The sequence below is a fragment of the Acomys russatus genome, chromosome 14 (assembly GCF_903995435.1).
Source record: "Acomys russatus chromosome 14, mAcoRus1.1, whole genome shotgun sequence".
Taxonomy (NCBI): Eukaryota; Metazoa; Chordata; class Mammalia; order Rodentia; family Muridae; genus Acomys; species Acomys russatus.
Window position 1 is genome coordinate 9,337,350 of NC_067150.1, and position 144,179 is coordinate 9,481,528.

The 144,179-nt window shown below is 41.8% G+C and overlaps 3 protein-coding genes and 1 pseudogene across 6 annotated transcripts; 3 read left to right on the forward strand and 1 right to left on the reverse strand.

Moving 5' to 3' along the window:
* Positions 1-3,625: 3,625 nt before the first annotated feature.
* LOC127198715 (ATP-dependent RNA helicase DDX39A-like) lies at positions 3,626-4,976 on the forward strand (annotated as a pseudogene).
* Positions 4,977-13,189: 8,213 nt separating this feature from the next.
* Mtmr2 (myotubularin related protein 2) lies at positions 13,190-76,048 on the forward strand. 3 transcript variants are annotated; one of them, XM_051155909.1, is made up of 16 exons: positions 13,198-13,424; positions 20,745-20,815; positions 49,640-49,745; positions 53,207-53,282; positions 57,407-57,501; positions 57,898-58,008; positions 60,406-60,507; positions 61,361-61,444; positions 62,914-63,063; positions 63,843-64,031; positions 67,697-67,882; positions 68,327-68,533; positions 72,207-72,299; positions 73,251-73,364; positions 74,400-74,576; positions 74,956-76,048. In XM_051155909.1, the coding sequence occupies exons 4-16, from the start codon at positions 53,237-53,239 to the stop codon at positions 75,115-75,117; spliced, it is 1,716 nt and encodes a 571-aa protein (XP_051011866.1). In that variant the 5' UTR covers positions 13,198-13,424; positions 20,745-20,815; positions 49,640-49,745; positions 53,207-53,236; the 3' UTR covers positions 75,118-76,048. The 3 variants fall into 3 exon arrangements, with proteins under 3 accessions (XP_051011865.1, XP_051011866.1, XP_051011867.1); XM_051155908.1 differs by lacking the exon at positions 20,745-20,815 and having other exon boundaries at positions 13,190-13,424; XM_051155910.1 differs by lacking the exons at positions 13,198-13,424; positions 20,745-20,815 and adding an exon at positions 40,113-40,131.
* Positions 76,049-77,352: 1,304 nt separating this feature from the next.
* Positions 77,353-101,503, reverse strand: Cep57 (centrosomal protein 57). Its single transcript, XM_051155911.1, has 11 exons — positions 101,271-101,503; positions 94,044-94,200; positions 90,242-90,421; positions 89,738-89,859; positions 87,828-87,944; positions 87,174-87,251; positions 84,845-84,955; positions 83,392-83,469; positions 80,342-80,577; positions 79,561-79,705; positions 77,353-78,551 (listed from the first exon to the last, which is right to left on the reverse strand). The coding sequence occupies exons 1-11, from the start codon at positions 101,313-101,315 to the stop codon at positions 78,318-78,320; spliced, it is 1,503 nt and encodes a 500-aa protein (XP_051011868.1). The 5' UTR covers positions 101,316-101,503; the 3' UTR covers positions 77,353-78,317.
* A 716-nt stretch (positions 101,504-102,219) lies between these two features.
* Fam76b (family with sequence similarity 76 member B) lies at positions 102,220-119,451 on the forward strand. Of its 2 annotated transcripts, none has more exons than XM_051155916.1 (10): positions 102,220-102,463; positions 103,185-103,249; positions 104,125-104,179; positions 105,105-105,260; positions 106,957-107,156; positions 110,093-110,140; positions 110,313-110,393; positions 111,069-111,201; positions 113,782-113,883; positions 117,929-119,451. In XM_051155916.1, the coding sequence occupies exons 1-10, from the start codon at positions 102,377-102,379 to the stop codon at positions 118,016-118,018; spliced, it is 1,017 nt and encodes a 338-aa protein (XP_051011873.1). In that variant the 5' UTR covers positions 102,220-102,376; the 3' UTR covers positions 118,019-119,451. The 2 variants fall into 2 exon arrangements, with proteins under 2 accessions (XP_051011873.1, XP_051011872.1); XM_051155915.1 differs by having other exon boundaries at positions 102,221-102,463; positions 111,066-111,201.
* Positions 119,452-144,179: the final 24,728 nt, after the last annotated feature.

Genomic DNA, 144,179 nt, shown 5'->3' on the forward strand with positions numbered 1-144,179 from the left:
CAGGTGTCATTCTGTCTAAAAATCTGCCTTTTTCTCCAAAAACTGTCTTTTCTCTTTATTTCTGAGTCCTAATGAAAATCATACAGGGAAAACTTTTTCCCACAGAGAATGTTGAAAGAGGGCATCTGGCCAAAGGCTTGAGACAGTGGTAGAGTTCTTTGCTCTAACTGTAAGCACCCAAGCAGAAACTGCATGTAAGAAAGTCAAGACCTGGACACAACAGTACCTGGATAGATACTGTTACCTGTAGAAATGTTTCCTTAGAATCTGCTTTGAGAACAATAAAAAGTGGGTTTGGAACGTCATGTTTCGCAGATATGTTACAATAAAGGACACCTTGGTGGTTAGCCTAGGCTTAGATAGCATACCTGTTGGTTTGGGACTGGGAGTAAGTCAAGATTTTTCTTTATTAGAAAATATTTAGCTCAAGCTATGTTTCTATGACAATCTTGTAAATGCAATGACTTTAACCTGGGGACATTTATGATTAAACTTTCCTGAGTACTGTTTAAGAAATAATAACCAGGTTCTGATGACCATTGCTTGGAAATTGATTGCTTTTTGCTGTGTGCTATATTGTAGGTTATACAGAGCTTTTTGTATTTCCTTGTTAGGCTGTTTTCTTGCTTTGTTGATTTTTGAATGCCCTATTGATTGTAAAAGATGAGAAAATCATGATCATGATGGAATCTGTAATGAAAAAATGAACCTCATTTTAATAAAATACTAGGGTTGGCCCAAGGAGAATGGCAAGCAAATAACAGACATGAGAGAGTAAGCTAGAGTGAAACAGACAACAAGAGAAATAGAAAGATGGGTAACAGCAAGCAAAAAGAGAGATAAAAAATGGGTGACAACAAGCAAGAAGAGAGACAAAAAAGTTAGGGTATGTGGTGTTTTCTTAAGAAAGTTCAATTCTTAAAAAGTTCACTATTTCTAGAATTTTTTCCAAAGACGACATTTCTTTTCCCTGTGAAGCTGGAGGCCCCTTGATGAATTCCTCCCATTAGTGGCTGCCGGGCACCTGGCCTGGGCCTTAGGTAAGCTTCACTTCCAGAGCCGGTGTAGTGGCACACACCTTTTGTTTTGTTTTGCTTTGTTTGTTTGTTTGTTTTTTCATTTTTCAAGACAAGGTTTCTCTGTGTGGCCTTGGCTGTCCTGGAGTAGCTTTGTAGACCAGGCTGGTCTTGAACTCACAGCAATCCACCTGCCTCTGCCTCCCGAGTGCTGGGATTAAAGGTGTGCATCACCATACCTGGCTCAGCACACACCTTTTATCCCAGCACTTAGGAGGTGGAGGCAGGTGGATAGCTGTGAATCGGAGACCAGCTTAGTCTTCAAAGTGAGTCCAGGACAGCTAACTCTATACAAAGAAACCCTGTCTCAGGGGAAAAAGGAATTCACTTTCTACCACTTGAAGAATATCTCAGTGGTGCTCGGGACCTTGTGTGGGAAATTTTTCTAACAGAGAAAACCTATCTTAAAACTTAAATGTCCCAGATTAATTGACTAGTGGATGTCTGTGGTACAGTCAGACAAAGCCTGTCTTGTGCCATTCAGTGTAGGAGTGTATCCTCAGTGGCCTTGTAGAAACTATGCCTTTTTAAAATAAAATGCAAAACATTGATGTATTTGCAATGGAGCAACATTCTGTACATAAAGTTAAAAACTAAAAATTTGCTGATTTGCCCTCAGTGCCAACTCCAGTCTTCCCAGAGCTCGCTTTCATTTCCCTGCTGTGCCCCAGAGCAGGATGAAGCATCCCCGCACAACTCTGTGACATTTTCCAGGAAATAAAAGGCACCAAGAAACTATAAAGTTCCCAATGAGAGGGCTAGGCTGGAGAAAGTGAGTCCCTTTCTGTTTTGGGAGGGAGGGCTCAGAGCAGCATGCCTTGAAACTTGGGGTTTAAGAGTTGCATTTGAGACTTGAGGCATAAGAGACAGTGAGGTAGGCTGTCATCTGTTCTAAGCCAAATCTTTGAGGGACACCGAGGAGAACAAAAGTAAAAGCTATTTTCTAGACATTTACATTAGTTAGAGATCTCTCACTAGCTTTTTAACTGTCAGTGTAGATTTATTCCCTCCGTAAAAAGCAGCATATGTTCTCATCTCCTCAGTCACCATGCAGTGCTTTCATGTTTCTACCATTTTTACTCTAGCATATGTTTTTTTTTAAATGATGTGTATGGTGTTTTATCTACACATGTGTGTCTGTGCACCACACGTGTGCTGGTGCTTGTAGGAGGTCACAAGTGGGAACTGGGTCCTCTGTGACTTGACAAAGGTTGAAGGAAGTTTCAAAGGCATCTACTTGCATTTCCGTCTGCAGCAGCCCTACACTGTCCACTGACAACGACATGGAGGTTATTTTATCTAGCACATGTGGTTTTATTTTTCAATTTTCAAAAGCTACATTTGCATGTATGCGTGCGTGCATGTGCGTGCACACATGTATGTGTGTGTGTTACTTGCATATGTATCTGTGCACCACACAGTGCCCATAGAGGCTAGAGAGGGCATAATGTTTCCTGGATCTGGAGCTACAGTGAGGATTCACCATTTGATTACTGGAAATCAAACCTACGTCCCCTGGAAGAGCAGCCAATGTTCTTAACAGCTGAGCCATTTCTCCAGCCCCTTATTCTATAATTTTTAACTTGCGTCTTTTATTTGCCTAGTTGTAATCATGTTTTGATAGCAATATTTCTTTCTTTCTTTTTTCTTTCTTCTTTCTTTTTGGTTTTTCAAGACAGGGTTTCTCTGTGCAGCCTTGGCTATCCTGGACTCACTTTGTAGACCAGGCTGGCCTCGAACTCACAGCGATCCGCCTGCCTCTGCCTCCCGAGTGCTGCGATTAAAGGCATGCGCCACCACCACCCAGCTTCAATGTTTCGTTTCTTTTTCTTTTTCTATTTTTAAAGATTTATTTATGTATTATGTATATAGTGCTCTGCCTGCATGTGTGATTGCACATCAGAAAAGGGCACCAGATCTCATTATAGATGGTTATGAGCCACCATGTGGTTGCTGGGAATTGAACTCGGGACCTTTGGAAGAGTAGACATGGCTCTTAACCACTGAGCCACCTCTCCAGCCTCTTTAATATTTCTTAATATTTGTTTTTTTTCCATTTTTTTCTAGACCCCATTTTATCATGTAATTTTCAGTCTCTTGTATTTTTCTTTTGTATGGCTTAACAAGAATCTGAAAAATCATTGACCTTGCATGAACTTTTTATTCATAAAAATATCACTTATCACTTCTGTCTGCTCTTGAAATGTGTTAGGTTCCCTACAGCAGTATGAGCAGAAGCTGAGGACAGCGCTCAGCCTAAGTAGCTGAAGCTGCATGGATTTTTCTCTCTCATTTCTCTAGTTCACCTTTCCATATTCTCTTAGAAGACTTTAGTCTTCATCTCTAGTGTTGAAATTTTTTGATCTTATCGATACCTATAGAAAATATGTTTAAGCAGTATAAAAAGTTAGGCAGACAAATAACTAAGCATCACTCATGAAATATTCTTGCAACAGTGACATGAGAGGGTCTATATTTAGAGGGCCTGTCCACATAGCAACCATCACAACAAATGCTATGTTCTATGTGGCAGACACTATTGGAGGTACATGACGTATCCAGAGACTTTATGAGACAAACATTACTCCTTTTGCACAGAAGCAGAAATTGAGGCAAAGATAAATTGAGATATTTTCTTGGCATTGTACACACAGTGAACTCAGTTTAACTTCAGCAGCCCTACTATATGATCTTAAACATTCAGTTTAAACTACCAAGGTACACCATATGATGAACTAGACTTTTATTCTGCTTCTCCTTTACATGGTCAACTATTTGCTTTACTGTGTGACTGTGGCTCTGAGCATCCTTCAGAGGTCCAGCATGAGCGTATTCCCCAGACCGTTCTTGGTATGGATGTGCTATGCCAGGCCAAGTCTGGGATGGGCAAGACAGCTGTGTTTGTGCTGGCCACCCTGCAGCAGATCATACCCATTGATGGCCAGGTATCAGAGCTGGTCATGTGCCACACAAGGTTGCTGGCCTTCCAGATCAGCAAGGAGTGTGAGCGCTTCTCTAAGTACATGCCCAGTGTCAAGGTATCTGTGTTCTTTGGAGGTCTCTCCATTAAGAAGGATGAAGATGTGTTGAAGAAGACTGTCCCCATCTTGTGGTAGGGACACCAGGCCATGGAGCAGGAGCCTCACCCTGAGGAATGTGAAGCACTTTGTGCTAGGTGAATGTGACAAGATGCTGGAACAGCGGGACATGCACCGGGACATGCACCGGGACATGCACCGGGACATGCACCGGGACATGCAGGAGATTTTTCACCTAACACCACATGAGAAGCAGTGCATGATGTTTAGCATCACTCTGAGCAAGGAGATCCAGCCAGTCTGCAGGAAGTTCATGCAGGATCCCATGGAGGCATTTGTGGACAATGAGACCAAGCTCACACGGCATGGGCTGCAGTAGTATTACGTCATTTTCAAGGACAGTGAAAAGAACCATAAGCTCTTCAATCTCCTTGATGTACTAGAGTTTTACCAGATGGTGATCTTCATCGACTTTGTGCAACACTGCATGGCCCTGGCCCAGCTCCTGGTGGAGCAGAAGCTCCCAGCCATAGCTATTCATGGAGGCATGGCCCAGGAGGAACAACTGTCCCGCTACCAGCAGTTCAAGGGTTTTTAGCATTCCATCCTGTTTGGCAGAGGTATGGATATTGAGCAAGTCAACATTGTCTTCAAGTATGACATGCCAGAGGACTCAGATACCTACCTTCAATTCAGAGTGGCTCATGCTGGTTGCTTTGGTACCAAGGCCTGGCAGTCACTTTTTTTCCCCGATGAGAATGATGCCAAAATCCTTAATGATGTTCAGGACCAGTTTAAAGTGAAAGTGGTGGAGCTTCCAGAAGAAATAGATATGTCTACATACAATGAGCAAAGCTGGTAACCATATGTGTAGCCAAGGCACCACAGCCACCCTCTTTCCAACCTGCTGCCTCAGTTTCTCTTCCTAGGTGACAAACAGGAGCCTCTTTTTATTGTTGCAAAAGCTGTGTAAGAATAAACTTTTATTGTGGAAAAAAAAATAGTACAGTGCTGTGACTCTTGAACCTAAACCTTGAAATTTAAACAAGGCTCAAGAGTCTCTATAATATAATACAGAGTTATGCTAGGTTTTGTCCTCACCTCAGCACACAGGTATTACATTTTGAACTGATTAAAATCACCATAGACGGCATGAAAGCAGTATAAAGAGATGAGTATGAGTTTTAGGACTAGACCTGGTCATGGGCAGACTCCCTGGAAGAGGAAGGATATATTGAACACATTCTACAAGCAACACACTCTTCAGGAACTCAAACTGTACGTTCTCCCTTTGTGCCTAGACGATACTTTCATGAACATTGTCAAGTCATGTCAGTATTTAAACTGTGATCTACAGCCATCCATCCATTCATCCCAATATCTTATTCACTCCTATCTCATGCCACAGTCTCTTGTATAAGCTTGGGAAACGCAGGCAGGCAAAGTTGATAGACTTCATTATGTGCAACTGAGGATCATATGAACACATAATGAACAATAGACAATAATACATTGGCCATATTATAAATAGGTGATATGGAGTATAAAAAAAGACAAAGTTGAATAAAGGAAATGTGAGTGCAGAGTGCATGAAAAGATTTTTAAATAGGATATTCAAGGTAGGCAGAAGGAAGGAGAGATCTGTCTGGTTAGACTTGAGCATTAATTCTAGGATGGAATCATTGTTAGCAAAGGCATATTGAAGTCCTTGACTATGACAAGAGACACTGAAGTAAAAATGAGCTTTAGATTATTTTGACTGAATTTTATCTTCAATTCTGAATGTTTTAAACTGACGTTAGCCTTTTGTGAAGATATATGTGTTTTGAGTAGCTTCCAGCTCAAAACACAAATTTCATTTAAGGTTAGGGAGAGGTGCCTGCTGGTGTGTTCTTATTCATTATTGTTGGTTGGAGCAGACATGCAAGGTGTCTCACACCACATACATGTGATGCACATTACGCAGTGAATGTTAGACACTTAAGACAGGTACCAAAGCTTAGCAGTTCATTCAACACTCTCTAAGAGATTCAATGACAATATATCAAGATGTAATCTCTTCGAAGGACGAATGCATCTTTCCCAATATGCCAGCAATCCTTTATCTACTTCTCAGTGCTTGGAGCAATATATCAAGAAGTCATGAAAGGCGGTGAATGTGAAAGTCATTTTAATGAATCAAAGGAAGATGGCAGCTTGTGCGCAGCAGTAGAGTTTAGTACCTGGCATCAAACTGAGACAATTTTCTCAATGTAAAAATGGCCATTGCTCAATTAAATTACAGTCATGTAGGTCACATTACCTAGGAGGATGAAATGAATAGATTCAAACCCAGAAACAGTTTTTTTTTCTCTAAAATATGTACATCATAACAGAGAAAAAGAGTTCAGGGGTAGGTTGTAAGGTTGAAATAGGGCGAGCAAAGGATGGGAGGGAGCAGGGGAAGGAGAAGTACAAAAGCGCACTTTGCTGAAATATGTCATAATGGTATTTAATTTTTTAAAATTCAAAAACAGTATGTATAAAAATGTGTGTCAAGTGATTTTGTCTTTGAATATTAACACGTCCCTGGATTCTCTTTTAAAAAAAAAATAGCCATGGGGATCTTTAGTTAGCTCCAAAACTGTAGCAAGGCTCAATCTGCTGTGCCTTTTCAATCTAATTCACACTCTATACCTCTGTTAATGTAACAGTAGTGTTAGCAAACACTCAATGCCTTTATATGTCATCTTTTTTTGTGCTCACATTTGAACATGTACATGCTTGTGTGTATGTGCCTGTGATTTGAGTAGATGGAAAGAAACGAAAAAGTCGCCAGAAAGCCCATTTCTTTCTATTATTAACGTGTGCTAGTGTGGTGACTCACGAATGTATGCAATCCCAGAACTTGGGAAACTGAGGCAAGAAAGACTGCCATGAATTTGAAATCAGCCTGGGTTACACAGCAAGCTCCTGGCTAGCATGTGCTATATATCTTAAAACATAAAAAAAGAGAAACAATGGAGAAGGGGAGAAAAAGATAAAATTAGTATTTTAAAAAGAAGGAACTGTAAGTTTATTATGGCTTGGAACATATATCTTGTATGGCTGAAGCTGTTATTTGGAATTTAAAGTATCAATAGGATGGTTCTTACTAAAGCAGAGAAGCCAAAGGAATGCGTGTAGTGGACGCAGTGCACGGTGCCATGTATTTTCTTTCTGCACCTGCAGAGGATGAATGCTGAAATACATTTTCCAGACTTCTGGGTATGACTTTAGTTGCACCAGTTAGACTCACACACGACCAAGAAAACGGAAGTGAAGAAGGGCACCTCTTTGCCACTTGGCTTTAACATTGAAGGTCTGCTTGTCAAGCCTCGCATTGCGGTTTGTTTATAGAACTGTATCAGTTCTCATGGCAGCATCCCAAGTCCCCACTTTGCTCATTTAGTCATGGTGTTTGTGTATCTTCCTTTTCTTTGATTTCTTTCCTTGGGCGGGTCATGCTGTCCTCTGCTGATTCAAATGTTTACATTTTGTCTCTGGTTCTTCTGGTGGTAAAAACCTACCTTATGGAAAATACTGTGGTAGAGGGGACTACTTATTCACAATGTTTGTGCTCCACTCGATACAGCATGGTTATGTTAGGTCTTCCTCTTCCAGGGCGGCGTGTACTTCTTACGCCAAAGAACAAATGAAATGATGAATGGCTTGCTCAAGAAGAAGCTTTAAGAGCCTCTCATTCTGCCATGAGAAATGTGAACTAGTTAAGCCTCAGGTAGGGCTCCTCCTTTCTTTAGTATCTCAGAAAGAAGATGTATAAAACAGAAACACAGCACATGTGCAGCTGCCAAACAACTACTGAGAAGTACTTACTGTACTAGAGACATTGAAAAAGAAATTTGACCTCATAGTTTTGCACACCTTTGGTATTTTAAATTTTGTTTAGCAAATATTTTTTTCTATTTTCAAAAGGATTGATTGATGATTGAAATTAAAACCCTAACAATCATCTTCTCCACAGGCAGTTTGAGAAATACTAATCTAAGCTGAACACTAGAAATTAACTTTGGAGAAGAACTTTAAAATTAACCATTTTGCACATGTCCCTAGACTATAAATTGATTATTGTAATGACTCGTGCATGATGTGGGATAGGATGAGATTTTGGTTTTTTGCACATAGGCATGTGTGCAGTTTATGTATACATGTTTGCGTGTGTGGATGGGATACACACGTGTACATTTGGAAGCCAGAATTTGACACTGGATATTTTCCTCAGTCTATCTTATGCATTGAGGATCTCTCTCTCTCGAACTTAGATCCAGGTGATTTTGCTAGTCTAGCCACCTGGCTGTGTCAAGGAATCTGTCTCCACATCCTGTGTGCTGCAATTATAGGCAGGATGGCCATGCCCATTAGCATTTACCTGGGTGCTGGGGATCTGAACTCTGGGACTCATGCTTATACGGCATGCACTTCATCCATTAAGACATCTCTCCAACTTCCCCTTTTAAATGTGCATATGTATGTCTGTAGTGAGTGTACATGGAAATTTGTGTACTTGGACAGGAGGCCTCCTGTGCCTTGGGTGTCTGTCCTAGTTTGGTTCTCTCTGCTGCAGTACACACCATGATCAAAAGCATCTTAGAGGAAAGGGATTATTGGTTTCTCTACCCCAATAACAGTCCATCACTGAGGGAAGTCAGGAACCATGGAAGAGAGATGTTTACCGCCTTGGTTTACATGACTCCCACCTGTTGTTTTTTTTTTTTTAATTTTTTTTTGTTGACTCTTTGTGAATTTTGCATCACACACCCCAGTCCCACTCATCTCCCCATGCCCTCCTTATCTGTCCTCTGCCCTTGCTACCCACTCCCCCAAAAGAAAGTAAAAACAAAACCAAACAACAACAACAAGAAAACCAACCACACAAACAAAACTAAAACAGCATAGAAAACATCTTGTCATGGAAACTGTTGTGTCACAGTGTGTTGTATCATAGTATACCCCCTCTATCAACATGTCACTTGTAAATGCTCATTGCAATGAGTCATTGGTCTGATTCAAGGTCTCTGGCTTCTATCACACCATTAACATTGGATTTTCACCAGACTCCTCCCTGTTATCCTGTTGTTGCCCTGGGTCATGGAGATCCTGCAGCTTTCATCAGCAGAACCAGCAGTTTTATGTACTCTTAATAGTTCACAGATGATGTTGATTTGGGGGTGGGCCAACTCAAGGCCCTGGATCTAGGCCTGGGTGATTCAGCTTGCTTTCTTATATTGTCTAGAACCACTTGCCTAGGGATGGTGCTGCCCATAGCGGGCTGGGTCTTCTCACATCAACCATTAACCGAAAAGATGGCCCAAAGACATGGCCACAGGCCAATCTGGTGTGTGTGTGTGTGTGTGTGTGAGAGAGAGAGAGAGAGAGAGACAGACAGACAGACAGACAGACAGACAGAGACAGAGAGAGACAGAGAGAGAGACAGACACAGTGACAGAGACAGAGACAGACAGAGACAGAGACAGAGACTGAGATTGATTCCCTAATTGAAGTGCCTTCTTCCCAGCTGACTCTAGTTTGTGTCAAGTTGACAGAAACCAACTATCATACCCTCCCTCTTGTTTTGTAAAACAAACCCACTCACTTTTACCTGAACTCAACTTAGCTAGGTTGGCTGGCCGGAGAGAACCAGAAATACACCCATCTCTGTTCTCTAGCCAGGCCTCTAAGCTCAGCTTTCTTTTTTCCTGTAGGTTCTTAGGGGATGGAGTTCAGGTCCTCATGGTTGCATAGCAAACACTTTACTGAGCTATCTCCCCAAGTCCTGATGCTGAAATATTCTTATAAAAAGTGAAGCAACTGAGCAGGGATGGTGTGCACACCTTTAATCCCGGCACTTGGGAGGAAGAGGCAGGTGGATCTCTTCTGAGTTTGAGGCCAGCCTGGTCTACAAAGTGAGACCAGGACAGTCAGGGCTACACAGAGAAACTCTGTCTTGAAAAAAAAACCAAAAGCCAAAACCAAACAAACATAAAAAGAGGTAACCGAGGTGCAGAAAGTCTTAGGTTCATTTCTCTTGGGTATGTGACATATTAGCCACTGTGTAAGATAAGGAATGCAGCAATTTAACTTTCATCTGAAATGAAAGAAGTCTTTGCTTTTTATTCTTCATCATTCAGGTTAGAAGTAAAGCTGGAGTTTGGTTGGAAAAGAAACAATAATAGCAACAAATCTATTAACTAAGAACTTTCTGTGAAACTGTTAAGAAAAACATCCTGTTCTATGTTTTCAGAGGCAATAAACTAACGTTTGGAGTAAGTTTAGTGACAGAATCAGGATTTCATTGCAAGCTTTCTGGTTGCAATCTCTCTCTATTTAAAAGAGTGCCATAATAGTCACTAGAGAGGGCCACGCACAAGTTATAGTCCCCAGGAAGACAGGTTATAGTAATCAACACAAGGCTAGAAATGGTTCTGCCTTTCCTCATCCTTCAACATTAGAAGTTTGGAAGGCACATGCACCAGCATTACAAAGGCTGATAAGGACAGAGAAGCGATATATGTATTCTCTCATGAATCGAAAGATATTTATGCTTGTCAAAGCGCCCTCCTGGCCTATCAGAGACGTACAGCTAAATCTCTGAGGAATTGCAGAGATAAAAATGATTGCTTACCATCTGTCCTGACATGGAAAATGGAAGAGAAAGGCTAATTCTTTTGAGGTTAATTGATAAATCAGCCTGCCTCCCTCTAGTAAAGACAAAATAGGTTCGTGCCTGCTCATCAATAGATCTCTGTTTCCCAAGGACTGGGCTATGCTTCACCTGTCACCTTGATTACAAATGGTTCTATACTGTCTGTTCCAGGAAAATGTCATCATGCTTTTGTTTCAAAAAGGTTGTTATGACTATCTGTTGTTATGACCACCTTGCAGCCGTGTCTCTGTTTCAGGAGGTTGTTATGACCAACTTCTATGCTCTGCTTCTGTAATCTCACCTATTTGCTGGCCAAATACCCCCATTTGGAAACCCCCTACCCCTGACATATAAAAGCCTTCCCCATATCCAAGGCCTCTTGAACTCTGCCTTTAGGGAAAGGCAGTCTTGAGTACACAAATGAAAAAAAAAATTGGTTTAATTTGGCCATGATGGTTTGGGTCAGTGGTCTTTCTCCTCAAATCTGTGGGATTAACAAAATTAATCAAATATTCGCTCATTCATTAATAACTTTTGTAGTTTACGCAGAACATAACTGGAATAGGTTGATCTTGTAGGGAATGCACTTAAAATTTGTTAAGGTTTTGGATCTGAAATATCTCTTAGAAACTGTGTGCTCTAAAGGCTAGGTTGTCAACTGATAGTGCCACTGGGAGGTAGTGGGAATTTTAGGAGGAGGGGACTAGTTAAGAACCAATCTCCTTTAAATATAGACTGGAACCCCTCCTTTTTTCTTTCTCTCCTTTCCTCTTTTCTGGACCCCTGGAGATGAGCAGACTTTTCTATCACATGTTCCCAGTGAGGATGTTGTCTTTTATCACAGGCTCAAAAACAATGGAGCCAAGTGACCACGGACTTAAATCTCTGAAACCATCAGCCAAAATAAATCTTTCATTAGGCGTAGCGTCACAGTAATGGGAAGCTAGCACACAAATCATTTGCTTGGTTCTATAAATTAAGATTTTCTTTTAAAAATCAGGTAATTGGTTTAAATTAAATCTAGTTTGTATCAGCACAATTTTACTCATCCTAGCAAGAAATTTTTGAAATATTCTTTGCATTAATTTTGCTTTCCAAATGTGTGAGACAGAGTCACAGAAAGATTTCTCTAGTCCTATGCTTCCTGTGTCCTGAAACAGTCACTGGTAGTAACAATCCCCTTTACTCGGTTCCTGTTCCCTTATCAAATTCCATCTCCACACTCTCTTCCTGCTTTGCCAGGGAGTGCACAGGAGGTAAATCTGCCGGCTATTTTTTTTTTTTTTTTTTTATTTTCGAGACAGGGTTTCTCTGTGTAGCCTTGACCGTCCTGGACTCACTTTGTAGACCAGGCTGGCCTCGAACTCACAGCGATCCTCCAGGCCAGCTTGGTCTACAAAGTGAGTCCAGGACGGTCAAGGCTACAGAGAAACCCTGTCTCAAAAAACCAAAAAACAAACAAACAAACAAACAAACAAAAAACTGGTGCCGGCTATTTTAAACCACCGCATTTAGCAGTATTTGTGTCTAATTCTTTCTGTGAACTTAGCAGTTTCTCTCACGTTCTCTCTTCAATACTTCTTCCTGTGCTTCATGGGTTGGTGCCCAAGTACGTATTCACACTTCCAAGTCACACTAACCCTCTTTTCACAGGAGGCCTGAACACTTCAGCTATATTCTCACTTTGCACTGTATAAAGCTGTTCAGGGGTAGAATGGAAATGTGATTTTCAGCCTTTTCTCCTCCCCTCCCCCAATCTGAGGTTGCTGTTACGACCTTTCTCCTACCAACCACTAGTTGCTGGCCCGCCATCCTTTAGATTTCTCTCACAACAATGAACATTTACTATGTTTGTTAGATTGCTTATATACACGCACCCGTTGGCTACCGTGGGAGTGCTTCCCAAGCAAACATTGTTTTAGGCATTTTACACTTATCAACTCACTAATTCTGAGGTTAATAACTTACATAGAAGGAAGCTAATGTAAACACAAGGTTTACATTCGGGGCTGTGGGATCTGAGTCCGCCCGGCTTCACTGCTACCTTTACTTAATGGATTCTTACCACACACTCGATGTTTCTCAAAGACTAACCTCCTCCTTAAACACTGCCCCTGATCTCCCACCTCACCCCTCCTCATTCTACAGGCTGCCCACATTCCTCTCATTTTCCTCGAATTCACCGCTCCCACGCCTTCACATCGTTGTGTCTTCTGACATATTGATGCTCCCTTCCTTTTGCAAATTTTCTTCTGGAAATTTCCCTCATAGCTGAAAGTCTCCACCCTGCTCTTAAGCAAGCTCTCCTCAACCTGGCCTCTCGCTGGGCAGCCCTGGCGCAGGCGCACGAGCCAGCATTTTTTGCATCGCCACGGGGCCCGGCTCCCAACAACCCCCGCGCGCGGTGCAGGCTGGGGGGAACATGGCCGCTTCCGGTCTCGCATTCCGGCGGACGCGGGGCTGACAGCGGCTGCGGCCCCGTGCGCTCCTCGCTCTGTATCTCGCGCCGGTGGCGGCGGAGGGCGTAGCGGCCTGCTGTCCTCGCGCCATGGAGAAGAGCTCGAGCTGCGAGAGCCTCGGCGCGCAGCCCCCGGCGGCAAGGCCGCCCAGCGAGGACTCCCTGTCCAGGTGCGGCCGGGGCGTCGGGGCAGGGGTCGTGCGGTGCTGGGACAGAGGCCGGCATCGTGCGTGGATGGAGATGCCAGGGCGTGCGGGAGGGAGGCCGGGGCATGCCGAAGAAGAGGAGGCAGGGGCTGCGGGAGAGAGAGATGGAAAGGGAAGGGCAGAGTCGTGCGGGAATGAGAGACCCGGGCCTGGAGAGGCTGCGCTTTGAGAGGGGGGAAGCCACGGGCAATGTGTGAGGGTATGGGGAGCCCGGCACAGCCGTGCTTCCTCCTCTGGGCTTTGGGTGTGAGAGGTGAAAATAGAGTTTGTTTATGGCCACTGCCCCTCTTATTCCGGCTCAATTTCCGCTCGTGGAGGTTGCTCCAGTTCTGTTTAAGGACATAGCGTTTTTACTTTATCTTGAGTTCTGTTGTCAGTGGCGTGGCATTCTCACTCATTTGCCCTAGCCAGAGTTTGGGGGCCAGCCCATAAGCAGACAAGTGGCCTTGGAGGACACTATGAGACAAGCTGCCTCCCAGAGCCAGCTTCTCAGCCAGCTTCAACATCAGTGACATTACCAACATAATGTACGTTAAATGTAGCGTCCGTTTGTGGGGCATTTTAGATAATAGCTTCATTATAGAAACTTGCTAGCTTGATTTTTAACTTTACTGTAGGTAAACAGTCACAGGTGACTAGTGTACAGGCAAGTAGACTGTGTTATTTCCACTCACCCTGTTAAGTGTATATCTAAATTATTTCAAGTTTTGTTTTGTTAGTCCACGAAGTACTGCGAGCAAAGTATTGATGTTTGACTATGGTAGCTCAGCTCGTCCTGTCACTCTAAAGTTGTACTCTTATCTTTTGTTTTTATACAGAAGCTCAAACAAGAAATTGTCTTATGAATTTTCTTTCATAGATTCTACACAATCATCTTTAATATTGCTTAGTACATCCCAGAGTTTCTTTCACCCAGTAAATCGAAACATTTATTGCTATTTTAAATGTTTTTAATGTGTGTATAATTGGATGAATTTGGGTGTACCACATGCATGCAGGAGCCCAAGAAGTGAGATTCCCATAAACTGGGGGACAGGCAGGTGTGACCCTCATGTGAGTGCTGGCAACTGACCCCTGGTCCTCTGCAAGAGCAGTGCTTTCAACTGCTGAGCCGTCGTCTCTCTAGCTCTGACTTCAATTTCTGTTGAGGAGATTTAAGAGGAGAATTATGCAAAAAAAAAAAATGTGTAACTTTTGATTGTTGGAGAATTGAAGCTGTTCAGCTAAGCAAAAACACCTTGACGTTTGTAACTGAAGTTGATAAAGCACTCATTTCTAAGGGTCTCAGATGCTTCTACTAGATGAATTTAGTTGAAATATTATGTCTGAATAGTTAGTTGATAGTATATTTTTGGCCTTTCTGGGAAGAATATAAATGTGAAAATGAACACTATAACTCATTTCAGGGTGCATTGGTTTTTGAAAAGGTTGAAGTTGGGTGAAAGGCTTTTTGGGAGGTCTGTAGTTCCTACTAAAAGTGTTGTCTTGATGGAATGCCTGAGTCATGTTAGATTTGTTGCTGGTTTTACTGTCTTCTGGGTCAATCTAGCTCTGATATTTTTGGCTTTAAAAAACCTAAATTTTTAAATGCAACATCCAGATAGTTTCTAGTGAGGTGTAGGAAGCAAGTGTGGTGAACCTTGCCTGGTACTGCCCTCTTGGGGCAGCTCGTGCATAGGCTGCAACATCAAAAGGCACTCTACTATGCTGGACGTCCAGCTGTTTCTGTAAGCTTATTTTTGTTGGTCTTGCTCTATGGAATAGAAACATAAACAAATCCCTATGTAGGCCGGTTGTGAAAGCTCTGATAGACTTGACCTTCAGTGATGCACTGTATTTTATCACTTACATCTAGTTTCCATCTTTCGGGCTTCCATTAAGCTTACGGCAATCTCAGGTTCTTACTTGTTTGTATGTGAAGCCATGTGACACCCTTGTGTGGTCTTTATTGGCAGATTTTCTTTTCTTTCTGTGCACAGCCCTGTCTTTATTGAGCCTGTTATTTGTTCCTTGCCTCCTCCTCCTCCTCCTCCTTACTACTACTGCTATTTTGACTCCCTCGTCTCTTGATTTTGCCTGTCAGTCATTGTAATGTGCCTTTTCTTCTTCAACATACATCCTTATGCTATAGCCATTCTGGATAATACTTACTTTACTTTGATGTTATCAGTTGCTTTCTAGTTGACAAAACTATTTGCTTGTATGTTTCATGCCCCGTATTTATGCTTACATTCATTAACAGGAGGATGTATGCGTTCTTCAGGTCATTCACGACAGAGTGCTTTTTTCTTTTTTCTTTTCTTTCTTTTTCTTTTTCTTTGTTTGAGAAAGGCTCACTGTGTAGCCCATTTTGGCCTTGACCTAAAAATCTTCTGCCTCAGTCTCCTGAGTGCTGTGATTACAGGTGGGCACCATTTCTCTTACTTCTCAAGTTAATTACATTTTAAAATTGCACGTCTTTCTTAAAATTATCATTATTTGACAATAGTGAATTCTGGGGTTACTGTTTCTGTGAACTTTAATTATAGTCTTAAGAGGCAAAGAGTTTCCAGGATGCTAAAGCATATTTTGTTGCAAAATCTTATCTGTAGTTTTAACTTCAGGATTACTTGAAAGTGATATATTGAAAAGAAGTATATCACTTCAGTAGTGATAAATATATATACAGTCACATTCTTACCATTCACATGGCCACTAGTGGTGTTTTCTGAGGCAGCTGGCCATGGCTAGTGCTAGACTTTACAGCTTCGGGACAAAGGTGACTGACTGTCTGTCTGTCTGTCTGAATGTCTCCCTTGGCTTTGTTATTACTGGGACTGAATCAGGCACTGGTTGTATTGGTAATCTGAATGTTATTTTACATTTCTTTATTTCTAGACTCCCAAAGAACTTTAATATTCTCTTATTTAAGACGCCTTTAATACTAGCACTTGGGAGGCAGAGGAAGGCGGATCACTGTGAGTTCAAGGCCAGCCTAGTCTACAAAGGGAGTCCAGGACAGCCAAGGCTACACAGAGAAAGAAACCCTGTCTTGACCCAATATTATTATGAATTTACCAGTATTATTGAGATTTTTTTTCCCCCTCTATTTTGAAACAGGGTTTCTCTGTGTACCGGTGGCTGTTGTGGAACTTGCTCTGTAGACCAGGTTTGCCTCGAGCTCAGGAGATCCACCTGCCTCTGCTTCTCATGTGCTGGAATTAGACCACCACCACCCAGCTTACTGTCAAGACTTTAAAAAGCCTGATTACTGTTTAAAAGTATGAAAGTTAATACCAAGATTAAAGCTGAGATTGGGCCCTGTTTACTTTTTTTTCTTAAATCTCATCTTTAAAGGAAAATTTCTGAGTATTTATTTATTATTTGTAGCTGTGAAAAAACACACTCAAAATTGTAGACTCTTAAGACTTTTCCTAAAAATACAGATCCTAATAAGATGCATTATTACAGTAAGATACATTTTTTAAAAGTATTGTAATGGAGAAGTGATATGAGAGCATAAATAAACCAAACCAATGCAACCTGAATTGTACCCAAGGGAAGGAAATAACTTGGCAGGGCACAGTTGGCCAGAAGGTAGGAAGCTTGTTTTGGAAAGCTGCCAAATTAATGCTATTGTTTAAAAAAAAAAAAAAAAAAAAAAAACCACCAGGGCCTAAGATTACACATGACTTAGGATTTTGAATAGTGGAAATTCTCCAGATTCTAGTGTGGAATGTTTTTCTCTTTTTTGGGGGGTGGGGTGGGGTGGGGCAAGAGTTAAATAGGTAAAGTACTGGCCATCTCTGTGCCTTGTAATTAGGCCAAAATGGCTGAATCTCCTAAAGAAATGCTACCCAAGGCCCTGGAATGAGTTTATAGGCCTGATTCCTACAGGACGTTGGTTAAAAATGGGGCTCTAAAAAGTGATGATGTCAGAAGGTTCCTGAGACTCACAGTGCAAGGGATGGTCAAAGATGCCCTCCCAGTAGAGGCCGTGATCATTTCAGTGCCTTTTCCTGTAGTTCTGCTACACACAGCTAACTGTGCTTATCAGACACCAGACCCTGTGAGCAAGCTGCGCAGCTCTTCTTGCTGCGTACGGAGGACCCATGGTCGGAACTGCTTTCTTTTCACAGACTATGGCTACTGTGACAGATACTGGGCTTTAAATGTAAAAACTGAACTTTAAAAATATGCTTTAATGTATACCACCCCCACTCCCCATCTCAAAACTGGTTTGTGAGAAATTCCAGGTTTTTAAAATTTAGGTATTGTGTATGTACAGCTAGGCACCCCTCCCCCTCCCTCTCCCTCTCCTTCTCCCCCTCCCCGTTTCTCCTTCTCTCCCCATCTCTGCATGTAGGTGCACAGTTGTGTTTGTGCCTATGGATAATAGAGTTAGATGTCTTCCTCTTGTTCTCTTTTTCTTTTTTTTAGGCATGTCCCTACTGTACCAGGAGCAGGCTATTTTGCCTAGACTGGTCAGCCAGTGAGCCTCTCTCCCCTCACCATCCACCTTCCTCCACCTCAGCACCAGAGATACAGAAGCACACTTACCCCTGGCCTTTCTGTGGGGCCTGAGGATCTGAACTTGGGTCTTCATGCCTGCACAGCATATACTTTACCTACTGAATTGTTGCCTACGTCCTAGATTTTATGTTCTTATTGCAGTGCTCATGATGGACCCAGGTTTTATGTGTGCTGGGCAAGTACTGCACACCTAAACTTGGGATTAGACTTAGCAGAGTACAACAGAAAACCTGAACTAATGGTGATTTGAAACAACATTTGTTTCTTTTCCCACACAAAAGCCTGCAGAGTTAGTGCAGTTGTGATGTAGTGGACCTGAGTGCCAAGGATACAGATTCTTCATGTGTTTTACATTCCAATGTTACCTTATGAGCCAAGATTGTAGTTAGAGCCTGGCATTGCAATTTCAGGCAGGGGAGCAGTTTCTCTCTTTAAAAGAGATGCTTTTGGAGATCAGGAGTTGTTTTTAAGCTTCTGTCTAGTTGGCTCTTGCATGGTCCCGTGGCCATGGCTAGCTTTAAGGTAGTCTAGGAGATTAAGTTCTGTAGGCTCTTCTCTAAGGCCTCATGCTAAGGCAAAACGTGGAGGTTTTGACTTAAGGAATAGAAGGGAGCGAGGTGGGGAAGAGGGAGGAAGCGTGGGGGGGAATGAATATGAATGGGACTAAGACTAGGAGGCAGGCAGTGGATTCTCCCACACAAGTGAGCCATTTAAAAGCAAGAAGGACATTCTGTGATGCTCATGTACGCTGAAGATCCCTCTGGTTGCAAGGCAGGGGCCACAATAGAAATAGGAGCTGCTTGTAGCAAACCAAGAAACTTGTCAGTACCTCCACTTGAAGTTGAGCTGTGCTTTGTGTGTGTGGGGTGTGTGTGTGTGTGTGTGTGTGTGTATTGTCTTGGCTTTTTTTTTTTTTTTAAATAGTCATAATATCAGAGTCTAAATTGAAAGTGGTACTGAGTAATTGCTGGGCCAGAAAGAGTTGGACAAGTAGGGATCAAAGAACAGGCAACTCTGCTGCACTTTACTTTCTTCAAAGAGCTCAAGGGATCACAGGGCAAGGTTGTGGGAGTGATGGGTTTGCTAGCTACCTGCTTCCTCTTCTCTAGTTCCAAACCATATGCCCATATGTTTTTATCTCTATCTGGGAAATCAACCTGGCCATCTTAAGCCACATTAGTTTATGAATACTTTGCCAACATTCTGTTTGTCTTTAATCCTGCCCTAAAACACTAAAAATCCAGAGAAATCAATGTTGTATGAATCTTGTATTACCTAACTTAAATGTTTCTTAAACTTGGGGGAAACCTTCTCCCTGTATGGTATGTGTGCATGTGAGCGGACACATGTATGGTGTGTGTGTGTGTGTGTGTGTGCAGCCTGTGTGTTGGTTCTTGGTCTTCTACTGTGTCTGCAGCATGTGCCTAGTTGGCTAAATCCTGAGCTTTCCTAGACTCTTCACTGTCACTGCCCATTTAGTCCTAGAAACACAGGAATTACAGATGTGTGCTGTTGTCCTTGGCTTTATGTGATTGTGTGATTGAACTCACACTTGAACCCCATTCTTGAAGCATATGCTTAACCCACTGAGCCATCTCCTTAGCCCTAACTCAAGCATTTTAATAGTGTGACTTGACACCTAAGGAGGTGGATATTTGAGAATGAGTAGACAAGGGTTCCGTGGGTAGAGACGGCCATTGTTCATCAGGCTGTAGGTTCCACAGGGACAAACACAGATCTGTCCATCTCTCTCCAGGATTCCTTTTTCTGAGGACAGCAAATGAGTGCTTGTTCAAGCAGTTATAGGTCTCACTTCGACTTGGTTATTCCGTAAGAAGGGTAGTAATTAACTTGTGATGGGCCAGTAGCTATCAGCCATACATTTCTTGACCTAATCAATGATGTGTGTCTCTAAAGGTTGGAAATAAAATTAATAAATCCCCCTTTTATAATATTACAAAAGCATTCTTTCATTATATTAAAGGCAGTAATAACAATAGCAACACCCAGGGTAAGTTTTGCTTCGTGTGACAGTTGTTACAGCAGCAGATTAATAGCGTTAACAAACATGGTGTAGTGTAATAATAGCCCTGAGTGTGTGCTATGTCTGAGTGTGTGCTGTGTCTGAGTGTGTGCTGAGTGTGTGCTGTGTCTGAGTGTGTGCTGAGTGTGTGCTGTGTCTGAGTGTGTGCTGAGTGTGTGCTGTGTCTGAGTGTGTGCTGAGTGTGTGCTGTGTCTGAGTGTGTGCTGAGTGTGTGCTTTTCTCACATCAGCCTAAGCTAGGCATTATTACAGTTTCCATTTCATAGATAACACACTTAAAGATTAGAGTGGACTGACTTTGAAGTCCAAGGCTATTTGACTTCAGGGACTGTGTGATGACATAGAAATGATTGTGCCTGAAGACTAGGGGCCTGAGATAGGCCCTGGCAGCTTTGCAGCTAGAGGGCAGTTCCTGCACAGATTGGTGCTGGCTACAGAGGTGTGCTCTTCATATATTGCCACGTGAAGAAATATAAAAGCATGTTGGTGAATTGAGAATTTTCTTTACCTTTGAATATTTTTTTTTTTCATACAGAAAGAAAGATGTGTGGTGGTTGTATAGTTTTTATTTACAAGGACAATTTTACGTTTGATGATGGCATAACTTATAAAGTGAAGCCCTTCTCCCTTTTCCCTGCCCCTCAGACCTTGCACAGTCATTTAGGATACTTAATTCTAGGGCTCATTCATGTTCTGAACCCCCCTAAGTTCCTTTGTGTTTGTTTACAGTTAATGTGTTAAGAACCATTGACATTTGAAGATCATCAGAAGTGAAGATAAAACATCTCAAAAATTATAATGTAAGTGAATGGGGAACTGCAAAAAACGGCCAGAAATTAATGTTGCCAGTAACGTCTTTGGAACCCAATATTAACCCAAATGCGATTTGTGTGTCAAACTTTAATCTCAATTCCATGTTCTAGTCAAGAAAATCCTGTGATTTCCTCTACCAGTGGAAAGCAGTCATTAAGTTTTAGTCACCCAGTACTTTTCCATTAGGCTTTGTGGCGTGGGGTGCTTCTGTATACTTCCTCCCTTTTCTGCCTTAAGACTTTGGAATTTGATGTGAGGACAGGATGAATAGGGTACACGTTATATTTGTGTGGAGACTTTTCTGGTAGCAGATCTATATGTGGTGTATGTTGCTACCATTTTGTATCTGTTAGTTATAAAGAGGATTGTTAGATACACACTTTCTCCCCTTTCTACCTGCTCCTGTCTTACACCTCTGTTTCTTTCTGATTTGCTGAGGGTTCACTGTGTCTTGTACTCTACGTCCTAGAACCTGCGTTTCTATTTATTTTTCCTGAGACAGGTTCTAATATAACCCAGCCTGGCCTTATACTCACTGTGTAGAGGGATCATGAACTTCTGATCCTGCTGCTTCTCGCTCTGAGGACCAGGGTTACAGGAGCACATCACCATCACCGCACCTGCCTTTGTGACTGCGCATCAAACTCAGGACTTTTTTAATGCTATGCAAGCTTTCTGCCACTTAGTTCCCGAATTCTTGATAGCTTGGTGCTATGACAGCTATATTACTGCTAGGCACATCGGGATCACTTGGTACTTCTCAGACACTCTGGAGACCTGCATGCTCTAGTTCAGGTGCTGCTAGGTGAGCGTTTAGGTTGTAGTTTCTAGCGCATTCTGAGTCATCAAGAACAGGTCCAAGATCCTATGCTGAGTAGTCTGAGAACCATCAGTTCAGATGCTTTTTGGAGTCTTAGTCCAATTCCAATAGTCTGCAGATGAGAGAAGAGACTGTTTACCAAGACACAGTCAGTTTTGGGAAGCTGGGAAAGGTTAGTGTTTTTCTTCAAAGTCATAGGTATTTTGTACTAAGTTCCAAATCTGCGTTGGAGATTTCACAGGTCTTGTTGTAATTTTTGTTTAGCTAGACAACCTTACTGTTTCATGTTTATAAGTCCCTCCATCCCATATTTTAACATCATAACCAGTCCAACATACCTGGAAAAACCTAGAAGCCACAGAGGTCTCATTTGTTTGAAGATGGCATACTGTTTCTAAATCTTTAGCCAGATATGTGGCTGATTCTGATTGTGGAATAATTGGGTAATAGTTTTGGTGCAGAGAAAGCACCTTTTTTTTGTTTGTTTTTGTTTTTTTAATCTAGGACGTTCATATTCCTGTCTGGATTGAGTTTTCTACACTTCTGAGGATCCAGGTTCTTTTTTTATTGTCTGCAAATGGGAGGTGCCAGCTAGCTGTGCTGTGAGCAGCTCTGTTGTCGTTGCTCTCCCATTGGGTTCTCTGAGACTTAGTTAGGAATGGTTGCATTTATTTGTATGGAACCTGATGCCTCAGACTCCAAACCATAGGTGTTGCCATTGAAAATAACTGGTATTTGTAATACGTTACTATTTACTGACAAGATTAAGTAATGTTTCGAACCATACATTTTGAATTAATTTTATTATTGTACGTATTTTATATTGTGTGTCACAGTTCCTGAATTTTACCTTGTATTAGTAAATGAAATTAGCCTAATTAAAAGTAAATTATCCAATGGTTTTAGAAAGTTGGATTATAAAGTGTTACTACTCCATTTCTGAATGTTTTGAAGTATGTCTTAATTAAAAGATGCTTTTTAGGTGTTGTTTGCTTTGTGGTGTGGGGGACTGGGCCAGGGCTTGCACGTGTAACTGGCCATTCATCTGTGCACAGTTATTATCCTTCGCTTTACAGATACCAATTCCATTGTCCTTGGTTTTGTAACCACAGGCTCAAAATTGCAAATAGGTCATCTCCAAAAAGAAGTATAGCTCAGTGGTAGAGCCTGTGTTTGGCATTCAGAGTCAACCCCCAGCATTATAATGGGAAGGAGAAAGAAGAAGAAGACTTTATTATACAGTGTTAATTCCCTACCAAAGGAATTTCCTTAAGAAATATCATACATGCTGAAATATACTTCAGAATGGCACTGTATTCCTATGATGATCTGTGAAATGTTTTGAAAACTAGAATGTCACCACTGTATTGTAACTGTTATGTACAGAGTTGCCTTATTATTTAACTATAAATATTTGTCATTAATTTAGCTTACAATCAGAATGAAAAGTGTGTATACTAATCACTTGGCCTATTGTCTTATTTCTTGTGCTTGGATTTTATTGAGCTATTAAGCACGTGTTATTAAAGTAATCTTTACACAGTAGCCTAAATTTCTTTCATCGTGTCACAGTCTGATGGTTAGTGCCATCTACTTGAGGGTCTAGCATCACCCAGGACATGGGCTGCTCACTTGCCTGTGGGGGATTATCTTGATGATGATATTCCATGTGGGAAGAAGACCTGTTTTAAGGAGGTTGGGACCACTCTGGGCAAGGCAGCCTTGACGGCAAAAGCAGAGAAAGTGAGCCGACTGCTGAGTCACTCATCACTGCTTCTTGACTATGGATCTCAGGCTCCTGTTGCCATGACTTTCCTGTCATGATGGACTCCACCCTTGATTGTGGGTGGAAGTAAACTTTTTCTTCCTTAAGTTACTTTTATCAGGTATTTTATCACAGCAATAAGAAGAGAAAGTAGAGCAGAGTCTTAGTGGTCAATCCAGATTTTCACCTTCAATATGTAAAATACTCAAGGATACTATATTAGAAGACCTCTTTGAGCAAATATTCATCGAAGAAAATGATTAGCAAATCAGTATACTCACAGAGGCTACAAAACATGCAGTTAGGTGTCAGCTTTATAGTTGCAAAGCTGTCTTGCTTTGCAATCCATGGGTTTTTAAGAGCACCCCAATTTGATAGATTGACTCAAAGTTTTCCAGTATCCCTGCAATAAAAGTTGGAACTGAAATTTGGATTTTCACTTAAGTGTTCTGTTGTCTTTACTCCCAACATAAATTAAAGTTCAGAAGTGGTAAAACTTCGCAGGGTGTACATTTTGCTGATTAGAGGAAATTTCTTTTGTTGGACAGTTGATGACAAGCTATCATTTTGTCCAATCTATTCAATTAAGACTAATAACTAACCCTACAAAGATTCTCACTTCATCTATGTCTTCTCTTTCTCTTTATTCATTTAAAACTATTTTGTATGTGTGTTGCGGGGTGGGGGGGTGCACATTCCTCAGTCTGTCATAAAAATGGAGAAAAAACTGACAAAAGCAAGCAAGAAGTAATGACCTTATGGCCTGTTATTTCTGGTACCCAACCAATCTGGTACCCAACCAATCTGGTATGTAGTGAACAGCTCAAAAGGATGGATGCACATTGGTGGGTAGAAACCCATGAGTGATAACTTAGTATTTAACTCTGTCAGGCTAGGAAGAAGATGAGATATGGCTGTGCTTTCTTAGTGCTTTGGCTTCATGATGGGGAAACAAGCAAACACAGCTCAGCAACTCCACTTCCTCTCTTCACCCAAGTCTGGGTGGAAAGTTAGTTAAGGGGTAGGACAGTAACATGTACAGTAATAATACCTGCATAGCCTAAGGAGTGACACTAATTTTACTTAATCATTCACATTTACAAGTAGCACGAGAAGATTACAAAAAGTCATTTATTAAGAGGTGTATGGAAAAAAAAAAAAAAAGGTGTATGGGGCCTGGAGAGATGGCTCAGAGGTCCAGAGCCTTGTTGCTCTTGCAGAGGACTCAGGCCCAGATCTCAGCAGCTACATAGCCGTCCACAACCATCCATAACTCCAGTTCCAGGACATCCAACACCCTCTTCTGACTCTGCAGGCACTAGGCTTGCATGTGGTACACACATACACATGCAAGCAAAACACTTCCACGAAATAAGTCTCAGTGCTCATGTTTTTTGTGCTTGCTGAGATCAGAGCTTTACTGACTAAGCTGACTATCCTGCCAGGTCAGGCATCACAGTAACCTGAATTAGAATCTGACAGATATTTCTCTCAATTAAACAGAGGTATAAGGAAGTTTTCCTTGTAGGCTATACCATGAGTCCACTTAAGTATTGATTTAAGCTGCTTGCTGAGTACAAGGTTAACACGTGATTTTGAGGAGTTATTTTGGGGCTGCTGTAGCTGCTGGGATGATCCTGGAGCTCGGGAGCCCCTGTTGCTGGCCTCACCCCACCTCATGTGGACACTTATTTTGGTTACAGTGCTTTGGTGTTTACTCGTTTTGTTAAACTTTTAAATATGATCTTTGAAAAACCATACTGTGGGAAAAACAAGTCTCACAAGCTGTTGTCAGTATAAATTGGCTGTTCAGACATGTGTCGGCATTAACAGATCACATGTGCTGAATTATCTGGATACAATGATACCAATTTAACCATGTGTCCTGAATGACTTGTTCTTACCTCTTGGCATTTTCCAAAGCACCAATAAGCACCAGGCTGGGCTACCAGAGCTCAGATTCATTTTTTAAAAAGATTTATTTATTTATAATTATGCATGCAATGCTGTGCCTTCATGTACATCTGCAGGCCAAAAGAGGGCACCAGATCTCATGGTTGTGAACCACCATGTGGTTGCTGATAATTGAACTCAGAACCTCTGTAAGAGTTGTCAGTCCCTTTAACCTCTGAGCCATCTCTCCAACCCTCAGATCCATTTTGTTCTGAATGCAGACTCTCATTTCTGTCAGATATCTTGATAAAACATCATTTCTGACACCTCTCTTGTCCTGTAGATGGGTTAGGTTTAAATATGTAGAGCTGCCATAGCATTTGAAAAGAGTGGTTAAATGTGCACATTACTGCACTCTGGTGGTTGCTTTCTGTTTTGGAGACAGATACTCTGACAGTAAGTTTTTGTGCTACAAAACACACTGCAAGCCTTTTATTATTTTTTAAGTAAAATTTCAACAGAATGACTAATAAGCACAAGCACATAGAGTGCTTAGGAAAAACACTACAGTCCATTGTGTGAGTGTTGAGAGTGAAATTTGCATTCTTAGAAAAGCTTTCTCCCAATAGGATTTCAGAAAGAGTTCTTTAGTATTCATGGGTTGACAACATTAATAACAAGAAAACACGCTGAAAGCACCTCATCTTTTCCTGGGATACTCAACAAAATTTGAATTGGCAGTGAGAACAGTTGTTTAAACAAGGCAAGTGGTTTAGATCTTGCTATGGTCAGTGGAGCCTGGGAGTAGAAGGAACATGGCTGATCCTGAACCCTCTTGAGACTTGTTTACTAGGAGTGTGAAAAGTAGGTGCCAGGATGTGATTTTTCTAGGCTGTTTGGAGAAAGCGTGTGTGATGCTTGTCATGTTTCTTGCATCTCTAATATTCACTTTTACATGAAGCATTTAGTGCTTTAGGAGTGCTGGCTGAGGTGGCATCGGGAGCGTGAGTATCGGAATCTGTTAATGCGTGGATGTTCTTTTCTGTTTTTATTGTTGAGTGTTGCCAAGTGACAATTTAAAAGAAACTAGTGATGATTTTATTAACAATCCAGCGAGCCAGTGGTTCCAGTGTATTGTTTTCTTTTAAAATACTGGTTGTAGACTTGGCTCTGTGATTGAAGCTTGAATTAACTTCTTGAATGGATTGAAATTTTTGCATGACGTCTGTGCATGTGTGTGTGTGTGTGTGTATTTTAAATTTTCTCATAATATTTGTATTCAATTATAAAGTTTAACAGTTGACCAGAGTATTTTGGGTCAGCTTTCTAATGTACATAAAGATATTTATATACAGTGCGGAGCTAAGTGAGGATGAGCTTTTAGGCACAGCTGGTTAGTTTGATTTTCTTTCTTTAAAGTTATTCCTTATTTCTGATTTTGTCTTGTTTGTTTCTGATAAGGCACCCTTGTACTTCCACACTGCTGCTGTCGAACAATTTCTACTAGTTCAGTATTGAGCCAGCATTTTATTGTATGGTTAAAGAAAGGTTAAGTTGATTGAATTTATTTGTCAGTGGTGAAAGCACTGTGACTAAAAGCTCATGTTTCAACCACGGTAACCTGTGATGGTATTCTGGGTTTTTCTTGTTTCCTTTTACATCCCGTGTGAACCTTCATTCTCACATCGGGCTGTGGTACGACGGCATCGTTTCTAGCACCTTCATTAGCCACCCAGTGTAAGACGGTGAACCTAGCTTGTACAGTATGTAACACACAACAGCATGTGTTGGTTATGTAGCAAAAACCAGAAGGAACAGAGATTAGAGGTTCCTGCTCCTCAAACGGAGAGGAAGAGGGAGAGACTAGGAGGGCAGTTAACTGACCCTGCCAGCTGGGGGTGGGGTTCCTCAGACTCCGTCTTTCCGGGAAGCTGAAATGGTGCCTTGAGGTATGAGGATGTTTGAGGTGGTGTGTGAACCTTGCTGTTTGCAGACATTGTTTTCTTTAGCGGCATTAATCAGGGTGCTTGTAAATGAGGCACTATTGTGCCAGTCACTGCCATAGGCACTCAGCTACCAACACTGACTTGTCTAGGAGAGATTTTCCTAATTTGCAAGTTTGCACCCTAATCACTTCTCTGGAATATGTGTGGCTTGGGGACAGGGGTTCCCAAGTAAAACAAACCCCAGAAAAGTAGAAGATTCTCTATCTTTTGACACTATTTGGAAAAGGACAGAGTAATTCCTGTCTTCCTGCCAATATCTGGTTTGTCTTATGGTTCAAGTCAGTACTGCACTTCGTGGTAATAGAAGTTTTGAATTGGGCAACAAAGAAAAAAGGGGCATTGTGGTACAGCAGCGGCCATGAGCAGATGTGTGAGAGTGACTAAGAGTCAGATGATGTGGCTCTGTTTGGTTCTTGTGGTGGATAAAGCTATGCCACTAGCAGAAAGTGGGGATGGAGAGGGAGCAGTTTTGTGCCCACCTTCACTGTAGGTTTAAGTTCTGCTCTTTAAAGAGGTGTGTGTGGATGCGTGGATGCATTCTTTTCTGAGATCAGAAATTAGCATTTAAATAATACCAGGTTTATTCTTTTTATGTAGGAGTTAAGAATGCAATTTGGGATGGAAAGAGAATATTAGATTGGCTTCCATTTTTAAGAGTGATGCTGAAATTTTGGATAAATGCATTTGTGATGGGCACTGAACCCAGGCGTCTTGGCTTCTACGAGGCCAGCGCACAACCATTAAGTTACATCCCAGCTGCTTGCGAGTTGTTAATGGCCTTTTTAAGGGTCATAGTCAGAGTTTAATACGTTAGAATATAATTGTAGTGCTGTTGTGAGGGGGCATTTCTCATGGGAGAAATTGCTTACATGAATAATGTAAAGTGTAATTGATGTCCTGGACAGTTTTCCAGAGTGCTGGCTATCAGCTTTGCTGTAATGCTTCATTAATTTCTAAGATTGGTACTGTTTATGCCTTCTGTCTTGACATAACATGCTTGACTCTCTGAGAGAGACATTAATGCTGAGGCGTGGAGTGTTGTGATTGCTTCTGTTCCAGAGCACATTTGATATTATGTTGTTTTGAATTTAATATTTGCATGTTATCCAGTGTGCCTTGGAAATTGTTAGCTATGGCTTTGTGCTTTGTCAATATGTGTGCATTGTGCATTTATGAATGTGTGTATTTTTGTGTTGTGTTTATGTGTGTGTATTTGTGTTTATATGTATGTTGTATTTATGTGTGTTGTATTTATGTGTATATATTTGTGTGCCTGTGTGTTGTGTCTATGTGTGTGCATTTGTGTGTCTCTATGTATGTATTTGTGTGTCTATGTGTGTTGTGTCTATGTGTATGTTTGTGTATGTGTGTATTTATATGTTGTGTACTTATGTGTTTATGTGCTTGTATGTTTGTGTATTTATATGTAACCATGTGCTTATATATACTTATGTGAGTATGTGTTTTTATATGTGTGTATGTTTTCCCACTGAAAAATGCACCGTAATAGAGGATTGTGATTTTAATTTAATTTTTGTTCTTAACTCTGCTTACTGGCTTGGACAGAAAGGCCCATAACAATTAAGAATGAAAACAAATGGTGCTGCAGTTCAAGGAGAGCCTTTACATGGGGAAATGTACAGTATAATTTTTAAAAAATGGTGCCGAGGGACAGGGCTGTCACCTTTCAAATGTTTAAATTTGTGTGTATGTGCATTACTGGGAAAGGGGGGTTTGGGGACAATTTTCACTGTCAAGAGCTGAAGAGTAATGAAAACCATGAAACGTAGTGTAGCAAAATGGTTTCAGTCTTTTTTTTTTTTTTTAATTTAAATTTATTTTGTACAATTTATTCATTTTACATCCTCAATATAGGCCCCCCCCTTCGCTTCCTCCCAGTCTCCCCCTCCTGTCCTCTCCCCATCAATGGCCCTAGTCTTCAGAGAGGGGAGCCCTTCTCCCCTACCAGCTGACCTCAGCCTACCAAGTCTCATCAGGACTGCCTGCATCCTCTTCCTCTGCAGCCTGGCAAGGCATCTGCCAGGGGGAAGTGATCAAAGAGCAGGCGACAGAGTCCATGGCGGGGACAGTCCCTGTTCCCTGACTAGGGGACCCTATGGAGCCTGAGTTGCCTATTGGCTACAGCAGAGCATGGGGCCTAGGTCTTCTTCATGCACGGTCCTTGTTTGGTGCATCAGCCTCAGATGTGCCCCCCACCTCCGGGCCCAGATTTGTTGGCTCTGTTGGTCTCCTTGTGGGGCTTCTGTCCCCTCCCAGTCCTTCTGTCCCTCCACTCTTCCATAAAACTCCCTGCCCTGTGTCCAAAGTTTGGCTGTGAGACTCAGCTTCTGCTTCAGTCCCCTGCAAGGTGGAGTCTGAGAGGACATCTGTAGTAAGCTCCCTTCCTGTTCCCTCCTCAACAGCTTCCGGTGTCTATTCTATTTGTCCTTCTGAATGAGAATTAAGCATCCTCCTCAGGGTTGTCCTTGTTACTTAGCTTCTTTAGGTCTGAGGATTGTAGTGTGGTTATCCTGTATTATATGGCTAATATCTGCTGATAAGTGAGCATATACCATGTGTGTCCTTCTGGGTCTGAGTTACTTCACTCAGGATGATTTTTATTTCCATCTCCATCCATTTGCCTGTGGACCTTAACATAAAACCAGAAATATTAAATCTATTAGAAGAGAAAATGGAGAAGAGCCTTGAACTCATTGGCTCAGGAGACAACTTCCTGAACAGAACACCAACAGCTCAGGTTCTAAGATCAACAATTAATGAGTGGGACATCGTGTAACTGAAAAGATTCTATAAGGCAAAGGACACTGTCATTAAAACAAAATGACAGACTGTAGACTGGGAAAAGATCTTCACCAATCTACATCTGACAGAGGCGTTCAGTCTCTCTAACTCTAGCCCAGCTCCTGTCAGTGTTGTAAGCCTATGCCCCATCACAGCCTTAGTCTCTGTCTGGTGGCACTGACTTATAGTAACTCCTCTGTTCTTTCTTAAGTTCTCACGTTCATCTTGTGGCAGGACTCCATTGTTTACCTCAAGCTGCTCTAGAACTTGCCATCCTCTTGCCGGTGCTTCTCAGGCCTAGGGTGACAGGTTTGCCCTCCCACGCCCTGCTAATTCTGCTTCTTGATGCTTTAGCTGTAAGCCTTTAACAGCTGGGCCAAGTGTCTAGCCGTAACTGTTTATAGATCAAATTGTTAGAATTTCACCCCGTTTAAATTTTCCCCTTGTGTATTTGACTCCACTGTAGTAAACTAGGTTTCCGATGGTTAGGAGGTCTGCTTTTCTGGCTTCCATTAGGTAAAATAATAAATGGCATGGTGTTATTTGTAAGAGAATGTGTTAAGTGGTTACATGTATTATTTTATTTCACCTTTGTAAGTATACAGATAGGTTCTAGCATGTGGTTAGTACTCAGTGGCTATTAAGTAATTTATCTAATAAATATAAATAAAAATAAACCTGTGAGTATTGACTGTATGCCAGCTGTTATCATAGAGCTAAACCAGTGTTTATCATCAAGAAAATTTTTACCCTTCTAAGGAACATTTTTAGATACATTTCTCTGTTCTATCTCCCATGTTCACATAGTTAGTGGACATGACTTTATCTCCTATGTTTTTTGTTTAAAATAATAAAAATGTCACTGCATGTATTGGTGGCAGCACTTGAGCAGTGGAGATAGGATGAGGGACTCAAGGCCAGCCTGGGCTACATGAGACTTTATGTCCGAAGACAAAATAACATTTTTGTTGTTCTGTTTAGCCCTACTTCAAAGGGCTACTTTACTTTGCTCACACCTGTAGGGCCCATATTCTCCCATTGGGAGTGCAGGTTCTGGACTCTGGGGATCCCGTTTTACTTCTAATCTGTGCACCAGAAGGTATGTAGTCCTGCCCACTAGGTGCTAAATCCTTTCTGTACTCCTTGGACCAGTTCACTTTTATGGACTTGATATAGCCACTGCCCAGCTTTAATCGCTTCACAGAATCCTAACTTTTTGCTCATTTAGTGAACATGTCAACTTGAATAGTTTTGCAAGAATGTTACCTTCAGCGGCATCAACATTTTATATTTTTTCTATATTCCTCATCTGTTTAATCAGCTGTTTCTTTTGTGTATCTCATGTGTGTCATACTCTGCACCTCTCTAGTGTCTATTAAGAGTTGTAACTGCCTAAGAAGCCAGATTCTTCCAGAATTTTGGCAGCCTGAACCTTTTTCAGCCCAGTTAGTCTATCCTGCTCTGTGTACCTGTAGCATTTCTTTGTAAAGTTAGTCTTAGAACATTGATTCCAGCAAGGCCCATAGTTTAATAGGAATCTACGTCTCTGATGCCTGTTCCATGGCAGCACATACTGTACTGTATGTATCTTTACAGTGTACTCACCCAGCATAAAGTCATGAGTAAACCAGCACCACATAAACGGATAAGTAACACATGCACAAATGCATGGCTTGTGAGCTCTGAAACCCTTAGCCTCCTAGTAGTACATGTGGCACACACATGCCAGCTTTGTCAGAAAAATCCCAAGACCAATACCATCGGTTCCACCCATGACTCAGTTTTCTTCTTTCTTGTGTGGTTGGCAGAGTGCCTTCCTGGTCAGAAGACTTGCGATCCTACTTTGACTCTTCTCTTGCCCTTGCTGTCATGCCACATCAGTGGTTGGTTTTGGTCCCCGTGTGTCTTATGGCCACTCCTGTTTAGATTTTATTGCTAGTTTGGACTCTACCTCTAGTCTTCAGAGGTTCTTATCTTAGGGTTTTTACTACTGTGATGAAATATAATGACCAAAGTAATTGGGTAGGTTTGCTGTTAATTTAAAAATATGGCCTGATAATGTTTATTATTACTGCCTCCTCAGCTATCTTTACCTCCCAAGCCTCCATACCATGGCATCTGTTCTAATAATTTCTATCTGGGCTACCTCCCATCAATAATTCCATAAATACTTGCTTATTCTGGTCTGCTTGCCTCCATCTATGTGGATCCTGCCATGTGCTCCTCCTCTCTATGTTAACCCATCTCAGCTTTTTTCTTCCGTTTCTAATGCCTTTCTGCTCCTCTCCCATGATCCTTCTGTTCCCAAAGCCCAAGAACCTTTGACAGATCCACCTTCCCTGTTCAGGTATTGGCGTTTTATTGGCCAAACAGGAATAATTTCTTAGGCAAGGCTTACACAACAAGGACAGGTATACGTGAAAATATGCTTGTCTAGGCAGCAACTGCATCTTGGGAGCCAGTAATTACTATCAGAATACATATTACCAGACCAACCCCCAACAAGTAGGAAAGGGTTTATTTTATTTGGCTTACACTTCCACATCATTGTTCATCACTAAAGGAAGTCAAGACAGGAACTCAAATTGGACAGGAAACTGGAGACAGGAGCTGATGGTGGAGGCTATGGAGGAGTGCTGTTTACTGGCTTGCTCCCCATGGCTTGCTCGGCATGTTTCTTAGAGAACCCAGGACCACCCACAATGGGCTCAGCCTTCCCACATCAATCACTAATTTAAAAATACCCAACAGGCTTGCCTATAGTCTGAGAGGCATTTTCTTTTTTGCTTTTTGTTTTTATTGGGTTTTTGAGACAGGGTTTCTCTGTGTAGCCTTGCCTGTCCTGGACTCACACTGTAGACCAGGCTGGCCTCGAACTCACAGGGATCCACCTGCCTCTGCCTCCCAAGTGCTGGGACTAAAGGCGTGCGCCACCACCACCCGGCGAGATGCATTTTCTTAATAGGTTTTCTCCTCTCGGGTGGCTATAGTCTGTTTCAAGTTGACATAAAACTATTCGGCACAGTTCTGTTGGCAGACTTTTCCGTTCTTATAGACCACTCCTCAATGAACCATTTAGTTTTTATAAGCCACAAAAACTTTTAGTGGGTTCTCCTTACAGAACTGAATATATCAGCGTAGATTGCAAGGGGTTAAGTATATGGGGAAATGTGGAGACCTTGAATTGCAGACACTGAACTGAAGTGCTGGCCGGACTCTGACACATGAAGTATGGTCTGCAGGTATGCAGAGGGGCTGCTGAGGAAAAGTCACGTGTGGATGTGTAAGAGAAACAAACTGTAGGCTCAGTTTCCTTAACAACTAAACTTTATTATGAACTTATTAAATGAATGTACCTCCCTTACAACCCGACTACACTAAACAGGAGGGAAAGGAGATTAAGGAAAACAAGAATGAAACCCCCTGAGTATCAGTTCCTGGGAACGATTCCACCAAAGTTGCTGCTGGAACCTGGAGCAACCGGAACCCAGAGCCTTAGCCAAAGCCCAAAGCCTTGAAGCCTTCCCTGGAGCAGTTCTCTCTAAGAGCGTCTTGAAGTGGACACTACCAAACAATACCAAGACCCAAAAAGGCCCAGCCTCTTGTGGTTCATCTTCTAGTGGATAAACATCACCTGCTATCTCACAAGTCTGCTCCCCATCCCACACTTGGGATCAAAACAAAAACATGTTTACATCCACTACCTATCCCACACTTGGGATCAAAATAAAAACATGTTTATCTCCACTGCAACAAATGCTGTCAGGAGTCGAATCCCCGCAGATCACTCATTTCTACTTTCCACCTCTGAAGAGAAGACCTCCAGATGAGTGATGTCGCCTACTTTAATTGCATCCCCAGACTGCTGAGGTTACTAGGGTAAGAAATGTGTGACTCAAAATGAGGAGCTGTGGGGCAGAGCCCTGCCAGGCACTGGCAAGGCTGGTGTCTGAGACTCAGTTGTTCATGATCCTATTCTAGTTCTGTTGTTTATTTAGAAGAAAAATGGTGGGGTTGGTCACAGCCATTTTTAAGACACTTTTCTTCTCTGAATTGTTTGTATCATTTGGAATGAAGTATATTTTGAAATTGCCTGCATTTGAAATGGAACTATTACTTCGCTGGATTATACTTCTCAGACATATTTTAGAAATATGTACAGCTCCTGATAATATATAAAATATATAGTATATATAAAATATAAAAATGAAAAAAAAATTTGGTTTTTCGAGACAGGGTTTCTCTGTGTAGCCCTGGCTTTCTTGGACTCGCTTTGTAGACCAGCTGGACTGGAACTCACAGAGATCTGCCCACCTCTGCCTCCCAGAGTACTGGGATTACAGGTGCATGTCATCACACTCAGCAAGAATGAAAATCTGTAAAGTTATTGTGGCTTGTATTTCTTAGTGAATTAGAGAGAGAGAGAGAGAGAGAGAGAGAGAGAGAGAGAGAGAGAGAGAGAGAGAGAGAGAAGGACATGACTCTTCCTAGGTGGAGGAAGGCAGAGCAATCGTTAGAGGAAGGGACATCTGGGAAGTCCAGAGTGAGTATGGCCAGTCTGAGCTGGGCCATGTGAGGAGAGGCGGGGAGAGCAAGAAAGGAACTGCGTGGGCCATGAGGCTGGCCAAAGAGTAAAGGGCACACCAAGATGCCTGAGCTATATAGGGATGGGATATGCCAGCCATACAGTGTAACAGGTAGGGACTGAGGAATGCTGGGAGAACTTGGCAGCCTTTTGTTTGGGTTTAAGACCTAACATACCAGCCTTTTGTTAATAATAAATGGTAAGGGGCAATGTTCTCTTTTCTATGACTACTTCCTGCTAATATTGGGCATCGGTTTGGGGCACTCAAAAAATCTGGAATATTGGCCAAGGCCAGTAGAAGCAAGCTATTTGACTTAATGTCTAAGCTCTGTGGGATTTTCTGGGGTGGGGAAGTATGGACCACCAGGGGATAGCGGCCTTGGAAACATCTAAGATGCAGTTTCTGAGGGAACACCTGGAGCAGCTGGTGAGTTGCTGGAGCAGTCTGCAGTAGATTTGAAATCTGCTATGACAGATGACTAGGGAGAGAAGGTGAAGTTAAGATGTTTAGGGGAAACTTTTTCTTAGGTGTACATTTGAAACTTTTAGGTTTATGGTTCTGGTAGTTGGGGGAGGAGAGTCCCAAGTCCAGGGCAAAGGGGAGAAATCCCACTCTTAAGAATAGGCAATAGCTGCTGGGCATGGTGGTGTAAGCCTTTAATCCCAGCACTTGGGAGGCAGAGGCAGGTGGACTCTGAGTTTGAGGCCAGCCTGGTCTACAAAGCAAGTCTAGAACAGCCAAGGCCCTTACACAGGGAAACCCTGTCTCAACCCCCCACCTCCCTCAAAAAAAAAAAAAAAAAAAAAAGAAAGAAAAAAGAAAAAGAAAAGAATAGCCAATAGGTGGAAGAAAATTAGGCTGTTGGTTCACAAGAGTATTTATCTGGAGTTCATTTGACCTTGAAAGGTGGATTCAAGTTCATTCCACCACCACCCCTCTTTTTTTAAGTTTACAAAGCCGACTTTTCAGGCCCCATATGTAAAAAGGAGCTGCCATCTGTGTACAAGTTACAGCTGACCTGAGGCAGTGTGGCCTCCTGTACCTGTGAGGGGTGGGGCAGTGCTTCTTCTAGGGTTTCAGTGCAAGAATGAGATGGTGAGCGGTCTGTGTTTGGTCTCTGAAGAAGATTTGAGAGGTTGAGGGATGAGCATGATTGGAAAGTAAGTGTTGCATCTTCTACTTCTTCCATCTGGAGAAAGCACTCGTGAGGGAGATAGAGTTTGTAAGCCTTTCCACCTTATTTAAGAGATGGGACAGGTTATGGGAGGAGAAGATAATGGTAGGTGACCTCAAAGTTGCTTTCATAGATTCAATAATGAGGAGCTCAGCAGCCGTGTAAGCTCATATGACTCATATAAGGCTGGGCAAAGAGGGGATTCAGGAATATAAGAAGCCAGCTATTCATAGGAAGGATAAAATCTACTTTTTGGTACAGGGGACTTTGAGGGATTGGATTAGATGTTTTTTAGTCTAGGTGATGGCTTTGTGAGTTGGAGTAATGGTTAGTTCCAAGTAGACGACAAATGGACCTTAGTTTGTGAGACTCTATTAGCCCTGGCTAGACAAGAAATTTACAAGAGCAGTGTAGGTCAAGTTTTTAAACTCTATTTGTGGTTCTTTAATGCTTCTACCTCCCTTCCAGCCCCTACCCAGGTAGGATGGAAGGGTTAGAGGGGATACAGGGTGTAGATCTCTTTATACTTCGTTCCACCTGGTCAGGATCATCAGGTTCTTTGGGAAAACACCAGTCTCAGTCCAGCAGAACCAGCAGCCTTCTTCTTCCTCCATCCCTTCTTAGAGTGTCCCTAAAGTGTCCTTCCTCTCTCTCCCCTCTGCTATTTGTACCCTTTCAGAGTCCTCAGAATTAAACAAACTACAGCTGGCAAAGACCATGCTGGTCTCTAACCCCCATGAGGCTGTTATCAGCTGTGGGTAAACTAAGGCAGTCCCCTTTTCCACACTTGGGACTAAAACAAAAACATTTACATAGCATAAATGAGTTTTTAAAGAAACCAAAACTTCCACTACAAGGCAGGGACAGGCTGTTAAAATATTTGATAAATAGGGCATGCTGCAACTTATCTACTATGAGGAACTTTATTTGCGGGGGGGGGGGGGGGAGGAACTATGGCCTGGAGAAGGGGTAGAAGATGATTGAACATATGGACAGGTAGGCAGTCAGATGGGGACAGAGCCGTGAGGGCAGAGAAGGACAAAGAGAGAAACTGAGGAGGAGAGAGCGAGCCAGCAAGACAAGCGCAGGACTGCAGGCGGGGCCCTTGTATTGGGCAGGTGATATGTCAAAGGCTTCTAAGCCCCCAGGGGTGGGCTAGCAGGGCTGCCTATGTGCTAACCTCCCTTCCTTTTTGTTTAATTAAAAAATGAGGAGCTAGGAAGGGGTAGTGAGATGGGAGTGAGGATGTTGTGTGTGTGTTTTTTTTTAAGCTGTTTGCTGCTTACTTGGGTTCAACGATATCTTTGAGGACCCTAAGAGAATGGGGTGGGGGTGGACTGGGGAAGTCCTGAGAGAGCCAGCTGCTTTGCTGCCGTCCAGGATCTGTGAGAACACCCGAGGATAGGAAGGAAAGTGCAAGCCCGGCTGACACAGTGTGTAAGCTTAGACTGGTGCACCTGTGGGCAGCTGCTTCGGTGCTGTCCTGGATGTAGGAAATAATACTGGACCTGAACAGAATACTGGAACATATATATGGGCAGAAGACAAAATTAAGATTACAGAGAAAATTCTTTTTTAGGTGCACATTTGAAACTTTTGGACCCATGGTTTTGGTATTTGGGGGAGAAAAGGGAGGAATCCCACCCTCTGAAATAGGCAATAGGTAGGGACACTTAGGATGTTTATTGGCAGTACTTAGCAGTGGTTCATTTGACCTGAGGGGTGGATTTCCAGTAGCTTCAGAGAATAATGATGATGATGATGATGATAATTAATTAATTTTGGTTTTTCAAGACAGTTTTTCTTTGTTGCCTTGGCTGTCCTGGACTCACTTTGTAGAACAGGCTAGCCTTGAACTCACAGAGATCTGCGTGCTTCTGCCTCCCTGAGTGCTGGGATTACAGACTGCGCTACCATGCCCAGCTCAAGAATTCTTCCTAAGTTTACAAAGAAAGTAAATTTTAAACATTATCTGGGCCAAGGAATGCAGGGAAGAGGGCAGGGTATGCCAGCCACACCCTGCAGTAGGTAGGGATCTACCATCCCAGCCTTTTGTTGACAATAAATGGATAAGGGTCTAAGAAATCATCTTTAGCTACTTCCTGCTGATATTGGGGGGAGGGCGAAAAGGCTAGAATGTTTGCCAAGTCTGGGAAGAGCGGGCTGGATGGCTAGGAAACTGCATGCTCAGCTGGAACAGTCTGAGGTTTAGGCTGGAGCATCTGAGTTCTGGATGCAGCTCTTGACACCTGGCAGGATGCTGAATCATATATACATATTAGGGGCAGAACATACATTTGAGACTTTTAGGCCCATAGTCTCGGTAGTTGGAGGTGGTATGTCGCAGGACCAAGGAAAAAGGAATAGATCCCACCCTCAGCCAAGCAGGCTGTTGTACTTATCTGAAGCCCATTTGTCCTGGGAGAATAGTTTGCAAAGGAGCTAAGTTTTAAACATGTTAGCATTACCATTGCAATTTGCAGTGAAATACACCGTAGAAAAATGCAGTAGACACACATCTTTGTGTCATTGTACAGGAGAGGACTGGGAAGTGACTTGGGTAACAGCATGAACACTCTTGGAGGCGAGCTCAGGGAAGACGGAGCCTTCTGTGAAGTGGAAGGAGCAGAAACGCACTTGATGGTGATTTTCAGTCTGACCACACATCATGGAAGGGACTTCTTCCCTCCACCCAGGAGACGGGTGTGTAAGTCTAGCACAATGAGAAACACAGTTTTAGAATCTTAGCTTGGAACCATGATAGCGGATTGCATAGTGGATTTTTTTGTTTTTTGTTTTTTAACCAGAGTTAGATTAACAAATCAGAACTCCAGTGAATGATTAATGTCAAAGCTCTGAACAATAGCATAGAAACAGGAAGAAAGCTGAAGCATTTTCCATTTCTTTTATATGAATCACTTCCTTATAGTTATCTAGGTCTCTGAGCAAGGCAAACCCGCTTGCCTTTTAAGTAAGAGATCTCGTGCCTAGTAGTTTTAACTTGCTAATGAATTGACTAATGAGCTAACATGGCAGATTACCTTGGGGTAAGAAGCTAATTTCCTGTTCTCTAGCTGTCAAGCTACCATTAGCTTAGCTGTCAATGTGGTCAGAGACCTGAGGAGGATGGATTGTAACCTAAATGACAGATGACTGGTCAGTCCATAGTCCACTACCTAGACGGTTGTCTTAAAGAGTTTCTGGGGTCCCCATGTCAGTGTGGGCACAGGCCGTCTGACCATCAGACACAGAAGAGGAGAGGCTTTTTCTGTGGAGGAAGAACATGAGAGAGACTGACTCACTTTCAGCAGTGTAGGACAATAGCTCTCAGGGTGTGCGGTTTGTCCACAGTTCAGGCCAGGCCCTAGCAACAGACAAAGCATTAAAGCAATTTTCCCAGTGGTTAGCATAACGCAATCCAGGGTTGATGTCATCTGTTGTGCCCAGATCTTCTTGGAGACCTTGGGAATTACTGTTAGGATTTGGAAGTCTCTGTATGTCAAAATAAGCTTAAACATGTTAAATGCCATATTCAGCAGGTCTCTGGCAGGTTTGAAGGCTAGCATTTTTTTTTAATTTTTAAAAACTTTATTAATTATTCCCTTTATATCCTAGTCATATCCCTTCCCTCCTCTCTTCCCAGTCCCATTCTCCCTCCTTGTTTCTCCAATCCCCCCTCCCCTATTCCTCAAAGAAGGGGAGCCCCCTCCTCCCACCCACCCCAGCATATTAAGTTGCACCAGGACTGAGTATGTCCTCTTAACCTGTGGTCTGGTAAGGTAGCCCTGCCAGGGGAGTGATTGAAAAGCAGGCAGCAGAGTTCACTTTAGAGTCATCCTCCATATGAGGACTGAGCTGCCCATCAGTTACATCTGTGTAGGGGGCCTAGGTCCAGTCCATGCATGGTCCTTAGTTGGAGCTTCAGACTCCATGCCCCACCCCCATTCCCAAGACCTGGTTAGTTGTCTCTTTGGCCTTCTTGTGGAGCGCCTGTCATCTCTGAGTCTTTCTATTCCCCGACTCCCAACTCTTCCATAAGACTCTCTGTGCTCCACCCTGTGTTTGTTTAGCTGTGGGTCTCTGCTTCTGTTTCCATCAGCTGCTGGGTGGAGCCACTCAGAGGACAGCTATGCTAGGCTCCCGTCTGCAAGCACAGCAGAGTGTCGTTAATAGTGTCAGGAGTTGGCTTACTCCAATGGGATAGGTCTCAGGTTGGGACAAGCATTGATTGGATGTTTCCTCAATCTTGTGGTCAGGGTAAGTTTTGTGTTGAAGCTTTTGTGGGTGGGTTGGTGTTCCCCTCTTTCCACTAGGAGTTGTGTCTAGTTAAGAAGGTGTCCTCTTCAATGTCTATGACTCCTTCTACTAGGAGTCTCAGCTAGAGTCACCTGCATATCCTCCCAGGGGCCTACCCTGTCATAGGACTCCAGCTTGTCATAATGAAACGCCAGCCCAAGGTTTCTCTCTGCTAGCCATCTGTCCTCCCGCCCTGCTTTCCCTAGGTCTGATATCAACCCTCATTTCTCTCTGTGTTTCCGTCTCTTGCCCTTTTCCCTCTCACCACTTCCGATGTTTTTTTGTTTCCACTTTTGAATGAGATTAAACGTCCTCCCTTGGGTCCTCCTTGTTACTTACCTTCTTTGGGTCTGTGAGTTGTAGTGTGATTATCCTGTACTATATGGCTATAAGTGAGTATATATGATGTGTGTCTTTCTGGATCTGAGTTACCTGACTCAGGATGATCTTTTCTAGTTCCACCCATTTGCCTGCAAATTTCAAGATTACTTGTTTTTAATAGCTGAGTAGTATTCCATTGTGTAAATGTACGGCAGTTTCTTTATCCATTCTTCAGTTGAGGGACATCTGGGTTGTTTCCAGTTTCTGGCTATTACGAATAAAGCTGCTATGAACATAGTTGAGTAAATGTCCTTGTTATATGGTGGGGCATCTTTAGGGTATATGCCCAGGAGTGGGATAGCTGTGTCTTGAGCTAGAGCTATTCTCAATTTCCTGAGAAAGTGCCAGGTTGATTTCCAGAGTAGTTGTACAAGTTTGCCCTGAATTAATTTATTGGCCCTGGACCTTAAAAATATGCCTGGCTCTGAGAAAGGGTGAACAGTAACCCATTTCTATACAGTAGCACAGAATAAAACAAATTTTAAGTTGTATTTTAATCTATTACATCAAGTCCATAAGCCAGAAAGCTTGGAGGTGAACCCTGAGCAGGCAGCTGGCAGCAAAAAACAGAAACAACATTGATTTATTCATGTATCTAAGAACTAGCAAAGACAGTTAGACATACATTTTAAATTAGCTTGTTTATCTGAAAAGACCTTTATAACCTTGAAAGTTCACCACCATATAAAGAACATTTTGAACGAAGTTTGAATTACATACACAATATGTTGTAAAAGTATAAATTTGAATCTCTATAAAAAATCTCTACGAATTTAAAATGAGATTGTTACTTTCTTGTTCTAAAAGGAGGTAAAATAAACAGAGAGCTCATTACGACTGAGAGGCTTTATGATTGGTGCTTTACACCATGAGGTCATTTTAAGATGGTGGAGTCACATGGCAGGTTGTAAGCCATGTGGTTGATATGGCAGTTTACATACATATGCATGCACATAGGTATGTCCTAAACAAGAGTTGAGCTTAGATTTTAAATGTCATACCCAATAAGCATATTACAAATCCTTAGATAAGAGTTTATAGTATAATCTTAATATATATATATATATATATATATATATATATATATATATTTTTTTTTTTTTTTTTTCCCCCTTTTGAAAACAGACTGCAAAGAACTCTAAAAGACTGTTAGGAGTTGGGGAGGAGAATCTTAGAGGTGTGTGGCCCTGGGAGCCGGGAGCAGCATTTGGATGTCTGGGGCTCATTTGTGTGTGGTTTGCAGAGTTTGGAAGTTTGGTGTATCAATTTTTGGGCTTCTAATGAGGCCAGATGTTTGCAGTTGAGTCCACTGAGCGCAAGGGAGGGGAAGAGCTTGCCCTTTTGAAACTCATGCAGGCTGTGTGGCAGAGGGGTGAGTGAGGGCACGAGTGGCTGCGAACAGCTTTAAGTGGAGAGCGAACCACATGAAGGAGTTGGACTGTAAGTACAATTTAGAACCAAATTCACAGAGGATTGGAGCCAAATTTGCAGACAAATGGTCCGCACATGCTTTATAGGGAAACTAGGAGAGGTGGGTCCCAAAACTCCATCAGGATCAAGCAAGTGGCCCAGGTGTCCCAGAGGAAGAAAATGGGTCACCCTAATACTGTAATGAGTACCTGGGGCTCCCTGTTGGAGACAGTGGTTAGGCCAAGGGAGCCTGGACCCTTTCAGAAGTCCATGGCCAGGCCTAAAAGGTGGGCTGGAAGGTGCTCTGGGTCTGATGTACCCAGGCCACAAGGGACGATGGGGCAGTCAGTCAACAGTCCAGTGCCCCTCTCTATGGCACTTTGAACATGGGTGGGGTGACCTGCAGGGGTTAGGGTAAGTCTGGGCCCAGTGAGCCTTCTGACCACATTTGAAACAGGGGTCTGGTGGTCTTCAAGCCATAGGCAGTGAGGGAGCCCGAGATGTCTCCAATGCTGGCTGACCAGCCTTGACCAGTATTTAGTACTTTTGGTTTAACAGGCCTTTTCATCTCTCCCACCTTAAAGACTTCTGCCTGTGGGGTTATGGGTCCCCTCTCCAATCACTTAAGTGTGGCCCTAATATTGAAGATCCTCTGGGAAAAGAAATGGATCATGAGGAGTTGTTTACCCTCTGGTTTGGGGGTTTAGATTGGTGTACTGTTAAGAGGGCCTTTGTGACGTGTTCTTGAAATTGAGATGGATTTTCATGTTTGTCCTGGATGACCTCCTAGACACAGCTCAGGAGGCAAGTTGTAAAATGATCTCTAGCTAGAATGCCCACTGAGGCATTGCAGTCTCACTAGGGATTCCGGTTGGGACCACCTCAGCCCTGGCCAAGTGTGCGTGTTAGTTGGTAGGTTTTGTCTGCATGCGCTTTAGCCTGCTCTCAAACTCTCCTGCGCTGTTGTGAAGTTGGTTGTTGGTTAGAATCATATATATGTTGTGGAAGGTGAGACTATAGGATTGGAATTTTTTAATGGAAGTAGAAGAATTAAGAGGTATAAGACTCCAGGTTTTTGTTTGTTTGTTTGTGTTTTGTTTCTATATGAGAGAGTTCACTCACTGAAAAGGGGGCATGGACCTTGACCGGCCATTCACCCCAGCAACCTCCCACAAGGGAGAACTGAGCCTGAATTAGGCTGGATGGGGAGAGATAGAGGGTGCCCCACTGTGGAGCAGGAGTGATGGAGTGGGGGTGGGGGCTAACGACTAAACGCTGCTGGTGGGCTGAAAGTGGATGCCAGAATGGAATGGTTAGAGCAGCCTGTTGCAGAAGAGGGAGAGGGGAAGACCAAGGGAGCCAGAGGAGAAAGAGCTGTGGTTGTGGCCAGTAAAGGGGGGTGGGGGCTCTCAGCAGGATCAAGAGGAGTGAAGGCTTCTTCTTATTCAGACTTCATAGCTAGAAGGAGGTGAGTTGGGGGAACAGGAAGAACAGAGGGAAGGCTTGGAGCAAAGATGAAAAGCTTGGACGTAGGGAGCCTCCCTCCATTTCCTCAATTACTGGCAATAGCTTAGCTGTCTCTAATAGTGTCCAGCTCTAGGGTGCCACGGGGCAGGCATTTGGATTGGTTATCTAAAGGGTATTGAGGGCATATTCGACTGCAAAGGTGGGTAGGTTTAGAGGCCCTTCAGTCAGGTGCGAGGTAGACTGGTCAGAAGTTCTCCAAAGGCATCTGAGGTATGGTTGAGGCTGCAGTTCTCCAGGGTTAGGTAAAGAGGAAGGTCCAGGGCCTGAAAGTCCAAGGTGTCCCAAGGACTCAGGGAGGACTGAATGAAGAAGGCACAAGTCAAACAATGGGTTGTCACCACACAGTTTGAGGGCCACGGCTAAAAGCTTGAGGAGACATGGGTGCCTGGTACCAGGACTTTCAAATGAAGCCAAAAGGCCAAAACTATGCTCAAAATCAAAGCCTCAGTCAAGGTGGGTGTCCTCAAAGGGTGTCAATAGTAGCCTTTAAGACTGTGCTTGGAATTACCTCTGCTTCCAAGAATACCTGTGGGGTGCCAGATGCTCATCAGGTCCTCCCTTGGATTGTGGGGAGTGGTTACAGTAACTCAGAGGGAAAACTTGCCAGTTGCCAGTGTTGGATGGGATGCCTAGCAATAGGTGAACTGGAAAGTGAGTCTGTTGCAGGTGGACTGGGGACAAGGGATAGGTCCTGATGTGGCTTAGACCCACAGAGGGAAGTGCACATGCACCAAGTCAGGGCATCAGTGTTATGACTTACTGGCTGAGTGCCCTGGTGGGTGTAGGCCAAGGTACGTTACAAAGACCATACTATGCAGCAGACCTCACACAAGAGGTTTATTGAGGGAGGTGGCTGTGTGCAGAAGCTGCCTCTGAGCAAGGGCAGAAGGGGAAAGAGCAGGAAGAGAAGGCATGGGTTTTTATAAGGGGTATAGCGCACACACATGGGGGGAATATGCAGCCCATGACAGCTGTGGAAATGTGTTGCATCTCGGCGGCTGACCATGATGTAGTCTGAAGGTAGGATTAGGATGGGGTTTTCCAGCAGCCTCTAAGGGGTTTGATTCCAACCACCCAGTCTTTTGATCCTTATTCTTTCACTCATGGGATTATCCAACAAAGACTTTGGGAGTGCCTGTCAGATGCATGTAAGATTCTAGGGACAGGTTAGATAGGAAGGGGAAGTGAGGCAGGCAGAGGAGAGCAGTGGATAAGGCGTGGTGGCGCACGCCTTTAATCCCAGCACTCGGGAGGCAGAGGCAGGTGGATCTCTGTGAGTTCGAGGCCAGCCTGGTCTACAAAATGAGTCCAGGATAGCCAAGGCTACACAGAGAAACCCTGTCTCGAAAAACAAACAAACAAACAAAAAAGAAAGAAAGAAAAATGGAAGGGTCGAAGGGCTGATGTCTGTGTGGGGCTGAAGACAAGTAAGAAAGCAAGAGTGTTGCAGGTGAAGATCATCTGTGTTGAGAAACTGAGTCCCTCTGCTTAGCAAGTCAGGAGGCAGAGTTGTTCTAGAGCTGATGAAGTGGGAATGTGGGTGAGGAATGTACCCTGATGTGCAGTAAAATTGCCACAAAGATAGCATCTTTGGAAAGGGCCAGGGGACCAGCCCTTTGTGAGTGAGATGCGGTTAATTAACAAAAGGATTATAACAAGTTGTATGAAAAACCATTTATCTCAGAAGTCTTTTTATATGTGAAGACAGAAAGGCACACTACTATAGAAACATGAGCACTGAGTTAGAAAAACGCTGATTTTATTTATTACATGTCGGGGGGAAAGCTGCCCTAATTCAAGTTGTTCAGGAAAGTAGACTCCTGGAATATGTCAGCTGAGGCAGAGTAGGGGTTTTGAGAAATCTGCCGTAGATGCCAGGATCATATTCTCTTAGGAATACAAATTCCAGCATGAGTGTGCAGGAGAGTTGTTGATGGATGCCCTGGACAAGAAAGTGGGTGGAAGAAACTGAGTAATATGGTAACAAACACATGTAACTAAGAGCTGATACTGTAAGAGAAGGCCAGGGTAGCGGGAGGTAGCAGGGATGTGGGGTTGACTAATGAAGTGCATGCATCTAGGAAACCTGAGGACCAAAGCGGTACTGTGTGATGAGTGACGTTAGCGACTGCATAATTTGCCCTGAGACCTAGTGCCTCGCCAGTTAGACGTTCTTATTGTCTGGCAGCCTATAATTAAAGGAGAGGTGGCCCTGCAACTCAGGCTCTCCAGTATTATGGCTAAAGTGATTAAGTGCAGTTAACGGCTGGAAACATAAGATGGAGAGTTCAGTTCCAGCTGGAAGGCCTTGGAACTTCTTGGGAAACCTAGGTTTTCAGAGTCTGATAGGAAAGGTAGCATGCTAATAAATGTGCTGAGCTAAAGAAATAGCTTGTGTAGGACGACATGAGGTTTGGGCTTGTGGAATGATTAGTAAAACAGATCTTGACATGAAGATGAGTCATGAAGAAATGCGGGGATGGGGGCCAGTGGAGATTAGATGTGTTGCATCAGTAGCCATGGTAACGAGAGCACGCATACACTATTGCCGGAGAAGGAAAAGAAGGGTCCTGAAACAGAGCTGTGCTACTGTGTTCTGGCCCCTTAGTCTGCGAAGCCCACCAAGAGCAACACCTGATATGGGACAGCAGCTTTCGGCGATCTGCGTGTGTGTGTGTGTGTGTGTGTGTGTGTGTGTGTGTGTGTGTGTGTGTGTGTGTGTGTGTGTGTGTGTGTGTGTCTGTGTTTCTGACATAATCACAGGGAGAATGCTGTTACACACCCACACTCTGGTGCCCTCTAGTTTGATCCTTAGTCTGAAATGAGAACTGAAAGGCTGCCCGGCACATTCTTGCTTTAAAGCCTAGAATTTTAAATCTGAGGCTTTGAACTTTTTGCTTATTTCTCTTATATATTTTTCACTTTGCTTTAACAATCATTTCGTTCCTCAGTGCTACCTGCTCCATTGTTCTGACAGTGATTTTCTAGTAATGTAGTACCTATAATTTCTGCTTCTGGTTTATTGCTTTTAAAAGTTATTATCCCCATTCTCTCAGAAGGTTGTGAGGTAGCACTATATGTATTTTAATTTTCCTAAAAAGACCTTGAAGTTGCTGTATTCGTTGGGGTTTTATTTAGTTGTACAGAGCAGAAAACTCTAATGCACTGATTTTGGGAATTGAGGTTCATTTTATGTGACATGAATTTCAGGGCTATGAGCACGGCTGTGGCTGCTAGGCTGTTCTGTAAGGCCCTAAAAACCCACCCCCTGTCCTGGTGCACATTTTGTAGGCCCCCTTTTTACAGAATGGCTGCTGATATTTTCACTTCAGGCAAGAAAAAGTGAAGACAGTCGGCCTATCTTGCTTATACTCCACGCTCCCTTCTAGTCAGAAAAGATTTCCATGGCCATTAGCAGACTTCCCATCTACTGTCAGGGACCAGACTTGCCTCTTCTGGGTCTCCCAGCCACAAGGGAACTAAAGCAAGTGTGTCTTCTCAGGCTCAGCACAGGATGCCATGGGAGAGGATCAGGACTCTGAGATTGAGTAGCAAATGAATGTCAGCTAAGCTGTGGCCTTAAGCTTTCTTTCACCTGCTAAGACCAACAATGTTAAATTCATCAGAGGTTAGCTACAAACAAGAGGAACATTTGCAGTCCATCAGTTTTCATTTTTTGTATGTCATTTTGTGTATAATTTATGACCCACCATATATACTGTTACAGATTACTAACTATAAACAAATATAACTACACTCCTTTCATCCTTTTAAATGAAATGACAGGTGTTTTATTTCTTTAGCAGTGGTTTTATTTATTAGTTATGTAGTTGCTATAGACAGGACTCATTTATTTTAAAGTTAAAATACTTAATATTGTTACAGACCTAAGGAAGGATTTCAAGAAAATATAATGAAACAAATTTAGACTTTTTGTGTAAAGAAAACTTTTATTATATTTGGGAATGAAGTCTAAAACTATCACATGGTTTTTAAAGCTGGGCATGGTGGTTCATACCTGTACTCCCAGCATTTGGGAGGCTGAAGGCAGGAAGATTAGAAGTTGAATGCCAGCTACATAGTGAGGCTACTTTTTAAAAAAAAAGGTTTGTGTGTGTGTGTGTGTGTGTGTGTGTGTGTGTGTGTGTGTGTGAAGACACATGTCTGTATATATATTTTAAATCTGCATTTTAAGCTTTAATGCAGTGCCTTTTTATTGTTGACTTTTCTTTTTTTCTTTCTTTTTTAAGACAGGGTTTCTCTGTGTAGCCTTGGCTGTCCTGGATTCACTTTGTAGACCAGGCTGGCCTCAAACTCAGAGAGATCTGTCAGTTTCTGCCTCCTGAGTGCTGGGATTAAAGGCGTTCACTACCTCGCCCAACTTCTTGGAATATTTCAATTTGAATATTTTACAATGATTTAGATTTTGTAGAAGTAAAAATGATATGAGAACATATTTTTTATCCTTTAGGAACTTAAAATGTGGGGGACTGGATGTACATATTTGACGTCAGGAAATAAAAAGTGTAATGTGATCAAGTATGAGGGTTGTATAAGAATTTTAAGAAGTAAAGTAGACTGTTGAGTGTGATTTCTTACGTAGAGGAATAGTTCATTCACGACAAGCTTGGTAAGCATAGGGTCTGATGTGATCGGCAGCCCCAGGACACGAAGGCTGGCTTTTCTGCACCCCAGCCTTGCTGAACCATGCCTACTTCCTTGGTGTACTTTCATGTTGCCATTCCTCTGGAACTATTTTTTTTTTAATTCATAAAAATTTATTGCATAACTTCTTGTTTTTAATGTTTAGTTTCTTAAAATTTAGAATCTTTGTCATTCGTGTAAAATAGTATTATATGATACATTGTGTGCTCCAGGTTCCCCTACCCTCAAAAATTCTAAGGCCATCTGACACTTCTTTGCTGAAATAAAGACTCCTCAAACAGCATGTGAATATGTTTTTAAAAAGAAAATTAACTGAACAAAATTTTAATAGCACTGCATTAATCAGCCTTAAAATCAGACTCTTGGATCTTCTACCTTTATCAGGAGGTTATCATTCAATCATTGTGGCTTTAAAGCTCACAAATCAGCCACCGTTGTAGTTTGTTTACTAAACCAACAGGCAACATAACTTTTCAATAAACACTATGTGGCTGTATTTTTGGCCAAAAGCAGTATTCTTAGCCAAAACCTACTCATTAATGTAGGATATTAACCAACCCACTAAATGAGACACTAAAAAGAAGAAAAAAAAAATACAAGAATAATTCTTAAGTTCTAGTTGGTTTGGTACATTAACATAAATTCTGTTTGGAATGCCTGTTAAACATCATGTGCACTATGGTCAGGCATTGTTCTTTGCAGTACTTTCTGTTTGGCTTCTTTACTGACCTGGCAATTTGCTCTTTAAGGACTCAGTTCCTAGGCAGTCCTGTGTTCCCAGGCACTGAGGCGGGAAGACTAGGTTCCCTGTCAGCCCAGTAAAGGCACTGAAAACTTGCACCAAAACAAAACACTTTTACAAAGGGTTGGAGTACAGCTCAGGAGACAATGCCTGGCAAACAAGAGATCAGATTCAGTCCTTGGTTTTTCTGGGGTGGGGGTGCTGGGAGGAGCTGTTCTCAAGTGGCCCATTTATTCACTTGCACAAGCTTGTCACAAGCTTGTCAACCACATGTACATGGGACTTGTGCCAAATTTACCTTTGAATGGTTGTGTCTGACATATGGTTTTGCATATTGCTGTGCAATGTTGTTTTAAGTGTTTTTACGCTTATTTATTTTGTGTGTATATGTTCTCATGCGGGTGCTCATGTGCAATGGCATGTGTGTGGTTGTTAAAGGACAACTTATGAGGACAGGGATTGAACTCACATCATCAGGCTCTGAGGGAAGCCATCTCACCAGTCCCCGCTTCTACCAGTCTGTACCCACCCCCCCAATACCTCCTCCCACCCCCTGGTGGTTTTCCAGTGGCAAGCATACTTAACTCTTTAAACAGAGTCTGCAATTCTCTTGTCTTCCTAGAAGCCACTAAGAGGCAACCAGGAATCTGCTATGATGCAAATTGCAATAAATATTGGAGTTATAAATCAAACATTTAAGATTGGTCTACAAAGCCCAACACACTGCGTGTTTCTGTTTTGTAGTGCTTCCACTTCTCACTCAGAGAACTCGGTGCACACCAAGTCAGCTTCTGCTGTGTCCTCAGATTCCATCTCTACTTCCGCAGACAACTTTTCTCCTGATTTGCGGGTATGTATGCTCCTTGAACATACTGATGATAGCCATATTGTTTAGTGTCTGCCCAGCACCATTAGTAAAACTCGTAATAGTTAAGTAGGTGATGGCAGAAAGTTCTTAAAGCCCTCCCTCTTTATAAATTACCCTAGACCAGGCCAGCTAATCTGAGTGCTTATTTACTATTTAAAAAATGAATCATTTATTCCTTAAGGTAGCACTTTTAAGTATTTTGTCTAAAGATTTTTTGTGATATGATTTTCCTGGTTCCTTCCATAATAACAGGGAGCAATACGAGCATGCGTTGAGAACTGTAAGCCGACTGTTTCTCTAAGTGATGAACTTAAATGATCTTTTGTAATACTTGCAGTTTTGTCTCAGATTAAGTAATATGTCCAGAGCCACATAGATGATACTGCAGCTAGCCAGTTGTGTTGGCAGTTCATTAGCCAGGGTTCTTTAAATGGATAGAGCTGATTGGATGGAAAACATATGCATAAGGGGGATTTATTAGAGTATCTTAGAGGCTTTCATCCTAGCAATCCTATGATGGAAAGGCCAGGAATCTGATAGTTGTGGAGACTGGCTGTCTTCAGCAGTCCCTATCTGGTGAATTTATAGAGAGCTGAGCTGCTGTCTTTAGTCTATGCTAGAATCTGGAAGAAGTATATTCTAACAACGGTGAAAGAATGCCTCAGCAACAGAATAGATGAGCGTGCCAGCAAGAGTGAGGGCAATCAGGCAAAAAGCCAAAGCTTCCTCCTTCCATGTCCTTTTAGTGGGCTGCCACCAGAAGGAGTGGTTCAGATATATGGTGGGTCTTCCCACTTCCCCTGGTCTAATTATGGAATCCCTCATGCTGTGCCCAGCTGCTTGAGTTTAGTTAATTCCAGACGTAGTCAAGTTGACAGCCAAGATGAGCCACCACACCAGTGTTCTATACTGTTGAGTCCAATTCTGTGATTAAGTCACATAAGCGGTAAGTGATGGTCATTGTTACACATCTCAGTACCTTTTCAAAGTACCCCAGTGTTTATAAGTCTTATTTCTACAAAATTAACTGTATCAGTGGTGCACTGAGGCATTGGGTATATCTGTGGATTCATTCACTTCTCTTCAGCCACTTACCCGTGAGGGATGGAGAAATGCATTTTATGTATGATTAATCCTACCCTTTCTCCAGAGCTTCTTTTTAAACAGTAGACATTGATTTTTATGGTTCTGAAAGATATGTCTGCAAGCATAGTCCTGCCTTGCATTCACACATGCTGGAGAAGATAAACGTCTTCAGTAATGAAGTTCTTTGCTGTTGAGCATTCACTGAGCATATTATCTTTTTCATTTTAATAAATACTTGAAGACTGGATAGGGATCTATAAAGTTCCTAAAATATTTGTCATTATCTTTTGTGAAACACTAGATTCAAGGCATTTCTCCAGTTCTAGGACTTATCTTCATATCTGTGTGTGCTGTGCTAATTACAGTGGCTTCCTGGTGTGCTCGTTAGCATCAGGAAGAACACATGTGTTTAGGGCAGGCTTGACACTAGTACAGTGGTGTAACTCTATTCCTGCCCTCTTTATTAACACTGATAAATGTGTGGCTTATATCTATTTTTGTCTATTGTTGGATTAATTAAAATAAAGTAGGGCATAAGTGTAATTTTGAACTGTTTTGGTCTACTTGTGGTCAGCTCTTACTCCTTAGAAAACAGAATAGAAAAACCAAAAATAAATAAAAACAGAATGGTTAAAAATGTAATTTTTTTTAGTTAAAAACAAAATTTAGCTCTATTGTCACCATCACTGAATAAAGCAGCAGTTCTCAACCTGTGGGTTGTGACCCCTTTGGCAAACCTCTGTATCCAAAAACATTTACATTACAATTCATAATAGTAGCAAAATGACAGTTATAAAGTAGCAATGAAAACAATTTTATGGTTGAGGTCACCACGACATGAGGAATTTTATTAAAGGGTCATAGCATTAGGAAGGTTGAGAACCACGGTCATAAAAGCTTCTCTCATTTTCTTAGGATACCGTATATGCCATAAATAATGTGACTGGCTCACACTTGTTTATAATGAGGGCCGGAGTGTTGATTAGTACATAAAATGTTGTTATTTATTATTTTTATTAGGTGAATTTAATTTTAGATCAGTTTAAAGAAAAACTGCAAATTGTTAGTAAAGAGTTCACACATAGTTGTGTGCACTTTCTTGTGCTATTATTAATGTCTTATGTTAGTAGTATATTGTGTGTCACAGGTAGTGAGCCAGTACTTATGCCCATTGCTAAAGGCTGGCTGCCTTTGATCCAGATTTCCATAGTTTAACTCAGTGTCTTCTCTGCCCCTGGAGTTCTTACCCAGAATGTTTGCGTGTCTCTCAGGCATCCTAACACTGTGACAGTTCTTGTTCCGACTCTCAGATTGGAGAAGCACTGACCAGATGTTCTGTAGACTATGTGCCATTTTACTCGTTACACTGGGTTACTGGTTGTGGAGAGACCTCGGAGATGAAGTGCTATGTCCCCAGCCAGGTTTTGTCCTGTCACCATCTCATTACCACAGAGTTCACCCTGACCACTTACTGCTTGAGGGGTTGGCTTTATTCAGTGTAGGATATTCTCTCTCCTTATAATCTTTGGAAAGAAGTTGTTATATACAGCCCATCTTTGAGAGCTGTGCCCAGCAACCTGATCCAGGACAGAACTCCTACGTACATTTGTTCGTGTTGTTAATGGGAGCTGTATTTCTTCGTCCTCCCTTGTTGAGTTACTTCCCTAGCCATTTTCTTCCTTGTGTACCTGTGGATATTAGTGCACACCTCACAGTGACCGGTGCTCTCACGGTGGGAGCTCCCACTGGGAAAACTGTCGTAAAACCGCACACCCGTGGTGATGGTCGAAAGTTCCTTACTTTCTGCGTTGTGAGATGCTCATCTAATACCTTGTGCTCGTTGTATCATTGTAACCTATTTTTTCAAAGGATCCTGTTTCCTTTTTATCTTTTCTGCGCTCTCTCTCTCTCTCTCTCTCTCTCTCTCTCTCTCTCTCTCTCTCTCTCTCTCTCCAGCATTCTCCCCCTTTCTGTTCTGAGTACCCCCTTTCTCTTCTCTGCACCTCCTTTTCTCTGCTCTCATGATTCTGCACCCATCCGCCTGCCTGCCTACATGTCCGCTTGTCTGCCTCTATCCCTTCTCCAGGTCTTCAGTCCTATCCCTTCCCCAGTAAGCCTCCTTAGACCATGTCTGTTGCATGGCGTATTTTCAGGGGCATACCTTGGCATGGGCCTGCCATGGTGCTCCCTTGGCCTCATTATATTTCATAACAGCAATACCACAGTTTATATAATTTGATTTAAAGTAATATAATAACATTTTAATTTCAAATAAAAACAAACAGTGTAAAGTGAAATTTGAATAAAAAAAATAGCCCTTGAATAAAAAAAATGTTTTCTCGTATACCCCCATCCAGGTCCTGAGGGAGTCAAACAAATTAGCAGAAATGGAGGAACCAGCCCTGCTTCCAGGAGAAAACATTAAAGACATGGGTCTGTAATGATATTTTAAGTTTTGTTTCTGACTGTGCACAGCTGTTGATTCTCCTATAGGTTCTAGGCTGTGAGCTGCAAGCCCAGACCTAGCGCTGTTTGGAGTGTTCCAGTCTGGCTCTTGGGAAATGCACAAATTTAATGTTATTCTTTTTAAATTGTTGCTGAAGTCTGTGAAGGAAAGTTTTATTATTTTGAATTATTTCATTCAGATACTGGGTTGCTTAGCTAAAGGCATCAAACAGATCATTTTTATTGAAGTACAGATTCTCATTTGCTACTTTTTATAATTACCTTCCTTGGATAAGCTCGGGTTAATTTTTACATGAAGTCTTGCATGTCTGCTGCAGAACAAGCATTTGTATGTCAACAAGATTTGCTTCCTAGTGCGGTACTTGTAAACAGAAAAGCTGTACTTGGTGTTCTTGCTTTGCTATGCTTGCTCACAAAACAAAATTAATAGGTTTTGAGGAGTAATATGTTGGGAGGGTGAAGAAAGTGGTTTCTTAGCTAAAGCAAGCACCATATTTCATGTTACAGTTAGTTATATTCTTTTAAAGGAAATTCTTCTTTTTCCTGCGTGTTCTCAGGCAGGGACTCAGGCTTGATAGTAACTCCTAAGCCTAGCTTCACAGCACTGCTCGTCTTTCTGATATGGACACTGAGTAACTTCCCCTATCTCTGTCCCTCAGCTGCGTGTGTGACTAAGCTGATCCGGTTAGCTGCTATTGAGTTAGATATATATTATCAGTATGGGATGCTAAGTGGCAGGCATAGTTATCATAATGATCCTTAGAATACTAATATTGTGGGAAAGACGGTAGCCTGCCTCGGCAGATGAGGAAACTACAGCACAGAGGGTTTCCTCTCTAGCCAGACCACAGCGCAGCCTCTAATGGGTTCTGTTCTGCTGTTCTAATCCTGCTGTGAGCGCTGCTTCCACTATAGTGTATAGTCTTACAAAAGAATCTCTTAGTGGCCACTTTCCTTCACTGTCAGCATGCCCTCGGACTTCAGCCACAGCCGACTTCCTTATTGCTTGTTCTTTTTAGTTGATTATAATTAATTAGTAGGTTTGCCCACATATGGGTTCTACCCTCCTGTATGTAAATAAGTGCCTCTGTCTGTGAACCAGGCCTAACTGTCCCATGCATCCTGTTTCAAAGGTTCTTAGCCTCCGACTCACTCTTTATCTTGCATTCTCACCTGCAGGGCTTGCTACCTGTGCTTCTGCTCTTTCGCAATTTAGCTATCCTCCTGGTTACCGCATGTGGAGGCATTTGAGTATATTAATGCCGATACCTATGAGTGACTTGATGTGGACATAGTTAATAATGATAAAGAAACCTCCATATGCGTAGTACAATTAAATACATGTAATAAAAAGCAAAAATGGTAGTAGAAGTATTAAATGAATGCTGTAGGAATTAATAGTCTCAGAATATCATGGCCTGGTAGTCCCACAGTTGAGTTACTCAAACTTTAATGGACGGGTCAGGTACTAAGCAGACAGACAGTGCTGTGAGTGGGTTAGCTTTGCTAAGAGATAGCCTAATGTTCATGGCAAGAAATGTTTTTAGTCAGGAGAGCTGGCTCCACTCTTACAATAATCATTAGTTCTGTAATGCTGATTGGCTCATTTTACTTTTCTGCACATTGATGTTCTCATTTAAAAGTTGTTAGCAAGTATATTCTTATATTTAAGGCTGACTGAGGCTAAATTATACATGCACAGGTGAAACGTGCTTCATACGCTTTAAGTGCTGAGTGGCCGGTGCTGGCTGACTTTGCCCTTCACTCCCCGCTCAGGTTGCTAGTCTCTTTTCTCCCTGGTGTGAACCAGTTAAAAGCATCTGGTTGTAGAGTATTTATTAATTCTAGAAGATGCCTATAACCCTTCTAGCTCCCAAATAATTGAGCAGAGACCTCTTGATTTACTTAACAAGCTTTAGCATAATAACTAGACAGGTACGATTTAAACTAATTTTGTTAGTCTGTCTACTTTGCAGCCACATTCCCCAAGTCTTGGCTAGATCTGCTCCATCAGGCCACATTCTTTCTCTCCATCTTCCTCCTTCCTTCTCCTCCGTTCTTGGCCTCGTGGTCCCTACCTGAGACTCTAAGCCCAGGAACCAAAGCCCCACTTACCTCTCTTCTGCTCAGTTATAGGCTGTCTAGCTTTTTTTTTTTTTTTTTAATTAACCAATCCAAGATAATTGGGGGCAAAATTTACACAACATTATTCGGTGTATGTGAGAATGCACTCATCTGGACTGTAACCAAACCCTGGGGACCAGAATTTAGCATCTGAATACACAGAGCACCAGACCAACTTGCGACAGCATCTCTGAGTGCCTGCAGTGAGAACGGCTGTAGAGCGAGGCACAGGCAGCTGTGGCAGTGGGGACAGTGGTGTAGGCCTCTGTATTTGCACAGTCCTTGCAACTTTAGAAGCCTGTGTGTGCTTCCTTTCTCCTTGTCTAATAATGAGGAAGTGCAGGAAGGACACCCTATGATGATTATAGGATATGAGTGAGGATTGCTTGTCCTGCAGGAAAAAACTGGCTCTGATATTGTCCAGAACCATTTCAGTGATACTAATAAAACTTTCTTAGCTAAGCTACAGAATCATAAGGGAAACAAAATCCTCTTTATATACTGATGGGCTTATTTAATTTCAAAAGTTTCCCTCTAAATGAAACTTGCATTGGAGATTGGTTAAGAAAATGTAGCTCACACTTCCTGGGGGAACTCATTTGAAGTTTAGGACAATTGTTAAAAGATTGGTTCCAGTTCATATCCCATACAAAGTAGTTAGCCCTTCAAATAGATTAATATGAAGGCAAAGTCAGTAAGCTTCAGTGTCTCATAGAGTGTGGAGGTCATTGTATCCACCAGAGCTCCCTGGGAAGGCTGTAGAGTGTTGTGGCTCTTCAAACTGACCTTATTTCCTTGAGGGGAATCATGCTTTGCTCTGATAATGGCATGAAGGGAACTTATAATATTTTGAGATTTAAAAACAACAACAACAACAAAACCTGTATTATAGTGGTGGTGCACACCTTCAATCCCAACGTTTGGGAGGGAGGCAGAGGCAGGCAGATCTCAGTTTGAGGCCAGCCCAGTCTATAGAGCAGAGTGAATTCCAGGACAGCCAGGGGGCTACCCAGAGAAACCCTGTCTCAAAAAACCCAAAAGTAAGTGAACAAGTAAATAAAGTAAGAAATTAAAAAAAAAAAAATTAAGTCCTGTATTCTGCATTATGAAGTCTGCCATGTTAAATATATTTTTATTAGTAGTTGTACTAGCCTGTTTAATCAGTGTGTGCTTTTAGAAGCATAATACCATGTGGGGCCATCATTTAGCTTTTAATAAAACATCGATTATGTTTATTTCCTTCTAAAATTTGATATTAGTTACTTGGCCAGGAATATACTATTCTCTTGCTAAAATATATTTTTTTCAAAGAGGCCTGGAGAGCTGACCCAGTGGTTTAGAGCACTTTCTACTCTAGCAGAAGACTGGAGTTTGATTCTCAGCACTGTCTGGGCGTAAGGCACGCACACAAAGTTCACATACATATATCCAGGCAAAATGCTGAGACACAGAAAAAAAAAAAAACATTCAAAGAAATGTTACTCTACCTGCAGTCTGTTAATGCCTCAGAAGTGTAATCAGCTCAAAGCGTTCTGGTATTGTGCGTATTGTGGTCATTTTGTTTTTAGAGAAATAATGTAATGTGAACTGTGGCTGAGAATGCCAAGCAGTCTAGAGAGTGGTGGAAGAGGCCTAGGAACTGGGAAACGAGTGTTGGCTCTGTACTGATAGGTTGATCAGCACCTTCCTCCTGTCACTCCGACCTCTGACCTGCTCTGTTCTGTGGGGCAGGGCTGGATCCTCACTGTCTCAGGAGAGGCCCCCTCTGCCTTTCTGTTTATTCTACTTCTGCTGTTCTTAGATTAAGGCAAAGTTGGAATCTTGGATTAGGCTTCTGAAGGTTTTTAAAATAATTTATTGTGATTTTTGTCATAATTAGCCAGGCAGTCAGATTAATTTTATAAAATGTGGAAGCTGCTTTTACTAGCACATAGTGTCAAGTAAATTATGGTGATTTGTCTTTTCAGCCAAAGACGTGACTTACATATGTCCGTTTACTGGTGCTGTGCGAGGAACGCTGACTGTTACAAATTACAGATTATACTTCAAGAGCATGGAACGGGTGAGGCTTCTTTGGTTTTGATTTTTGCCTCTATATTTGTATGTGTTTGGGATATTCTCTTCTGAGTAAGTAGCTGATTTTTTTTTATTATTAAGACAAAGTCTTAACTATATATTCATGGCTGTCCTGGAACTCACTATGTAGACCAGGCTGGATTCAAACTCAGAGATCTGCCTGCCTCAGCCTCCAAGTGACGGAACTAAAGGTGTGCATCATCATGCCCAGTTCACTTCTGGGTAACATTTGACTAAAGCATTTCTGGTTTGGATTTTTTTAACATTTTGGGGGAACAGGTGTTAGAGATTGAACCCAGGGTCTTGTTCATGCTATTCAACACTTTACAGTTTTGCTTTTGTTTTTTTTTTAAAGAAACTCTGTTTTCCTGTCATCCTGCAGGATCCCCCATTTGTTCTAGATGCTTCTCTTGGAGTGATAAGTAGAGTAGAGAAAATTGGTGGTGCGTCTAGTCGAGGAGAGAACTCTTACGGCCTGGAGACTGTCTGCAAGGTAAATTTTACACTACTGTGCTTGTATTGGTTTGGAAAACTATTAAATAGAACCTATACTTGGAAACTTGTACAAGTAAATTGAATACTTGAAATGTATTCTTGTAGTAGCAAATGTTCTTTGCCATTAAGACATGGAATTTAATACCGGGACCTAATCAACACCTTTGCACCTCTTTCTCCTTCTCCCTCCCTGCCTCCCTCTCCTTCCCTCCGTTGCCCCTGTGCCCCTGCCCCCCACCCTCCCAGCCCCACTCTGTCTCTCTCATTTGTGCTCTCCCTCGCTCTCTAGACTAGACTGGCGTCAAACTCAGAGATCTGCCTGCCTCTGTCTCCTAAGAGCTGGGATTGAAGGTACAGCCAGGAATATCTGGCTTGTGCACATCTCTGTTCCAGACCACGTTACTTCTGTCTCATCCTCTCAGTGCAGAGTATGCATCATCCAGAATGTTTGAATATATTTATGTTAGGTGTTTGTTGAATTTAGTGTATTTTTAGTATAATGGCTATCATTTCTGTGCATAGATAGTACAGTCTCTTGGTCATTTCTCTTTAGCAGTAAATAGCGCATAAGGTATAAGACAGTGTGAAAGACTTGAAATTTTAACATTTTAGATATGTTTTTCTGTGGACCTGTACCATTCTGAATTATAGTTGGGTCTTTGCTGGGGAGAGGTTTAACCAGAGAGCTGATCTGAGTGTCTTTATAGGAAGATACAGTATACAAATATGTGTTCCTACAGAATACGTTTGGTACTGTAGTTTGGCTCAGATTTGCCGTCAGCTATTTTATTTGTATTGAACATGTACTGTGTAGCGCATCTCTCTGCATGGTTGTTCAAAATTACCAGGAGTATCCTATGCCAAAAAACAGATGGACAATTTATATAGCTCTGATATCAGAATTATTGAGTAGCAATAAATTTACAACATTTACTGGTTTCATTGACCCTTGTAGCCTGGCTGAAGGTTCTTTTATTCTAGTCTTAATTGGTAGTATTTTCTCTGCGGTCACACAGTAGCTGTGTCTGCATCTCGGCTGGCAGAATGAACAAGTTAAAGAAGCTGCAGTGGAGGTCCAGGTTTCAGAAGTAGGCTGGGTCTGTGTCTGCAGGTCGTAGTGAGTCACACTAGTGCCTGAGGGAGCCAGAGCAGGAGGTGGGTCTGAGTGACCAGTCAGATTAGATGGGAGAACACACAGGCAGTCAGGAATTTAGCAGGCTAGCCCAGCCAGAGCCCAAGTTCAGGGAATTCTCAGTTCCTGACATACCAGATTTCAGGAGCTTTGGGGTCCAGATGAGGGAGCTATATTTTTCATAGTCTAGTGTGTCTGGAAAGTTCTTGGCCTTGATTTCCTTGAAAGGATTTTAACATACCATGTATTCTTGCAGCCTCAGTTCACTACACTGAACTTTAGGGTAGCTCCCTTTCTGCTCTCAGGAATCACTTATCATTCTGTGTTGGATGGGTGATGGGGCCATTTCTGGGTCCTCCTGAGGGTGCAGTCACCTTCCCCAGAATGGCATCTGAAATTGCTTGTAAAATGGAGTCTTGTGAGGCAAGGATCAGGATTAAAAACAAACTTTAAAAAATATTAATATATTTTTATTGTACAATATGGAATAACATAGAGTATGGCAACAATAATGAGACTGTAACAAGTAAACTCAACCCTTGGATAGGTTAAAATAAATAAAAATGGATGCTTCCGTATCATTTTTAACCTCAGATTCTTTTACTAAATGCTTTGCGACAGCATAAATTTGACTACTAATGCTATTCTGCCTGAGCACGAGAAATGGCTTGAGGGCACATGCAGAGAGAGCCGCCAAGATCCCAGTGTAGAGCTGAGTCTAGGCCAAATCTGGATGATTACTTCCAGAATTAGTAGGAATTCTATTGGGAATGTCCCTGAAGTGGAGGAAGACCTAGAGGCAGTTTGGTCCTGTCTTTCAAGCAGGAGAGATGGAAAGTGAGCCCTAGGAAGCAATAATAAATAAGAAGCAGCTCTCCATACATGATGGAGATGCAGTAACAGCTGGTTGTGTTTTTTATTTTTAACACTCAAGTTCTGGGAATTGAACTAAGGTTATGAGGAAGCACACTAACCTGCTGAGCCCTCTCTCCTGGCCAGTACAGAACACATGGTGACAGTGTGTCCGTCAGTGCTTGCCATGGACCCCCTTGGGCCTGCTGAGCCCAGGAGCACAGGGAGACCCTGCGTGCGGTAGTGCTTCATGTTCCTGCTGCTCCCAGTGAGCCCTTGTTATCTTCTTGCCTCTAGGAGCCTCTTGTCTCTGTATCCTCTATGTAGATCTTAACGTTTACCTAACATTTCTAAGTAACCTCATTTGTTCATTAAAAAGGATGATTTAATTGGATGCTCTATCTTTTCTAGGATATCAGGAATTTACGATTTGCTCATAAACCAGAGGGGCGAACAAGAAGATCCATATTTGAGAATCTAATGAAATATGCATTTCCTGTATCTAATGGCTTGGTAAATGTTTCTGATGTGTCTTGTAATTACTAGTGTGAGCAAACTCAGCTAGATTGTCCAGATGCTCCCTCAGCCAGAGGCTAGCTTGTGCCCAAGTTGGTTTTTTCGGAGGAGCAGCAAACTGGAGTTGGAACCCAGTGCTTCCACCACAGCTCCAGGAGGCCTGGATTACAGCCTGTGCCACCATCTTGGCTTAGATATTTTTCTTCAGGGTGTTTCTGTGATAAAGCTTTATGTAGTCTTCGTTAGGGTCTGAAGTCTCCTAGTCTAGACAGTTAGCAGTCTAGCAGTATTTTAACAGGCCTAGGCTCGCTCAACTGCATGAAGAACTTCACCTCCACGGCAGCCATCTTCATTCAGCGTTCACGACGCAGGGAATTAGTTGACCCAGTGCATTTCTCATTTCAGTTGCAGCTTTTTTCCTTAAACGCCATAGTCTTTCTTTCTTCCTTCCTTCCTTTCTCTCTTTTCTTTTTCTTTTTTCTTTTCTTTTCTCTAGTTACGTGTTAAACAAGCTTTACATGCTAAGTATCTAAGAGCTGATCAGTGTGTTAGGACATAGTGGATTTCAGAGCCACCCAGTTGCTGCCGTCTGGTGTTAAACTAATTATTCCTGCTAGAAAGTGACTTTTTGGAGATGTCATTTATTACTTAAGACTTAAACCTAAAAAGCTAATAAAATATTTAAAGGAAATAGGTTAGCATTTGGTAAATTTTATAAGTGAGTCTTTGTGCTTTACTTTTTAAAGCATATAAAAATATTTAGTGTTGTAGATTAAATAGTAATGACAATCATAAAATAAAAACCAAAACTATTTAAATGTCTCTTTAAGCTGTTAACTTTATTTTGTAGCCTCTTTTTGCTTTTGAATATAAAGAAGTATTCCCTGAAAATGGGTGGAAACTGTATGACCCCCTTCTAGAGTATAGAAGGCAGGTAAGTGCTTTTTTATTCTGGTGTCAGTGTTCTATATTATTTTCATGATAAACAGTTGATCAAAGTAAGGCATTCTCTCAGTGTCTTCCTGTTTGTTGTAAGTGGAGGCTAACCCTGGTTTGCTACGCTAGGGAAGGTACTGAGCAGTTTTCTCACTGCTGTGTCATGAGGATGTAGCACTGCCTGCCATGTCATAGACAAGTGTCTGTATAGTGAGTGAGTACATAGAGAGTAAGGGAAGAATTTGCTGACAGTGTGTGCTATTTGTTAGCTAACATTTTTTGCATACTGATTTTATTTGCTAAACCATGTGGTACTTAAACATAGGGTGTAAAGGTGCTAAATGTATGCAGAGCATAAGTAAACTGAGGCCCAGGATCCTTAAGCAGTCTGTCCATGATAACTTAGTTATTAATGTGAAAGTTAGGATTTGAACTCACAAAATGCAGGCCAAACTATATTTCAGTAGGTAAGTTATTAGTGTTAGTCAGTCTGACTAATGAAAGATACCAGCCTATACAGTGAATACATGAGTTAACCTCAGATTATGGAGACAGAGAAACTATAGAATATCAAAGTCTTAAAAGTAGCTAGAAGGAACGGATTGTCTTGGGCTAGAGAGATGGCGTTTATCACACAATCCTGGAGACCTGGGTTTAATCGCCCCAAAGCAAGAAGGTGGGAGCAGAGCACCAGCTGCACATAGCTGTCCCCTGACCGCTGAGCTGTGCTACCTGCCTTTACCCTTCCTCCTGCCCACTCCCCACACTAATAATAATTGATTTGGGGGTGGGGGGCTGGGGAGATGTCTCAAAGGTTAAGAGCACTGGCTGTTCTTCCAAAGGTCCTGAGTTCAATTCCCAGCAACCACATGGTGGCTCATAACCATCTATAATGAGTTCTGGTGCCCTTTTCTGGTATGTAGGCACATGCAGGCAGAATACCATATAAATAAATAATAATAAATCTTTTAAAAATTGATATATTTTTTTATTTTTTTAAAGCAAAAGTTCAGCCAGCAGGTTGTTTTTCAGAAGTGAAAGTGGAAGCCAGAGGATATGCTAGTTGGTGACTATTTACCAGTAGCTATAGCCTGTAGAGATGGAAGTGAAATAACATTTCCCTAAAGAGTACTAGCCACCAGAGAAAGTTGTACAGGATGTGTTCCTATGTATATAGAGCAGCAACTCAGGTGTCGTATTACGACCTGAGACGGTTCTTGTGAGAGCAGAACACTGCTGTCTTTCTGTGCCTGCCCACCCCCCCCCCAATATACTACGACAGCCTTACACACTGTTAGTATCTAATGAAGTAATAGGCCAAATAAGTGCAGATCCCTTCCTAAAAGCCTGGCCATCGCTATTTGACAGTTTTAAGATGTAGTAGATAGGTGAGATTGGCTTAAGTGGCTGCTGTCCTGGTGTCTTATATTTTAGCTGGGTTTGTCTTATGTTTTATGCCCTATGTAGGGGATTCCAAATGAAAGCTGGAGAATAACAAAGATAAATGAACGCTATGAACTTTGTGACACATACCCCGCCCTCTTGGTTGTGCCAGCAAACATTCCTGATGAGGAACTAAAGAGAGTGGCATCCTTCAGGTCACGGGGCCGGATCCCAGTAAGTAGGCCAAGTAGGTCTATCCATGGGTGCAGGGTGATAAGCCATAGTGTTTCTATGAGGCTATCAGACACTGACTTAAACTGCAAAGCTGAAACAGTATTGCCTGGCTCCGAACTTAGAACATTCGCCTTGTGCATTAGCTACCATTCTATATCATGTATTCTTTTTTTTGTTTGTTTGTTTGGTTGGTTTTTCGAGACAAGGTCTCTCTGTGTAGCCTTGGCTGTCCTGGAGTCACTTTGTAGACCAGGCTGGCCTCGAACTCACAGCAGTCCGCCTGCCTCTGCCTCCCAAGTGCTAGGATTACAGGCGTGCGCCACCACGCCCGGTTTATCTTACATTCTTTAATCATGGGGATATATGCTTTTTTTCCGCCATTGAGTCTAAGAAAGTAGACAACTTTACAAATCATGACGTATGACAATCTCAGAAGAGCAGATGAAGTAAATGTAGTTGTAAATGCAGATTCTGAGGACTTGACAGTTTTACTGATTTAGTGGTAAAATAATAATAATAAGCAGTAAACCAAGCAGAGCTTAGTGTTCTTTTCTACAGACAAGACTTCTCAGTACTCAGCGAGTTCTACCTCAGCCTCTGACTAGGAATCAGGCAATTCTTACAAAGCAGAGTTGGCTAAAAAGAAGGTGGCGTGCTTTCCTGGCACCTTGAAGGGCCCTCAGCCTGTCCTGCCAGGCATCTGTATACAGGACTCCTCTCTAGGAGGTTCACAAGCAGGGACACACTATGGGGTATGTCACCATGTCCCTTTCATTAAGGTTTTATCATGGATTCATCCTGAAAGTCAGGCCACAGTCACCCGCTGCAGCCAGCCCATGGTCGGAGTGAGTGGGAAACGCAGCAAAGAGGATGAGAAATACCTTCAGGCCATCATGGACTCCAATGCTCAGTCTCACAAAATATTTATATTTGATGCTCGGCCAAGTGTCAACGCTGTTGCCAATAAGGTAAGGCTTTCTTTAGTAATCAGTTGTAAAGTTAGCTGAATTTGTCTGTACAGTAGCCTGGTAAAATGGTCAGACCTTACAGAGTTAAAGACAGAGGTTACACTGTGCTGAGTTGATGATAAAACTTGAGTTTGTTTTTTAACCTTTCTGAGACTATATTCATTTGCATTATGCAGTTAGCTAAGCAAATGAAGTAAGTGCTTTAAAGCATACCAAAACCTGTAGCATCATTAATCTTTACTTATATTTCTAGACCTGTGTAGTTGTGCATAAATATTTGAAGTGAAATGGGATAATTTTTTTAATTAACACATTTTATGTCAATGAAAATTGATAATGCCATCTTAGTGTCTGATGACGCTAAACTGTAGCTAGACTTGTCCTCCCAGTAGGCATGGTGCCTGAGGGTCGTCCTTAGCGAGGGAGCACAGTCCTCAGTCTGCACTGTGGAAGGCAGTGTAAGTCCCAGGTGTTCTTGGCAAGGGGTCTGCAGAGGATCATGACACCCTAAAGTCACTGCAAGTTGTAAAACATGACTTTATCATTTCCTTTTTGTCAGTTAAAGTGATCAACTTTATTGGGATTAAAAATGAGACCAAGTTCATCCTAAAAGATCTTGTAATGCAAAATTCTTTCATTTAGTACTTAATAATTTGAAGGCAAAAAATTAAATTTTCAAACTACTCACAGCCATAAAACTTTGTGCATCTTTTGAACTGCATTTATACTATAAACATCAAATAAGCAGACATGCTTTATCATGATTTTTACATCACACTGCTTAACACACTGCTTATCGCCAACAGTCTTCCTTGTTGTCCTTCTTGATGTTTTATAGAATGCGATGCATAAATGAGCCCTGTAGCCAGAAGTAGTGAAATGTATTCTCTAGCAGTGTCTATTTCCTCTCTAACTTCTGCGAGCAGGACTCGGATTGGCCCTTCCGGGGTGGGAGGACTAGAAGGCAGCAACTGTGGTAGGGCAAAGTGCTGATGTTCCTGTTGTCACCCCACCACTCCCACTCAGGAAAAAAATCTTAACAACTACATATGTACCTGTTGCACAAGTACAGGAGGAGCAGCTTTCACGGCCTGATCACTGTTGCAGCTGTGCTTGTGCTCAGACCCCTACCTCTTCTGCCCTGAGCGAGCACTCTTCTCGCCCTGCTTTCCTCGCACATCTTCATGCTGTTATGCCCGTGTGCACCTCTGCACTCTGCAGTTTTGACTCATCGTCCAGAATTCTCTGTTCAGTGTCTTAGGAGTCTTATCTGTGGACTCTTCTTGCCTGCCCAGCCTTTTCTTCAATGTTAGCCGACCACGCCATAGTATGGATCGTTCTTATTTTATCCCCAAATCTCTGAGATGAACCGAAGGTTTTTGCAGATTTAGGTTCAATTTATTCTGTGGCCACTGTAGACTCTTCAATCCAAGTTACTTCGATCAACTTGGGTTGAAATAGTACTTTTTAAAGATACTGGTTGGAATCATATATATATATAGAGAGAGAGAGAGAGAGAGAGAGGGGGTGGGGAGGGAGAGGGTGGGGAACTTTGTCTTATCTTTTGAATAAGCAGGATAAGTGCTTCTTAGTTTCCAGAAATAAGAAAGGTCCCTAGCTGCTCCGGAAGAAGTTACAGGGATCAGATGGTGTTGGCCTTTTACACCTACTATGGGTCTGAGCACTTGGCTGTCAGGATGGAAGGATCACTCACCATTTCAGCTGCACAGTGTCTCACTGTAGAGCCAAAGCTAGCCTGGAACTCGCAGAAATCCACCCGGCCTGTGAGTGGGTCAGTGCCTAGGGTTCAAGTGTGGGCCACTATGGCGAGGTTAGCTACATTGACAACGACTAAAGAAGAAAGGCAAAACTAAACTAACAACTCTGACTTTCTTCAGGCTCATTTGACTGAGCTCTTTTGTGCCCACTGCACTGTGAGCCTCCCGCTCACTGAGGCAGTCAGCCCTGGGGCAATTGGTGGTCTGTCCTACATCTCCCTCTACTGGTGCTCTGAGACTCAGTAGCGTAGCTAATCACCATGTTCAGTTTTAAGTGATTTTCATGTTTTATATTTTATCATCTAGTTGCCTTTTCAACTACTTACTGGATATTTAATTACTCACCATAAGAAAGTATCTACTCCTTTAGTATTCACAGCCCATCATCGCTGCTATCTCTACCCTGTTTCTATAGTGGGTTTATAAAGTAGCTGTGGGTTCTGTAGTATTTCTTGTTTCTGTGATGGGCTTGTAAAGTAGTTACATCTTCTGAAAATCATTACAACAAAATTGCTTTGAAAGCTGCTCTATCCTCAGTTTTAGAGTTACTTTGTTAATCACTTGTTATATCCTGGGCAGAATAGTTGACAGAACTGTTGTGAGCATGTGCCATTTACTCCATGAGGTATGCTGGGAGAGACCTACTTCCTCTAGGTAGGTCTCACATTGTAAGCATCCTCCAACAATAGTACAAGCAGCTAGAAACCAAGTTACAACACACGAGCCCATGGGTGGCATATCATGTTAAACCATAACATCCATTTTCACTCTTCAGAAGTCATCTTTGTTAACAAGTATTACTGACATTTAATTTTTGTGACAACTTTGAATATAAATTACTCTGTAGATCAGAAATCTGACCAATTTTTAAAATTAGTTTGGACTTGAATTTATCGGTATCATAGTCATGATTTTTATCTATAAGTTAGGTAAGACAGGATTTTTTTTTTTAACATAAAATACTAAACTTGGGAGAGTCAGGTTCTCTTTCCTAGTTGGCTTGTTTTGAAAAGCATGTATCCTTATTGTATAGAGTTGAGGGTAGTGACGTCAATGGGATCGTTTTCTACTTTTTAAATTTAGAATGAGCAGATAATATGAGCAAACTATGACAGTATGAGCCAGTCTCGTCAGTGTGATTGGAAAGAGGGCTAGCTTATCTGTAAGGACATTTTAAGAAATAAAAGCTCTGATGTGACCAGTGGGTTAATGCATTTTTTGATTCAAACTTTAGATTTTGGAAAGTTGTGGGGTATAGAAGGTGGAGCTTGGCTGGGAGAACAGGCTGCTTGCGATGCACCTTTGAGGGGTGGCCTCTGCCCTTCCTGCCACTCTTCCCTGGTCCCTGGCTATATGGGGGAACGGTTTTCCTTTGCCATGCTCTTTCCCCGTGATGAATACCATACTCCAGAAATATGGGGCCTGGCAGTGAACTGAAACCTGTGGGAGTGAAGTAAATCCTTCCTCAAGTACTTTGTCACAGCAGCAGAACACTAACTTGGAAGTCATTATGGCTACAATGAGTTTTTCAGTTATTATATGTGAAACGATGTGAAAAGGAGAAAAGGCTTGGGAGAGCCAGTATGGGATTCTTGCATATGGAATTGATAATTATTTCAGCAAGTTTGAAGGGAAGTTTTTGTTAAGTTGTAGAAAGTTTTCTTTAAAATGAAGTCCTTTGGGATGACTCATAACACACTGGTTGCATAGTATGAGGCTGCACGTGTTTATTCCAAGTGGCTCTGAGCTGCCTGTGCCTCCCACAGGGTTTACTTAGTTCATCTTCTTTTGTACATTTTAGGTATTTTATGGAACTTTGTAATACATATCTACAAAAGATAGCTGTTTGTTCATTTATGATTTTCGGTGATGTGTGCCCTTTTGCAGGCAAAGGGGGGAGGTTATGAAAGTGAAGATGCCTATCAAAATGCAGAACTCGTTTTTCTGGATATTCATAATATCCATGTTATGAGAGAATCATTGCGGAAACTTAAGGAGATTGTGTACCCCAACATTGAAGAAACTCACTGGCTGTCGAACTTGGAATCTACTCACTGGCTGGAACACATTAAGGTATTTGCTGTTTCTTAAAGCCTCCACCCCTTTGTCTGCTGAGCTGTCTGAAGGAGCTGCATCCTGTGCTGGGCATCCGTTTCTGCTGCTTGTTTTCCTTTTCCCCATCTATCTGAATTGTATCCATGCTCCAGATGATAGTGTCTCTCACTTCTGACAGTCTTACATTGTATCCATTTCCAGTCTGGCATGTTCTCAACTCCCACTCCGTGATACACTGTTGTTTATTTATTCTGTTTTGGGGACAAGTTCCAGGCAGTTCTCCACCTCAGAATTTTAGGATTACAGGCTTGAACTTTGGCACCTGCCTCCTTTTTATTGACTGTTGATTGATGCTTCTTGCCATGTGACTGAGGCAGTTATAGGTAACAAAACTTACTAGTTTCTTTTAAGTGTTTTTTTTTTTTTTTTCCTTTTAGCTTTCATTTTAAAATTTGTTTCCAGCTCATTCTTGCAGGGGCTCTTAGGATTGCTGACAAGGTAGAGTCAGGGAAGACATCTGTGGTAGTGCACTGCAGTGACGGCTGGGATCGCACAGCTCAGCTCACTTCCCTGGCCATGCTCATGTTGGATGGATACTATCGAACCATACGGGGATTTGAAGTTCTTGTGGAGAAAGAGTGGCTAAGCTTTGGACATCGATTCCAACTGGTGAGTAAAGAGTCTTTATTTTACTGTGTTTGGTCTTCCGCTCATGTGGGCATGTGCACTTTCTACCTTACTCTTATTTAGAGGCATGGTCCTTCACTGTCCCTAGAGCTCACAGATTTGGGGTAGGTTGGCTAGCCAGCAAGATCGAGAAGTCGGCTGCATCTGCCTCTCCATGCTGGGATTACAGGTGTGCATACCACGCCTACCTGTGCTTAGCTGTTGGGATCAAACTCAGGTCTTCATGGTTTTGTGGTAAACACTTTACTGACTGAGCCATCCTGTGCCTTCATTTTTAATGCTTCACAAGCATCTTATGCTAGGTATAAAATTGGCCATTTTATAATGGGGTAAAAAGATGTGGGCTCCCAGTGGTTAAGAACACTAGCTCTCGTGGAGGATTTGAGTCTATTTCCCATCACTCGTGTCAGGTGGCTCCCAAGTGCCTATTACTCCAGCACTGGAGGCTCTGATTCCTTTTTGGCCTTTGGGTGTCATGTGCACATACCCACATACATATAAAAATAAAAATTTTAACTAAGAATTAACTCCTTAGGACTATGGTTTTCTATTTATGCTTTCCATAAATTAAGAAAGAGGTACACAGGTAGTCTTAAAGAGTATTTTGAGCCTTGTACTGTTTCAAAGTTTCTTACTTCAAACTGGTGATTAAATCCAGGGTCATATACAGCCTAGACAAGCATTCTACCACTTAAAAGGTTTTGAAACATGGGGTCAGTCTTGCCAAATTTCCAAGGCTGACCCCTAAATTTACTTTATAGTCCCATTTGTGATCCTCTGGCCTAAACTTCCTGAGTAGCTGGAGTTTCTGGTATGTACCACTGGGCTCAGATTTTTCTTTTTAAATAGTAAATTTTTAGGAGATCTTGAATATATTGTTAGTTGGATTCAAAGTTTGTTTACCCATGAATCTGAAGTATATACCTAAAACAGCTAAGGCATACGTACCAGATTCATGCTTACATTTATTAACATGTCCAGAAATAAGCATATAACCCTTCCTGAGGCCACCAGTCCCACTCAGACTCCCCACTGGAATTTGTGATAATGGAAAGAGGCAGCCTGCTTCCGGTTGTCCCACAGGCCCATGAGAGACAAATGAAACACATTGCTTGTTATACTTGAGATATTTGGCCATGGTTGTCTGCCTACATTACCCAGAAACCTCAGCTTTTCACGATGAACATCCTTGGTCTTTTCTCCCCATCCCAGGTGTGTGGCAGTATCGCTTACTGCTGTCTCCAAGTGCGGTGCCCACGACTCATCTCAGCCCTTTAGTAAAACGGAGCTATGTCCTCCTAGAAAAAACACTTTGCCTTTGCTTTCTTGTACTGTGCTTTGGCGTTCTTCAATGGGATGTTAAGTGGCTTCTGTTTGATGCTCCTGTTGCAATTGGGAAACCTGGGAACAGTAACCTCGTAGACCTCTCTTCCTCATATTATCCAAACATGGCACTTATGCTGATTAGACAGGAGCCGTCGTCCCAGGAAGAGGAAGTAGAATGAGCAGATGTTGACGTTAAGAATAAGTGATGAATAAGCCAAGAGTTGAATTGAGGGAGAAGCCAGGTCACCAGAGGCCTGGATATGGGTCCTGGTATCTGCATGGTGGTCCTTAATTTTGCTCTTTAGAAAGATTTACTAGAAGTATTTATAAGGAACTGGCACTTGAAATTGGTTGGCTCTTTTGAACATGAACTGCCAAGCAAAATCAGGCACCCGAGTCATCTCTCCCAGTACTTTACACTTTCCCACGTTTGTCCATACAGTGCTGTACTTACTAGAAAACATTCTTGAAAAACAGATTCTCTTTTAAAAGAGTCATGTGTTTCACAACCATAAATTCCTTGATTGCTTGCTCTGACCAGCCATTCCACTCTTTGTACATACCATTAGAGGGACTCCTTCTCTTTCCTTTCTTTTTTGAAATGAACATCCAGTCAAGACAACGTGCTAGTGACTAATGCTACCGTCAATCTGTTGAGACTTAGGTAGATAGTCTTTTTAGTAGACTTTTTTGGAAATTATGGATGTTTTAAAATCTGTCAAAACTTAGCAAATAGTAATAGTTCTTTAGAGGTTATGGAATCCAGAAAAATTAATTTTTTTCCTTTGTCACACTAAATTCCTTTGGTCAAACTTGTATTTAGGGTTCTTTAGTACCTATACCTCCCTTCCAACTCACCTACCCTAGATAGGAAAAAAAGAGGTTAATGGGAACTGGAGTAGACCTTTTTAGACTCAGTTCTTTGGGGGCAACTCCACTCTTTGTCGTCAGGATTCCAGCAGACCTGTTAAACAGAAAAGCAGCAAGTCAGCAAAAGTGACTGCAACCATGGCAGCCAGAATCCGGAGCAGCAACTGGAACCTGGAACCTCGAAGCGTTCTCTGGAGTGTCTAAAAGCGGAACAGTGAACAGCCAAACAGTGGGAATTATGTCAAAACCAAAAAGCTGAGCCCTCTTGTTTTGGGCTCATATATATATATATATTTCCTCTCAGAGTCCGTGCTAGGATGTTTTTCAGTTGGCAAAGAACATGTCCCCACATGAGGCAGTTCCTCTTCTAGTGGGCAAATAATCATGTGTTCTCTCACAATACTGTTTCCAGAGGACAAACACCGCACAAACACATACAAGTCTGTTTTACATCACACACTTGGGATCAAAACAAAAACATATTTACATCCATTACATATGCATGTGGTTTTATCAGAAAGTAGATAAGGTAAAAGTTTACTAAAATTCTAATCTTCACATGATTAGGAACAAATACTGTCCATAGTATTTTACTTTTAAGGGGAAAAATATTTTTTTGAAAAACATTGAGTATTCAAGTCTAATAAATAATCTATAGTTAACATTAAAGTATTTCATTTCATCCTGATGCATGGTATAATAACAAATCACACTTCTCCATTTTGTCACATTATCTAAAATGTTTACTCAGTAACATTTTTTCCTGCTTTGCTAATGACACTTACCTAAGAAAACGACATTTTTCCTTCAATAGTGAACATCTAGCTGGATCAAGTGTACCCTACTGTGGCCTATCCCCACCCCTCAGCTTGATGACCAAGGGCAGTATATACAGTTGTACCAGGAGTACCAATACTGCACACTGGGAAAGGTGAACCAAACCCACATCTTAGGAGTGTGATAGTATATTTTTACATCAAAGCCTGCCCAGAAGCTGTATTTCCCACTTTTTGAATGAATCCTTGTTTTTGGATTTTTCAGTGGTGTGAATGGGAACCCATTTGTGTAAAGGACGGATCCAAGCACTTGTGGAAGAAAATTCCTGAGCTTTGTGCTATGCAGTTCTCTCCTGAGCAGCTGCCCTTTGCCTATTGACTGTCGATAAGGAAAGTCTTATCACAGGGAAGTTACATCTCTAGGATAAAAATCTGTGCTCTAAGGACCGTCTCCCCTCTATCGTTTTAGAATCTGGGTTTCATTTATTAAAGTAGTAATCTTGAAGTTTGCATGTGTGAAAATATTAACAAATTCCTGCTTGGTAGAGTTATGATTTCTACTTTGCAATACTTTGAAAAGATGTTTTGAAGAAATTAAAAATACTGACCAAATTATACTTTTAGGAAGTAAAATTCTACTAAGTAAAATACCCTAATTTGACCTTTCATTGTCTTTGCTTCAGAGAGTTGGCCATGGAGATAAGAACCATGCTGATGCAGACAGGTCGCCTGTTTTCCTTCAGTTTATTGACTGTGTCTGGCAAATGACAAGACAGGTAAAACACATCATCTGCTCACACTCTTCCCACACAAATGCTCTGAGCTCAGAGAGGTCCTGATTGGCTTAATGATTCTTGGGTAGAATCCCACTAGTAATACCTTTTGTTATTGTTTGATACTAAAACTTGTTTTGAGGGTAATATTAATAAATAATAATAAACAGTTGGATTCTAGTAGCACCTCAGCCCAGGGCACTGATAAAAATGAAAAAGATTCCTCCTTTGAAATAATAGTTCTTTCAGTAAGCAAAGAACTATGCTCACTGAAAGTTCTGTATACTTTGCTAAGGAAGATGAAGAAACAGGCGACATCAAATAAACACTATTTTAAAGAAGCTGCTTTAGAGGAAATGTTGAGGCAGAGAGTATAGGGAGCAGAGCTGCAGAATCTTGAAATTGTTTTCAGAAGGAGTAGGGTTAAGTTTGAAGGTGCAGTTCTTGTCACTGGAGACATGCCAGTAAGACAAATGGAAGATCTGGCCCAGCTATCTGGATTGATAGCCCTCCAAAATTGGATTATATAAAATTAAGATGCCCACTGAGGCTTGGGTAACAGTAAATTTTTGCTGCCAGTTGTAAACTACAAGAACCTGTTCCTCCACAGACAAGTAGGTTGAATTGTAAGTTATTTGCCATTTGCTGGGCACATTTGATATTTTTTAGATATTCCTAGAAATAAGACACATTGAAAACTAAGAAAGAAGGAAGACTAGACTCACCAGAATTGCTCCAAGCCAGAACTGTGTCTAGCAACTATAGGCTCAAGGCAGAGCAGACACAAAACCACTCAATACTTGTTTCATGAGAGTCTACCTTGGAAGTGAAAACAGATAATGCCATGATGGCTTAGGTAGCTTTAAATATGTCTAAATACTGTTAAAAAAAGATCTACTCATTACAGATAAATACCCTTGAAAATGTCTCAACTTTGTGGTGCTCAATTTGCAGTTCCCTACGGCATTTGAATTCAATGAGTATTTTCTCATTACCATCCTGGACCACTTGTATAGCTGTTTATTTGGGACATTCCTCTGTAACAGTGAACAGCAGAGGGGGAAAGAGGTAAAGTATGAGCTCTGGCTCTCACTCTGGTATGTATTTAGTTACATTGCATCTCACAGGAAAGCGGGGATAAGGGATTACACCTATAATCCCAGACACTCCAGAGGCTCGGCTAGAATGATCACAAACCTGAGCAGGCTTTTAAACACAGATCCTTTCAAAAATAAATTTGAAGAAAAATGCAGAGATAATATGCTGGAAATGTTCAGTGTCGGTGCAGTATTCAATCTTGCAACAGCAAAACCAAAGGAACCATCCTTTGTAGAGGTATCACGGTAGGTAGTATTGGTAGAGCCCCCATGGACATCAATTGATACTCGGAAAGCTTTGTCAGAAGTAGGGTATTCTAGGAGAGACTCAATCTGAACGGCCCCGCTACCAGGTTCAGATGTTAGACTCACTAACATGCAAGTTCATTTCTGTAAAACAGGGAAGTAGTTACTGCTGTGGAAACTAAGTGATTCCTAGACTGTACCTTGCGAGTATTTATAGTGAATGCATTTCCATTCATGGTAGGCTTTCAGTATGCTGTGGGATATTAGATAATCACAAATAGCACAACAGCATTCTAACAACCACCAGTCTTTTGAGAAACTACCCGATTTAAGTTGTAATCGTATAATTTAAATACCACAAAAAACCCTTCTTTAAAGTGATAATATAATGGCATATACGGCCACAGAATTGTGGGACCAACACCATTTAATTTAGAGCATTTTCATGACATGAAAGTCATCCCATATCTGTTAGTCCCCATTCTCCCAGGTTTGGGTAGATACAGACCAGGTTTCTCAATGGATGGACCGCTTATGATCATTCTCATGACCTTTGTGTCTGGCTCCTTTGATTACTATCTTTCAACACACTTTTCTCTTCGTATTGCTTTAATCATACGGAACACTTATTTTTGTGTGTATGGACAAGTGTGTGGGTCGTGCATTTCGGGGAGGCCAGAAGAAGGGTTATGTTGGGTGCCCTGGGTGAGCTCTGGTCCCATCTCCAGCATGCTCTAACAGCTCATGTCCCCTTTTGCAGAATCTTCCTAAGAGGACAGTGTCGCTGTGGTCCTACATAAACAGCCAGCTGGAAGACTTCACTAACCCGCTCTATGGGAGCTACTCCAATCATGTCCTTTACCCAGTGGCCAGCATGCGCCATCTAGAGCTCTGGGTGGGATATTATATACGGTGGAACCCCCGGATGAAACCACAGGTACACATCTACAATATGCAGTAATGATTCTACTAAGTTTGTCACACTCAGAGCTTGCAACTTTGTCCGTTAGTCACGAGACTTTCCCCACTGCACACATTTTTCTGTGTGGTCTTTAAAGTATACTGAAGAAAGTAACTTTATAAAAGCCTAAAAACTGCAGGTCCCTAGTCCTTTTAACTAGATGATGAGTTTGTAAAGTAGCATCTTCCAGAACGCCTGAAGCCACTGAAAAATCAGTGGCAACAACAAAACAAAACCTTAATGCCTCTGAGGAACCGCCCAACTGCTGAAGCAGCCAGTGTCACAAAGCTCATGGATGGTTAAAGACCTCTTTTGCCTGGGATGCCTACTGTAATGATCTTGTTTGCTCTTGCAGGAACCTATCCACAGCAGATACAAAGAACTTCTTGCCAAAAGAGCAGAGCTTCAGAGAAAAGTAGAGGAACTTCAGAGAGAAATTTCCAATCGCTCAACCTCCTCTTCAGAGAGAACCAGCTCTCCTGCACAGTGTGTGACTCCTGTCCAAACTGTTGTATGAAAGGACTATTAGGTCAGGAACTTGGCATTGCAGCACCTTATGGGTAGAAAGCCTTTCATGTTTTAAACCCATCTATGGGAGAAACCTTCAGATGCTGTATTTATTTCAAGTCTCTCTTAGATGAGTTTAGAAACAGCGGCACAGGTGACAATGGAGATTGTTTCATTTATAATTGAAGTTTGACACTAATCTTAAGTCACCCAAAGAATACTAAAGTACTGCAGTCCTGTATCCACAGTGGGAACAAGTTTTTTATTTAAGAATGTCTTAAGACTTGAACACCTGGTGAGATCTCTAGGCGGGAGGAAAGCAGAAGCGGCTGTCCGTACACCTGAGAGCATACTTACTGAGCCTCGATGTCTGTGTCAGATCAAGAGTATTCATTTCTCCAATTTAGTAAAAAAGCATTGTCGTGATTTATTATGGCATAGTTTTTGTTAAAAATTGCTGCAGATATTGTAATTAGGGTTTTCTCAACAGCAGTTAGGAATGATGCCTTATATTTGTGCTTTGGGGGGATGAAGGGACACAGTACCCATCATCCAGGAATTCAAAGAACATTGCACACCCTCCAGACTAATTTTCATTTGTATATTGATCACAAATATCATGGAAAACATTTTAAAACCTGTTGCTCCACCTTCTCTTAGTGCTAATTGGAAAGTTTTAAGACAGTATCCTAAAACCTTAGAAGTCTGACTTTAGTGCCATGTTTAAATTTCACACGAACACTTTACCAAAGAACACTGCATGTTAAAGAGTTAGTCTCAGTGCCAGCAAGTAAAGCCTCGCTTCTCTGCTCACCTGAGTCGGGTGCTGGTTAACAGTTGACTCCTGGTGTCTATTTTACTCTGTATAAGAGCCATATGTAATGTACTGTAACAAAGGAGCTTCTTACCACTGGGTCTTTTAATTAAATGATTTCAAACTTTGTCCCTTGTCCAGTTGTCTAAAGTATCCTCCCCACCCCCCAAAATGTTGGCTGGAAATGTCCAATTTGAGCCTACCTGTCTTTTGACACCTAAATCTAAATGTAAAAATCACATCAGTCTGTTTGTTGATGTTAAACATGCGCATACACACACACACACACACACACACACACACACACACACACACACACACACACACACACACACACACACACACACACTAGTACACAGATCTCCTCTTCCCTACTTTATTTTTGCTTGAATATTTTTTATGGACATGAACCTAGAGCCTTACACTTGCTAGGCAAGTGCTGTTCTTCTGAACTATATCTCCACCATACCCAGTATTAACAAAATTGGTACTAAATGATTTGGTTGGTGTAAAATTACTTATAAGAAATTTTTAGGAGGCATTTATGTTACCAGCATTCAAGTAAGGTTTCTATGGTAGTTTACACTTCCCTGCCTACTCCGTTTTCCCTCATTGAAACCTTTTTATCATTTTGGTATTACACAAAGGAATGCTGATGGGATCCAGACTATAAAGCTGGTCATACAATCACTCAAAGCCAGAGGAATGTAAGTGAAACTCGGTCAAATCTTACTTCTAAAGTCTATGACCTCCAAGAAATCTTCAGTATGGAATGTACACATTAAAAGTACTTTACGTGAATTCAACGGCATTCCTGGTATATAGTACCAAGGTAACAGGTTCACATTTCCGCCAGCTTGAAAGCACTCCATTCTTACGCAGCATGGGATCCATCTTGACATCTTGTTCAGAGAATAGAATACAAGGGAGCTCTGCTGTGAGTGAGTGAGCAAGAAACAGGCAGAATCCAAACCCAAGCCCTACAGTCTGGATCCAGCTGGAGACAGGTAGGATTCTAATTAGGAGTTGGAGCCATTTCTGTTCAAATGACAGTTACTCAGTTTAATGTCCTGAAATTCAAACAAGGAGCGAAGAGAAGCGGAATGTTTGAAGTGGTGATTGAGACGTAGACATTTACCATGTCACCAGAGCAGTTTCTCACCTTCTTGGGGCCTATGGACTGACTCACTGTTGTCACGCCATTGTTGCTGCAAACCTGCTCATCAGAAAATTGCACACACTAGTAAAAGTTTACATACAATTTCTGGAGATTCATAAATCTCAAAAATCTATGTAAGAACTAAGAATTCTAACTAGAAAATTAATTCAACAAGAGACTGGGCAACTTTCAGTGCCCAGGTGACACAAACAATTCAAGCTGTAATCTATAACCCCTTCAGTTGCTACAGTAAATGGCTGGCATGTTCTGTCACACTGGGCTTAGGTGTCTGTAAGCACAAGAATAACATGCATTGAATACTCTTCTTTCTCGATCAGGATACTAATAATGCACGTTTGAGATGGTACAACAAATGAAGCCTTTGTTAGCTTGCTGTTAAGCATAGTTAAAAATTGCTTTATTGATTTCAAGTATCAAATGTATAAAGTTTAACATGTCGATCTATTCAGAATTATAATTTACATGGACATGATAGCTGTGTGTGCTCAGTTCACATACTACCCTTACACTGTACGTTAAGAGCATAAGATTCTCTACAAGTCAAGGTAAAAGCCAGTGCTTCACTGAATAACATGATTACAAACAGGTACTGTCTAGAAACTGCAAATGTGTATATTTTACATCTCCCTTCTGATTCTATATTCCAAAATTTTATTAACTGTTTAGTTTTATGAACACATACATTTCATGGGTAACTGACTTAAAATGTTTGGGTCTTTAAGAGTGAATTTAATATTGATCAATGTCTGAAATACAAAGCAAAGTCCTCTTAAGTATATAAATATTTAAGTACAGAAAGCCTCCATCAGAAATTGAAAACAGTACATTTAATGGTCATCTGGAGAAGGGAGAGTAGTTGGCACTCACGCTGTGGGGAGATTTAAAAACAAGACTTTTCAAGCACTGACTATGGAAACAGCCTCATAGCCTGAATTTTCAAACCCAATTTACATATATACTTACTTAAAAAACACACCCACAAGTAAAAAACTGGTTGTTTCTTTACAAAGTGCAGTATACGAATACAGCAAATTCTAAGGAACAGTGCAGCTTCTCAAACTGTAAAACTCCATTTCCATTTAGTTGTGCTGCATAGCACAAGAGATTGTGTAATGAAGCTCAGGCCCCTTACCACCTGCTAGTAATGGCAACATTAGCAAGCATGAAACCTGGAAGGTCTATTGTCACTGTAGGGTACATTATTTATGACCTGGTGTCAGTAATCCCAACACAGATTATTGCTCTGCAATGAATTCTGTATGGTTTGCATGTCCTTCAGTAACTGAAGATTTTTCCTGCTTTTTTCTCCAGGTCTCTGTTTGGCAATATCCTTCTTACTTGCGGTCTTTGTGACTCCAGTTGAATGGCTGCTGCTGTTTCCTCCTTCATCGAGAGTTTTTTTGTTAACTTTCAATTCATTCTTCTGCTTATCTATGTTTTGTTTCTCCAGCTATCCAAGGCAGAGGAAAAATGAAGTCAATAAAAATTTTCTTTTAGCCAGGTACTTTGTTTTTGACACAGGGTCTTGCTGCATACAGTCTTAAACTCTGGCCCTCCTGCTTCAGCCTCTCAGTGCATCAGTAACTGAACAAAAATCCCACCTAGAATCTGACATTTGAGTGTTAGAGGAAGATTATTTCAGCACATAAATGTGCAGAAATTGTAAGCAGTTTAGGACCCAATACTTAAGTATTATAAAGACACACAACCACATAAGTAAGATTATTCTACAAATACTGCACTCTTCTCCTAGAGCAGAGAGAAGCAGGCTCTTAATGCTAGGGTGCTCCCTGCCTGAGCAGGCTGTAGACTCTTCAGCAGAGCTGTGTGTTTGCAGTCCAGCTCCACAACTGACCAACCAGACAGTCAGGATTTCCTTGGGCCAGTTATTTCATTTCACTGAGAATATAGCCATATCTTCCAGAGAAAAGGCCCCAGTTTCTTCACCTATAAAATGGGAACCACCCACTTCAGAGTTTTACAGAAATTAAATAGGGTGACATTCTCCAAAACAAGACCCTTGGTATTATGCTAATGAAACAATTCTTCCACATTATACAGGCATTTAATATCTTGATAGCTATTCAGATTTGCCCACTTCTCCCCAATATCCAATGGCCCTCAGCCCAGATGCAGGGCTCTACCTTTGTTTTAGCTATACTTCACAGTAATCTCAAATACTAGGTCTGTTTTTCTCAATGAGAACCCTAAGTAGGTTTATTTAATGTGAGTAAACCTTTTAATCATTTAGTATGAGCAAACACACTACTTTTTCACATATTTAATCTGACTTACTATGAAAACTTCTAGTCAAACTGAACCACCCAGGTGTGTTCATAAAGCTAAGCATATTAAATATATTCAGTAAAGACATATCTCATATGAAACCAAACAACCCTCAGGAACAGTTTAGACAGGTAAAGACAGTATCATCATAAACTAGTGAAGGGAGGGGCTACCTGGGCTTGGTATTTCCGCACTTTAGTTATCTGGTTGGCCTTGGCTTCCATCCTTCTCACTAACGCCTCCAGTTCACATTCCAAATTGTCTTTTAGTTCCACAGTTGGTGATTCCTGGATGAGTTTAGCAAGCTGCTGGTGATCGCTGCATGCAAAACACAAATGGGACTACCTTACATCTCCCATTTTTAACAATTATGTACTTATAGGGTTCACCATTTTTCTTTTTAACAGAGTGCTGCTCCCAACAAGCACATGAATCACAGGTGGCTCACAACCACCTGTGACTCCAGCTCCAGGGCTCTGATGCCCTCTCTTGACCTCCTTGGACACCTGCACACATGTGATATATACATAAATAAAAATAATTGTTTACAAAATGAAGATAAGTGCAAGGATTTTTAATTCCAGGCAAGTTTGGGTTCATCCAGGGTTATAGGATAATATAATATATCCTTTTATTTACTTTTCACTCCCTCCATGAGCATTACATATAAAGCAGATTCTACAGGACACTGGTTTTCAGACACTAACTCGTCAGTTTTGTTTGGCTAACCCTCAATTAATAGTAAGCTTTTCCCTAAGCTTTGGCATTCAACATCTAACAAAATTAGAAAGGGAGGTTTAGCCAGGATGCCTACACTTATTTAGCTCCCAGCCAATGGGCTAGCTTAAGGATTATGCTCAATGTCTGTCAACAAAATTAGGATTAATTCAAGCAGCTAAAAAGTGAAAATTCAAAACTAAATGTAATTTTAAATGTGAAGAACTTAAAACTCACAAGCTCATTTGCCCGAATTCATCCTGCAAAGTCTGTAAGACATCCGACAGTTCTTCATTAAGACTGCTGGAGGGAGGCATCCCTGACTTCTTACTCTTACTGCTTCGCGAACAGGCTTGCTTTGCCAAGGGAACACTGTTAACAACTCGATCATTGCACAAAGCTTTACTGTGGTGTTTCATCAGATGCAAGACATGCTGAACATTGGCCACCACGGCATGGCTGGGACTGGTGGACTAAAGAGAAAAGCAAGTCAAGCAAGTAATACCCTCTACTTCCATTTTCTTTTTCTTTTTTTGGTTGTTTTGAGATGAAGTTTCTCCATGTAGCCTCGGCTATCCTGGACTCACTTTATAGACCAGGCTGGCCTCGAACTCACAGAGATCCACCTGCCTCTGCCTCCCTGAGTGCTGGGATTATAGACATGTGCCACTGTGCTTGGCTTCTATTTCTTAATCTGGGTAAGAATAAATCCCCTCTAAAGCCTAAGGCATGAATTACTATAGTTAAGTTAGCAACCACCCATCCACCCTTATCACGGCACTATATAGTTGATGTACCTACCTCTTCAGTTAATAAACATCCTGCTGGGGATGGAGCTCAGCTAGCAGGTGCTTAAGTAGTATGTACAAGGCCTTTCTTTGTTCCCTAGCATTATATACATCTGTAATTCCAGTACTTGGGAAGTAGAGGTAAGAGGACCAGAAATCATTTATCCTGTGCTATAGTGGGATTCAAGACCACAGCTAAAACCATTAACAAACACCACCAACACCAAACAACTAGCCTCTTTGCCTCAGCTCCCTACTCTGGGTATCATTATTTAACTGAAATCCTGTGATGTACTCCTAAGCAGCCAAACTCTAGGATGGAGAAATGGCTCTAACTCTAGAGCACAGCCTACACTTCTTGCTTCACCCACAGTCCCTTGACTTATTCTGTGAGCAAATGGTATTTGCAGATGACTTTTTTTTTTTTTTTTTTTGTGAACCAGCTTTCATACCCTGCCTTAAAACTAGTTCAAACACACCATTTCTAAAGGCTTGGGTGATTAACTACACTTCTCAGCCTACTGGCAATTTCTACATCTATCATTGTGTTCTTTACAATATACTCTTGGTCTGCGTGTCTATTCCACCTACTCAACCTTCCTAATCCTGCAACCCTTTCTCAGGTTTTACTCAGTTCTTAAAATACACTTCACAAAAATACAGTTTTGTTTTTCAAGACATGGTTTCTTTGTGTAGCCCTGGTTATCCTGGAACTCACTATATAGACCAGTCTGCCCTAGAACCTGGAATGCCTGCCTCTGCCTCCTGAATGCTGAAATGACAATGTGGACCACCACCCACTGGCATGTTGTCTCCACTACTGTGGATCTCTCTCATTGGCTTCAAACTTCTGCCTCAGGCTCTTGAGTTGGGGTTGCAGGTGTGCACCATGCTCGGCTTTCTCTGAACAGTCGGAAGCACGTTAGTGTATCTGTCACAACAATAAAGAGCAGAGCCTGACAGCTCTCAATGGTTAGCTGGGCTTGTGTAACTCTATAAGCCACCAGCAGACAACGTGATTAAAATGCAGATCTGGGAAAGAACATGAGACCGAATGTGCTTGTTGCTTAAAAATGTTGCCCTGATTTAGTTTGTCAGTTTGTCCTGACTAATTGCATTGAGAAAAGCATCACACAAACCAAACTGAAGTGGAGTGACCTGAGGAATGCAAAGTTGGCTAACGACAATCAGAATAACCACTGCTTGCCAGTAACTTGTACACACACACACATACACACACACAGAGAGAGAGAGAGAGAGAGAAATGGTTAGTGTTGGTGTTGTATACTTTAATATTCAATAAACAGGTTTTGAAAAGTTCATTTTTCTGATTTATAATGTAATTTTAATTTTTATGTTAGTTGAGACTAGTAATGAAAAGTTTGGGCTTATAGTGTTTTCTGGTAATTTCACTTCTATTACTATATTTTATTATTATTACTATAGAGCCATAGGATGGCTCTATAAGAATAAGTAATTTAAAAGCAGATTCTCCAAAACTTGTAGAAAACAGCTCAATTAAGCAATTGTGTTTTCTTAAATGTTTCGATTAACATTTCATAAAGAATACATAAAACAACTTAAAAAAGAGTTAACATTGAAAAGCCTTCTCTTGCCCTTTGTGACTAAAGGCTTCAATGAGAATTAGCAAAAACAACAAAATGGGTGGATGGGATTCTGGACAGGACTGTATGGACAGACACAAAGAATGAACAGATTTAGTGAACACTGCAAATGTATTGCTGCAGATTTAAAAATACTGTGTAGGGACAGCACGATGGTTCAGCAGGTGTAAGACTTGCAGGATAAGCCTGATGACCTGAGTTCTATCTCCAGAACCCACTGTGGAAAGAGAGAGCTCCCTTCATGTTGAACCCTGACCTTTTCATGTGCAGGGCCATCAGTGCACCTCACTCCCCAGTCACACTGAAATCAACGTTTGTAATAAACACTTTAAAATAAAAATAAAAATTAGCATAAAAATAATTTTATAACTTTGCTTAGAGGTTTATACAAAGATTCAGTAGAAAACACGAGGTTGTGCCTTGTACAAGACGGTTCTGCTAGAGCCATGTATGGTGCTCACACCTATAATCCCTGTCCTCCTGAGCTGAGGCTGAGGTAGAAGGGTATGGAATGATAGCTGTATGGATATATATATATCCATCCCCCAGCTCAAAGCTCATATCCTCTACAATGTGCTCTAAAGACTGGTCTAAGGGCTGGAGAGATGGCTCAGCAGTTAAGAACACTGGCTGCTCTTCCAGTGGAATTCCACGTTCAATTCCCAGTGCCCACAGGGCAGCTTAGTCTGTAACCTATGACGATAGTCCCAGGGGATCCAACACACTCTTCTGGCCTCTGAGCACAACACATATGACACACAACACACAGGCAGTCAAAGCACCCATAAAGTATATGGGACACCATAAACTTAGAAAAGAAAAAGCAGAAGACACTGAAATAATACCAACATAAAAATCAATACCTATGACTCACCTTTCCAGCAACAAAAGGCATGTCACCTAAGCACAATCTGTAATGTGGCTGTGCACCAAAATAGTTCCTAGAACCTTTCTGGATGGAGAGAGAGAGAGAGAAAAAAAAAAAAACATTTTATTTTATTTTGGTGCACTAACTCAAGACTCCAGCTCACTGGAACTACTGGGTACCGTGCTGTTCAGTCACTTTTTTGTTGCTGCTGTTGCTGTGACCAAGCAGAAACAAGGTTTCAAGAAGCTACTTAAAGAGGGACTTACTTGACCCACAGTATAGTAAGAGAACAGCGCAACAGGGAAACAACATGGCAACAGTAGTCTGGGGGTAGGTGGGTGTTCATCTCACTGTACCAATAGTCAGGAAGTAGAGACAGAGGACAGGAATTGGGTCAAGCTAAGAGCCTCAAGGCCCACTTTTCTGGTGACTTAATGGGAGACAGTCTACATTCAAACCACAACACTTGTTTATATTGGGATGATACAGTGTTGAGCAACATAGTATTATGTGAAGGCTAAGGGTGGGGCGAGTACTAACAAAATAGGTCAGAATCAAGGAAAGGAACAGTATTCACAAAGCATTTTGGTTTGTTTGTTTTTGTTTTTGTTTGCTTTTTCCCCATAATCCATGTTATCTAGTCTTTTTTTATTAAAGCTGGTCACTAAATTGGCTCAATGGCTTATTAATAGCTAGAAAATACTGTTGCACTGCCACATGTATGAGTCTGATGTATTTAGAATTCAGACCTTGTTATGTTTCTGTCAAGTTCTTTTTTATTACTATTATTATAATTTATTCACATTACATCCGGATGGTAATCCCCTCAATCTTCTTGTTCTCACCCTCCTCGACCCCTCTCATCTATTCCCTTCCCCCAGCCCATCAGTCTTTTATCCAGGACAGTCTCCCTCCTGTGTGTTCCCACAGGGCCTCTCTACCAAGGAGGAGTTCACGTCAGAGGCAGTCCCCCGCTCCCCCCAACTCCCCCATGAGGAGAATGAGCTGTCCATTGGCTACACCTGAACAGGGGGTCCAGTCCTCTGTTTGTACTGTCCTTGGTTGGTGTATCAGTCATGGGCCCCTGGTCCAGATCAGTCAGCCTTCATAGTCTCCTTGTGGGGCTCCTGACAACACCCCCCACCCCGACCCCACCCCCATGCTTCCATCCACCATCTCTTCCATACAACTCATAGCTCTTACCCCAGAATCGGTCACAAAGCATTTTAAGAGCAAAGGTAATGAACACAGGCTGAAGAGTCCTATAGTTCCCAATGCTTTCATAGAGGCTCTCCCAACCAGAGTAAGAATTCCTGAATAAATCTGAATTATCTTCACCTTTGAGTACAGAAACTAAGAGTGAAAGAGATGCACTATCCCAAGGTTCTAAGGCCACATGCCTTTTCTTTTTATACACAAATTATCACACAGAATTGGAACTTTGGCTCAGTTTTCAGACCTTTTCTGGTGGTTTTGACTTCTTTTTTTTAATTTTTCTAGTGGTGGTTGGAACATATGACGTTGTGTTATCTTCAAAAATAAGTCTGTTTGCTTCTAGGCCAGTCTGCAACTAGAAAAAGAAAATTTGGCACAAAGTTAATACTGTAAAATAAAAGCTATAATTCACCACTTTGAGTTATATGAAAGTCTATAAAATACAGTGGTAAAGCCGGGCGTGGTGGCACACGCCTTTAATCCCAGCACTCGGGAGGCAGAGGCAGGCGGATCGCTGTGAGTTCGAGGCCAGCCTGGTCTACAAAGTGAGTCCAGGATGGCCAAGGCTACACAGAGAAACCTTGTCTCGAAAAACAAAACAAAACAAAAAATACAGTGGTAATCACCTCAACAAAGAGAGCCTGTCTTTAGTCTCATCTGTGTGACCTGCTGAGCCACAGTTGGTCACGTCTTGTCTGGAAGCACTGCTTCACTAGTGGCAGTTACTCTGTAAATCCTAGTTCAGGAATTAAATGGAATGCATGTGGCTCCACATTGGCAGCATACTTTAAAACACATGATTACCAGCCGGGTATGGCCGTACATGCCTGTAATCCCAGCACTGGGGAGGCAGAGGCAGAGGCAGGTGGATCTCTGTGAGTTCGAGACCACCTGGTCTACAAAATGAGTCCGGGACAGCAAGGCTACACAAAGAAACCCTGTCTCAAACACCCATGGTTACTGTAAAACCAGACTCAAAGCAACTCAATAGCAAAATACACTTCTTCCTTTTTAAAGCTCAAAAGTAGCAAAAATTATTTCAGAAAATGTTACATTTATGTTCTTTTTATCTCTTGGTACGTTGTACTTTTCTGTGCTGGAGAAATGGCTCAGCATTAAGAACACTTTCTGGCTGCTCCCACCAGAGGACCTGTTTTCAGCACCCATACACACAGCAGCTTTTAACCATCTAACCACATGTTCAAGAGGATTCAGCATCCTCTTCTGCCCTCTGCAAACACTGCATGAATGTATCACATACAGACCAGCAGGCAAGGGGGAAAAGCTGCAGTTTTCTCTACATAGCCTCGTTCTCCAAAAATCTATAAAACTGGTTATTTTGTCTCTATATACCAAAATTAGTCTGGAGTTTGGTAAAAATTCCAATGTCTAAGATTCTTCCCCTGAAGAGTTTGAAATTTCCCCAAAAGATCCCCAAAAGTTATGACTGAATTGTAAGAAACAGCAGAAGTAATTAATGAAATGGCAGGAATACTGAGACCACTCCTTCCCATCTCGCGCCCTCTTGGGACAGAGTCTTCACTGAATAGCGTGTTGGGCTCTGTACCCTCAGAATCACAACACACTTGACCATCCTGAGTAAGACTTTATGTAAGACCTAACTCCGCAAGAAATCATCCCTCTGGACGGTCAGCCAGTATCAACAACAACAAAGGACCCACTTAAGAACTACTTTTTAATTTTAGCTTATATATGTATTTTTCTAGCTGATGTCTTTCTTATAGGTGTGCCTGAGTTTTAAAATGTTTTTATTATCATTTCTTGTTTGAGTTCTTTGGCACTATAAAACCCAAGCTGTGGAAGGCTAAATAATCTGTTGAGGTTATACAAACCAGAACAGCAAGATGTAGAGGAACTGCATCTCCCTCATCACCTGCCTTCCACCATCAGCGCTCACGTCAATAACAATTCATCAATCAATGAATTTATGAAAATGTCTACTTAGCATACAAGGATTATATACTATAATTTAATAAGAATAACCCATACATTTGCTATGTTACATGTGAGGAGTAGACACATAGTAAATAGTTTTCCCTAAAGTCAGAACAAATCAACCCAAGATACACTTTTATGCTGGTTACTGAATGATCTGCTAGTAGCTCATCGTACCTAAGTTTACATGAAAACTTCTGTGTCTGACATGTTTTTAACCTCACAAGTATCTATTTATTTATTTATTTACATGTTTTGCCTGCATTTATGTATGTACATCTGCCTGGTGCTCAGAGTTTGGAAGTGTCAGGCTTTATGGAGCTTGGGTTGTAGATGGTTGTGAGCCACCAGGTGGGTTGCTAGGAATCAAAGTCAAGTCTGTTGCAAGAACAACCAAATGCTCTTATCTCCACTATCTGTCCTCAGGGGCTTTTCAAATACTGATCCGGACTCTATCATTTGAAACATTGAAAGAACTGCTCAGATTTTTACTTTACAAAATTAGATTCCTAATTTCCAATACTAATCTCTCTCTGAGGTCTACATACGAATCTGGAGTGAGCATGTGTAATTGTTCACCATGAAAACAGTGTTTCCCTGCTTTTCTCTCCACTCACCTCTGCTGCCTGGGCCTGCATACGCTTCCTTTCCTGTTCTTCTTCATGGAGTTTGGACTCCAACTCTTGCATTTTTTTCTAGTGATAACAATGTCAAAATAGATAACGGTTAAAAGCTATCTTTCTGCAGAGTTTGGAGGATAGTCAAAATAAGACACGGTAATTCATGCAACTAATGGTCCAGGCCTTGATAATATCAATGGAATTCTCCTAAGAATGTTCTAATAGATCAACTAATAGTCATTAGTGCAGTAGCTGTGAGTTAAATGGCCAAATTATGAAAAATGGCCAAAGTACACAGCTTTGTATAAAAGTAAAGACTAGATAAAGTAGTATTAATTATCTCCCAAGTAAAACACAAAAGTAAAATTACTTTAGAAAAAAAATTACATGATGCCAGTTTTAAGTATCAAAAACATTTCATCTTTCAGTTTTCAAAAAGAAGTATCTCATGTGCAGCTACCAAGACTGTAAAATGTCAACATTCCTTTTTAAAGTATATTTTCTTTTTAAAGAAATTTAGTCTTTTTAATAAATTTTAAAAGTATTTTCCTTAATGTATAAGGAAGACCTTTACATTATAAATATCTATGTGGTGAAAATAGTGATAACCACAGCATTCTGTGTGAGTAAGTTAAAGTCCCGTTCACCTACTTCTGCAAGGGCCTGCATTGTGGTGAGCTTGTTGTACTCCTGTTCAAGAATATCCAGTTTCTCCAGCTGGCTCTGAACATGGGTTTGGTCATGCTGTCGTTCTCTTTCTAGGGAAACCTGAGAAACAGCATCAAAATACAATATGATAATCAAGAAGCTGAAAACACCGCACACACCCAATATCATACTATATGTAATTTGCCTGTCCTTTCACAGACCTGCTGGGTATGGAAATGGATTCCAAGAACACAACACTAGAGATGACCTCAGGGACACCAATGGTCTTTGTGTCTCATTTTGGCTATGTGCCACAGCGTGCCTTTGGAGGTCAGAGGACATCACATAAGAGCTGGTTCCCTCTTTTTGCCATGTAGGTCCAGGGATCAAACTTGTTTTTTCTGGCCTCACTGATAAAGATGCCTTTATCCACTAAGCCATATCACCAGGCTTAGAATACCATTCTTTTGTTATTTTAAGGCTTATTTATTAATTATTATGTATACAGTGTTCTGTCTGTATGTTTACCTGCAAGCCAGAAGAGGACATCAGATCACATTATAGATGGTTGTGAGCCACCATGTGGTTGCTGGGAATTGAATTCAGGACCTTTGGAAGAGCAGGTGGTGCTCTTAACTACCATCTCTCCAGCCCAGAATACTATCCTTAATATACAGGGTTTTTTGTTTTGTTTTTTAACCTATAATGTGGATTTAAATAAGGAAAATATCCTTATGCCCTAGGATAGTGTATTTATTAGACACACAGGCTACATAAATAAATACTTCCACTCAGACCAGTTCTGTTCAGTAACCTCTTAATAACTGTGAGAACTCATAAGCATTTATTTCCTTTGAATGCAAAATATACTTTTTTCCTCCAAACTTAGGATCTGATTTGGAAAGACTGCGCATATATATAAGGAATGGCAGTCTCAGAATAAACAAATCAAAATAATGAGCAAATTTACTAAGTAAATTTATTTGGAAAAGCCCAACACTAAGTATCTGAGTATGCCACTGCCATTTCTTCACATGTCCACACAATGGTGAATTATATAAGAGAACTTTGAAGAGATGTGCACCATGAAATTCATCACTGGCATATCCTTCTGAACACTGTTATATAACTGCTTATACATGGAAGTCTTATTTCTCACATTGGGACCAAAAGTTGACAGGGGACAGAAAATAGTATTTGTTTTCCAACTGCAGACTATCTAGCATCTAAGCATGTAAGAAGTCAAGTTCTGCATAATACAGTGAAACGGTCCATAGGAAAAGAATGTGTAAAAAATATAATAGACACTTATAATTGTCCTCAACAACTGTATATGTTAATTAAATACAAAGACTTTTGATTCAATAGAAGAAAATGTTAAAATACGACAAGCGCAGTAGCTGGGCACGTAGCTCATGTGGTAGAGCGCTTGCTTAGAACCAGAGAAAGCCCCAGGTGGGACCCACAGCACCACACCCACCGGGGCAGTGCTGGGTGCCTGGAATCTCAGCACTTTGGAGACGGAGTCCGGAAGATCAGAAGGTGCACATCATCCCTGGACAACATAAATTAACCAGTGAGGGCTGTATGAGACCCTGTTTCAATAAGCAATTATAAGGTATTTTTTAACTGCACATAATTTTACAAAGAGTAGTGGAATTCAGAGTTACATATGGTTATCTTACATATTTAATATTGTGAATTCCAAGACATTAACATGACTACTTTTCAAATTTAAGCATAATCTACAAAGTACCAGAATCATAATAAATAGAGCCACTCAAACCACCATCTACTACACTGAGCCCACGAAATTCGAGCTTGGAGTTTAACAACGGTGTCTCAGGCCTCTCTGAGAAGCAGTCTGCCAATCATCTGTCACCATTCTTAATTTCAACTGGGGGATGTCATACCTGCTTTTGTAAGACAGATGTCCTCTCCATTTCTGCATGCTTTATCATATTTCGCATGTATTCCAGTTGTTTTTCTAAAAGATTACATTTGTTTTCTGCGGCTAACAACTGGGATGTCAGCTCTAAAATGAATACATACAAAAAGGTAGTAATTAGCTAACACATAGGCTTGCCACAACAACTTGTAAACAGGAACTGGAGTTATAGTACACTCATGGTCCAGAGGTAAGGCTTGTGGTAGAGTGTTTACTCAGTATCGCAGAGTACTGCAAACAAACTGCCAGTCCTTCCCTTTCAGTACTCCTAGACACCTCTCAGGAAGACGTGTGTTCTTCCTATATGCTACACACTGCGGATAAGCTCTGTGCGTGATGTCACTGGCTCCTCATAATACACCTGATTATGATGTAATAGCTGAAGACCATTACAAAACACCAATGTAGAATTCTAAAATAATTTTATAATATTTGGACAGATTTTAGTTCCCTTAACAATTAAACAAACCTTGATTGTGCTTTGATTCTTCATTCTTTGAATTCTCTCTCTCTTGTATCTGTTCATCCAATACTTTCTTATACTCAATTGTTTCCCTAGACAAAGTTTTCACACTTTCTTCTGCCTGAATCCTTTCCAGTTCTAAGCGTCGAATCTTATCTTGAAGATTCTTGAGAGCAGAAAATATGGCTGCCAAGTTAAAAAAAAATTAAAATTAGTTTTAACTGTTAAAAAAACAAAACAAAAAACCCGTGGCTAATTATATATAAATTCATAAGTGTCCTATGGTGCTTTGAATAAGAATGACCCCCATAGGCTTATGTTTGAATATTTGGTCTACAGGGAATGGCACTATTTGTTGGGGTCTGGTAGGAGGAAGTGTCACTGGTCTTTTAGGTTTCAAAAGACCACGCCAGGCCCAGAGTCTCTCTTTTCCTGCTGCCTTTAGATCTGGATGTAGAACTCAAAAGAGAGTTCTCCAGAACCATATCTAGCTGTATGCCGCCATGATCCCTGCCATGATAACAATAGTCTAAACCTCTGAAACACAAACAAGCCCCGATTAATTAAATGCTTTAAGGTGGTCAAGGTGTCTCTTTACAGCAACAGAACACTAAAACAGTAGTTGGTACTGAAACTGACATATTGCTATGACAGACCTGACCATGCTGCCTGCTGGAAGGATGTGGACTTTGGATTAGAAAGGCAGTGGGGCACTTTAGTGAGGCTTAATGGGCCACTCTAGAGGTGCTGAGAGCCACGTAGATTATGATGGCCCCTCAAGAGGTTTCAGAGAATAGCAGTAACTGGCCTAGAGACCATTCTTGTGATGTTTTGGCAAAGAATGTGCTACTTTCTAACCTTGGCCCTCCCCCCCCAAATCTGCCTGAGGCAAATTAAAGAACGTTGGATACCTTATAGAGTATTTTGGGTGACTGTTCAGGCAGCAAACTCTGTCTTTTTTTTTTTTTTTTTAATTTGGAAGCTGCTAACCTGAACTTCCTGTCTACTCAGATAATTTTATTCCTTCTCAAGTCTCTGATGGGGTTGAAGGCCAAATAGGTTAGTTTCACAATTAAGCTTAGTTGCTTAGGGGTTAAGATGTTTTTAGGTCTGGACAGATGTTTTAAGTTGATAGAGATGAGATATGACAGTGATTTACATTCAGAATTTTAGACTCACCAAGATAGGAAAATGTTTTCAAGGTTGCCAAATACAAATAGCCAAAATACTATGAATGTAACATTCATATAGTTCCTGATTGTTTTGTAGTTCTTCTTGTTCTATGTACTTTATTTTATATCTGTATAATATAAATGTATAAGTAAAAAAAATAAATATTAATAAAAAACAAAACAAAAAAAGAATGTTGGATAATGGCTTTGTGGAGGTTTCAAAGATAATTATGTACTGTGTTGTGTGGTTACACTTATGTACTGTGTTGTGTGGTTACACTTATGTATTGTGTTGTGTGGTTACACTTATGTATTGTGTTGTGTGGTTACACTTATGTACTGTGTTGTGTGGTTACTAGTGCTCACACTTATGCAGATCTATAAAGAAAAGGAGCGAGCTGAGCAAGGAAACTACAAAATGCACAGCATGAGGAGTAAAGGAGCTCCAGGAAGTGTAATTAATGGAGCTAAGGCCATTGCTCAAGGAGATCAAAAGTTTAAAGGCAGTTATGACTTTGGACATGAAGGAAATCATCCACAACAGAAAGCTGGTAAAAAGTTCCAGCCCCTGTGAGCAGCAGAACTTGGCAGCTTTGGCCTTGTAGTTCTTCTGGCTTTGCAGTCGAGGATAGAAGAAAGCGTTGTGGACTATCCCTGGAGGCTAAGGAAAGCTGCGGAGGGCAGGCATATGTCAAGGGTGTATACGATCACAGCAACTCTTATAGAGGAAAGCACTGCCTGAAGCTGTCAAGGTGAAGCCTGGATTGTGTTGGAAACCTCCCAGGTTGTTACAGATGCCAGAGCTGTGGGATACCTGCCAAGGAGAGCTGCTAACAGTATGTGGAACCAGATAAAGAAAGAGAAGTATGTTGCAGTCAACAAAGCAGAAAGAAGTTAGAGATCGGAAGATCCCTTTGACATCAGACATGAGATGCAGAGTTTGCAGTTTCCCCTTCTGGTTTCAGTCTTGCTTTGGTCTGGTATTTCATCACTATAATCCCTCCCTTTCGTCCCTTTTGGAATGGTAACATATATTCTGTGCCACTATATGTTGGAAATATGTGATCTGCTTTTTGATTCTGATTTTACAGGGCATTACAATTAAGAGATTTCCGTGAGTCTCAGAAGACATTTTGAGCTTTTAAATAATGTTGAAACTGTGATATACTGTGGGTACTTTTGAAGTTGGACTGAATGTATTTTTGCAACATTATGATATGGCTACAAGCTGATGGGGGCCAGGTAGTGAAATGTGATGGTTGAATAAGAACAGCCCCACAGGCTCCTGCATTTGACTATTTGGTCTACAGGGAATGGCACTACTTGTTGGGCCAGGTGTGGCCTTGTTGGAGGAAGTATGTCACTGGGTGCTTTAAGGCTTCAGAAGCCCAAACGAGGCCCAGTGTCTCTCTCTTTTTGCTGCCTTTAAATTTGGATGTAGAGTTCTCAGCACTCTTCCTAGCACCACGCTCCCTGCCATCATGATAATGGACTAAACCTCTGAAACTGTTATAAAGCCTCAATTAAGTGCTGGTCTTTGTAAAAGTTACCATAGTCTGGGTATCTCTTCACAGCAATAAAACATGGAGCAAGACAGTCCCCAAAGCACATCATTAAATGTTATCAAGCCCTTGGCCTCAGGATTGATGCACTGAAATCAGAACAGCTATGGCTACCCACAAAAGACCCTAAGTATCCTAACATTCCTTCCAGGAAAGTGAGGAGGCTCAAAGCTCACCAAGCAGCTCAGGAGGCAGTATACAAGGCCTTTTTCCCTAGAGAGTCCTCAGAGGTTGATAAAAACTGCCATTTAGGGGAGACTGTCCCTGTTTCACATGAAATAAATGGGCTGCCATCATTTATTTTGCCACGACCGTCTGAGACTTGTTACTTATTCTGGGAAGGAAGGGCTCCCCTTCTCCCTGAAGAATTAGGCGCTGGACTAGGGTTTGGCTGCTGACTAGGCAGCCACAGTTGCCTCAGTCAATGCTGAAACCCACCCTACTGCCATGAGCTGAGTGCTTGTCAGTTGGAGGAAAACCGTTGACCACTGATGAAGCAGCAGCTGGACCTGAACTGACCAGGCACGGGCATTCATTCGCTCACATCCTCTGCCTTTAGCATGGTGGCTTAGCCAAAGGCTGTAACAGTGCAGCAGTCACTACCAGGTTTGGAACTCTCAAGTTTCCACTGCTGTCTGGTACAGGCAATCTCATTAAAAAGAGCTGAAGAGGAACCTGGGTCGCCAAGGTTCTATCTGCTTCCACCAGGAAGCCAACAGTGCCTGCACTGGCCAGAGAGAGGAACATGTACTTCCAGTGTGGTGCGCAGCAGCAGAAAACGCAGAAGGAAAGAAGAGCAGTTAGTGTTCTTTAACAAGTTAGCCATCTCTCTGGCCCCTATGTAAGACTATGGTTCCTAACTGATTGTGGAGAGGACAGACTAACAATACATGACTCAAAGTATTTTAGCTTCCATGATTTGGTGGATAAGGTTCAGCAGTCAATATGAAAAGCACAATAAAGTCTCAGAAATAAAGGGGAAAACATACTGTTCTAATTTCAAAAAGAGGTCAAAATTAAGAATTTTAAACTAATGACTAAGCAAATAGCATTTACTTTGTTACAGTCGATTACCTCTGCTGTTGCTTTCCGGATAGGCAAATGTGGGTTTATTTGGGGAGCGTCGCAGATCACTGTTAAGGAAAGGCTTATCAGGTGGATATAATACATATGGGGACGAAGAACGACGGACCAACTTCCCATAAGACCTTGATGGTTCAGCTAGGATGTTCTGGAAAGTAAAATACTGAAATTATCTTTCCTTTCAAACATTTAAACCAAATACTCGTGACTGAGAAGTAATACTGTATGTTTCTCTAAAAGACCATAGAAAGGCAGTGAACTGATCTCACAATAGAACCCAACCACTATTTGCTGTGAACAGATGTAACTTTCAGGGTTACATGTTTATTTGTAGCCACACGGCAAAAGTATATGATGCTCATACTTCAATACAAATATTTCTGTCAAGTCAAATCTTTGTTCAGATCAGAAACAGATACAAATTGCTGAATTCCTCTATCCTCAAGAAGCAACACAATCTCTTCATTATTTGGGAATTTCACATCATGCTCTCCCATCACTCATTTCCCAGGTCTCCCATGTCCACCCCACTACCCTTGTGGGCCCCATCTGCTTCCCCAAAAAAGTCACGGCCAATTTGTGTTGTCCGTATATTCACTGGAACATGGCCAAACCCTTAAGGAAAACGAAGTCCTTCCCCACCCGCAGCCATCAATTGTAGAGAGTTACAATTCAGCATCTTTATCACCATTTTCAACAGTTCTTTTCCATGGCTTCCTGTTTAGGGTGCTACTATTTTTTGGTTGGGAGGGGGCAGTTGTTGTGAAAGCCTTCTACATCCCTCTTTCCTCACTTTGCACCTGCAGTTATCAGTTCCACTGAAAAAGTAGCTTCCTTTCCCTTTATTGCCAGCAGGAACACAAAGGTCTTGGATTCCAGATGGTGTCTGGCAACAGCCTGGACAGCAAACATCCTTAAGGTCTCTGGCATCTGCATGGACCAAGCACATTAGCATGGTCTCCAGTGGCCGCACAAAGACAGCAACATGGCTCTCTGTCAGAGTACAGGACCCAGTCCTTGGTGGCAGCCTGGACTAAGGACAACACAGCCTCTGGGGTAACAGGGGCCACAGAGGCCACTATAGGCCCTAACGAAGCCCAGTGCATGGACATCAACATGGCTTCAGGCAGCAGCTCAGACCACGGACATCAACATGGCCCCCAGAAGCAGCTCAGCCTACAGACATGACTTCAGGCAGCAGCAGAGACTACAGACATCTTTGACCTCAGGTGGGAACAAAGCACCACAGGACAATGGACCCAGACACGGCCGTCAGCAGTAGCAAGGTCCACAGACATCAGCATGTTCTTTCTTAAAGAATTTGTATCTAGTTAACAAAAGGGGGAAACAATTATAACACATTTGGGCTCATCAAATATCCCCATGTAAAACTATTTCCCCATGTACACCATCTGTCACAAATCACGAATCTGGCAAATCTGTTATTATTATGTTCTACATGATACAAATTTGCCATAGTAAACCTCTGAATGTTACCTGGAATTTTAGTGGCAGGTGAGCTGTAGTGTGGGCATTTAGATAAGAGGAAAATGATAACGATGCTAGGAGCTGACTGCCAGCTGTTCAAACTTCTTAGGCATACACTTCCCTTTTTCAGATTGCCTCAGCAAATTAAGATTTCTAATCTTCTGAAGAACTTTATTGATAAAGTACCAGTATGGTCATGTAGGGACAAAGGAACAGTGAGTACTCACAACAACAAACCACTTCCTGGAACAAACAGAACTACCCAAATACCTAATAATAAAAATGTGTACGTCTGTGTTATAAGTAACACAAAACTTGCCGTGCATTTATAAGAGCAATTACGGAATACACTGCTGCTGTGACAGGTACAGCGGCAGTGAGCTTAGGAACTAGGGAGAGCCCTATTCACATGAGTGCTATTATTTCTCAACCTTTAGGGTAAGATCAAATGAAAGCTCTCTCTGGTGTTAACATGTGGGCTCAGGGACTAACATTTACCCCTTTAAAAGTCTAATGGCAAACTGGTATGAGGTTTTGAAGGTAACTTGGAAAAAGTAATTTTAAATTTTTAAAATTATTAAAATATGGTCAGTGTTATTATATAGCACTAAGAATTGTCCCATACCTTGGTCTTGCGTAGAATTAACAGAGAACATTGTGTTTTCATTGGTTAGGTGGCAACAGCTAGAATCCTGTCATTTAACATTCTGAATAAGCTGAATCGTTTTGCTGTAGAACTCTCCCTCACAAAAGCAGCAGAATCAATTTATGTGATCACCTAAACCAAATAATCAACTAGTTCTAAATAGAAAACCCATCTACTAGTTCTTCCCTTTTCTAAAACAAGCAGCAGCATTAACTTCCTGTCTCCACTTACTTACTTCTCAAAGTCTCAGCTCCTACAGTTAAACTCCTCCCAGTGTTTTGTATTCCCCTCTCCAGGACATCTTTCCCAGTGCCATGAAAGCAAACAACAAAACCGTTGCTGAACTCCAAGACTCTTCAACCATAGATTGGTTTTAAGTTTTTAAAACAAAATCTACACCAGTGGAGAAAGGTGCTTGCTGAACAAGCTTAAAGAAGCCACCTAAAGGCAGAAGGAGACAAGCAATCCAAAGCTGTCTTCTGATCTCCAGAAGCAAACTGTGGCATGTCCTGGCCCTCAATCATCATGCACACACTAATAGAAACTATAAAAACGTTAAGTAAAATAATCTTTCAAAAGAATTTTTGCCGGGATCGGGAGAGCAGGCCCTGCCCTGAGGACAAGGGAGCAGGCCCTGATCCAGGGCTCTGAGTCGACCTCACCCCAACATCTACCCATGTATGACCTGCTGGAACACATGAAGGGGCTGGACCTGCAGACTCAAAGATTAAGAATCTCCTAGACACACGGCAACAACAGGGTAGCCGACAGCAGTCCCAGTGAGGATGCCGTAACAAGAGTGTCGGCCTCCAACCAGACCCATGACTCTAGCAATGAATATTTGAAAGTAAACATATGTGGGCAAAAGGCTATACTGCGTGATACACTACAGCTTCTGTGACAAAATTTTTTGTTTCTCTGTTTGTTTTATTTTACTGGGGGGAGGAGAAGGATTTTGGTGCATGACGTGTAAATCATAGACATTCAATAAAAGTGGAAAAAAAATTTTTGCCATTGCTACTTTAAAACACCCCTCTTTTACTCATTCCTAGGAAACAAACAGCTCATCAAGCTTACCAATTACTCTACAATGCTGAATTCAACAGTCTCTCAGAAGCATGGAGCCCAGAAATCACTCACCTAAACACTTCACTCAGCGCTGGGAGCAGTGATTTTCTTTCAATCTCCTAGGCCTTTCCCTCATAAACTCCCTGAATCTCTTCCCATGTTTTTTAAATGCCACAGTTCCCCAAGGTTTGGTTTTCAAGGCATCTTTCTTGTCTACATGGACTCTCTTGAAAATCTCATCCACTCTCAGGCATCTTAATTTTTACTCGCCAGTAGATGTCAAGATTAAAATGCAGAACTAAGATCTGAATGTAAAACTCCAAACTCACATCACTCATTACTTACTTGGATGTCTAAGTAGGCACCTAAAATGTAACGTGGCTATAACCAAATTCTTGGTTAGTTTCCAAATCTGCTCCTTTACCAGCATACCATAACAAACAGCACTGTCAAGTTATTATATAAACAAAAAATCCCAATTGCTCAATTTTACCAATGAAGACTCAGGAGCCAGATATTGAGGTGAAAACCTACTAGCTCAGGAAGGCAGAGAAAGCACCCAGTTGACTTTCCTACTCAGCTGCTGTTCCAGGAGGAAAAAGCCAAAAGCCCTTTCTTTGTGTCCATGCTGTTTTAAATACCCTTCTACCAATGTCCTTCCGTTCTGTTTAATCCCTGTCACCTGGCTTCTTGCTCACTCTTGACCTAGAGTTAACTTTAACCCTGTGTAAAGAAAGCTTGTATATTAAAGGTGTGTGCTAGGTGTGTGCTAGGGCTGAGCCACTCCATAAATACTTGTTTACAGTAAACAGAAAGCTCTTGGATTAAAGGTGTGTGTTAGGCTGAATCACTCTACAACCAGAAATAAGAGTTCACAATAGTGTCAAATATCCTGCCACACTGCCATTTACTAAATTGTTCAGAATAAAACCCTTATATGGAGTCATTTTCATTCACCTCTTATCTAATCTCTGCAAATTATTCAGGGCTTTTTCTTCATAATACATTTCCTTATACCCCAATGTTGCTATAGTTTTGATTTTTTTTTTAGTTTCAATTACTGTGAAATACTACTTTTCAAACTTTTAAAGTATGCCCTTCCAAACAGCTTGCTAGTCATGATTCTTTAAAAAGAAAAAAAAAAAAAAGTAAATCAATTCAAACTACTATTTCTAATCAAAACCTTCCTATGGCTTTCCGAAACAATTCAAAATTCTTACTAAAATTTATAACGCCTTCACATAATGTAGTCCCAGGCTAACCCTTGTTTCGTTTCCTAATGCCTTTGATACTATCTCCCTACCAATTTTCCAGCAATATGACTTTTGATTTCAAACACCTGAAGGAACCAGCCCCCCTCCTTAAGGACCCCCCCATTAAGGCCAAAGCATGTAAATTTCTAGAGGGTCCAGCTTGACTCAAGGACAGCACAGCGATATCAGATGTGTGGCAGGGACAGGAAAAACGTTGAAGAGTCCAGCTTGACTCAAGGACAGGCAGTCTGTGTTACAGCTTGTGTTTTAAAAATTTCCACTACTCCAGGAACGTACTTACCCCTCCCCAACTAGGAAAGTCCCAATGCTGGTCTATTAACCAATCAAGTTTCTCTGCTAAGCTCTGCTTCTGTACAGGGTATAAAAAGTCCATGCCTCTGCTCCTCAGGGTCTCCAGCTCGAAAGAGGTTGCCAGACCCCATTGCATCGGCTCAATAAATTCCTATGCATTTGCATCACAACAGATGCCGTTCTTCAGTGGGGACTCTGGGAATAGACTAGAGATCTCTGTGGAGGTCTCAGTCTTACACACTCACAATATACTCTTGTTTTCATTTGCTGTGATTATGATTACTTGGCTGCAAAGCTCCCTTCCTCCCTTCAGTAGCCTGCTCAAAAGTCTGGCACTAAGGCATTCACTGGCCACCCTACAAAAAAATAGCACCTTTCATCAGCATATCTCCAAACCTCTAATTTGAAAGACTAATGCTACACACATGTACTATGGTAAAGCAAAACATTATTTTCTCTTCTTTTCCTAATTCTAGACAGAGATTCACAAGATCCTGGAGTTTCTTAAATGATAGGAGTGTATCTTTACTATACTAATCAAAGGTCTTCTCCTGGGGTCCCTAGGAAAACAAAACAACATTTGATTACAGACCTTAGGAAAAAGGGTGAAGATCCAACCCAGTCACTGAGGATCAGAACTATAATCAACTATGTCTATGTAATAACGAACTATGCAGATTGGGGGCTTTCTGGATTGAACAGTCTGAGCTGCCGGGCCAGTGTTAGTATGGTAGAGTGCACAGGTACAGGTACTTCTGCTTTGCCCACTCTCCAAACTAGTAATGTTATAAACTGTTTTCAGGTTAACAAATACACTAATTTAACTTTTAAAAAAAAAGTCTGCACATGCAAGACAGAAATAAAAGGGAGCCAGGGGTGGCAGCTAATACTTTATTCCCAGTCTTCAGGAAACAGAGGCAGAAAGGATATGTGAGTTAGACGCCAACCAGGAGTACCTAGTGAGACCCATTCTCAAAAACCTAACAAATACACAAAAATAAAAAAAAATAATAAAACAAAACAATGCCAGTGCACAAAATACATATATTTCCAATTGAACAGGATTCAGGATTTCTCTTGGGTCTACCATTAGGACTAAGGATTAACTACATCCCTGTGGCATTACCTTGGGTGCAGCTCAATGTAACATTACGTACTCCTTAATAGGTCTCCAATTTCTAAGTTTTAAAGGCAAGGAAGAGCATTCCTTTCCGAAGTTTAATCAACCACATCTCCTACATAAATTCATGCATCCACTGACACTCATTTCTGATAGTCTTTCTTTTACCTTCTGTTGATCTGGCAGAGAATGAACTCCCAATTGCTTGCTTCCTTGCTTCTTTATCTCCTTTAGTCCTTTCGGCAAAGGGTGCCCTTATCACAAATTCTAGTAGGCATGGAAAGTTGTAATTGATACACCTAAGTGCCACTTTCTGAAGGTGACTGCAATCTCTATAGCCTCTCCTCATCTGCTATAACTATTACCTGGTAGTTTCCTGACATCCCTCATTATTCAATGTTCACCCTTTTCTAGTTCTTCTAACCCAATTTTACCTCCATATTCGAATTACCCTCTGGTGTCCTGGAAGTGCCTTCTGTCTTGCCACATACCTCAAAAAGTTTGCTGTGCTTTCTTTTCTTACAATTCCTTCAACATCTTCTCTCCAAGAAATTATCTTCCCTAATACTGCCAATGAGTCTTTCCCAGACTCCTCTGGTGTCAAAACATGCAGTGCAGTAACTATCGAATCGGTACAGTTTTTTGCTCCTTCAGAGTGGTGTTTCTACTCAATTCCTCCCTATAACTGTAGGACCGACAGTCGGCGATGCACGGAGCATTTCTAAACGGAACTCTAGCTTTGTCACATTTAATTTTCATCTCTGTTTACTGGCGCGTTTTCCAAAAGACTAGCCCCACAACCCAGTCTTACAAACACCAGGGACTAAACCCGCCAGTGTTTGGTGTTTAATAATTCCCCGATCGCTCCTCCAAGCAGCATGTCCACACTGAGTCCTAGGGGTGCCGTGGGAAGCGGGAACGCGCGGGCCCCCGGCTGTCACTAAGAGGCACTGTGGACACCGACGGAAACGCCTCAGCGGCTGTCACTCAACAGACCTGCACACCTACCTGTCCTCTGAGGCCGTTACGCTCACGTGACCGGTGAAGCTTTGTTTTAGCTTGCCCGAGAGTGCACCAACCCGGCCCGGGACAACGCTCCAAGCGCCGGGGACAAGGACAAGTGAACACACGGTGGGAAATGAGGCAGGCGAGGGCTCTGGCTTCGGAGGGCGCAGGTGCAGCATCCCGGTGTGGCTCGCGGCCCCGGGCAAGCCGCCGCCTTCCTGCCGGGTGCGGGCTGACGCCAGATCCAGCGCCGCCTGAAAAAGGGAGGCCAACCCGGAGAACCGTACAGGCCCACACCTGGAACCCACGCGATCGCCGCCGCTTACCGAAAACTGAGACTCAGAAGCTGCCGACACCGAGGCCGCCGCCATCTTCCCGCCTGCGAAACGCGGGCCGCCGTCCTCGAGCTCCTCCTCCCGCTGTGACGGTCGCCCGCCTGGGGCTGGCCGAAGCCGAGCCCCCGATGGAAAGGGGCGGGCGCGCAGCGATCCCGCTAGGAGCCTCGGCGTCACTGTCCGCGGGGACGCCACACACACAGAGTGCACACACAAAAAGGGGGGGGGGGCAACGCGTCTTGACAGACGTCCTCAATGACCAATCAGAAAAGGGGCCATCTTCTGGGGGGCCGGCGACGGCCCGCCTCTTCTATCAGTGACGTCACAAGGTAGCGCGCCGCCGAGCCTGGGGGACCAGCGGCGTTGTGAGGTGACAGCCGGCTCTGAGAGCATCTGGACAGGGCAGAGTGTTCTGGAAGTGGAAGGGGCGCCTTCGGCGACTCCTGGGGTGGATGACGGGAGCTGAATGAAGGCGAGTGGACAGTGAGACACTCCACCAGCATCCCCGCAATAAACTGCCCAGAGCGTAGCCTCTCCAGGTGGAGTACTGATCTTTCGGCCAATGACAAAGAGGAATGGGCGGGGCTTAGTGATACCGGCCAATGGAAACTCTGTGGGCCTGTGTCTGACGGCCGCAGACGCACCGCCCACACGGGGGAAGGGGGACGGGCCGTGGCTGGTGGGCGGAACCTCCTCAAAGCGGATTTCGCGCTCTCAGAGCGGCGGCCTCCTATTGGTTGGCGCTTTCCTCTCTTTGTGGGCGCTCCCCGCGTAACCTGGGCCAGAGACGGGGCGGGGCTTTCGAGTGACGCAGGGCTCTCCGTAGCCAATCATAGGGAGGGACGCGGGGCCGAGGAGGAAGCGGAATCCACAGCCTAGCTCCCTCTTCGTCTCCCTCCGCCACGGTCCGGGCCTAAACGGGAGCGGCGGGGGCGGGCGGTAGTGGGTGTCCCGGGACGGCGGCGGAGGCGGAGGGAGACGCGGGGGGCCCGGCGCGTTGCCAGGCCCGGGCGGCAGCGGCAGAGGAGACCGCGGGCGGGGCAGCCGAGTTTTCCGGAGGCCCCGCCTGAGCGCGCGCGGAGGAGCCCGAAAGCAGGATGGCGGCGTCGGCCCTGTACGCCTGCACCAAGTGCACGCAGCGCTACCCCTTCGAGGAGCTCTCGCAGGGCCAGCAGCTCTGCAAGGTCGGTGTGGGCGCCGGGCGTTCAGCGCACCGCTCCCCGCCGGGGCCCGGGCATCAGGTGGGCGAGACCCGGGTCGATCGCGTCCCGCCTGCTCGCAGGCTAGGGCCGCCGGCTCGGCCGCGCCTGGCGGTCTCGGGTGGGGCTGAGCCAGGCGGCCGGCAGTCCACCGTGTCGCAGAGATCCGGTGCAGACTCTCTCGCCCCCAGCTTTGGCAGGGGCTGGCTGCCCTCTCCTTCCACTGGGAGGCAGGGCGCCGTGTTTGCACTTTCTTGCTAGGAACCCGAAGCTGCAGAGCTGATGGCATCCTGCTTCCCTGTCCCGGAAAGCGAAGCGACTGGTTCGGGAACAGAATGCTCTCTCTGATTTGGAGCTCCTCCCATCCCTTAAAAGCCGGGATGCTGTCTGTGAGCAACAGTACAAAATAACTAGTTTCACATGTAATCAATCACCCCCCCCCGGAAGTCAGTTCTGACAGCTTCCTTAATTTATCTGTTCCATACCCCCCGACACACACACACACATCCAGTAAGGACAAAAATATCTATGGCTTTCCCATGGAATTATACTGTAACTAGCTGCTGATATGATAAGTCACCCAGTTGTTTACGTTGCCAGCCAGGTTTTATTGACATTTCAGGCACTTGACAAGATCGAGTAATTTCTATCAGAAAAGTGAGATTGAGGTCTGAGATAAATACTGACATGTATTCTCTTATTACAGGAATGTCGGATTGCACATCCCATTGTTAAATGCACTTACTGCAGATCAGAATTTCAGCAGGAGAGGTTTGTATACTGAGCAGTTTTTCATTGCTACAAATTCATGTAAGGAATATCTGGGGCTTGTAATATTTGTGTCAAAGTGCTTTGAAAAAGCTTTTTGTTTCTGAAATGTAAAATTCAGAACTATATCTAGTATGACAGAACACATTGACTTAAAAAAAAAAAAACCTTAGTTTTAGAACTAGACTTCAATTTGAACATGAGAAAATAGGGGATAAATTGATGGATGGAAAACGTACACTTTTGACAACAATTACTTTTAACCTATTTTTTTTTAATGGGAAACTGCTAATTAATCTAAGGGAAAAGCTGTAAGACTGAAGTCACTTGTGTTAGCAGTGTGACTAGCACAGATGTTTTTAATAGGAAATTCCTCTTTTGAGGGCACAGAATAAGCTCAAGAACAAACAATTTTGTTACTGTCTGGACATCACAGTGGAGACCAACTGACTGGAAGGTAGGTGGGTCCTGATGCAGGAGAGTGCACTTTCACATCGGTAAGGGAAAGCTTAGAACCAGACGGAGCACATAAGCACTTTTGCTTTGTTTTCTTCACAGAAAATATACAGTAAGTTGGTTGCCTATAAGCACAGTGTTTGGAGGTGGAGGCAAGAGAATTACCACTTAGAGGCCAACCTGGGCACATATCCTGAGACCTGGAAGCATTGCTTCTAATAAGTAAATAGTATATGGAAAATTTGTCTTAAAGAGAAATACGTCTGCAAAAAACTACCGTAAAATTAATATTCGTATTTTCTCATCATGAATTAGAATAAATAATCTACAAATCTTTTGGCTCATCCATTTGTTATAGGTCAGCATGAGTTACACTGGGAAGCTACATGATTGTAATCATCTGAATATAATTTCCTTTTCAGCAAAACTAACACAATTTGTAAGAAGTGTGCTCAAAATGTCAAGCAATTTGGAACAGTAAGTATGTTTTTCATTTCAAGTCATTATTATTGACCAGTGTCTGTACTTTTATGTATCAACATATCAAAATAGGTCATAGAAGAGAGTTTCTCTAGTCTTGATGGCAAAATGAAAACATTTAAAAAAACAATGCATGTTTTGCATGGTATAATAGTGAATTTCAATGTGAAATTTGTGAAGCTGTTTCATAAAAGTACAAATAAAGCAAATTCTTTAATGTGGAGAATATATTATTTTCAATGTTAACATCTTCAAACTTTCCTTGATTTCTGGAACTTTTTATATGGCAGTACCATTCAGGTGTTCGAAACTAATGACGTATCATGGTACAAACTGGCCGGCATGTATGTTGTAGATATTAGCATAACTAATGGTCAGGGTGCTAACCTTAAAACTCCATAGTGCCCTGAATGTCCGAGAAATCAAGGGTGTTCATTGTTACCTAGCTGGATTTGCTTATGCTATTTTTAGTATTGAAAAGACCCTTAAAATACATGTTCACTGTGACAAGAATCTGTATATGGTAAAAACAATTTTTAATTGAAGAAATAATATAACAGTTAAGCCGACTAGCATATCACTGCAAATTCATATCCTCAAGTTAGAGGTTCATGAGACTTTTTTGTGAATAATTATTTGACCTCATAAGCAAACTTTGTATTGTGTAAATGATAAGTCCTGAGTATATTTCTCACAGTGGTCAGATTTCTGAGCATGCAGAGTTGAGCATCATGACTGCTGCAATAAATGAATAGATGTATGATGTTTGTCTTTGAATATATACTTGGCAGAAGAAATGTTTTGAACAGAACGCTTTCCTTTTTTAACGTTCCCCCGCCCCCAGATAGTTTACAAATACTGGCTATGTCTATGCAGCAAGGTTTTAAATATCTCAATTAAACTAAGTGTGTTTGTTTTTCAGCCTAAGCCTTGTCAGTACTGTAACATAATTGCAGCATTTATTGGTACCAAGTGTCAGCGTTGCACAAATTCAGAAAAAAAATACGGACCACCTCAGACCTGTGAACAGTGCAAACAGCAATGTGCTTTTGATCGGAAGGAGGAAGGAAGAAGAAAAGTATGTTTTATTTATGTTAAGATGTCTTCTAGAAATAAAATAGCAAACAACTTGACAATTATTATAATCAGTATTCCTCTGAGACATTTGTTTCTGCTGCCTAAAAACTGACGTGGAGGAATAGCATACTTTTGTCTTTGCATCATGGACTTATCTTGATCAGTTAGGATGACTAATACTTTAAAAGTTAGTCATGCTAAATACGGTATGTGCCTGTAGTCCCAGCTCCTTAGGAGGTGGAAACAGGAGCAAGGCCAGCCCAGACAGTACAGTAAGACTGTGTCAAATAAGAGTTTTTAAAACTACTTTGATAGTTACTCTACATGTCAGTTCAATTTTGCAGTAAATCTTTTCACTTATGCCCTTTTGCTGGTTACTTAAAATTGCTGATACAACAAACAAAACCCAAAGGCATATTAGCACATAAAATTCCAAGTTAGTATTCTGCCTTTTGTTTGGGCTCCTGTTGGAAACTACTGTCTTTTCTCCCTGCCTGCGGTGACTTAGTTATTAGCTGCACACATGCCATTTCTCTGCTGACCAGCGTTCCTACGGGCTCCTGTTTGTCAGTTTTGGATGTTTTAGAGGATGACTATTTCCTGGAGGGGCTCACCCCTAACCTCCCACAGCACTGTATGTACCCTAGCTGAAAGACATGTGCCTCCAGCATTTCCTGTGTGAAAGGAAGAAAGGCACAAACTATATCTTAATTTTGGGAAGAAGTCACTTTCTCTGCCCTGGACTCACATGATTGATTCTTACTATTCTCAGTAGTTACAGTCTGTACAATTGCCAGAAACACAGTGAATAGTGAGCTGTGTCTTTTAAGGGAAATGCAGGATTAAAGTCTTGCCTATAATGTTGGACGGTTTACCAATACATTTGTTGAGAGCTGAGGAAGTGTCCCCAGCTTGTTGTGCTGTGGTTACGGCTGGGACATCTGCTGACGAGCTTTGCACTGCTCTTCATGTATGTGAATGTCTGTAAACAGGATTTTAGAAGTAGAGATCAGTAGATACATAAACTCTGACTATAACGGGGATTGGTCATTCAGGCTTCTGTTCCTGTTTAAGTCGCAGTACTTAATATTGTAGGAAATGCTCTATCAGTTTGGTAATTATATTTAGACTAAGACATTCAGGCTAGATTTCTTAAAGATAATCAGCCATTTGTACTCCTTAAGAATTTTTTTAGACTTATTTATGTCTACAAGTGTTTTGCCTACATGTATGACTATGTACTTCATGCCTGCCTGGTGCCCACAGAAGTTAGAAGAGGGTGTTGGTTGTCCTGGAGCAGAGTTAGAGGTGGCTGTGAACCACTGTGTGGGTGCTGAGGATGGAACCTGGATCCTCTAAAGCAAAAAATACTCTTAACTCTCTGGGCCATCTCTAGCCCTTATTGTACTTGATTTCTAGACTAAATAAAGGGAACGTCTCTCAAAATTAAAAATAATTTATCAGTGTTGGAGGACTATAAATCAGCTCTAGCTAGTTTTATAGTCCTCTGACAATATTATTCCAAGTGTCAAATGTGTTAATTTAAAAAAAATCTTCATGTACCCGTATAGTCTAGAATTTCATGAAGCTCACAGTGTTGCACACATGGTATAAAGTGTAACTGCAAGTTTAGTCTGCTTGCTGGACTCACTTGAGCCAGCTCACAAGTGTGCTTCATGCTGTTACTCCCTTAAAAGGTTGATGGGAAGTTACTGTGCTGGCTGTGTACCTTGTCGTACAAGAGAGTTTTACAGAAGACGAAGGAACAGAGGAAGAGTTTGGGCTCTTCACATTCCAATTCTTCATCCTCATCTCTTACTGAGAAAGACCAGCACCATTCAAAACACCACCACCACCACCACCACCACCACCATCGGCACAGCAGTGGCCACCACAAGTAAGCACTTTGAAATCCTTTGTAAACCCCTTCCTGGCATTGCTAATCTTGCACTGGCCTCTGTGCAGTGGTAAGATGCTAGGCCAGTTTCAGTGCACATGCTGAGCTGCTTTAGTTTCCGGCTATGCTCTAATTTCATGCTCTGTGAAAAATTTCCACATGGAATATATTCAGTGTTTATCGAAGTAGTAAAGAATTCATGTATAAAATCATCATGTGTGAAAATCAAGATCTATCGGTGTTGACATTTCAGTTATGCTAAATAACAAAAGCTGTTTTAAAGCTAATTCGAGGTTTTATATATGAATTTGTTTGTATTTAATTTTATGCATGCGTGCATGCCCCCACATGGAGGTTACAGGACAGCTTCGTAGAGTCAGTTCTGTCCTTCCACTTTATGCGACTCCAGAGGTGTAGCTCAGGTTGACGGCTTCAGGGAAGGAAGCCCTGTTTGCCCTCCCAGTATTGGAATTTTTTTTTCACTTGCCATTTGCTTATCTTAATAAAAACCTATTTAAAGCCAGGCATGGTAGCACACGCCTTTAATCTCAGCACCCGGGAGGCAGAGGCAGGCGGATCACTGTGAGTTCGAGGCCAGCCTGGTCTACAAAGTGAGTCCCAGACAGCCAGAAACCCTGTCTCCAAAAAGCAAAATAATAATAATAATTATAACAACAACAGCCTATTTAAAGCAATGTGGAGAAATACACATTTAGCCCTTTCAGAGAACAGATTGTAACATCATTTATGACTGATAGAAAAAAAAATTTTTTTTCTTTTCTGGTAGCCTCTTAGGCTATGAGGATTCATTAAAGCCTTGATATTTGCTATTATGTTGTGTTTCTTAGGGTGACAGTGGTAGAATGCAATGCAATGGCATATAAAAAGAGTCTTAGGGTTTTGTATGTGAGTAGCCCAAGGATCAAAGGAACACAAGACTTGATTCTGCTCCTTGATTGAAGAATATCACGTAACTATGGATCATAAGACCCACTCCTCCAACTCCAGAATGTCTTCTTTACTGGCTGCCTTTGCAGAAGGAATTTTCATAGCGTGACGAGAAAGAATAAGATGTCGAGTTAGGTGGCAGCCATCTAATCTTTTTAAAGAATAACAATTTTTCTAATGGGAAAGAGAAAAAGAGCAACCAACTTTCAATTTTTTTCTTTTTGGGGGGCTAATTAAGAAATAGAACTGGGTGCAGTGGCGCACGCCTGTGATCTCAGTGTAGGGAGGCCAAGGCAGGCCAGCTGATCTCTGTGACTTTGAGGCCAGCCTGGACTATTGAAGTGAGTCCTGGAAAGCCAGGACTACGCAGAAACCCTGTCTTGGGGGGGGGGGGGGAATAACAAAAAAAAAAAAAAAAAAGTCACATTATTATTCTCTTGTTATTCACAGGAGAAAGGTTCCAAGTTCTTTGGATACCCAACTCTAAAGTGCATAGTGTCCTTCATGATGTGGTCTAGTGTTTGCATGACCTGTGCCGTCCTGTGTACTGGAAATTAGTTACAGTACCTAACACAAGGGTATATTCATAATGCATTGTTGACTGTTGTTTATGCAAACAAGACAAACATTTCTTTATTGTTTTGCACAAACAGTCACTGACTGCTGACCTACAGAACCTGGCAATGCAAAGGGCCGATGGAATAGGCAAACAGGTTGTTGGGTCCTGTCTTAAGTTCTTTATCAGAATGAAGAACGTGGAGGTAGAATGACAGTTGATGAGGAGGAGTCATTGTAGCAGAGCGTGACACTACAGTCAGTTTGGATCCAAGAATGACAGCCTCAGATCACTAAAATGGAGATTACAGAAGTTTCTGATAATCATTAGCGTGCTGTTGCTATTTAAATAAGTAATTACATGACTTGGGAATGCTTACATGTAAAGAGATTTGTTTTAAACATCCTTACGCACACATAAACACACAGGGTGTGGGGGGACGGAATTCCACTGCAGTTTAATGCCTGGTGAAGAATGAGCCAGCTTAACCGGGTCATAGCTCCTATCTCCCCAACTCTTCACTTAGCATCTCAGTCTTGTTTGTTTTGTTCTTCTGGGTACACTAATTCTTTTAGTTTTCCTTAAAAACATGACTTAAATGGTTCTTGGGCACATGTAAGTGTATATATTTATTACACGTGTTAATGCTATACTAGGTGGTCTTCCTCATATAAGTGCTTGTTGCTATGAACAAAATGAATTACACTTACTTCTCAGATGTGTATCTGAGATTTGGAGATTTTAACTGATTTTAAGGTCATACAGTCTAGATGATGATCACCTCTTACGTTGTATAAATATGGGTTTCTGGGTCGGTCACACGCGCTGTAATGGTTATTAGTATTAGGCAAAATGGAAAGGAAGTCATAGATAGTATTATGAGTGAAATCAATTGTTTTTATGAAATTTTCCAACATGTTGAGTGTGATGTTTGTATGTAATACTGACAAAGAGATACACAAATTTTGTAGAGGCAGTTTAGGGAAACTAAGAAGAATGAAAGAAAGAGGCTACTTCCAGGTCCAGCTGGACACATGGTTCCTAGCAGCCTGAGTGTGTGAACTTTATCTGCATGTAGGACAACCAGATTGATTCAGTCTTCTAAATGGAATGGCCAGGGCAGATGACATAATCATTCCTAGATTCTTACATGATCCTGCTATGGTCTTGTGCTCATCTACTCCAAAACTGAGTATAATTTTTAATTGAGTTACTGGAAATCCTAAAGTGAAATGCAATCTACCATTGAACGGATCTTTAAAAAAATGTAAGCTGACTAGTAGTCATTGGATTAGAGTTTGTCCTATTAAAATGTGACTTGTTCCATATATCAATTTATATAGCTTTATATAAGATTTATAATACGGGTTGATTCTGTTCAGAAAGAAAGTGTCGAATAAATGTTATCAGATGTTACTCATGTGTTTTTCAGAATCAGCAGTCTAAGTCCTGAGCAGGAGCAAGGACTGTGGAAACAGAGGTAAGTGTGTTGTGTGCTGTGTGTTTGAAGTGCACTTGTGTAAATCAGCCTGTCTGACGTGGTTAATTAGACTGAAGAAACTAGTGATGTTCAGTGATATTTCAGAGAAAGAGTAGCTTATAAGTTGATGCCCCAGTTTTATGCTAATCGTTTTGCTAATGTTTCTTTTTAGCCATAAATCCTCTGCAGCAATTCAGAATGAAACTCCAAAGAAAAAGCCCAAATTGGAATCTAAGCCATCTAATGGAGATAGGTAAAAATGAATGTCTTTAGTGCTTTGAAAATTGAACTTAATTGAATAGTTCTGGTTAATTATGAATTATTACTACATATTTTATCTGAGAATAGAAACATGGGTCTCACACACCAACTTTTTAAAGACCTTTTTAAGTCACCTGGGAGAATAAAACATACATAATCAGTTAAGAAAATTTTAATTTTGGCAATAAGAAAGTGGCACTGAACTATGTTGTTACAACTGGGGAATAAATTTGGGTTTTGAGGAAAGAACAAATCTGAATAGAGAACATTACTATAATTGTTCTTCAAGGAAAAGAAACACAAATCTGATTGTGGTATTTTTAAATTGACCTGCTTAGAAAATGTTTTGATTTAAAATATGAGTGTGAATTTGTTTTTAGTTCATTAGCCAACATTTGCTGATGTTACTGTACAAATTGGCTGCCTATTGCTTTACACTAGAAGTATTGACCCCCTAAAAGCTAATACTGAATTATATTTCTGCAGGTGTATGTAATGTGTGCCATTAGTAAGGTAATTTGCCAGTTGCATCCATTTCTGTCAGGTACATATTTTTTTGCATTAGCCTTAAGGATGTTTGTGGAATTGTCTAATTTATGCAATTTGAACATCTGCAGATTTTCCTTCTACTTTGTGTAACTCTGTTTTACTTTTTTCTTTTTAGTAGCTCTATAAACCAGTCAGCAGATAGTGGGGGAACAGACAATTTTGTCCTCATAAGTCAACTGAAAGAAGAGGTGATGTCACTTAAGCGTCTCTTACAGCAAAGAGACCAGACTATTTTGGAAAAAGATAAAAAGGTGAGAATATAGTTCACTGAAGTCTGATTAAGATTTTCATCTTTGCTTTTATTTAACCCTTCAGTTTTTCTTTAATTATTTGGTAATGTTTGCAATGTCTTACAAGACAAACTACAGAAGCCCAAATTGGAGTCTGAGCCATCTAATGAAAAATAAGTAAAAATGGTGGTTGAAAATGTTTGTGGTTCTTAAGAATTAACTGAGAGGTAATTAACCTAGTAATTGTTTGAACATTGGTTTTTAGTTAGCATGCAAATTTAAAATAGGTCTAATATCTTAATTTTAAAATGAAATATAAGTGGAATATACAAATTATTGCGGGTTTTACAATAATTGAAAATAGTGTTTGATACATATTGATCTTGTCTCTGTGTCAATCTGTATCAATTAGCTGTTGAGAAGTAGTGATACCCTGATGTCCTGGGGCAGCGATTAGCAGTGGGTGTCTGCGCATTTTGTAGGAAGTGGATTGTACACTGGCTTTACAGTGATTCAGGATGAAATTCCAATCCTGTCCATTCCTGTGTGCCCTTAAGTAGGACGTGTGCCCTAGTTGAGGCCTTGGTTTCTCACTTCAGTGCTACATGCTACTTGATGGGCCGGCTGTGAGGCTCGTGTCGGTGAGAAGTGTTTCCTGCTTGGCACACGTACATGCTCAGTGTATCGATGTGCTATTTGGAAGATAACTACATATTTAGGTCTAGACATGCATCTGCTAGTAAAACAGTGAAAACATTTAAAAAATTTTTTTGAATCACTCTTAAAAAACATTAGTTGTATTTTTAATACAACTTTTAACAAAAGAAATGAACTTAAAAAAGAACTAGAATGTTTAAAAGAGTCTTTCCATTGGCAAAAAAGAAACTGAAGTTTAGAAAGTCCAATAGGACGAAGTTGGCCTTTGAGCAGCTCCGGTGCTCCAGCTCCACACTCTGCATGGTGACGGCTAATGTCCTTCACTTACTACTGTTCAAACGTGTGCTTCTGGCTGGCCTGGAACTCTGGGTCTGCCTGCCTTTGCCTCCCGAGTGCGGAGAGTAATGAATGACATGCCCAGCCTCTTTATTTTAGTATGTATGACAGTTAGAGTAAATTCAGCTTGTGGAAATTGGCACTGGTATGCACGATAAAATTGGATAGTTGTAGTTGCCTTTTTTATGAGTGACAGAAGCTTTAAATTAATTTGCTTTTATGAAAATAATGTACACAAAACTTTAACTTATTACACAAAGCCAAATGTGTCTACATTAACCCTGAACACAAGGTGAATAAAATGCCAAATTTAATGCAAAATAGCAGTAATTCCAAAGCAGGCATCAACAAATTGTAGACAAGTGGCTCTCAACCTTTGTAGTGCTGTGGCCCTTCAGTACAGTTCCTCATGTTGTGGTGACCCCACTCCCACCTCCATGCTGCCAACCATAAAATTATTTTCATTGCTACTTCATAACTGTCATTTTGCTCTTATGAATTGTAATGTAACTATCTGCATTTCCCAATGGTCTTAGGACCTTGTAAAAGGGTAGTTAGCCCCACCCTCCCAGTAGGGGTCACAACCAGCAGATCGAAAACTGCCGCAGTAGACGCTCAGCTCCCTTATCCTCTCACTGTTGTGTTTTAAGGAGTTTGTTGGCATTTCCTGCTTTAGTGTTCCTTTAAAAACAAACAAACAAAAACCCCACCAGTATGTTTACAATTAGGGTTATAGGAAAATAATAATTATGTATCTGAAATTAACTACTCACCATGCTGTCAGAAAGAGTGACGGGCAGATGAACAGACACTGTTCTTACCGTCTAGACATTCACAGCCTAGAAGCAGTACAGCGACTAGCATAACTATGAGAGTTGGTGGCATAAGGATTAGCATTTCAGAACAGATGTCTTTCTATAATGCATACTACTGACCCAGGAGAAGAGACTTGAAGCTGTTTTTGTGTGGTTCTGTTCATAGCAACTTAGGCTGTAAATAAGAAATTACACTTTTGTTTGTGTTCATATTAGTGAAAACATTGTCCTGTGGTCTCTGCTTCCTCTCACTATTGAGTTTCTCCTCCTACTTAGCTAATTTGGTTCATATTTTACAGTAAAATTGCTTTTCCACATGCCACATTGAATTGGTTTCTGTGCTCGTAGGTAATGTAGTATAATGGCTTTATGTACATAATACCAGGACAGGTTAACAATTACAAACACATTGCCCTTGGTTGATAACTGTTTGTAAATTTGCCATTATGAAGCCTTTTTTCCTTGCATTTTTGAAGATGATTTTAACTGGAAACCTGTTGACTCACTGTGAAGTGCATTTGGAGCACTCTACAGGGTATGCACCATTAAACCTTGCTTTGGCATGCTAGTTGTGAAAGTGTGACCAGTGAAGCCAAAAGAAACTTCTCAAAGATCTTCCTTAACATTAAAATTCCTGCTATGCTGGGACAGACACTGTGTTACAGAAGGTGCAGCTGCCACCAACTTCCTCCACCTTGGTGTGTGCTCCTGGTGCAGAGACATTTACATAGTGTTAGTACATGGACAGATGTGCATGGATATGAATGCCATTTTTTCTTTTTTACAATTTCAGTTAACTGAACTGAAGGCAGACTTTCAGTACCAAGAGTCAAATTTGAGAACTAAGATGAACAGTATGGAAAAAGCGCACAAAGAAACTGTGGAACAGCTTCAGGTAAATGGCGGTGTTTGTGTGAAGTGCTGGGCTGGAGATTTAAACCTGTATGTACTATTTCTTTCCTGACTTAGGTAGATTGGTATCATTACCCCTATTTTGTACATTTCCCGTTTTAATTTTGACTTCATAAAGTTTTGATCCTGATCTCATTAAAAGTTCTTGTTTGAAATCACTTGAAAGGCGATTCACTGTTTATCTTGAAAACATGCATGCACTAAGTGGGATTTCCAGAAAATGGTGAAGAGTGGTCACCTGACTGTTGAACTAAGATGAGACTATATGATGTTGAGGTGAAAATGCCCCCCTGTAATCATTCTTCCCGTTTCCTTTGGGTACCAGGAAGGAAAGTGGATAAAGAAAACCAGTTCTGGCTTGTAGTAGTGGCCCATCTCTTTATTCCCAGCACTTAGGGGGCAGAGGCAGGTGGAGGCCAGCCTCTTCTATAGAGTGAGTTCCAGCACAGCCAAAGCTATACAAAGAAACCCTGTCTCAAAACTTCCCCCACACCCCCAAAAGAGCCAGTTCTCAAGACCATGATTGAAGGGCCTTTATGCTGTGTGCAAGTGCTGTAGACCACGACAGTGCCTGTGGACTGTCGGAAAGTGCTGCCTGTGTCTTGGGTGCACTCCTGTATTTAGTACAGATGTATAGGCTTTAAACATGCAGCACAACTAAAAATGAAGCTGAGAGTCACCACCATCACAAAGAGGGTGCATAGTGGCATCAGCATAGAAAGGGGTTGTTCCCTTATTGAAACTTCTTTTTATCTGTGTTATAAGCTTGATTTCATGTTCTTCAGTCTATAACTTGTGATGTTTATAAAAGAGTTCATCTTTGAGTAACGCGCTTAGGGTTGTTTCATTAGTTTACTTTTGCTGTTCTGGGGATCAGCCCTGGTTCTCACACATGCTAGGCCCTAGCTTAAGAAGCTTTCAATCTTAAGCATACAGATGATGATCTGCTCCGACTTCACACTTGAAGAGAGAGTGCAGCTTAAAAAGCGAAGTGTGGATATTGCTTCACTTGTATGCTGCGTCTTCCTCCATAACACCAGGGATATTTTCTGTTCTCTTGTCATTTGGTATGCCTCATAGGATTTGCATTCTTACTGGAATTTAGATGCATACTCCTTTCTCTTTCATGTGTTCTTACTAGTGACAGGAATTTGAAAAGGAGCTCTATAGACCCAGGGCCTAGTGCATCCAGGGAATTTGTTCATTGGTGGTGACTTCTAGAAATGCATTTGCCCTCCCCTCAGAGATGGCCCACCATGAGTTGGGCCTTGTGTGCATTAGTTACCGTTTTTTACCCACCAGCCATTACTTTTTTTATTCTATTCTTACTCAGTTATGTTGAAATGATTCCCTGGGATATAGTCAACCTTATATAATAGAAGGGCTGAAGGAAAAATGTGTAAGTTATAGAATAACCATAACAGTAAACTTCCTAGGACTGATTTAACCCAGTACTTTCCTCTGCTCCAAAAAAGTCAGGTGCAAGAGAACCATTTTTACTTTAACTTGCTTGGTATCTGCAGCCTACTTCCTCTTAGCTGAATTTTCCTATGCTACCAGCATGGCAGCCATTCATGTAGAAAGGAAGGTAGAATCAGTGTGTTTTTTATATGCTGTCCATAGTTGCTCCTTGTAAGAGCTGAGTTATGAATTATCCCCAAATTACAGGTGAAAGTGGACATATAAGTAGTAAATGAGACATAGACACTTACACCGTGTGCCTCACATTTACCTGTCTGTTCCCCAGTCCTGCATCAGCTCACACCTCAGGTTGCCCAGGCATCTGTGTGTCCTCGCTATCAGTTGCCTCCCTGTACACTTTGAGTTTCTGCTAGAGATACTGTTTACAGCTAAGTGTAGTCCCCGCCTACTACCTGTAGTAGCAGTTACTGAGGTGAGTATGTATACCTAGTTAACTACTTTCTACCTCGTTTGTTCTCATCTGAGGCGGTGTTCCACTGTAAAGCCCAGTTTGGCCTCAGACTCAGCATCCTGCTTTAGCTTCCAGGTACTTGGGTTTGCGCCCCTTTACTCCTGCCTGCTTTCTTAATCTTTTATGATAGAGAGAATTTAATGACTAACAAAATCTATCTTGCGCTAGTAGCTCTTAGATATTTTAAACTTTCATTCAAACCTAGGAATACAGACTAAAATTCATCCCCAAATTGTATAAAACCCTAAGTACCAATAATGCCAAGTAAAAATTGTGCTCTTTAGTTAGTTAGGCTAAGAAGTGAGCAGGGAGATTGTGTGTGAATGCTGCTGTGTGCCAAGGCTATGTGCTTAGCTCTTTCAACTCCCTGAGTCTTCTGTTAAGGATAAGGTGGCCTACAGTTTAGGCCTAGTTAAGTGGACCTGCAGATAGGCAGAGGCTGTGTAGTTCTTCATTGAACTTTCTTCCCTTATTTCGGCTGACATTTTGAAATGTTTCTAACTTAAGTATTAAAATAATTGCATCGGCTTCTATAGGGTGCAAAAATAAATATTAGAATAAAATTTCAATGTGTATATATTTAAACACTGCAATATAAAATTTATATTGCAAATATTCAAATAAGACTCAAAATAGCAACCATGTGCTATTTTTCTTAAAGCCTTTGTCTTATATAATTTATCAACAAGTGGCTGATGTCATAGGGGGACTATTAATATATAGAGAAAATTAGCTGCAAAAGTATTCAAGAGAAAACCTGCTTTTTCCAAGATCTTATTTTTTTAGCTCCTGCATTTTGTTCTAAGAAAGAAGAAGGTGGAGTTTTAGTTATTTGGTAAGCCAGGGTAAGGTACATGCTTGCTAGTAACTGACTGCCTTCGCAGACCTGGCCTATGCCTTTCTATGGCCTTCATCGCTCCACACTGGGAAATTTGTTTCTTGAGTTTCCTGTTTCTAGCCAGTGGCTCTGTTGTAGTTCAGGGTTAAATAATATGTAGGTGACTACATCTGGCAGTGACTAGGATTTGTCTGAGAGTGACAGTTTATGATTATAAATAGTGGGGTCTTTCCTTTCTGTGCCTGAGGAGTTGAGAATTGTGCTGTTTTTTTTAAGTAGTGCCTGACATCCATACTGTTTGTGTTGGTTCAGAAGCTTGAGAAGGGCCTTGAGTGTCTGTTCTCATATTTTAACTCCCCAGCGGCTGCATACGGAGCACAAACAGAAGGATGAGAAAGACTCAGTGAAGGTCCTTCCTGTAGATCCCCCACGAGCAGTCGTGTTACCAAATGGCAAGCAGTGGTCTGTCTGATGACCAGGCATTGGACAGTCAGGGAAAATTCAGATCATTGGCAAAGTGAAATCTTGAGTCTTTGGGGTGGGAGTGGGGGGCAGTTTTCATTAAATTATACCAGTCCTGTTAGGAAGTTGCTTATGTAGCACTACAGTCAGTAAACATGAAAGGGCCACTAGAGTGGGTGAGGAATGCTGAAGAGTAGCATCTTGCCACCAAGACTCACACCCAGAGCTCAATTTCCAGGACCCACATGGTGGGAAGAGGAAGTGGACTCTCTCCTTTGACTTTTGCATGCACATCATATAAATAAAATAAGCTTTAAATATATTAAGGAAAGACCTTCTATTTTTTTTTTACAGTATAGACTCAAGCTTTTTCTGCATAACAGTACACAGCAATGCATTCAGCTAGAAAATTCTCCAGAGTAAACATTTGATTCATTCCTTGATGCTTTCAATTGTAGAATAACATGCATTTAAATAGCTTTCATGCTTTAAAGAACCAAAAGCTCTTTTCTTACTTTAATTTTGAATCCTCTAAGGACACAGCCACTTGCCATTTCTTATATAATTCACTGTAGTTCTGGACAAACAATGCTGACATTTGCCAAGAGCTGGTAAACAGTCTCCAGCTTCTCTCTACCTATCTAACCTTAAAAAGATCAAATGTACCAGCTTTCGGGTCTCTTAGTGTTTCATTGACGCTATTTTTATATAAGTGAAGAAATACTATTAAGTAATAGTTTTCAGCGTGACTTAATAGTTCAAACTTTTTAAATCTTGAATTTTTGTCTCTCACAGGCCAAAAACAGAGAACTACTCAAACAGGTTGCAGCCTTGTCAAAGGGTAAAAAGTTTGACAAGAGTGGAAGCGTGCTAACATCTCCTTGAGAAAGTCACTTGTTTAGCGTTTCTGCCTGACAGTGTGTGTGCGGGGTCTGTGAAACCCTTAGATTCTGTGCAGTGCAAAGATATTTTTACATGCCAAGTACATTGGTATGTTTCCTATTCACTTTTGTAACTGACACACAGCGTTTTTTAAGTTGTAAACATGCAGATAAAACTTCAGCTGGTTTGGAGTGTCTTCTTAATTCTTTGATACCCAGAACTTTTTTCTAGCAATAGTATTAACGGTTGTGGAGTGCACATGTGTGCGCCGTATAAAATGCAACATGCAATAATGGTGTGGTTGGAAGAACAGCAGCAGGGGTTTGTGTTTTGCTTTTGTTTAACACTATGCTGATTTCAAATAAATAGTTTTCAATTTAGAAATGCAAAACTTTTAGACAAGGAAAATGGTGAACCTGGTTTTTTGGGAATTGTATTTTTACTTCATATCAACATGGATTTAGAGAATCATGGTGCTTTTATTAAAAGAGCTTCAGAGTATATGTAAATATGTTTTTAAAAGTTACATCACTAACATTAGTTTAGCAATCTAACATTTCATTACTGTTATAGGATTGATGTTTACTGTACAGCATCCAAGGTAAAATGTTTTTGTTTTGTAAAAACTGTAGATTTTTACTTACAAGTGCCTTTTTGCCACCTGATGTTTTTATTTATAGGAATGCTGATCTTTTGTACATATGGTTTGTTTAAAAATCATGTTAATATGTGTTTGTATATAAGTGCATATGTACAGAACCCAATTTCAAAAAGATCAAAGTTATTAGTAACATGCAGGATTGCATATTAAGAATTAACTGATAATGCATATAGACTTTAGGTGATTTTGTGGTTTGCTGCTGTATCATAAGGGAAGCTGTTGGTCATTGAGTTCATTTAATTATGTTGGAGTACTTTCCTAAAGATTAATTTTAACTCCATTTTGATAGAGTGATTTTATTTTTATGTTATGTGGCTTCATGTTTATATTTTGTGAGTTAAATGTTTTGCTTTATTTTTATATAAAATTTCTTTAAAATTTATAATGTTTCTATAACGGTCCATATATCTTGCTTTTTTTTTTTAAATAATGTGTTGCTAAGTTAATATTTATGTACACCATTCTTTGTAAATTTTAATAGAAATCTGGAAAATTAAATAACTTTTTATAAACAAATCCGTGCTTATGTCTGAATGATTGAAATCTGTAAGATTCAGACACTATTTATAAGTAATTTGTCTCAAAGAATAAAATTGTCTATAAAAGGTTAAGATAGTGTGGGATAGATTCTGAGAAATTACAGATTAGTTTCTGAACTGAAATGATTTTCAGCCTATAACCGAAATTGGTCTGCTTAATGTTAGTTCCGGCTCCACGGTGAATTTTAAAACCTCAGGCATTGCTAGAGACACCCTATGACTTCTTTCTCCGAAATGTGCAGTTAAACTATTCTCATCTGCTTAAGGGTTCGTTTTTAGAGAAATGTCTATATGGTCTTCATATCAAAGATTAGTTTTTTTAAGAATACATACTTAAAGCAATTCTAAAATTATTCAAGTTTTAGTAAATTTCCCAAAGTTGTTTACTACAAGTGAAAGAAAATCCACCAGTTTAGAAGCACGCAATTTACTGTTCTCATCCATGGTAGACAATGCCTTAATGTGGATGGTAATGCTTAGAAGATCTGCCGAGTTCTTAAACTAGTCATTACTTTACTTTAAATTTTGTAATGATTCATATTACAATTTCCTGGCCATTTTTGAATCCACAATACTCACAATTCTAAGTGAACTACAGTAGATCTGATGATACCTTGTTGGAGACGATAGAAACGGAATCCTCTCCCCTCCCTTTTTTTTTTTTTTTAGCTAACATGAAATTGAAAATCAGTTTAAAATAGTGAAGCTTTGAAAGTGCAAGGTGAAAACTAAAATTTAGGGCCAGCATACTAGTCATCCCTAATTGGAAACACTTTATTCAATGACCTAATCTTATAACTTAATTTTTTTTTTTTTTTTTTTGCAATTGTATAAACCAGTAATTGAGTTTCAGTCCAAGCTCTGTAGTATGTTAACTGAGGAGTTGATACTCTTTAATGTGGGCCTGTCCAGAGATACTGTGTGTGCTGTGTTGTGCTTTTAGCCTGTTCCCTGCAGTTAGCATATCCCAGTGAGGGTCATTTGGGCTCCAGTTATCATGTATTAATAGCCTGTGAATATTACAGTCATTTTTATAGTGTATTGGTCTAAACATGCATTTTACAATGAACCTGTTATGCTGGTCACTTGTATAGATTAACAAAATACTGTACCTGTATACATCTGACTGTTGACATTTTGTACTTTTTTTTCTAAACCCAATATTTCACAATAAAAATACATCAAAAGCTTTGTGTTGATTCTACTATAACAAATTACTCTAACTTGGGTGGCAAAACATATACACGCATGTGTGCGACACACACACAAATAAGTCCTGGGAACTATAAATCTAAAACTGGCCTCAGTCTGAAAGCAAGGGGTTGGCAGAGTGGTCCTGGATGCCTGTGGTGGGAGGGGCTTGTCGGTTCCTTGCCCCTTCCAGTCAGTTTCATTTTGTTCACTTGTTGCTCATCCTCGACCTTCACAGTCACCAGTGTAACCTTGAAATCTCTGCTCCTTGCTCCCACTCTTCCTCCTCCTTACAAGGTGTGTGTGTCGTCCTGTGTCAGCACAATCTCCCCATTCCACATTCTTAGTTACATCTGCAAAATCCCAGTTGTTCAGTTGAGTGCCATTTTTCCAGGTTTAGGAATCCCACTATGGGCAGTTTGGAGTGAGACATTGAGCCTAACACAGGAGCTATGTGGGAGTGACTGGGACTGAACATTGAAAGTACCTCTTATTCTGGTGCAGTCTGCCTTAGTGAGGTGGCTAGGCCAATCTGAAGATGGCAGTTTGAACAGTTTTAGAAGGTAAAAACAATGAATTTATGTAACATAATGAGAATACAGAGAAACGCAAAAGCAGATCAGTAATTGATCACCATTGGCAAATGGTTAGGGTCTAATTCATTATTTTGAACACTGGTATTATTTTGAACCAGGCAAATAGACAAGAGGCAGTTTCTCTTGGGAGAAAAATCCACTTAATGAATGTAAAACATAGGATGGAATAATGAGCTCTTGGTTTTGCAACCTGCAGTAGAGAGCATCAACAGTAGCTAAAGCTGGGAAAGACGCATTGTCACAGTGTTGCTGGTGGAGAAACAGTCCCTGAAGAGTTGCCCACTTGGTAGATTTAGCATCTTTCAAGTTAGCAGGAAATAAAACCCAAGATCAGATTGAAACGCACAGCAAAATGATGTAATTGACACTTTTTTGGGGTGGGGTAAGGTGGGGTTTGAGAGGGTTTTCTCTGTAGCCTTGGCTGTCCTGGACTTGATTTGTAGAACAGGCCTTGAACTCAAAGTGATCCACCTGCCTCTGCCTCCCTGGGTGCTAGGATTAAAGGTGTGGGGGCGGGGGAGGGTGAAAGCACTAGAAATGAGACCAAAAGTCAAGAAGCACTCAGGAAATACCCAGTCATATTTGGTGCCCCCACCCTCGGAATGTGATTTATATAATAGAATTTGCATGCTAGTTATTTTATGTTTTTTCCAATGTGATGATGTTACAATTACTCTTTGCAAGTGTTTGTGACTCCTACTAAATACATTGATTCTTATAGGGAGAGATGGATGGGAAATAAATGAAGCAGGATTCTTTGAGCTACTGCAAGGGGATGCTGCACAGTGTCTGTTGCTAAGTTACTGCCCCCCCCCCCACACACACACACACTTTTTTTTTCCTTGATTTTTGGTTTTGGGGTTTTTTTGTTTGTTTGTTTTGAGATGGTTTCTCTTTAGTTCTGGCTGCCCTGGAGCTCACTCTGTAGACTAGGCTGGCCTCGAACTCACTCCTGCCTCTGCTTCCTGAGTGCTGTCATATGCTGCCATGCCCAGCATGTCCTACTTTTGTAATAGAGTTTTTTGTAATAAAAAAGCCACACAAGTCATTGTGTGTGCCTGTAGTCCTACCACTTCAACGACTGTGGCAGGAGAATCACAGTAATAAGACCTTGTCAAAAGGCAACACCCTGGCACCAACCATCCCTACCAAATTATACTCACCCTAATCCAGGTTCACTTGAAACAAAAACAAAACAAACAAACAAAAAAATGTTCACAGTCTTAAATTCAAGTAAGAAAGGAAAAAGAAAATGTCCCAAACACTCCTGGTTGTCCCTGGAGTCATGTGTTCTGTATCTCCTTCCTTGTTCCTGTTCTTGGTCCTCCCTCATCGCTTATATTGAGGGTTGGAGATGTTCAAGCTTCTATCCTGTGTCTCCTTTAAAAATTTTAAAACAACACTGTGGGCTTTGAACTTCTTAAAGCCTATTTTATTTGGGGTTCTTCAATACCTGTATCTCCCTTCCAACTCACCTACTCTGGGGGGGGGGGGGGGGGGGGGAAGAGACAAATGGGAACAGAAGTAGACCTTTTTAGACTCAGTTATTTGGAGCGATTTCACTGGAATAGTCGGCAGGATTCCAGAAGACTTGTTAAATAGCAAACCAGCAATTCAGCAAAGGTGACTGCAACCACAGCAGCTGGAACCTCAAGCAGTCGCTGGAAGGGTTCTTTCTAGGATGTAAAGACTGAAAAGCCCAGCCTCTTGTTTTGGGCTTGTATATCTAAACCCCCTCTGGAGTTCATACTAGGATGTTTATCAGTTGGCAAAGACCATGCCACCACAAGAGGCAGTTCCTCTTTTAGTGGACAAACATCACCTGGTCTCTGACAAGTCTGTTTCCAGTGGAAAAACACTGCACCATCTCATATAAGTCTGTTTCACATTCCACACTTGGGATCAAATCAAAAATATTTACGTCCACTGTAACAATCAATTTCTAGTTTATTAAATGTTACCTATAAGTCTAGTGCTGCTTAAACATAATTGCAGAACAGATCCATCTTCATTTCCACAACATATTTCATGTAGCTTGGCAGCTCCATTTAAATATCTAAGCCTCTTAACTATTTTAACGTGTGTGTGTGTGTGTGTGTGTGTGTGTGTGTGTGTGTGTGTGTGTGTGTGTACACTCATGCCACAATGTACATGTGAGAGAACACAACTTGCAGGAGTCAGGTCTCTTCTATATGAGTCCCTGAGATCTGAACTCAGGCCATCAGGTTTGGTGGCAATCACTTTTACCTATTGAACCATCTTGCCAGTCCAAACCTTTTAAATTTGATATGTCCAAAAATGTGTCCTAGTGCTTAGCTTTCCAAATGCCATCCAAGCCAGCCTCTCTCGGTGTTCTCACTTAATTGATGGAAACTTAAATTTGATTTGTTGGGACCCAAATCTGGACTCTTCTCTTTCTCACACTCTGGACCACTCTTTCAAAATTTCTGCCAGGTCTAACTTCAAAATATAACCAGAATTTCACACACATACACACACACACACACACACACACACACACACACACACACACACACACACACTTTCCTCTGGTATGTCACTTGGCTCTAGTCAATTCTCAGAGTGAGCCTATTGAATGAGGTCACCTTATTTGTGGCCTGCTTTTGTTTTGTTTTGGTTTTTTTTTTTTTTTTTTTTTTTTGGAGTCATCACTCCTGAAGACGTTTCTGATGATCAGGACAGGTGTGATTACCTGGGTCTACCTTCACATTGTAACAGACAAGCCTCTACAACCAAGAGCTGTTCGTAAAGATGGCTGCAAGCCTACCCAGCCGAGAGCTGTTTGTAAAGATGGCTGCAAGCCTCTTAGTCAAGAGCTATAAGTAAAGATGGCTGCAAGCCTTCATAGGCAAGAACTGTTAGTAAAGATGGCTGCAAGGCCAGGCTAAGATCTCCTGACCTAGTACACCTTAGACTCGTGTATTAGTAGCATTGATTCTCACAGTTCCCCAGGCAGAGTATGTGATGAAGGCACTGCTGATTGCAGTTGTGGAGAGGACTTGTTCTCAGATGGTGGTTGTCATCATATCTTCAGCCAGCAGGGAGTTGGCCCAGCTGTCTTCTCACACCTAAGGCATGATCTATTTCCCTTGCTTTGCGCCGGTCAGTTAGTGATCCAGCAGAAGAGTTTTGTAGCGACAACAAATACAGACTCCTCTAAATGGAAGCCTCAAAAATGGGTTAACATCTCACTCCAATAGCCCAAAAGACCTGGACTTTAAGACAGCTTATACAAAACTACAGATCATTGGCTCATAAGTAACTCTGTGCATACTAAGAGGCAATGAAGAATCCTAGATTTTACCCTTTTTGTTAAAATTCCTACCACTGTCCACAAGAGGGAGGCCTCTGCTACAAAACCATACTCCTTTGTGTGTGTGTGTGGGGGGGGGGGGTGGGGGGGGTTTCCAGGCCAGCCAGCCCAGCCCTGGAACCCACTGTGGTAAAAGCAAGCTTCTCTGGCTGGTTCATGGTTTGGGTTGTGAGTCTAGCCTTCAGGGGCTGAGCCATCTACTTACTTCACAGGTGAACGTTTTGTTATATGTGAGAATACGTTTTTCAGAAGCAATCAGTTTTAGACAATTCCATCATACCCACCCCAGTCCAGTCAACTGATAAGCTCTATCAAAGTGAATTTGAAAATACCATTTTTCTTTGGATGGATTGCTTTTGGATTCAGGATTAGTATTTTTTTTTTTTTTTTTACATTGCTTTAAGAACACCACACTGAATATTTTGAACATTAATTTCCCTTTGACCAGTCCCACGAATGCTTGGAGGACAATGTTCGTTTTTCTCTCCCTACCATGTGCACGCAGAGATATTCCTGTTCTTACTGACTTGAGGGCAACACGGCAGAGTAGGAGATAGCAGTTCTGAATTAGAAGCTGGCGTTTCCAACAGAGACAGTGTGCCCTGGGGAGATGTGGCATGGATTGTGCATCGCTGCTTTTCTGTGGATGCAGCCTGGTTGCTGTACAGCACATGGCTTGGTCAGCCATGAAGGCGTCTCCACCCTTTCAGTGCCCACTGAGTTAGAAGTGGCATGCTTTAAATTAAGCTCTTTCTTCCTTTCGATCAGTGGTTCTCAACCTGTGGGTCATGACCCTTTGGGGGTCAAATGCGCTTTCACAGGGGTCACCTAAGACCATTCTGCATATATTTACAACTCACAGCAGTAGCGAGAATACTGTCATTATGAAGGAGCAATGAAATAATTGTGTGCTTGGGGGTCGCCACAACATGAACTATTAAACGGTGGAGCACCTGGAAGATGGAGAACCACTACTTTAGATGGTTATTTGTTTTTGCACATTTCAGAAGACAGGCTTTTCCCTGCACAATGACACTTCCTTTATGCATTGCTAATAGGACAGTCTGGGAACAGATGTGCAGATGGAGCCAAGGCCCTTTGCTGCCTAATTTCTGGTGTGCCTTGGTGCCTCAGTCATGACTTTCAGCCTTATAGATCACTATAAGTGATGTGTATGCACATATTCCTAATGCCAATAGGTTTCTTAGCCCAGCACCTAGCATCTTCTTAAATGAATGGCTGCCTCTAGCTGGTCGCGGGGATTCATAGGCCATAGCCTTCTCCAGCTAGCATCTGCCATCTTTTTTCGGTTTACACGGTTTCTAGCTCAGCTTGTATTGAAGTGGGGAGATTGGAGCAGGAAGAGCTGAGTTTCCCTTTGTTTTTGAGACTGTTCAGGCTGTTGGCCTTGAACTCACTGTGCAGGCAAGAATGACATTAGACTTCAGATCCTCCGGCTTCTGCCTGCTAAGCCCTGAGATTACAGGCATGCCCCACCAAGCTTGGCTTCACTTAACAGCCTCTGCTCACTCTCTGGACGTAGCAGATGTCTAGAGCTGACTTCTTAAAATGGGACACGTGGCTCTGTGCGAGCTGCTCTGAGTTTCCCTGGAGTCCCCCTCTAAAACACGCCAGGGATGTTTTACTTCTCCGTGATGTGGGCATGCACTACCCCAGTGGCCTTCTGCTGGTCTCGAGGCTCAGCTTGTTTATTGAGTCTGGAATGAAGACTTTTTGATGGATTCTTCCATGGCTTTCTCACCACTCATCCAGAGCAGTCACCTTGAGCAAAAGTTAGGATGTCATCAAGGCAGCTGGGCCTCGTTTCCACACTGGAATTCTACTCACGTCTCAGCTTTGTGTTCTTAGTCTGTTCTACGCAGATGAAGTCCAAATTTCAGGAGAATCTACCCGACTGAGCTGTGCCAAGCATCAGTTGCAGATCCATTCAGCTATGGCTAGGGGCACATACCTCTGCAGTGAGAGCATGACCACCAGTCCTCTGCTCAACTATGTGAGCAGTCCTGGCATTGCTGGTGTGGCCACTCTGGGGGCCACAAACGATGTGTCAACTTCCAATACATACTTTAACTTGTTTTGAGCAAACTTTAGAATATTTTTTTTTCCTCATAGACTTCCAAAGTATACTTTAGGATATATTTACACTGTAAAGAAAATATATATTACATTAGAAGTTTATTACTCTACTTGTTTTGTTTTAAATTCGGATGGGTACATATATCCTCTCAGGAAATCATATTAGCAACCCATGACTACTGTTGTGTAGCAGTTTCCTTGAGATAGAAACATTCCATCCTGTGGGGAAGCTTCTTAAACAGGAAAGCAAACAGTTCAAAAGAGCTCCAAGAAGTCCCTGCAACTGACCCAATTCTCAAGGTGCCTCCTGCCCAAAATAAGCCAAGCTGCAAAAAGACTCTCTGAGTCACCCGAGACCATTGGGCAACACAGATATTTACAATTTATAACAGTAGCAAAATTACAGTTACAAAGTAGCAGCGAAAATAATTTTATAGTTGGGGGTCACCACAACAGGAGGAACTGTATCAAAGGACTGTAGCACTGAGAAGATTGAGAACCCTCCCACAAAAACTAGACTAGCTGTCTGGAAGAAGCAGAAACCAGCTGAGCTGCCTGCTAGATCAAGATCCCTTGGGACACTCTCCATCCTGCTGAGCTGCCTGCAGGCTGTGCAGTGAGCTCCAGGCTCCCGGCTTTGTGAGCTGTCACCCATGCTGGAATGGGCTTTGGTAGTCCAGCTGCCTTTGAGTCATTTGTGCCCCTGTAACTAGCCCCAGGAAAGCCCACTGGTTCACCAAGCCAGACTTTGGTGGTGCCCCTGTAACTAGCCCCAGGAAAGCCCACTGGTTCACCAAGCCAGACTTTGGTGGTCTTTGTATTTTGCTCTGTCACGGGCTCCCCATCTGGGGTGAGTAGACGTGTATCTCTCCAGGGAATATTTTGTCATGTTCTGTTAAATGTAAGTCAACATCTCAGAGTGTCTGATGTTGAGCAGGTGATATTTTCAGGGATAAACAGGCAATTTTAGGAAACATAGGGATGGGCACATGGTGTGGTCCGACTCCATTTAGTAGATTTGATATTTGTTGATTTGTGGCGCTGACTGACTTTGAGTAGCAGAGCATGCATAATTGTAAAGTGTAGTTTATGAAGGCTGTCCAACTTAGAGTGCATACAATGTAAAACAAACAAACAAAAAACACCCGCAAAGTGCACTTTTAAGTTTGAAGTCTGTATGCAAAACAGCATTTTAAAATGTAAAATCAGTGCTAGAGAGATGGCTCAGTGTCCTTGCAGCTCTTCCAGAGGACCAGAGTTTGGCTCCCAGCATGCATTCTGCGTGCTCACTCTCCTGTCCCTACAGCTCCGGGTGATCTGATGATCTGATGCTCTCTTCTCTCTCTCTCTCTCTCTCTCTCTCTCTCTCTCTCTCTCTCTCTCTCTCTCTCTCTCTCACACACACACACACACACACACACACACACACGTGCACACATATATATTCAAACAGACAATACACAGACAAAAGAACCCTATAAGAAAAATAAAGTAGCAACCTCTTCATAATCAAATAGTTCCAAATGCCCATATATAACCTGTGGGAGCAGCACACGGAGCCTCCCCACCGCTAGCTGTGAAACTGGACATCCTGCCCAGCTTTACCATCCACAGTCCCTGCGGAGCTGAACAGCAGATGTTTTAGAAAGTCACTGCAATGACGCAATAGCTCAGTCCCTAAGAAGGCATACAGAACGTGTGTATGTATGCTCACGGGTGCGTGTGTGTGTGTGTGTGTGTGTGTGTGTGTGTGTGTGTGTGTGTGTGTGTAAGTACCAGTAGAACTGAGGATAGTGCACTGTTTATGTTGAGCACTCCTGCCCAGGCCCAGAGCTAAAGTTACTTCTTTTCCTTCATGCACTGGTTGCTGGAAAGTGTAAACTTACTAATGGCTTTTGAGTGCTGATATTAACCTTCTTCATATGCATTTCGACTCCCGTTTTTATTTTCCAGCACGGAAAAGAAATCAACCCCCTTTCTCTGCTGTGCCTGGGATTTAAACCCAGGACTTTGCGTGCACTAGTCCAGCTGCAGACCAGGCATGGAAAAGAAGTCTTTCTGAATCTGTAAAAGACAAAACTGACCCTCGCACATGCCCCTACTTTTGTAGTGTTTTGAAGGTTGTTGGCACAGGGCAACCTGGATACTCACCAGTGTGCAAGCTATATTGGGTGTCCCCAGCAGACTCAGAGAGTTTTACAAGTGGGGAACAGCATGAGCTGACCCTCACAGAAACCACACAGGACTCAGCACCTCAGCGCCAGGAGCACAGAGGGGCCCGAATTGAGAAGACTGATCCAAACGCCACAGCAGGAGAACTCAAAAGGAGCCTAAGACTTTGTGTATGGCTGACATGAGAGGGTGGCAGGGAGCAAGGGCATCAGGAAAGTCACGACACGCCCTCCACTTTCCCAGATAGCGTGGCAGATAGGAGATGCAGGTAACTATTTCAGAAGAGGGAGAGTGGCTGGGTTGGGATCTGACAGCATTGGAAGACCCGAGCTATGATGCCTGCACAGGAGAAGCAGTTGTGAGGTGGCGATTCCGCTCCGCAGGGCCCAGGAAAGAGCAAGAGGGGACATGAGCTGGATGGAAGACCTTGAAGATTTAAATTAAACTATTTGAAGCCTTCTGCCCATCCCTCTCAAGGCACTCATCTAGACGCTTGCTCAAGAGAAAAATTAAATCAACACACTCTGCAATTAGTGATGACAGACATGTCCAAAGGCCAGACTGAGTCAACATGGGAGATCAGGGAGTGAGATTACATTTTGCATAAAGATGGGTGAGATCGCTAAGGCCACTTATCTACTGAATTCTCAGCCAGATTATAGACACTCAGTATGTTGTGTTGAGTCATAAGTTTGGGAGGGGGGGATTTAATCCTCCAAGCAAAACAGGAAAGGCAAGAATTAGAGTGGTTATCAGTGCGTTGCCAAGCTGCAGTGAATATGACAGCACGAGGCTCCCTACCTGCTTCACGACACCTAGAGATTTAGCAGAGAACTGAGTCATCTGGAGCACCCCAATAGTGAAGGACAGAAGCATCTCTAAGCGCAGGCATAGAAGCTAATGGGGGTGGCATTAGGACTGGGTTCTGCTGGGACTGCCAGTTGGAGTTCCTACCTGAGGTTTCTGTGTAGTTTGAGTTTCATGTGATGGTTGACATGTCCAGAAAAAAAAAGGTCAGAAGCTTCCTGGTCACCTATGTGTGTCATACTCTGTCAATTTCGCTGTTTTGTGTTGGTCATAGCAACCCATGGAGGCACAATAGTGGCATAAACTAAACACATTATCCAAGGTGAAATGTCAAGTGACTTATCGCCACAGGGAGTCATGAAAGATATAGTCAACTAGTCAGGATCTCCTTTAGGAAACCAAGGCAGAAGATAAAAGCAAAACCAGGCAGGTGAACCTGCTGGTCCTTGAGGCCCCAGCCCGTGGCCAGATTTGGGGGATTCCCAGGGGAACAGCTGGGGCCCCTGGATGGTAGGAATGACCAAGATCAAGTGAACTTGTGGAGTCCCAACAGCAAAAGTTCAGGAGCCCTTGTTTGGACTCCATCTTAAGGAAACAACCAGGGCCAGATGTGGTGTGGTGCACACCCGTCAACCCCAGCCCAAGGGAGGTAGACGCAGCTGGAGCTCTGAGAGTTCGAGACCAGGCTAGCTACATAGTGAATTCCACTCCAGCCAGGGATACACAGCGATACCCTGTCTTAAAGAAGAAAAGAACCAGGGAGATTCAAACACTGCTGAAGCAGAGCATTGGTTGTAATACTTGGGGGACAGTAGTGGTATTTCTGTGTTTAAAATAATAGCTTCATTTTGTTCATCTGAGTTCTTTGGGCTGGGGATTAACTCGGTTGGCAGAGTGCTTGTCTACTGTACACAAATCCCCCCACCCTCCTGCTAGTGCTCCATAAACCAGGCCCCTGGGCCACACCTGGAATCCCAGCACTGAGGGCAGAGGCAGAGGAGTCAGAAGTTCAAGGTCATCCTCACCTGCACAGCGAGTGTAAGGCCAGCCTTGGCTGTGTGAGAAAAGGGGAGAATGAGTCAAAGAAATATGGTAAAATATGTTCAAATGAAATAATACTATATCTTGGATGTGGTTCCTAACGGTCAAGAGGAGGGAGAAGGGGATGGAGGCGGAGATAAGAATATAGCAATATTGGCTATATGTTGATAATTATGGAAAGCAGTCATGGCCATGTGGGAATTGTTGAATGGTTTCCTCTCCTTCTGTGTATGTTTGTAAACTTTCACACCAAACATTTTATCTTAACGCTTACACAGAAGCCCATACACGCATGTACATGCATACAGATAGGACCTAACCTCCAGACAGGACTTGCCACTCTTCACGGAGAAGTGAATAATTAGTTAATTTATTTTTTATTTGTATTTATTTGTTTGTTTGTTTGTTTTTCGGGACAAGGTGTCTCTGTGTAGCCCTGACTGTCCTGGACTCCTTTGTAGACCAGGCTGGCCTCAAACTTACAGAGATTCACCTGCCTCTGCCTTTCTGAGTGCTGAGATTAAAGGCCTGCATCACCATGCCCACCTCAGAGAACTCAGAGGAGCAAATAATTTAGAATAAACCATAAAATACTTGCATTCTCCCAAGCCGGATTTTTGTTGTTGTTATTGTTGTCATTGTTGTTTTTGGGAGAATTGCAAGGGCACACCACTGCAGGAGGAGGTTGTGAGTCTCTGGCCTCCTAACACTGCATCATGTCATGCAGTGGTGTCATGTCACCACAGCAATGGTCTTCACACTCTGATGCTCAGTTGGAAGCTATGGAAACTCTCACTCCCTGAATGCAAAGGCAAGGTTGGGGGGAGTGGTGAGAGGGCTCCTTGTCATCTGAAGTCTGACCTCTGGCCTTGAGGTAGCCCTTCTGCACTCAGGTGATAGTTACTTTCCGCCTTCTTCGCTGCTGCTCAGCCTTCAGACAGTTGAGGCTGACTCCTTCCTCCAGGCATCTGTCAGACATGGCCTCTTGCTCCGGCTCCACTTCATCCTGGCTCTGTGTTTCTCTGCTGTTGTCTCCAGTTCACATCTGGCCCAGATGTGTTGGCCGTGGTCTACTAGTGGAACGGTACCACCTCCAGTGATCTTCCCTATATTCCAGGATCTGCCTAAGCCTGTCTCTTTTAGATGAAAGCGTCCACACTCCATCTTCGGCTACACGTACTGTGGTAATCACTCACTGTGATCCAGTTACTTACCTTGTTCTTTCTGGAGACTGTGTCCTCCTTGGCCACTGGACCACACTCACTTCATCACCAGGGAATAGCCAGCACCGGTGTGACACAAGAGTAAACAATTCTTGAGTTAATGATCCAAGGCTTCCACCCATATCCCCTGGTGAATTACTTTAAAGAGTAAAAACAAACCCAAATTAAAAACCTATAAATACTTGCCAGGTGTAATTTATCATTCTCCAGAGGTCAATTAGATAGACAGCATTTTGAATGGTCCCTTCCATTGCTCTTCTACTTACTGGAAAGAGAGAGGCATGTGCTGGTTAGTTGTTATTAAAAACTCTCCAATATTATTAGCTACCTTTCTGGAGATGAACTTAAGTCCAAACCTAATTAAAGTGTTCACCCTAAATGACAGGCAAAGAGGCCGCCATTCCTCCCTGGATTGGTTAGACAGTCTCTTCTGTATTAAGCAATAAAGTTAGAATTTATATCTCCAGCAAGTATTTTCCTAAAAGAACAGGTGTTCTTACCTTGGCTTAAGCGGGGGGAAAGGCAATCACCACAGGACAGGTCTCCCCAGCATGCCCAGGGAGTGTAAGCATCGGTACAGTCTCTGAACGGGGAACTTGGACTCTGAGCAGATGGATAATTAGGCACAATATTCTATTATGAGACTTTTGAGAAGGAAGTGGGGCATTCAGAACCAAGGCTGCAGGTGAGAAGGGTGACTTGGCAGTGATGGATGCTCAGTGGAAAGGGCTCAGAAACCGTACTAACCCCATCACCCTAGGGGCTTGTGCTCAGTGATTAAAAGGGTCTACCCTGGACTTTGAAGGGGAAGGCTACGTCTTTTGTGGATTCATGTGACTCTTGATTTAATTGGAAAGCTGCTTTGCCTAAAGTATAATAGTGATTAAAACAGTTCTGGCATAACATTTCCAGATGTAACTCAGTAACTGAAGCTGGACTTGGTCCCCAACCCAGAGCACAGGAAATTGGCCACAGCTTGGTTCAGATTTTGCACAGCAGTACGAGACCGTGGTCCCCAGGAGGACGAAAACAAGCAGTGCGGGTGTCTCGGCACCTGAGCTTTCTGTTCTTAGGGACGGCAGAACTCAAGGGGACTCTGAATAGAACCAGTTAGTCTTGTCTGGAGAACACAGAAGGCAGAGTTTGAGGAGGTGGGAATACTCAAATCTTGAAGAACAAGGAACCAGAAAAAGGCTATGAGAAGCCTGCGGAGAGACTCATCCCAGCCTGTTGCCAAAAAACGACTGTTTTTTGAGAACGTGAGGATCCCTTGGGGTGAAGCAAGGGGCCGAGAACAAATGTGAGCAGTACCAAATGGTCGCTTATGCTCAGAAAGGTGCTTTGAATGAGAAATGCCCCTATAGGTTCATACACTGGACTACTTAGGCCCCCCTGGTGGTGCTACTGAGGAAAGTTATGGACCTTTTAGGAGGCACAGCCTTGCTGGATGAAGTACATCACTGGAAGTGGGCTTTGGGTGTTTATAGCATCACCCCACTTTCACTTTATTCACTGTTTCTCGGTGTTTCTATAAAAATGTGATCAACCTTTTTGTCCCCCACTCCAGCCACTTGTTACCATGCCCCCTGCCATTATGAGCCCCCCCCCTTTGGAACCATAAGGCAGGTAAAACCTTCCTTTTATAAGTTGCTGTGGATTGTGGTGGTTATCACAAGACAGAAAAAAATGACTAATGAAACCATTCATTTACTTCAGTCTTCCCTCACCTCCATTTGGGTACTAGGGGTGTGTGGCTACCAGCTAACTTTACAATTCTGCACCGGGTATCTGAAATGTTTGTATCTATGTTAAAAAATAATTTATAAACCTACACAAACCAAATTCTTAGGAGGCTAGGGAGGTGTCTCAGTGGGTAGTGTGCTTTCTATGAATGCAGGTGGACCTCAGTTTGGATCCTCAGAACCCACGTGAAAATCTGGGTGTACCATCTCATGCCTGTAATCGCACTGGGGGGACAGAGACAAAAGGATCCCAGGAACTCTACAGCCAGCAAGCAAAGTTCTAGGTTTAATGAAAGAACATGCCTAAGAAGTAGTGGAGAGTGACTGAGGAGACACCAAATATTGGTCTCTGGTCTCCACACAAGCATGCATGGATGCATGAACATACACATACTTGCACACATGCGTCCACATGTGCAAATGCATACATACAAGTGATGCCTTGCAGAATACATTTAGAAAGTGCTGCTTTGTTGCTGTTAATTTGATGGTATGGACTAATAAATGTTTATCATTAGGATTATAATTACAGCGGTATTATTTAACCCACTTTCACTATCAATAAAGACACAGACACCTGATGTATTTTAGAATAGCCTTATCACCCAGGGCATGGCAGATATTAACTCCTAAGCTACCTTCCATTATACCCCAGCTTCCATGCCATGTCATCTGCTTCTAGTAATTTCTGTTTAGGCTACCTCCACCCATAATCCCTAAATACTGGCTGAGGTTGTTCATCTGGCCCATTTCTTCTCATGTGAAACTTCAGAGTTCCTTCTCTGGGCCAACGTGGCTCCTTCCTGTGCCATGGCAATTCTCCTCCTTCTTCCTCCTCTGATACCCATCTCAATATTTCTACTATGGTATGAGGTATTGTATCCATACAACTCATTTATAATACAAAGTTTCCTTCCAGTACTTTTAAAACTGCCATTGCAGGCTGTTTAGGATAGTTAAGGGATGCAAGTTAATGGACAGTCAATGAGAGACATGGTCATGCTAAATGCTAGTCTAATTTAGCACAAAAATATACATCCTAGGTTTAACAGGTATATATGATTCTATCAATAGATAGATTATATAAAAATAAATAATGTCGCTGGGTGTGGTGTGGTGACACACGCCTTTAATCCCAGCATTCAGGAGGCAGAGCCAGGTGGATCGCTGTGAGTTCGAAGCCAGCCTGGTCTACAAAGTGAGTCCAGGACAGCCAAGGCTACACAGAGAAACCCTGTCTCAGAAAACCAAAGGAAACAATGTCTTCAAAACCCTCAGAGACCTACAGAATTTCAAGATGTTTTTATAATTTTAAGGATTCTTTGATAACAAGACAGGTTAACTCCTGGCAGCACCCAGCCTACCTCAAAGAAGATGATGAGCATCAAAGAACCTCCTTGTGGAGATGGCTTCAAATGTGGCAAAGCCACTGGGAAAATAAAATGCCCTCATTTTTACCATAGACAGAGTTCTACCTAAAATGGGCAAGCTTGGATGCAGGCTGAGTCAACTGCCGAGCTCTGCCAGGACAGGATAAACAAGTCCTTAGTAGTTCCTGCCAGTATGTCTGCCAGAAATACTGGGCCAGAAGGCTGAAGATGATGCTCCAACATTACAGAGTTTTGGGGTGGCTTTCCAGGCAGCAAGCTGTGATTCCTATTTCATTTCCTTCTCAAGTCTCTGATGGAGTTCAAGACCAGACAGTTATGGTTTTACAATTAAGCTTAAGTTATTTAGGACTAAAGAAGATGCTTTTAAATAGGTAAGGATAAAAATGTAAGGATAAAAAATGATTTAGGCTCAGAACTCTAAACTCATCAAGATAGGATAGATAGAAGAATACTTTTCCCAACGTTGCCGAATGCATGTGGACTGGGCATTGCAAATGTAAATCTTACCTCATAGTTTTCATAACTTTTTTCATAATTATTGTTGTATATTAGTTTATTATTGAAAGAAAGGGAGCCTTTTTTTTTTTTTTTGAAAGGGAGCTTTTTGTTGGACTTAAAAGGGAGAAATGTTGGCATAATGTTCTTGTGGACTGTATGCAGTTTACTCTTGTTCATTCAAAGGATATGAGTAAAATGCAAATATAATGTGGGAAATCTGAATTGGAGGAAGCTATACTAGCTTGCAGGTTTAGGATGGAGGAATTATTGCTCAGCATTGTGCTCTAGGCCAATTAAATGAATCCTAGTCTGTCTGTGTGGTTATTTGGGTATATAGCTGGTTAGAGAGAAGCCACTGATTTTACTAAAATCATAAATAAATATTAATAATCTTTCAACACTGCTTATTAAAGTTAAATGCATTTCTAGTACAGGTTTTGTTAGAGTGCTTTGAACTTCTATGCAGAGACGTAATACAATTCTTAAACTTTCAGACTTTATTTATTTTGGTAATGGTATGGTGTACATAGTGAGATAACCAGGCTCATAAAGAACAAACAACTTTGCTGGGATTCGAACACAGGCTTTTTGTTTGGACAACACACTGTGACCACAGTACTCTTTCCTCCCTTTTATTATTTTTTTTTTCCTAAGAAGGATCTTGCTTATACAAAGACCTACAGATCACACTAGAAAGGGAATTCTATAGATAAAGAGAACATGTTTTGCTCGGATAGGCCCTAACTCTGGGCTGACTCATTAGATACAGAAGGCAGAATATTGTTTAGTGAGCTGGGAGCACAGTGCTTAGGTGGGTCTTTAAAAGCTCACTTTGCCATGATGATGGGTGGAACTTTCAAGCCCTCTCCTCAACCCCAGTCCAGGATTCCTGGTCCTGCTCCAGAGGTGGTTTCATCTATAACACCACATGTTTCCGGGGTTGGTTGGTTGGTTGGTTTCTTTGTTTTGACAGAGTCTCATGCATCTCAGGTTGGCCTCAGACTGCATACTTAGCTGAGGATGAATGGGCTTGAGCTTATGGGTCTCTTGACTCTGTCTCCCAAGTGATAGGATTTAGACATGCACCCCCACGCCTACCTTATGTGATGCTGGAGACTGAACCTAGGGCTTCGTGCCAACTGGTCAAGACCTTTTCCATCTTAGTTCTACCCTCAGCTCCACTATGAGAGACCATCTTTGTTCATCAAAGTATCCTGGGCATGCATTCTATGCTACAGTTGTTCTTGTTGTTTTCAATCCTTTTCTCTGTCTCTCTACTTTTCCTACCTCTCTTCCCTCCCATCCCCCCATGCCCCGGCTTTGTGATATGCCACGTGCATGCATATACCCGTAGAGACCACAAGAGGGCATCAGATCCCCTGTAGCTGGAGTTATGGGTGCTGGGAACTGAATTCTGATCTTCTAAAAGAGCAGCAAACACTGTTAATCGCTGAGCTATCTCTCTGGCTCCAATCTATGTTTTAAATGCATGTTTTTATGTGATGAATTAGTTCCTTTTAAGGAGCTTAGCATGGAAATATTCTCTGTTTTTTGTTGTTGTTGTTGTTTGTTTGTTTGTTTTTCGAGACAGGGTTTCTCTGTGTAGCCTTGGCTGTCCTGGACTCTCTTTGTAGACCAGGCTGGCCTCGAACTCACAGTGATCCGCCTGCCTCTGCCTCCTGAGTGCTGGGATTAAAGGCGTGCGCCACCACGCCCGGCTATGAAAATATTCTCATGGGGGAAAAAGAAAATGTTGGGAATAAGTGTATGGCTTAACAGTTAAGATCACATAGTGCTCCATCAGAGGACTGGGGCCCAGTGCCCAGTATCCATGCAGGGTGACTGTCTAGATCCAGGCACACCTGCCTCTTGGTCACAAGGTGGTAACTACCAACATGGTGTGCTCTGCCCCAAGGAACAGATGATTCTTCTTATCTGTGCTTTTGCTAAATAATATACATATAATGCATTAGGGATGGCCTTGAGTTTGAATTACTCTCTCATGATAACATGGCAACAACAGATTCACAGTGAACATGGGCCTCTACACCACCCAGTGCTATTAAAGGGACTTCAGACTCAGAAAAAAAGGGGCGGAGCTTGCTAGAATTTCTATAAAGGCTGACACAGATAAAGCTAGGTGAGGACCATATAAGTAAACACTTCACCTTCAATTCCAGATCTTACGTACACGTCAGCAAGGTCTCATCAAGAACTGTCTTACCATATCTTTACTTAGGGGGCTACCACAAAGTGACCAATACTAATCAACATGGGAGAACTCCCAGAGACTTTTAAATAACTGTTATGAGGTAACTCAACAAGCTTGAAGAAAGCATCAATGTTTTGATATTATAACAGAGAACTTAACACATAGATGGAAGCAACTAAAGCAAGCAAGCAAACACAGATGATAAAAACGTAACATAAGACATCAGTGGCATGGTGAGTCAGGGAGCTCAAAGACAGGCAGTTTAGAGACACAGGTGAAGAGGAACAGAGAAGGAAAAAAAAATGAAGGGAAAAATGCTAATGGACAATCTGGGACAGGACCAAACACTTGGCTTATTAGGGTTAGAAGGGCCTGGGAATTCCAAAGTGGTAAAAAGCTTACTCAGAGAAATAATCCAGAAAACATCTCCAAGCTAGAAAAAGTACAAGCAACAAGAACAGGAAAGCCCAAAGGTCACCAACCACATAAACTTAACCAAGTGTGTCTGAGACTTTTTTTTATTAAAAGAAATGTGTATATGTGTATGTATGAGTGTTTTCTGTACATATGTTCTATGTGCCATGTGCTAGTAACTGAGCTCAGGCCTCTGAATGAGCACTAAGCACTCCTAACCACTGAGCCATCTCTACAGCCCCTGCCTGAGACATTTTAGAACCGAGTTCTCAAAGATGAAAGATGAAGTTCAAGAGAAAAGAGCCAGCAGCCTAGGGTTCCTCGGCAGAAGCTTACAGACCAGGACCAGTATTGGTGAAACTGCAACAGAAAGAAAACCAGAGCAATGCGGGTATGATAAAGGCACTCCCAGGACAACAAATGTGGAGAGAACATGTAAGTAAGCATGAAACAGAGACAGAGCTGAATGTGATGAGCTTTTACTCTCAAAGCCCAACCCCAGAGATGTACTTCCTCCAGCAAGGCTGCACCTCCTAAACCTCCCAAACAGCACCACCTACTGGGGACCAAATGTTCAAACACCTGAGCCCATGGGAGAAATTTCTCATTGAAACCACCAAAGAATATAAAATCCAGTGGTAGACAAACCAAATCACAATAACTAAGCAATCAAAACATATCAATGTAACAAATAATTCACTTAACAACATGGGAAAAACAAGAGGGGAAAAGGGCAACTGTAATAAAACTAGACACCAAGTCATTCAATGACGGTGCTGCTAACTTACCTATAATACCACAAACATCAATGGATTAATTTGACTGTTTGACTGACATAGTGTTGGCATATTGTTTTAGCTCTTTTACTGGGTTCTTATATCTTATATCACCCTTCTAACCCTTATTCCACTGTAATTCCTTCCAATCCCCTAACACTGGGTAGGAGAGGAAGAAAGTTAGATGGGAGAAAGGGGCCATAGACCTCAATTTCATCTAATTATGGTCTTTGTAGTCAGGACATCTCCAACTTCTTCTCATCACTTTGCTCACAACCACTTGACCAACCACAGCGACAGCAACCAGGAGCAACAGAGAGCAAGCAGCAGTCGCCTTCTTATTTAGAGTACACACACACACACACACACACACACACACACACACACACACAGGCATACACACACACACACCATCACACCAAAAACTGTACTTTATATCATAAAAGAATCAATTCAGCAAGAAGAAAGAACTCCAAGTACAGATTGTTAAGTGTCTAAAACAGTTTCAGTAAACCTAAGAAGAGTTTGATCCCTTATAACTATGGCTGAAGGCTTTAACAACCTGCTCAAAGGTGCAGAAAGAGACTCTACCAAAACCCAGCAGAGCGTTAAGCTGTGCCTTTCACCAAGCAACCCTAACTGGGATCTACAGGACATTCCATCAGATTACTCCTAAATACACATGTCATCAATGCTCAGAGCTTTCTCCAAGAAAAGCTGTCCAAAAAAAGTCTCAATAATTTGTTTTTAAATGGAAACATTATAAGTCTCAATGTTCAGATCGAAAGAATAGAAAGGCCTCAAGCAAGCAACTCGGCATTTCATCTCAAGGAACTAGAAAAGCAAGCACAATCCAAACCCTGAGTTGGTGGAAGGAAAGGTGTAATATAGACTAGAGCAGAAATTAAAACAACGACAGAGACAAAATGCAAACGATTCATCACAAAAGCTGGTCCTTTGAAAGACAAATGGAATAAGCTCTTTGCTAGGCTTACTAAGAAAATGAGAGCAAGGACACATTACAATTGGTATCATACAAACGCATGGCCATTAGGGGTTGTTATGGATGGTTCTAAAAATGTAATAACCTAAAGACGCCGACAGATTCTTGAACATAGACTCTAACAACATTGAGTGATGAAGAGACAGTCAGCCTGGATGGAGCAGCAGCAAGCCATGACTTTTGAGTTGGTTGCTTAAATGCCACCCATTGGTGAAGAGCTTGCACCAGATCCACTGCTTGGTTCAACCAAACATTTCCAGAAGAGCCAGTATCATGATGTTCTTCTCCAGGTGTATCTTGCTTTCAAAGCAAGCCAAAAATATAACAGAAGGAATCTGTAGACCAACAGCCTTGATGAGCATAGACACAAAAGTACTCCACAGAGCACCATCAAATAGGATCCAACCACACACAGCACAGGAAGACATATTGACAAACTGTACAACTGACACGGGTGATGTGATGGGTAATGCTAACTGTCAACATGATAGAATCTAGCATCACTCAGTAGATGGGCTTCATGGGGCATTATCGTGTTGAGTGAAGACCTGTCCACTGTGGGTGGTACCATTCCCTAGCTCGGATTCTGGGCCGTGCAAGTGGAGGAAGGGAGCTAAACAGCAGCAGCCACCCCCTTGCTCTCCTCTTCTGATGTGGTGTAACCAGCTGTTTCCAGCTCCTTCCTACTGCATCAGCTTCCCCACGTGAAGGAGTGTACCTTGAACCCTGAGCTAAACCAAGCCTTCTTCTTTAAGTCGGTGAAGATGTCACCCTTTAGATTAGCTTGAAATTGTATTTTGTATATTAATCACAATACATTTAGAAAAGACAACCGCTGCAAGAAACTTGAACTTAAAACATCAGTCTCTCCCACCTGTCAGTCAGGACAAACATGTCCTGGTGACTTTCACATTTTCCTCTGACTGTGCAGCTCACTGTTCCATGGGAAATGGTTGGTTAGATTGTTAAGCAGCTTATGGCCTAGGTCACCCCATGCATCCAGAATCTGGGCGGGGGGCTGTAAAAATTGAACAGCGCAGCTGGACGCCCTAAGGAGATCAGGGGAGCCTTCATTCAGCTGCCCCAGTTGAGATAATACTGAAAATTCTTCTTTTCCCTTCTCTCATCATGAAACCGTCTTTACTTCTGACGACTGGGCTAATTATTGAGTGGCTATTTTAGGTTTTCTGCCTACATGATGTTTGTGTTTTGTGTGTTTTCCTTGGATGAAAATCAAGCTGCTTCTTGGGGACTTGAAATTAGAAGGACAAACAGGAGCCAACATACGTTCAGTGCTGCTACAGAACTGTATTTTATTAAACTATCCTTGTGACCCTTTGGAGTGGTACCATTTTTTAATTTATTTCACATGACCAGAGGCTTGGAGTTATCAGTTTGTTTGTACAAAGATACAAAGAAGGGCACTATGCAGGATAGTATTCAGAACTGTGTTAAAGCCCAAACCCAGAATATACTATTTAAAAAAAATGTTCAACAGGGAAATGTTTAACATAAATTATCACAAAGGAAGACAGTCTAAAAGCTAGTTGGGACTTGTTTACTATGCATCACACTAACTCTTCAGTGGAACATTACAAATAGCAAAGCTAGGGCTGGGATGCACTTTTGTGGTAGAGCAACTGCCAGAGAGCATGGAAGACATAGGGCCCCTTTTCCAGTGTGGAGGAAAGGTGAATCTAAGGTAAATTTAGTCAAACATACTGTATATCAATGTGACTAGGAAAGCTAAGAACCAGAATTAAAATTTGATGTTCACCCCGATTGATCTATAGTCAATGGCAGTGAAGCCATTCCCAGAATATACTACTACAAAAGCTGTTATAACCCTTATGTTAATCCTTTTCCCCAAAATACTAGAGAAAGTCATCTTAAAAGGGAGCAGAGCCCCAGTCCTCTCTGCAAGGGAGACAAATGGTTTGTTGGGGTTTTTTGGTTTTGCTTTTTGTTTTTGTTTTGGTTTTTGGTTTTTGGTTTTTCGAGACAGGGTTCTCTGTGTAGCCTTGTCTGTCCTTGACTCACTTTGTAGAGCAGGCTGGCCTCGAACTCACAGAGATCCACCTACCTCTGCCTCCCGAGTGCTGGGATTAAAGGCATATTCTAAGCCATCTCTACATCTCTTTCGTTCAGATTTTTTGAGACAGGCTTTTGTTTTTGTTTTTTGTTTTGTTTGTTTGTTTGTTTGTTTTCATAGTTCAGGCTGGCCTCAAACTCATTATGAAGCTAAGGAGGGCCTTGAACTTCTGGTTCTGCTATCTCCATCTCCCAAGTCCTAGGATTCCAGGCTTGGGCCTCTACACTCAGCCAGCATCCAGCTGTGACAATCCAAGATGTGAAAGTGCCTATAAAGCTCTGGCAGCAAAATGACACAAAGAGAGAGCCTGCTCCCCAGCCTGGCAAAGAGTCCATACTGTGCTAGGAAGCAACAGCAACAACATGAAGACCATTAAAGAGCTCAGGTAGCATCAAGCCAGGGACTCTAAGACGTAACCGATTGCATCCACAGGAGTGAGTGATCACAAAGCAGATAGTGCTGATTTCTGAAGCTTTGATATCTACCGAAGAGGCAGTGCTCAGCTTTAATTGCCCTTCTTAACATAACGAGGCTGGGGGCACAGTGATCCGTAAGGAGAGTTCCAATTCTCCAATTCTGTCTTTTGATTTGAAGGACTGGGAGATAAATGTTAGCACACACATGGGCTGCAGGTAAGCCAAGGTTGTCTAAAGAGTCATGGTTCCCTTTTCAACCCACCTTTGAAAGAACAGGATTGGACCATGTGAGCTGCACTGAAATCAGGATTTTTTTTTAAAGTTATTAAAATACCATGTTAAAGGTAAACACTCGAAAAAGAAGATGCGAATTAATTCTTTCCATGAGCAGAACATGATGTCAGTGAAATGATTTGAATACACCTGCTTCATGAGATTTAATGAAAATCTAAAAATAAGATCTAACGTCCTGTGTTTGACACAAAGCGTTCTCAGCATCGAGGAACACACGAGGCCGCTCCTGTTCTAACATGCTAAGCAGTTTTCTCTTAGGAAGCTTTATGAAGGACGTGCTCCAGAAACAAGTTCCTACAATTCTTCCAAGTTAGTGTAGAAAGCAGCCAAGGTTGGGGAATGCAAAGCAGAGACTTTATCATGCAAACTTTATCCTAATTTTTCTCTTGGGATAGACCTTGCAATAGAAACACATTGGCGCCCAGCAGATCTGAGGCCCATTCTGCATCTGCAAAAATACAAATATTGAACCCCAAACACTGACTAATGGTCACAGCATCTGTGCAACTTTGTGTTGTGAAGAAGAAAAGCAATCAATCTGAAATCCACTCTGGAAATTCATTGCCTTTTTAAAAAGTTTTTAAAATTTTTAAATAATTTCTAAATTATTTAAAATGCCATCCTTTGAAACCGGATGTACTATTTGAGTGAAGAAGAAAGGCACATCCCATCAGCTAAGATTTCTTTCTTTACTATTTAGAGATGTTTGTTTGTCTATGTGTATGCATATGTGTAGGCCATGTGTATACAGACACCAGAAGCCACTACAAGCCACCTGACACAGGTGCTGGGAAGCAAACCTGGGTCCTCTGCAAGAGCCCATGCACTCCTCACCACAGAGCCATCTCTCCAGTCCCTGGTGACGTTTCCATTCAGAACTGAAGAGAAGCTGTCATCTTTAAACAGTACTGACAGGAGGTGATGGTAATACAAAAACATGGCTTAGAAGTACAAACCGTAATACTGGGGTTTGTAGTGTTTTTCTTGAATATACTTATCTATTATCATCGTGTGAGTGTGTGTGTGCATGTGTGTGTATGTGTGTGTATGTGTGTATATGTGTGTGTGTGTGTGCATGTGTGTGTATGTGTGTGTGCATGTGTGTGCGTGTGTGTATGTGTGTGTATGTGTGTATGTGTGTGTATGTGTGTGTGAATTGTGTACATGTGTGTATGTGTGTATGTGTGTGTGCATGTGTGTATGTATGTATGTGTATGTATGTGCATGTGTGTATGTGTGTGTATGTGTGTGTATGTGTGTGTATGTGTGTGCATGTGTGTGCATGTGTGTGTGCATGTGTGCGCATGTGTGTGCATGTGTGTGTATGTGTGTATGTGTGTGCATGTGTGTGCATGTGTGTGCATGTGTGTGCTTGTGTGTGTGTGCATGTGTGTGTATGTGTATGAGTGTGTGTGTATGTGTATGTATATATGTGTGTGTGTGTATGTGTATATATGTGTATGTGTGTGCATGTATGTATGTGTGTGTGAGTGTGTGTGTATGTGTGTGAGTGTGTATGTGTGTGTATGTGTGTGAATGTGTGTATGTGCGTGTGTATGTGTATGTGTATGAGTGTATGTGTATGTGTCTGTATGTGTATGTGTGTGTATATATGTGTGTGAATGTGTATATATGTGTATGTGTGTGCATGTATGTATGTGTGTG

What these genes read in the sequence shown, in the direction of transcription:
- Mtmr2 (XM_051155908.1), top strand. Translation starts at nt 13,345, where the DNA reads ATGGAGAAGAGCTCGAGCTGCGAGAGCCTCGGCGCGCAGCCCCCGGCG. An exon ending in AGCGAGGACTCCCTGTCCAG is followed by an intron (nt 13,425 to 49,639) that starts GTGCGGCCGGGG and finishes TCTGTTTTGTAG; the next exon opens with TGCTTCCACTTCTCACTCAG. An exon ending in TCAACGCTGTTGCCAATAAG is followed by an intron (nt 64,032 to 67,696) that starts GTAAGGCTTTCT and finishes GCCCTTTTGCAG; the next exon opens with GCAAAGGGGGGAGGTTATGA.
- Fam76b (XM_051155915.1), top strand. Translation starts at nt 102,377, where the DNA reads ATGGCGGCGTCGGCCCTGTACGCCTGCACCAAGTGCACGCAGCGCTAC. An exon ending in TCAGAATTTCAGCAGGAGAG is followed by an intron (nt 103,250 to 104,124) that starts GTTTGTATACTG and finishes TTTCCTTTTCAG; the next exon opens with CAAAACTAACACAATTTGTA. An exon ending in AAACTGTGGAACAGCTTCAG is followed by an intron (nt 113,884 to 117,928) that starts GTAAATGGCGGT and finishes TGTCTCTCACAG; the next exon opens with GCCAAAAACAGAGAACTACT.
- Cep57 (XM_051155911.1), bottom strand. Translation starts at nt 101,315, where the DNA reads ATGGCGGCGGCCTCGGTGTCGGCAGCTTCTGAGTCTCAGTTTTCG. An exon ending in AGTCAAAACCACCAGAAAAG is followed by an intron (nt 83,470 to 84,844) that starts GTCTGAAAACTG and finishes CTCTCCATCCAG; the next exon opens with AAAGGTTCTAGGAACTATTT. An exon ending in TGCGGAAATACCAAGCCCAG is followed by an intron (nt 78,552 to 79,560) that starts GTAGCCCCTCCC and finishes TGCCTTGGATAG; the next exon opens with CTGGAGAAACAAAACATAGA.